General features: G+C 48.4%; 1 protein-coding gene and 3 long non-coding RNA genes across 4 annotated transcripts; 2 read left to right on the forward strand and 2 right to left on the reverse strand.

Moving 5' to 3' along the window:
- Positions 1–4,679: 4,679 nt before the first annotated feature.
- LOC137444446 (uncharacterized) lies at positions 4,680–6,790 on the reverse strand. Its single transcript, XR_010988170.1, has 3 exons — positions 6,486–6,790; positions 5,666–5,830; positions 4,680–4,750 (listed from the first exon to the last, which is right to left on the reverse strand). It is a non-coding gene; the product is annotated as an uncharacterized lncRNA (long non-coding RNA).
- Positions 6,791–9,318: 2,528 nt separating this feature from the next.
- Positions 9,319–30,820, forward strand: SENP5 (SUMO specific peptidase 5). Its single transcript, XM_068145119.1, has 10 exons — positions 9,319–9,448; positions 15,456–17,043; positions 20,921–21,026; positions 21,170–21,317; positions 21,957–22,004; positions 23,917–23,994; positions 26,625–26,762; positions 28,425–28,508; positions 29,886–29,936; positions 30,027–30,820. Exons 2-10 carry the CDS (start codon positions 16,077–16,079, stop codon positions 30,135–30,137), a joined length of 1,731 nt encoding a protein of 576 aa, XP_068001220.1. The 5' UTR covers positions 9,319–9,448; positions 15,456–16,076; the 3' UTR covers positions 30,138–30,820.
- A 37,698-nt stretch (positions 30,821–68,518) lies between these two features.
- Positions 68,519–75,074, forward strand: LOC137444690 (uncharacterized). Its single transcript, XR_010988209.1, has 3 exons — positions 68,519–68,603; positions 71,951–71,984; positions 73,896–75,074. It is a non-coding gene; the product is annotated as an uncharacterized lncRNA (long non-coding RNA).
- A 16,373-nt stretch (positions 75,075–91,447) lies between these two features.
- LOC137444691 (uncharacterized) lies at positions 91,448–110,238 on the reverse strand. Its single transcript, XR_010988210.1, has 3 exons — positions 109,982–110,238; positions 106,034–106,153; positions 91,448–91,714 (listed from the first exon to the last, which is right to left on the reverse strand). It is a non-coding gene; the product is annotated as an uncharacterized lncRNA (long non-coding RNA).
- Positions 110,239–141,867: the final 31,629 nt, after the last annotated feature.

Genomic DNA, 141,867 nt, shown 5'->3' on the forward strand with positions numbered 1-141,867 from the left:
TTTACCTGACAAGGCTTGTGCTTAACTTTAGTTACAGCTTTTTAAGTACTTTTTAACCATATAGCAGCAATAAGCCCTCCAGCAAAAAGCAGTGGTAAGCGGTGGCTCATGATAAATACTTTGTTCTGTCTGGTTGTGTTTTCCATTCTTCTTCAGTTTATGTGCCTTGTAAAAACTTTCTGGTAAAGCTGCTACCCTCTCTGTGGTGAATTTAAGCCTATTGATTTTTAGCTTTCCTAATTGCATTTTACAGGCTTCCTACTGCATCTGGGACCAGAGCCTGAAAAGTCCTGCTTAGTGAAATGGATTGTCTTCCCCAGGTCATTGACACCCTATATTCTGCTTATCTAAATTAGGCAGTCTCCAGTATTCTCTGACCTACTCCCAAAAGGAAAGGGGGTGTGTTATGTGCAGATATAATGCTTACACAAGCATTTCCTATTGAGCAGTTATTGGTAAAGGAGATGAAAGCAGGTAGAGCTTGACCTCCCAGTTCAGTGCACATGCTGCCAGGGACACAGTGCCTGCTAACAGCTGGCTTTTCTGCACCTCAGCAGGTGATGGAGTTCCCACTACTTCAGGAGCCCACTGCCAATGGTTAGCACATGCTGTTGTGAGAAATCTCATCACTCAAAAGTGTCTCATAAATAATTTAGAGGAAAGCAATTAGCACACACAGCTGTAGCTGTTTGCAAAGTCACAGTTATACCTGCCAGGGCAATCTGGAAATGGAAATTTCAAAACCATTTTGAAGTGGCCAGAAAGGTCTAGCTCGGAGCTAGGGTTGGTGGGTAGTTGGTGATGAGTAAGGAATAATTGCACTTTCATGTCCTTTTATGTGTAATGAAATTCAGGAGAGAATTTTAGTGTTTTTTCCATCTTGGGAAAGGGATCTAAGGGACACATAGTTCAAAAAACTCCAGCAGTCAAGGCCTTCCAGAGGCTCTGCAATTCATTCAGCTTCAGAGTGATGTGGACAAGTTTTATTAGAGACTTAAACCTGCATTTTGAAGGCATCAACTAGTTAATGTTTGTCTATATGTACAGGCTGCCCAGGGAGGATAGGCAGGAGGAAAAGGAAGAAGATACTGCTGGAAATATCTCTGCTGAGTGTGCTTGTCTCAACATATTGATGGGAGTAAATTGTTTGAGAACTTCTGAGTTCTCAAAAAGGAGAGTTCTCATAAAGGAGAGAGGAACCTGGTCTTAAAGTATCTCAAGCAACTACAGAGAGAGTGAGACAACAAAGGTTTGTTTGTGCAGGTGAGTCCTGGGAAGGGGTTATCCATATTAAATCTAGAGATGGTACCAGGCTGGGAAGGACATATGTAAATGTATTTTAGGGTAGGGTTAGAAATTGCCTACCTTGATCCTACCTTGTGACAAAGGGATGGACCAGATAACATTGCAAGATCCTCCCCAGCTCTTCTGAAGGCTGTGCATTCAGTCATGATATCTTTGCTACCCAAGTTCCCAGAACATGTTCACCTTAACAGGATCCTCCTTTGGCTAGGGAATGAGTATTCCAATTTTAACAAATGCGAAATAAAGTGAAGTACTTTGCCAAATGTATTGTGAAAAATGCATCAAAATGTGTTTGGTTCATATTATGAATGCTACAAAACATGCTTAAAGACCAGCTGAATTACAAAAGATTGGAGTTACCATTTGTAGCAGTGGCATTATTTTACTCTGTGGTTCTCCTGTGCAAAAGTGAATCACAGCTCACAGCTCCCATTGTTGGCTGCACCATTTGACCTGTTCTAAATCAGACTGCCATCAGCTGGCCAAGAAAACAGCATAGAAGCCTGAGGAACTGCCTGCCACTTTCCAGTGGCCAGGAAAATGTCATTGGCGAGGCTTAGACAGTAACTGAAAGCAGCAGCTCTCATTGACTATGAACTGGATGAAAATCCCTGCAATCAATCAACAGGCTGCCCAGCTGGTCTGGCCTCACAGAGACAAGTAAGACCTCCTGTAAGTGATATTAATTTCAGTCTATCTAGAAATCTTTTACAGTAGATGTTGTTTGGCTGCAGTGGGTACTTTCTCTAACAAATGATTGAATACGTTACGGCAGTGTACCTTTTTGGGCTGCACAATGATTAGCCATTAATGTATTTTGCCAAGATGCTCAACTCAAGTATTTAATTTTCTTATTTCTGTCATTTATTTATACATGTTAAGTTTAGTAGAATCTGGGGGAAGTGAAGAATATCCTCTCAAACTGCAGATGAATAAATCCTCAGCAGCCAGAACTTTAAAAATCTTTATTGAGCAGTTATTCACCCTTCAGGTCTCTGGGGTGAATCTGGAGTTTTCTCTTCTAGTGAGTTAATCTGACTTTATTCCAATTTACCACGTTAGCTAACTGTGCTCAGTGCTTGGCTCTTCTTAAGCAAATTTAACACATTTGATATGATTCTAGATGGTATTATCTTGTGAATCACAAATAAGTGTTCAAGAAATGTAAGTGAAAATAATTTCCTCACATGCATTAAATAAATATCTTTTCCTCCTATGCAGATGAAAGCAGTGAGTGCAGAATTTGGATCAGTGTCCATAAAAGTCTCCAGGATTATTTAGAAGTATCATTCCTGAAGCAAGCTGAGCCCAGCCCTGATCTTTATTGACAGTAATGCAATGCAGAAATGTGAGAAACTACTAAAAATCTCAACTAGGTCAAATAAGAATGAGTCAGGATTTTGTTTCAAACAATAGGCATAATGTTTTCATAATGCAAGAAAATATTCATTGTACAAGAGAGAGATGAACTTCTGTTTTTTAAAAAGAGGGATTGTCTGCCTACAGGGTTTGGCTGAGCTCTGCCAGTGGCTGTGCTGTACAGAAGTCTGCAGTCTCCTGTCACATCCCTCGCTCTGGAAGCTGTCAAGTCTGGATTGGGATCTGTTTCCATTGTCTTTGATGATAAGTTAGGGAAGAAACTGTTCTTCTGTCCATCAACTTTAACTAGTAGGAGCTGTCTGGGTCTCCCCAGGATGAATAGAGAATAAATGATTTCTTCACCTGGAGATTCCTCTTCTAATCTAGATGGGATGACTTGCCACTGGAGGAGCATGTAGTTTGCTGTTCATTTAAAAAGTCCTGGCAGCAAGATCAGACTGAATGTCTCCTTTTTACATAGCTAATTTTGATTAATACCACAAGAATTTCCTCACAGTAGGATCCCTGATGTTTCTTGGTGCTAGCATAACTCCAGTAAACATTGTATAGGTTTTACTTTGGTTAAGTTTGGATGATTATTCTGTTTTATATACTGAAAGATAATACAGAATCCTTTAATGAGCCCCATTTTCCCTTTTTAGTCTCAGCCATTAGCAATAATCTCTGTGTTTAAAATCTTCAACATTTATCAATTTGAAGTTCAAGTGTTTACAGTCACCAGTCATAGGCCAGCTACACTGGATATCTTTCAAATGCAAGCAACTGATGCTTCAAGCTAATATAGTTTGTTATTCACCTGAGGCCCAGCCTTGCACAGGAATCTTTCATTTGACTGCTTATGTAGAGTTTACATTTGTTTTCAGGATACTCAAACAGAAGAGGTTGAAGAGGTTTAGCTCTCTTGGTAGTGGGGTGTAGCTTCTTCTGTAGCTCCTCCAGGGACTGCAAAAAATGTGAGGTTGCTTCTGAACACTTTTGGCCCCCTCCATGTGGGCAGGATGCTGTCTGCTTAGCTTTTAAAAACTTACAAAGATACAGAATGAACTGATGTCTCTGGGGCAGAGGCTGGCACTGACTACCAGTCTTCTGTTGCATCTCTTGAAATACCTAAACCAAACCATGCCCATCTCTGTGTGATGATAGCTCCCAAGCTGGAGCAGCCCTTAGTTTGGGTTGGGGCTTTTCCCCCTTTGCTTGTAACTTCAGCTCAGAAAATTGCCTTATGTCTGAATAACAAATTTGTCATCACAAACATTTATTATAAGTGCCAGGTCTCCAACTAAATTGCCTGGATTTTCTTTCCTTGGAGTAATATTTTAATATAAATTAATAATTAATATTTTTTCCAATTTGAGAAGAAAAGTTCATCATATTTCAAAAGCCTTAGATACAGCAGACCAGCTCCAGATGACATTGCATGAATATCTTGACTGGGAAAGGCTGATATCCTTACCTACCTCATTTTAAACTCCCAATTTGATCTTACTTTCTCCTAGTTGATTCTCCCAGGCTAAGAAAAATGCATAAACACAATTTCCTTTCACTGATCTGAAAATATGCAGGAAGACCCCTCTAGCACTCTCTTTTCTCTCTGAAGATGGTCTCAGCTTCTCCAACTTCTCTGATAATGAAGATTTTCACTAACTGCAACATCCTTATTTTTGTCCTACACTGCACATTCTACATCCTTCTTCATGTACAATTCTGTTGCTGCAATGACTGTAGCTATCTACTGCTTTAGAAAGAGTTTGACAAATACAATAATGCTGTCATTCGGGGAAGCAGATAATCAAATCTTTGCTGCAGGAGGTTTTCACCTCTTTTCTTCTCAAGTCCTAAGAATTGCAATGACAGCTTGGTCCTGCTTCTAATTTATTCTGTTTCACTCTTTTGTTTCTGCTGAAACAACCCCTCACAATCTGATATGAGTGAAAGGCAGCACAGTGTCAAAAGAAAGCCCTACATTTGGCTGCCAAGCAAAAGACAAAATGTACCAGGAGGATGCTGTGCATCAGCAGTGTTTCCAGGAGGCAGCCTTCTTCCAGATCTTGCCTCCAGTGCGTCACTGTTAGAGAGAACATAACCAACAGGTTTTAATGAAGAACACTGGCAGTCAGCTAGAATAAAAGAGGTAATATTTATCGTTTCTGCAACACCATTTGAAGTAGCTTAACTTGTTTAAGGGTTGTTGTTCACTATGAGAGCAGAGATGGGGCATACCCATTCTGAGACCATGGTTCCATGCACATTTTTGCTGGTGGCTAACTGGATTCCTGCCTTGACCGTCCCTTCCATACTTGACCACTTCAGCATGCTTCTGCTTCCAGTGGTCCCTGTGCAACTTCCAAGAAAAAAGTGCTGGGTATTTCTTCTAATTTTTTTTCCCTCCCATGTAGATAAAATCAAGCATTCCATTTCTAGAGAGCTTCTGGAGAGATCATAGAATTGGCACATGTGGAGGGATTGTGGAAGGGAACAGAGATACAGGAGCAAAATGGAGTGACTGGAGGCAAGAAGGTTCCTCAGTTGGTTTCACTGCTAAATAAAAATATGGAAGTGTACCTAGAACTAGCTTAAATTACTGAGATGAGTAGCAGCCCTGGCAAGCTACAGAGTGAAGCAGAGTGCAGTCACCTGCATATTTTCTCAGCTTCACAAGTGGGCTCCACAGCCTGCACTGTATTGGTACCATGACAACACTGCCTGTGGTACCTAGAATAGTTTAAATATAGCCTATACATGGTCTCTGTGAGCTCTGGTTTGTGTGGACATACAGCAAGGTATAATTATGGACTAGCCAAAGCCAATGCCAAACACTGGGGGAATGGGGGAGAGGAGGCTTGCCTTGATTTTCACAGTCCCTTATATCCAGGGTCTGTTGACTTCAGTCTGCTTGTTTCCAGAACATGCCAGCAGGGCAGGGAAGCAACCCTGTCAATGTTCTGTAGAGAGAAATCTTAGAAGCACTCCAGAAACTTACCTATTTCACAAGCAGCAAGAATCGCTTGGGCTTTACTGCTTCCACCTGTTTGAGGGCAGCCATCGGTGTCACAGTGTGGAGCTGATGGGCTGTGTGGATCTTCATCCTTCAGCACAGTTCTGGGTATCATCACTTTAACCACTGGTGAGGGTGGGCCAAGCTGTTCTGTATTGCATACAAAGTGGACAGAAGTATTTTTCATCCTGCATCCTGGGCTAGAAAGGTAACAGCCTCCAGCTGCAAGTGCTGGTGGCCACTGGGGTGAAGCACTGTCCTGCAATGCCAGATACAGGGAGTTTCACTCCAGGAGGCTGTGGTGGAACAGTATGCTGATGTTTATACACATCATCCTCTATCACTAAGCATCCTGCCTCCCTTGAGAAAATTAGCCTTGCCTCTGAAATCCTTGTCAGTGTTGTAATTATGAAAGTACAGATATTTTAAATGCAGTTGAGTAAGTGTGCAAATAGCAGTGGTTTTATAGTTTAAAGGCTCTGCCTGTATTTATGTGATTGGGTTATAATCATAGAGGAGGAACCACAAATCTCACCCTGCAGTGATGGAAATGCCAGAGGTCCTCTCACCCAGACCCCTGCAAGAAGCTGCCTTGGATGAATTGCACAGGCCATGGCCATGGAGTACACTCTAAACAAGCTATGCAAGTCTCCTTTTAGAACACTGTGGGAGATTTTAAAATTAGGTCACTTTGCAGATCCAATTCAGAGTTTACTGCATACATTGTATTGCAATCCCCTGCTTTGGCTATGAAGTGCTAAGAACACTTGGAACATTGGAAACTTTAAATGAGGTTTGTGCATACCTGCATGGCTGTAGCAATGGAAGGCTTAATCTTTAGCGAGTCCATTGAATTTCAAGGAAAAAGAAATGCCACTTTTTGTTTACTGTGAGATAGAAGTGATCCTTTTTTCAGGAGCTGCTATGCGCTTCACCTTGCCTGTGAGGACAAAATGAGAAAGTAGGAGCAGAGGCATTGAAATCACAGGCAGAGTGTAAGCCTGTGGGGTGGCCATGGGGAGGTCAGAAGCAGGGACAGAGCTGCTCCATCTGATTTTCTCTTCATTCAGTGGGCAGGGGCTGAAGGTACAGAGGCAAGATTACATAATGAAGATGTTTCCTCACAGGGAAGTTGGGGGGTGTCTCTGTTGCACTATTGCTTCCTGCCCAGCCATTGTATTGCTGTACTATAGCAGCATTAATTTAATGACATTTCTTATGGCCTGCAAAATCTTGAAACTTCCTGAAACATGGGCCAAAGTGCAGCCACACTTCATTGTCTGTAGCTGCATCCAGGTTAGAGTTCACCTGCTGTGAATGTACCTTTTTAAAAGCCTTTTTACTTTGTTGTAATTTAACAACAATCCTTCCAATGTATCTATTAACAAGTATGTGCTGAGAAGTACAGAAATTTCTACCAGTATAGTCTTTACATCACAACTTGAAGCTATGTGAAGGAATGTGCAAGCTTTGTGGAGCAGTTTTTAATTTTACTCCTATTCAGAAGTGGAAAAATAGGCAGGGACAACAATGAACAAATTTAATTTTCCTTCTTAAACCCTGCCAGTCTGAACAATCTTTTGCTGAGTTTCTTGATGTGGCTATTCACATTCTTTTGTGAATTCAGACTAGCTGTTAGCAGCCTCCAAATAAAACATGGTTATATGGAAATTTACCTTGGCCCTATTCTTGCTTGGCAACACGAGACACAGAGCAGCCAACTGATTCAGCTTATGCTACATGTCCTATTCCAGCAACTGCCTCCCAAACAAGCTCACTGCTGTCCAAAGTAATGGGATTGTTGCTTTAGCTCAAGATGTAGGAGATTTGGTTCTGGTGTTTGTGTCAGTGATCAATGAAGTCAGGAAACTGCCATTACAGAGCATTCAAAAGCCCTTTTATTCTGAAAGAATCAAACCCAAGGTTCTGTTAAATGCAGTAAAGGTTACCATCATTAAAACATCGAGGTTGCAAGTTTGGCCACAAAAATGTTACAGTAATGCAGCTGGTATTCAGTCCTTTCTGTCAGCATTGCCAAGTCTGCCCTTTATTTATTTATTTATTTATGAACTAACTTTCACAAGTGTCATGTCTTTCACGTTCCATAAAGCCTCAGTGTTTACAGGCATCTTACTCATCTGAGAGTCTCAGCTTCCATTTTTTAAAGATCTGCTGCTAGGCCTCGTGGACAGAGAGTAAGCAGCAACGTGCGATAAGGCTGATCCTTGCAGGCAAAACCAGAAGGCTCATAAAAATGCACATTTAAAAAGCCAAATCGTGATGTTTTAAGAGGATCTCATGAACTTGAGCTCCCATTTATGTCTCTCAAGTGCCTAGCAATAGACTGTACTAATGACCACCTGGGTCACTGATGCAGCGGTGCTGTTACATACAGAGCCAGAGAGCACTGCTGCACTCTCCACTGATGGCTTGGGGGAGGGATCCTCTTTCCATTTATTATATTCCTGTTTAACTTTATGGCCTGAGCACTGCCTTGTGCACCCTGTTTACTGTGTGTTTCATAAAGGCCAGAGGACTCATCCTGTTGCTCTGAAACTGCTTAGCCCATCTTTGGCTGGATTGACTCTGCAGGAAGAACAAACCGTTGCCTAGGAAAGCTCTGCATTTAACAAGAGAGCAGGGCTGGACTTTTTCAAACAAACAAATAAAAGCCAGCAGCTCTCAGTTTGACATAGACTTCACTGTTTTGTTTGTTGCACCACTCCATTGTCTTCTCTACCCCTTTTCTCAAAAAATTCTTTTGTTATAGCATGTCTCAGCCCATGGCTTGGACACTGCAATTCCTGGAGGAATGCACAAATAATGGATTCTGCTCGATCACAAAACAGTTCACCTCGTGCAAAGCGCTAGCAAAAATGATGCATTGTGGCTCTTTCCCAATCTTCCCTGCTTCACTGCCTCTTTTTCATTTGGAGAAATTCCTTTAGCTTCACCTCACAGGGGCTACCCAGTGAGAGGAAGTGTAACCTTTCTCCACCCAGCAACAAAAATGCAACGGTTTTGGAACATTTCCTATTTTCATGATGTCTATGTCCAACACAGCATAGCAGTTAGAACTGGCCAGTACCTTCTTGCCCACGCTTCAGGCAGAAGAGTTGTGGGAGGGAGATGTGGAACCCCCCACAGCCTGGGAAAGCCCTGCCTGCAGCTCCAGCGAAAGCAGGCTTGCCAGACTGCATAATTGGAGTAACAACCGTACTCTTGAATGCTTTCTCCCCACTTTCCCTTTAACTCCCCAGAAACACATCCAAGATATAAATTCATGGTTTATTGTAAAGAGTCAGGTTGTGAATTCCTCGTTTCTGCGGCCAGTGGCAGTGTGCAGCCAGGAACGGAGCAGCCGCAGCCTGCCGGGTCCCCGGGCCCCATGTCGAGAAGCGCTGCCCTCGGCCGTGGCTAAAGGGGAAGGAAGAGAGCTGCTGCCGAGTGACAGCGGCCCGCGTCACCTCTGCTCTCACACATCCCTAGGACGCCTTGCTCCGGCTTCCCGGAAGAGCAGCGCAGGAAGGGGAACCGGGCGGGCCGGGCAGTGCAAGCCCTGCCCCGCGACCGCCGACCCGGCCCCGCTCCCCGGGCGGAAGGGCGCAGGCGCGCTGCCCCCGCCGGTCGCTGCCCCCCGCCCGTCGCAAGGCTGACGCGGCGGCGCCGACGCAGCGCGCTCCGGTTCGGCGTGTGGCGGCGGCGGGAGGGGGGCGGAGCGCGGCCCTGGCGGCTGCCGGGACGAGCCAGGCGCCCCGACGGGCAGAGGTGAGGCGTGGGGCGGTGGGCCCCCGCGGGCCCTGACGGCGGTTGGCGGTGGCCCCGGCCAAAGCTCGATACGTGCTCGGCCCTGTCAGTGCAGGGCAGCGCGGCCTGGTCAGCGGTCGCCAAGCCCCGGCCGCAGGGAGAGCGGTTGGCAGCTCCCACCCGGAGCTCCCTGTGGCAGCGCTCAGGCTTCGCTCACCTGGGTTTGCCCCGACTCCGTTGGCCGGAGAGCGGCGGGTCCGGGAGCGTGGTCGCCTGATGCTCGCACCGCGGGCGGGCGGAGGCCGCTGTCCCTGTGCTGCCTCCCGGCCCTCTGCAGTCCGGCCTCTCCTGCCCGCCCTGTGGGGGCCGGGGGCCGGCGGTGGCTCTTGGCGTTGTCATAGAGGTTTGACTGGGCTAGCGGGAACAGGGACCTTGGGGAGCATCCTGGGGCGGTGCAGAGCCTCTCCTGTGCCGGTGCGTCCTGGGCAGCACGCATAGCCTCTCCATAGCTACAAGACTCGCAGAGTCAGGGTATTCCTGGCAGCTGGGCAGCTGTACAAAGGGATCCTCAGTTGTTGCAAGAGGACTTCTTTTTCACCGGGCTGTCGCCCCAACTTCTCTGCCCCCAAGTTGTCTTTGGCTCACAGAGCTTCTTTGCTGTGTAAGCAGGGAGCTTATCTGTGGCAGCGCTATTTGCTCTTCCATCCCTGAGCCCTTCCAAACTAGGCTGCAGTGGTGAGGAAGGGATAGGGAGCATAGCAGGGGTGGCTGTCACAGGTGTGGTGCTGAACCACAGACAGGAACAGCAAAGCTGGGTTCCTTAGATGAGGACTGAGTTTAACTGGTGTGCTCTCCCTACAGCCATCTCCAAATTAAACTTCTTCATGCTCGGAAGAGAAGCAGATTGCCTTTGGTAATAGCCTCACCTTACTGTGTGTGTGTCACAAACACAAGTAGAGAAGTAATCTATTTTTCAGAATTGCGGGAAAATAATGTTTAATATTTGTGAAATACACTGTGTCTTAAGGTAAGCCTTTAGAAAACATCAGAGAGACCTCTGATCCCAGACATGTGCAGGGACTATGACTGAAAGTTTGGGCTCTCTTCTCTTAACATGGCTTAGAGAAGTTTGATGGACTTTTTTCAGCTAGTTCCATGCTTCTGCCTTGTAGAGGTATTCAGGAAGGAAGGGACAAAGCTTCAGTGATAATTAAAATCATACTAATGCTTGAAGATTCAACATTATTTATGTCTTTATGCCTTACTTTGACAGAAGTGGCTTTGGTTTTTATCCTAGAATCTTTTTCATCGCTGATTTCTGACAGTGTTTCTCTTAAATGCTGTTTTATCTGATATCTGAGATACACATACCTCCATAATCTAGTTTAGCCTAAAGGAGGCTATTTTTGTAAATAAATTATAATTCTCTTGCCAAAAATAAATTTGGCACATGTACAACTAACTGGGGGTTTGCTCCCAAAAGCACTAGTTGAGAGAAAGGAAGAGACCAAAGTAACTGTCAGAGTTTAACCCTTGCAGTGTGATAGCTGAGATCATCAGCTGTGAGACTTGCAGTGCTCCTATGAGCTGGTGACTGGACTTCAGCCATTTTTGCATGATCTTGTGTTAATAAGTTATGTTTGCCAAAGCGTGTTTCCCTAGGTCTTGTTTCACCCCTGGGACAAAATGTTCAGTTTCGAGTTCACAGAACTGTGGTGGGCAGGTCAGAAAAGGCAGCAAAGGGGAGATAGTTCCCAGTGCTGTGAACCTTCGTTACTTCTGCATGTGCTAATTGAATCATTTCAGACTTCCTGACCTTGTCAGCTTTGCTCTGGCCACGGGGTGGTTTGCAGAGAGACACCCTTCCCCAGTTTCCTCTCTCTATTTCCAATTTTGGATTCTGGTTGGGGGTGGGCAGGCATCTTCTTTTACAGCATGTCTCAGCTCTCTAACCTCAGGCCTGCTTTCTCTTTCCTGCTTATCTTCTGTCCTTGGGAGCTTGCCCCAGATCTCCACTGCGAAAGATTGGACTCATTGGGTGTCGCAAGAGCTGCTGCCTCCCATGGGAGATGGTGATGCACAGATAAAACTCGTGCCCACATAAGGTCACGCTTTCAAGGCTGTTTGCTTTGTTTACATTACTTATGCTCTTCAAAATAGCCTTTCATATTTTGAATAGCAGCATTAGAATCTAGGCTCTCTGGGGAAAGCAAACAAACAACAAAACAATCTAAGAGTTAGCAAGTGAGCTGCATTTGAATGACTTGTCAGCTGCATGTGTCCCTTGATCTGCTGGCCACCTGAATGCAGCCTAGATTGCTTGTGGTGAGCTGTGCTGCTGAGGTGTGATGGGTTTCTTCAGAATATGTGGACAAGAGGTTTATGTGGTCTGATACTTCGGTGCCAGCTAGAAACCTTTGATTAGAGTCCTGTGAGCAGCATTGCCTGGGACTGCCTTTCCCATTTTGGTGCTTTTCACTTGAAACCTGGTCTCTCTAAACCTGGCAAAAATAAATAGGACTGCCAGGGAATAGTTAGCTGTTAAACTGCAACAGGCTTAAAATTGGTGGAAGATGGGAACATGTAGTATCTTTTCCAGTATTTCATTTCACTGCAGCTGTAGCAGTGTGTCGTAGGGTTGGAAGCCTCAAACGGTCACAGTGTAAGTTGTAGAGTGAGCTGCTAATTGATCCAGTGAAAGTAGAGTGTGTATGTTGTTAGTTGGTAAGGAATCAAGGGTCTCCCATTCTTCCATTCCTCTTGTGTAGCTGTTTAGTAAATTTTAGGTAGGCTTTATGTCAAGTTGATACAAGGTCGTGCTCTCTTGTAGCTTACCAGAGCTCTCAGGGTAAGTCTCTAGCTGAAAACAGAGTGGCTCCCAAATGCGGTTTTAAAAGCTCAGAGTAAAAAGCAAATTTATAACCAGAATCTGCCATTAGTACAGAGCTGTAACAGTCTAGGGGTGTCTTTGTCCAGTGCAAAAGAGTTTGTGCCTTTTAATATTTAATCATTTGTAGATGATAAGTCAATCACAGCTGAATTACAGTAAGTTGTGGTCTTTGGGATGTGTACATTTGGGGCTTTTTTGAATTTAAGATTCTTCTGGTGTAGTCTTGGCAGTATCCCTGTGCAGTGGAGGTATGGCTTATACCAACCAAACAGCTCTTTTACTGCTGCAAGTTGCTCTGCTTCAGAGGTTCTTAACTTGTGTCAGCGTATGGGGCAAAGATGTGACTTTCACTTCTGGTTCTTAAGCTTTGGGTGGTGCTTGCTTTACTTCCAGTCTTAGGTTGCTCACTTCGGTTCCTTTTCTATCAGATGACTTTCTAAGCTGTCCTTTTGCCCTGCTGATTTATGTTGCCACATAAAACCAGCAATGCTTTGGTAGCACTGATGGAAAATAAGTTCTTCAAGCAGTACTTTTAATTAAACATTTGCCTATGGATTATCTTTTGTCACTCAAAGTAATGCTGCTATTAGAAAAGTGAACTATTTCAGCTCCTAGAACTGGGATTAACTGCTCCTTGGAGGCCTTTGCTTTAAAGGGATCCAGACTCGAAACTGATTATGTTTGAAAAGGAAGAGGGGAGGGTGTGAAAAGTTTGCTTGGGTTAAATGGCTTAGTCAATTTTTTAAGGAGTCAGTTTTTTAAGGAGAAACTTATTTGTACAGAGAAAACTTTCAATCTGGAGAAGCTGGTGTGTGCATCAGAAACACAAAACAGTTTGTAATCCTGTAAATTACAACACCAAGCATTTTTTAGTCATCTGTGTTAAAAATCAAGCTGAACAACAGGTGGGTAGAATCGCTTTCCTAAGATCTTCCTTTGTTGCAGTTTAAGAAGCTGGATTTCATGGCGCTGATGCGCGAATGAGCTGTTTCGATTGCTGTTGCAACTGATTGCATTGGAACTGTGGCACCACTCTTGTCTCTCAACTCAAGTTCACCTCAGGTTATTTTTGTTGTCAGGACTTATCTTTGCTGGAATCTAGTTCAGTATTTTTCCCTCTGTGACCATTAATTCAGTCTGCTGCGGGTGAAACAATGGCAGCTGTAGATATTTCAGCTCCTGTGTATTTTGTCTTCAGAAAACCAGTGGTCACTCAACCTTCTTCCTCCTCTAAGGAAGGAGGTTGGATTGTTGGATTTTGCTGTGACAGAGCCAGGAGAAAAGCAATAACTCCAAAGTGTTTAGGGATGTTCTTAAATCTAGGCAGATGCACAGTTCCTGTGAAGCAGTGAAACGTTCTTGGAGTACTTAACACTAGCCATGTTGGCTGAAACTCCTTGTCTATGTAGTTCTGTTGAGAACACTGTGGTGTTGCTGGATTGACTTGGCTGATCTGGATGGAAGTGTGGCTGGAATAAGCTGTCCTAAAGAAGGCTGTGGTTTGACAGATGTTTCCTGGGGCTGCTCAAGGCATGTTTTGGAGGTGCCATATGCAATAGACAGATATGTAAAGTTTGTAGCATAAAAGCAGGCAGAAAGTGGACCTAGCATGGAGAAATATGTCAGTGCTAGAAGAGCAAGTATGAGAAAAAAGCTAGACCCTGTTGCAGTGTTTACACTGTTAAGCTGTACTGTCTTGCACATCTCTGTCAGGGGACGTAGCCTGGTTCATTTCTGTGTTGTAGATGGTGCACTGTGGACTGTCCTGTGTGGTGGTAATACCTTCTGTGAATGTTAAATGATACTCGTCATCCTTTCTGTATTTCTGCTCCCCTCCCACGCCTCCATGGGAAAATAAAATTTAAAAAGCCCCCTCGTGTTTGTGTCTAAGATGAGTAGAGTGAAAAATGCTGAAGAACTTTTAAAGTCAGACTTTAAATACCTGTTTGTGTAGGAGTCAAGCACTCATATTTGCCTTTAAAGTCCAACTGTTAGTGTGCTCTTTCCATGTATAGGTTCTTTTATTTTCAGCTAGATGATGGCTTCATGCAGGGCTTGGGACAGATGTAGCTAAGGGAAAACTAGTTATAAATTTGTCTGTAAGTCAGAATCAGTTGGATAGAGTTGGGGAGCAAAGCTCATTTCTGAGTTTGAGAAAAAGCCCAAGCTGTTGTACAATACAGGATGTGGTGTACTTGATGAGGCTGGGACAATTTGCATGAAACGTCCTATGTCGTGTCCTCAGCTGATACCTTCCCCTTGTGTTTCTGGAGCCTTCTGCCTTTGAATTCAGTTTTAGTTATGTTGTGAAGAAGAATAGATGTTATAGTGCAGGCTTTATGCTCATGTAATTGCAGATATATCCCTATTGCACACTTTGAGATGCAGGGTTTTACTGGGCAAAGGGAATTTTAAGATGATTAACCAGTGTCCTGCACTGACAGTTTGTTGGGTGTTTTCTTAATGCAAAGATAAACACTGACTACAGTAACTGATGGTGATGTTGTCCTATGGAGTCAGCTGTTGCTGTAAATGTAGAAGAGCCACTTCAGAGTAAGCTGTGTCATTCTTTATCTAGTCACAGAATCAACGTTTCTGTGGCAGCATGTGCATCGCTGTTCCTTTAAGGGAAGAATTTGTGTGAGCATGTGAAGTGTCTTCACACAAAGTGCCTGCTAACATCTATTGCACAAGAATAAACGTTTGCTTTGTACCACGCTGATGGAACTGGGTACCTGCACACACTTGTTGACTAACTTGGACTTCAAAGTTTTGTTTTTCAAAAGCCTTTTGAGGCAAACAAGTTAATCATGCTTGCTCTACAAAGTGGGTATTGAGAGAGGTTTAACCTCAGGCTAGAGTCAGAAATTACATATAGGGAGTGTGGGGTGGGTGGGGATTACCTGTTTATCATTTTACCTCAAGGGGAGGTAAATGAGAAGAGGCTGTTTATTTGCTGGGCCATTGCAACTATTGCTTCTTTTTTACTTTTGGTGCAAATGAGAATGTCCTCAGGAACGTGGGATTGCGTTTGGAGAATGGAATTTTAGACAGGCGTGTTGCCCGAGGAATGTGTCGTAGTGTTTTGCTATTATGTTACAGTCCAGATAACTGAATTAATTTCCTTTATTCTTTCAGCTGTTTTTCAAGATCATAATGCAGCAGAAGAATGAAAAACCATAGAAGACAATTGCTTTGGAAAAGAAGTCAGTTGCTCACCTGGTCTAGAAGATGGACCACCAGATTTGGGGAGCTTGGCAAATGCTGCTTCCAAAAGCAATTTTTCCTAGCTAAGAAAACAAGACCGAGTGCTCAGCTAATTGTGAGGTTAAATCACAGCAAACTGTACAGCAGACTGCAGTGCAGAAGAAGAGTGCTTGAGCACCAAAGCAAGTGGACTCCTGATGTGCCTGTAGATGCAGAGACCTATCAAAAACCTACTGTTGATCTTTACACTTTGCTTACAAAACTACCGAGAGCAAAACCATCCTGTCGCTATCACAGAGCTGAAAGCTCATCTGGAGAAGTAGTAAGGAACCCCAACAATGAATCTGTCTAGAGTGAAGATCCCTTGAAAGAAGAGTTTGAAAGTGTCACTGTTCTTAATATCATCTCTGGCAATATCCATTATGTCTCCTGTGGTACTCTGGGTGCTGCTGCCTTACCTGTAAAAAACCGTGGGTTTGTATATAGCAGGGAGGAGAGCAGTAATGGTGAGGGCAACGCAGTCCTAACAGTTTTAGACAACTATAAGAGGAAATGCTGTTGCAAAGGGAGTGGAATGGAACTTGTGGCCCCTTGATAGCTATAAAGAGGTCAAAATTTAACCATCACACTGTAAAAAAGAGATTTTCATTTATGATGCACAAGAAGCTCTCTATGGTTAGGTTTTGGTACAGAGTTATAAAATCCCCGAAACTTCGAGCAAAAGGCAAAACCTGCAAACTGGGAAAAATCAGAAAAATCAGGCCAAGGTGGGTGCAGAAAGGTACGAGGGACCACCCGGAGACGCTCCGGCGGGATTTGGAAAGCAGGTTGTGTAATTGGCTTACCTACTCAAGATCTAAAAGCAGTCGTCTTTGGCACCGGTACAGCTCGCCAGGTATGAACAATAACACCCCCAAATCTTCAGGTGAGGAGAAGGAAATTCCTACACCTGAGGTCTGCCCTGCACAGGATGCGTTACTGAGTGCTGAGCTGTGTTCTGAGGAGCCGGAGTCTGGTGGGCAGGATGGCAGTGTGGGTGCTGTCCTGCCAGAACTGCATGCTAGAGCTTCTCCAGAGGCAGAGGCCTTGCACCAGGTGGAGATCAACGGGGCTCTGGTAGAGGATCATTGCTCTGACATTTTAGTCTCCGCTGCAGGAAAAGAAATTTCTGTTTCAGATCAAGAAAACACAGAATGTGATGAGGTGATGGGTGTAGATGGAATGACACAATTGCAGTCCTCCTTGCAGAGTTCTCATGTCAATGACAATGTTGCAAATGGACCTTTATCCATGGAGATGGCACAAAATGAAGACAGCTCTGGCCAAATGGAAGTAGAGGACTCCTTAAACCTGGACAATTTTAGTGCAAAGTTACTAGATCACCCTTACTGTAAAAGTCCTCTTGAGGAGCCTTCACCAGAAAGCACAGGACTAAAATCAGGAACTCGGAAGGGAGGCAAAAGGAACATTCAGAAATCTGCCCGGGTGGATGATGAGCAGTTGGCAACGTGGCTTTGTGGTATACCTTTTACATATTTTAGGGTTTCCAGGAGTTCCTGAAACTGCTGGGTGTATCGTGGAGTTTGCATGTTGCATTAATTCCCTTCTTAAAAGTGTTTTGTTTGATTTTTTCCAATTGTGAACTGTAAAGGGTGCTTAGCATAGCACTAGTGACGTGAAGCTGATAAGAGGCAAGCTGCATGGAGGAAAGGCAAATCAGTGCATACCTGACAAGCTGTTTTGAGGGATAGTTGAATGGTGTCTCTGCTTCTTTTGGTTTAGAGAATGAAACGTAATTTAGTTGGAATCTTTGTGGCAAGCTATTGATAGACATTTTAAATGTCTTCTCTCACAGTTTCAGAAGATGGTGTGGGGTTGAAACGTACACATTTTTCAATGGTCGACAATCACAACTCTCACCTTGGTTTTTGAAAATGTCAATGTTCTAAGACTTCCTTCCAGCTGTACCTTCTCTTCTCTTACTCTGTCTTAGACTGAAACTAAATCACTTAATGAATGTAAGGTTTAAATAGCCAAGTATTGTTTAATGTCATTTGGTTTCTTCTACAATTGTTCATTGGATCTTCCTAGAATAACATTTTACAGGCAAGAGAAGTCATAGCAAAGGTTCAACAAAAAAGGCTTTGGGATTTTTTTTTTTACTCAGTGCTGAGCATGCAGCATTTGATAGTCTCTCTAAAAGAGGGACATGCTAAAAATAGTAATTGATGTCTTATCTATAGCAGCATATGGTACACATAAGGTTCAAAGTTCAGTGTTGTTCTGGTAGCTGAAGTCTTCCTCTGGAGGAATGGACTTCATAGATTCCCATAAACTGGAAGCTGGTGTCAACTGCTGTTAAAGGGATTGTTAGAAGTTTGACTTGCTCCAAATTTTCTGCCTGTCTCTTTAGCCTTCGATTTTGCAGTTGGTTCTCTAAAGCAAAAGATGAAGAAGGAGACTCTGAATCTCAGAAGTCGATGCAAGTTAGTGTGGGATGTGTTTCTCTGTGACCCAGTGGGGACCAGGTGCCATGTGAGAAACCGAGAGAAACTGTGGTACCAGAGTGAACAGACCTCTTCTGCAATGGAGGTTTGAAGTTTGTCCAGAAGAGCAATGATAGTCTTTGTTAACCATCAAGAACCAAGACTTATCAGAGTGGCAGAGTTAAAGTTTTGTAGTCTGATAGGTAGTCATGTTCTTAATAGGCCTGAATAACTTAAATAAGACAGAGAGCAAATTCACTAAATTTTCCCACACTGAACAATTTTAAGGGAGTTCTTCCCTAACTTCAGCAGGAAAGTAGGTGAGACCAGTTTCCATTTTTTTCAGAGCTGAGGATTCCTCTCTGAGGATTGAAGGCAAATCTACACTATGTACACATTCAGACCAATATTGCAGCATTTCTGAGTTTTCTCAGCTGAAGAACTAAAAAAGAATTCTAATTTTGGTATAAATATGTACAGGAGTTCTTGTCTGTTTAGGAGTGTTGTTAATAAATAATGGCACCCTAAAAGATACTGCTAACCTGCCAGGGATTCCTAGGGTAGATGCATGAAGGAGATGAAGTGTAGGGATGCTCTCAAGTTTTGAATTTCTCTGCAGCAGCTGAACAGGGCTGCAATATTGAGTGCATTCTGATGTGCTATTAGATATCAAACAGAGCTCCATGGTTAAATCCTGTTCGTGATGGGTTCCTGATCTTGCACCATGTCTGAACTTCATATTTTCCTCCTTGAGTTATTCAGTTACAATCAGCCAAAGTGAGGTCAGAGTCTAGCTAAGGGTCTCCTGGAACTCTGCTGCTCTTAGTTGTAACTACAAGAACAATCCTTCCTCTGTGAGTATGAATAAAAAGCTTTTAAAAATTGTATATATTAAAAGAGAATAAGGTACTCTTATAAGCCCCATACACCTTCTATCTAGACTATCTAGCCAGAGTGAGAAATACCTCTTTGTCAGGATCTAAGATGTAAAGGATAAAAATCGTTAGCCAAATGTGTGGCAGAGTTGTGAGGAAGGTTATCTTCCCATGAAGAATGCTTCCTTGTGTGATCTCACTCTTCAGTCCTCCCTTCCTTCTGTCACACATCTGGGTCTATTTCTGGCTGTATCTGCACTGCTTTTCTCAGCTTTTTGTGTTTTGTTGTCTCTCTCCTTCTCTTTTTGTAATTCTTTCCTTACTGCTCTGCTTCTGGCACCTATTTTTATCAGGTGTTTCTCTCATCTTGCTCCTTCCCATTCTGATCTTTGAAAGTTTCCAGGAAGTGCTGTTAAAGCTTTAGTAATCAGAGAGCTCATCATACACTGCACTGTCTGCTTATGCTCTCTGCACAAAACTCCAGCCTGAGAAGAGTCCTGGAATTTAAGTTACTGCAATTCCCTGGACTCTGATCTCAGATCCAGCTTTCTGTACACAGGGCATGTGTTTAGTGCTGCATTTGAAAATCAGTTTTCAGAAAGCTGGATGGCTTGGTCTTTTTTCCTTTTATTCACCAGCAAGGGTTGAAATCCTTTTTCCATTCTCTTTCATTCTCAAAGTGACTTTGGATTCCTGGATGGGATTTACATCCCCAGTGTTCCAGTCTTGTGTTTGAGAAAAAAAAAAATATTTCCTATGATTTTTTTTTTTATTCTTTCAGCATTCATATCTTCATTATTTCCTAGTGAATACCTTGTTTCTGGTGTTATGGTTGCCCAGTGTTTTCCCAGGCAATGTCAGACTGATACGTCTGTCCTTGTCACCTTAAATGCTATCCCTAGGATACAAGGGTAAATGAGTTAAACTTGCTGAGAATCTGTCTGGTGTCTTTTCTGTTCACTGTGGTGGGAGCAGAGGAACTGAACAGTCTGCAAATACCCTGCCAGCCAAGGTTCCTTATGTTCAAGCATACCATAAGAAGGAGAGACTGGGTTTTCAATGAAAACTGTGGCAGAAATGGATGACTTTTCATGTTGCATTAAAATTATTTAAAATGCTAATTGAAATAGGCAGGAGAGTGGATTCTTCCAGTAGCACTGGTATTTGTTTGATGTTTGTATGTGTGTATACTCGCACTGGTTAGGCCACACCTTGAGTACTGTGTCCAGTTCTGGGTGCTTCAATTTAAGAAGGACATTGAGACTCCTGAACGTGTCCAGAGAAGGGCAGCGAGGCTGGGGAGAGGCCTCGAGCACAAGCTCTACGAGGAGAGGCTGAGGGAGCTGGGATTGTTTAGCCTGGAGAAGAGAAGGCTCAGGGGAGACCTTATTGCTGTCTACTACTACCTGAAAGGTGGTTGTAGCCAGAAGGAGGTTGGTCTTTTCTCCCAGGCAACCAGCACCAGAACAAGAGGACGCAATCTCAAGCTGTGCCAGGGAAGTTTAGGCTCAAATTAAGGAGAAAGTTCTTCACTGAGAGAGTTGTTAGCTATTGGAATGGGCTGTCCAGGGAGGTGGTGGAGTCACCATCCCTGGAGGTGATCAAGAAGGGACTGGACATGGCATTTGATGCCATGGTTTAGTAGTCTTGAGGTCTTGGGTGACAGGTTAGACTTGATGATCTTTGAGGTCTCTTCCAACATTATTGATTCTATGATTCTGTATGTGCTAATAATGGAGTCTGATCTTTTCCTGTGAAGCTGAGTGATCAGATTCCTGCTTTCTATTTTATCCTCCTTCCCCTACCCCACTTTTATTTATTGTTGCTAATTTGAGCTTAGTTTTCTTTCTTATATGTGTATATATATACACATACACACTCACAAACACATGCCATGTATGGTGCTGTGTGTTGTTCCAATGCAGAATGATTGCTGTGTGCACTTGGAAGAGCTGAGTACTTTTTTGGATTCGTGAATTTGGAAGGGGTTTTTGGTGTAGTTGCACTTTCATTTTTTTTTCTGGTGTCTTTAAAGGATTCCTAGATGAAGTTATGAAGAAATATGGCAGTTTAGTACCACTCTGTGAAAAAGATGTCATGGAAAGATTAAAAGAAGACTTTAATGAAGATTTTTCCCATAGGTGTGTAGCCATTTTTACATTCTAAAGAACAAATTGCTCACATTGCTGCTGCATGTTCCACGTCTAACACCTAGCAGCACAGAAGTCTCTTTGACGTGACCTTAACGTTTTTTCTTTTCTCTTTCTACCTTTCCAATCCTTAGAAAACCTTTTATCACCAGGGAAATCATGAAGTACCGGGAAAAACATCCCAAAACCTCCACTTGCAATTTCCGTGTCTTCTATAATAAGCACATGCTAGATATGGATGATTTAGCTACACTGGATGGCCAGAACTGGCTGAACGACCAGGTCAGAGATGCTGGTGTTTATGTGCTTCCTTACCTGTTGTTTTTGGTTTGTTTTGGTTTTTTCTAAGCCCATTTATATTGGGGTATCATTTTCTCACCTGCTGCACTGTAGCTGGACTATCCTTCACACTTGAGAAGTGAAAGAAACAGTGAGCAGCTTTTACAAGGGCAGGTGCAGTAATAGTGGTTCCAAGTCTGCAAAATGGGAGGTGTCACAACTTCCCTTTTGAAGAAATGGTGTTGCACTGAGAAAATGGTGGCTACCTTTACAGGTGTTAGCATATTCCCCTACCCCCAAGCTTGAACAGATTACAAGAGCAGTAGAGTGGAGCAACAGACTGTGTCCCTCAGCCAAAAACCCAAGAAGGTTGCAGTGCTGAGGGCATGCACCACTAAACTTAAGTGGAATTAAACTGCATTTCAGATTGAGGCAGGCTTCAAGCAGCCAGTTACAGTCTCTCTCTGGGCCAACCACTATTAGTTCCAGAGCGCTTGTCCTTCAGAGCAAAATGTTACTGTCATTGCTCAGCTCCTTGTTGCAGCTGTTAAGTGTGAATTGTCCTGTATTTGGCAGGAACTTGTGAATTTGGGTTCTACAGTACTGTTCTGTTTGTGTTCAAGTATTTACTAACTCTTACAGGTAATTAACATGTATGGTGAACTCGTCATGGATGCAGTCCCTGAAAAGGTGAGGGCCTTTGTTATGATGCAGATGTACCTAATGAGATATTGAGAGGGAAGGGTGAAACATTGCTGTTTCATACAGAGAATAGAGATCTTAGCTCAGTGATGTTCTGAGTGGTTCCATTATAATTTGTTGCTATTTGCTGCTCAAATTTTCTTCCTTTCCTGTGCTAAAATACATTTTTCAGTGCTGTTGCTCTTGTTTCAGGAACTTACTTGATTAGCTCTGCAGGTGGTCTCTGTGGTGGCCTGATGTTGCTGAGGTACCTGTGGAAGACAGGTGCCCTGTTTTCACCCATCCCACTCTCCTTTCTCCCTTGGAGGGTTTTTGCCCTCAGCTCATCTAGTTCTGAAGTGCTTTATCCATGCCCTCGCTCACCAGTCTGGGGTTTCAGCTGAAATTTCTGATGAAGATGGATTTCTGCTGAGATGACAAACCATGAATGGTAGCAGCTGAACCATGCACATGTGCTGCTTGCACTCACCCACCCGCCCACCTCGCAGCTGTGGGGGCCATAACAGCTCAAACTGCGTCAGCTGCCTGCCTGGTGAATGTGAATTGATGCGGAGCTGCTTGGTTCCTCGGCAGGACTCTTTGGTTTGTGCACCTTCAACAGAATGCTTACTGCTTTCCAACTGGAGTGTCTAACTTGGTGGCAGTTTGAAAAAAAGGAAAAAAAAAAAAAAAATCAGGAAAACACACACCCCTACACCCCCTCTGTGGCTAAATTTACAGCAGTGGCAATTATAGAAAGCCATCTGTTTATTAGTAGAGCTGAACAATTTTCAGGTGAGACCACAAAGAGAGAACCAAACAAAGCCCTTTATTTTTTTTTTTTTAGATGGGCTCTGCAGAATGTAGCTCTTAAAATCTTAAGGCTCAGAAGAAAGAGCGTTCTTGCTTTGATTGGTGGTGATGGTGATTCTTCATTAGTATTCTCTGTACTTCCTGAGTGTGTGCTAAGGTTGTGGTATTGGAGATTGTATCTGTTTGCTTGTGTCTGCTTTTTCTTCATAGTGCATAATTGAAATCCTCATGGGAGATTTTGTGCTGGTACCTCAGAAAGTAGTTTTGAAGTCTGTTGGCATAACTAATGGGTGTTAGGCTGTGTTTTCAGATGCTGGATTTTTGAACTTCTTTTTCAAGTAATAATTCCAGCCCACTACCACCTCTACACTGGCAGAATTATTAAAAACAGATGTTGCAGGTACCCATTGGTATTAATCTGTTCCTGTAATTGCAAGAAGCTAAGCATGGGGAATAATAGGTGTTAACCTGGAGCTAAATAGGGGGCTTTAATATTTTTTTGCCATAAATATAGGTGTTTAGTTACAAGATGGATGTGCTATAACTTAAAAATGCTTTTAAATAGCAGGATTTTTATATTATTATTTTTTGGTGTGGAGCTGCTCATGCTAGGTGAATACAAATGACTATGTTGTTGGATTAAATCTCCTAACTGGTTTGATCTATTTTTCATATGAGAGCTTCCAGCAGCTAAAACCAGAAGTTACTCCCTTCTTTACCACCTTGACTTCGCCAGTCCAGTGTTGTCTTTTCATCCCTGTAAAGAACAACAAAACCTGTCATTCCTTATCCTGGTATTTCTCCCCCAAATCTGCCCCCAACAAAAAAATTAAACATATCTATACCTGGAGATACAAAAGTATAAATAGAAATACTGCAGTAGCTCACATCATGATTGTAGGGAAACAAGGCTTGCTTTATTTGCTTGCTAATGAATAGCAGTAGTTTAGGCTTAGCAAAGCCTCTTTTGGTCCCTACTGGGGTTTTATTTCTAAACCTGCATTAAATATTGCCTCATTACAAGTTGTTTTGAATTAATTATGTTGGGGAAGGGGAATGACACTGCATGAAGATTTCTGTGCTCATTCTTCCTCTCTTTCTTTTCTAGGTTCATTTCTTTAACAGCTTTTTTCATAGACAGCTCGTAACCAAAGGATATAATGGGGTAAAACGATGGACTAAAAAGGTATCCTTTAACTCCCTGTGGTCAGTGCTCTGCTCTTTCTGGGCTGGGTTGAAGCATTAACTGAAAACTGGGTTAAAGTGTGTTATCTGCAAAGGAGCTATGCAGAATGAAAGGAGGTTCATAAAAATAGTAGAGTGGTAGTATTCAAGTTAGTATGATTATGTTGTGAAAATATTCTTTAAATGGGTTCATCTTCAGTGCTAGGTTATCTCTGTGTATGTTCATGCAAGCTGTTAATTCAGCTGCAAGAAATGTCTCCTAGTGCTGCTGACAGTGCCAGGTACACTAATCCACAGGAGAGCAGACTTAATTCTGCTTCTTCCTTTTATCTCAAACTGGGACTGTTTGGTAAAATAAAATTGTTATTCTGAACACTTACAGATACTAGAAAGCAGAAATTAGAGACCTGTAGTTAATAAGCTGAACTCTTGTTCATGTGACAAAATGCACCTTGCTTTCAAGGAGCCATGCTGGATCAGGAGTTGTGATATTTTCTGAGGTAGCTAATACAAAGACCAGTGGTCTCTTTTGGGTGGGTTTTTTTTTTCCCTGTGAACATTTGTCCTTTCTAATACAGGAGATGAGGCAAGACTAATCAAGGGCCATGTTTGAATGTATGATCTTTCTGCAGAAGCACTTAAATAGCACACGTCTGTGAAATGCTAGAGATGAACTCATTATCCAAATATAAAATCTGTTCCTATAATTTATTAAAATCTCTTCAAAGAGAGACTGAGTATTGGTGCTTAATATTCCCAGATACTTTTTTTTTTGTCAATGTTCTTTTTCTCCGAAGTTTTGCAAAAAAAAAATAAAAACCACCAGAAGTGAGGGTGGATTCTGGATTCCTGGTGCTGGTGAGGAGGGACTCCATGAGAGCAGGACAGTCGTTCAGACATGCACTGAAATTCCTGAAGAGTCTCTAAAAAAAGGAATGAGAGCTAAGCACTGCTGCTTCGTGCTGCAGTGTGCAGTTAAGGGCAACCTGTGTCTGCTTTTGAAATACACCCGAGTGTTGCACCAGGCTTTATAAGTGTGCTCTCCTGAGAGGCTGGAGCCTAGAAGGACATGCTCTTCTGCATCTAACTGCCGTGGTTTCAAAGCTCAAGTTTGTGTCTGTCCCTTCTGGCCACCAATCAGCCTGGCACTCTTGCTCTGACCTGCTGGCACGTCAGCTAGCTGGCTCTGCACTGTCTCGCAAATCTAGGTTGCCAGCGTTCTTTCTCTAACTCAGGTCATGACTAAAGACCCTTCCAGCTTTTGGCTGCCTCTTTCCACTCTTCTGCTACAGGTTTGCATGCCTGCAGCAATCCCACAAGAGTCACGTGAGGCCCCTTGAGTTTGGCATGGCTCTGCTATTGCTGGACATCACGGAAGATGCAGTTCATTTATCTTATTCCAGTTTTCCTCTGTGGTCTCAGCTTGCTGCTGGCTGACATCTCTCTGCTTCTCTCCAAGAATGATGGATTGTTGTGTAGCGAGCATGCTGTAATCTGGTCAGGAAGCAGTTTCTGCAGGTGGGAGCAGGGATTGTCCATGCTTGTGACAATCAAAGCACTGTTGTGAGCCAGGCTCAGCTGATAACCACTGTGAATGCTCAGACTTTTTTATGTCTTTGGCTTCCTACTGTTACTCAAAAAATGGACTTTTCTTTCCTACCAGCGACCTGCCTTTACTGGTGGTGCAGCAATTATGTAGTGTTGGAATGGCACAGTGCTTAGGGAAAAAAAAAAACAAACAGCCAGTGTAGAAATCTTCCCACAGGATGAATTAATTTAGATCAGCATTCTATTTTTGCATATTTTCTGGACTGTATCTCCAAAACCCCACTAATTAGACACCCATTTTGAGAGGAGCTGGGAGAAAGAAAGATCATGAAAGGCCCTGGCTTGGCTGGCTTCCAGAAGCATAAGGGCTCATCTGCCACCCAGACACTGGGGGTGTTGTATCTGATCTAGCTGTTCTGTACGTTAGGACTTTCTCCTTTGTTTACTTGCCTGTGACCACAGTACATCTGCTACAGAGTTAAGTTCAAGAAAGGATGAATCCGTTATGCCTTCACACTGTCCTTTATTCTGCTCACCAAAGCATCATGCACTCCTCTGCCTTCCTCTGATGAGTTGCAGAGTCTGTGTTATGGCAGAGGGAGTCAATGTGCACCAGCTTGATGGTTTTGTAATGGGTGGTTTGTAATCACCACTGCTTCATCTGTCACCTATCCACGATGCAGCTCTGATGGAAATTGGTAGTGCTCAAGCTGCAGGAGTATTGTTACAGAAGATCTGTAGCTAACCCAAATTGAAGCTCAGTGGTGTTACCATCATTGCTTGGGAAATCAACACAGCTTTTAAGGTGCAGCATGAGCAGGACTTCGCCACAAATATAGCGGTGACAAACTCTGCTATTGTATGGCGCTCCTTAGTCACTTTCTGGGCTGTAACTAGATTTTTGTACCTGCTAGTAAATTGTGAATGAGATAAACATGAAGAATGTGGTGAAAGAGTGGAGGGGGCAAAAGAACACTTTGGTCAGGGGGCGATGTAGAGGAGACTTACATACCAAATGGGAATCTTGCCTTACTACATTCTGCCTGTGGAATTCTCTCTAATGCATATTGTTCTTCTTGCCAGGTGGACTTGTTCAAAAAGACTCTTTTGTTAATTCCTATTCACCTGGAAGTCCACTGGTCCCTCATTACTGTGAACATCCCCAATCGAATTATTTCATTTTATGATTCCCAAGGCATTCATTTTAAGTTCTGTGTAGAGGTAAGTGATGGCTGTGTCTGCAACACTTGAGCTGTTGGAGGTTTTTAAACAAAACACACACCCTCCTTTTTCTTTTCAGCTTTAAACTTTAAATGCAGTGTGTCTGTTGTCCTGCCGTGTATGAAATGAGAATCAATTTGTCCTGCTGAGGAGTCTAAAGCACAGACCTCGAGGGTCACACCAGAGCTGGGAGCTGAGGTCAGATTGCCTATTGCCTAATTAGCCTGACCGTGTAATCGGCACACCTTTTGTGCCTCTGTCTTGTCACTCCCACAAAGAGCAGGGGGCTCAAAGCCAAGTGCCAAAGGGAAGCAAACTAGCCAGGAAGAGAGTATGGCAGTTCTTTAACCTGCTGAGGGGCTTGTGTTTAGGAAATATCAAATTGTGGTCCTTCTGGGGGGAGTTTGGCTGCGTGAGAGAACAGGACTGAAGATGCTGTAGTGCTGCCCAGCGGGGTTTATGTGTTACTCTGCTGTTAACAGTGTGTTGCCTTTTTCCTCCATCTGCTTTGGTACAGGGTGTGTACCTCTGATTATAACCCAGCAACCTTTCAAAGCTGCAGCTTGGACAGTGGAGTTAAATTATCAGTCTTCCTGGTAAAAAAGCAGCCAGAAAATTTTTGCTGGAACTAGCAAATTGTAATGACCCTCTTACAAAAGCTAATTTTGTCAACTTAATTGCTTGCTTGATGCAGTAGCCCTTTACTTTTAACTGTGTGTAGTTGTTGGCTTACAGAAGAGTAGTAATTATTGTACCCAGGAGAGTTCCCGGCTAGGACTTCTGAATGAAGATACCATTTTTCTGCTGGTGTTTGCTGAGGATGAAGCTAATGTTTGTTCTGGGAGCAAGAGACCTCATGCTCTCCAGCTCCTGAACTTGCAGCATAAACCTAGGATCCCTCTCAGCAGCTCTAGTCTCTCCTGCAGTCTTGCTAAGGGGCCTCTCCCATCTTGCTCCAGGCAAGGCATTTGCACTTAAATTCTTGCCCTCTGTAGGGGAAGGAGGGCCAATACCCAAAACTGTGCCGTGATCCACCCACTGAGGTGAATGTTAGTGTGCTAGAGTGTGTTTAAATTGTGCTATAAACCAGCAGCCTGTTTACAGAGAAGTAGAAGGATTTGCTTAACCCAAGACCATGGGCTCATTTATCTTCCTTCCTTCTCTTAGCTTGTGTCAGACTATTTTTTCCTGTATGTCACTAAAACTCTCCCTGGAGCTTTGTTGATTAGCTGCAGAACTGAGAGTGTCGTGTATTGAGATTCAGGCAGGAAAATGTCATCATGCCCAGTGTAAGGGTTTTGGTGTCAGCCAAGTAAGCTGGAAGGGACCACATGCCAGACTGTGCTTTGTCTCTCTGCATGTCTGGGGGCACTCTGACTGTGAGTGCCACAGCTGGTCTAGTATTAAGTATAGCAGTGTCTTGTGAGGCTGAGGGGTGTTAAAGCCCCCCCTTAATAGAACAAAGTGAGTCTTGGTGGTAAAAGGTGCAGTACCCACCACAGTTCATTTCTTTACCTTTACATCTGAGCTCAGCTCCTAATACTTAATCACTTGAAATTTGTCCTCACTGTCAAAAGGAGACCAGCAAGCATGTCAATGTCTCTCTCTTGTTGTTTAGCTGGTGAATAATAACAGCTGCTTTTTCTCCTTTCCTTTTTAAAGAACATTCAAAAGTATTTGCTGACTGAAGCAAAAGAGAAGAATCGCCCTGAGTTTCTTCAGGGTTGGCAGACTGCTGTGACAAAGGTAAATGGCAGCACTTTGAGCCCTGGAGTCTGACTTTCTGGGAGATTCTAGGGGACTGCATCTAAACCTATGTATTTGTACAAGTACTGAATTGTTTTATGCTGACCACATGGAGGGTGCTAGAAATGACACAAGTGGTTACACGTGGCAGTCAGAGCTGTCGCTCGTTTAGCTCCCACTAGGTTTCTCATACTTTCTGCAGCTGACTGATCTGAGACTAATCTCTGGACAGTTAAATACATGTGCAGCAAAACCTGTTGATGGCACAAGGTCAAGGGCTAAATGTGCTAGAGACTCAGCTTCCTCACTTCTGTCAAAAAGACTGTGCTGAACTATGCCAAATGGATGGGATTTGGTGAGGAAGTGAACAGGCTGATGCTGCTACTGCCTATATTTCATATTTGCTATGGATAAAGGGCTTTGGTCTCCAGGGCTGTTTGTGGCACATTGCATTTGATCACAAGTAAACAAAGTCTGGCAACAATAAAAAGGAATAACTCGTGTGTAGTGTAAATGAGGGAATGTGTGATTTGCGTAGCCGTCCCATAATGGCTTCAAAGATATAAAACAGGTCATTGCACACCACACATACTCCCAGCAGCTCCCTCCTCACACAGATTTATTTTTAGAAGCTGATACAATGATGAAATGATTCCTCACTGTGCTCATGCTCACCCTGTGCAGTCAGAGTTTGTCCTGTGTTCAGTGAGGTTAGATGATCAGGGAGTTGAGGAGAAAGGACCTTTTCTCTTTGATTGCCAATGGCATAGCAGCACTAGTGAGTGGGACTTGTTAGCTCCGCATACCAAAATTGAGCACGCTTGAAGAAATAACAAAGGTTGAAAGTTATCATTTAAGAGACTGTTTTGCATAGTCCTGTTGCTTGACAATGTACCACTCTTCATATTCTTCAAGACCCTTTGACATGGCTGTGGTAGGAGAGCCACTGCTGGTAGCTTGGGTGCTGAGAATAATCTTACTCTAGGCCTGCATGACTTTGCTGATATAGTTTGGTGCTGTGTAAAGCAGATAATGCTGTACAAACATTTATTTAAACTAATTGAGAAGCTGTTCTGTGCAGGTCAGTAAAAGAAAATAAACTTGAAAGAAAGATTTGTAATTTGTTTTGTGTCCTACACTATATATTTTTCTAAATGTTAGATGTTATTCTAACAAGGTGTTGAGTGTCACCTTGCAAAAGTTGAGATCAGAGTAAGTAATTACAGTTTCAGTTCCTACTGCTGCAGTCAGCTAGGTCTGAGAACAGGATACCCGGTCGTTTCACTTGAGTCTCCTTCTGGTCTTTAAGCAGGACTTGAGAGAATGAAAGGGTAAGTAAAGGTCTAACATGTTTCTTCTTGTTTCTTTTCCTCTTAGTGCATTCCACAACAGAAAAATGACAGTGACTGTGGGGTTTTTGTGCTCCAGGTAAGAGTTCTGCTTTTCAAAAGTCAGTAGCCTGTGTTGTTGGTGTAATAGATGTCCTGTTTTTCAATCAAGACTTTTCCTTTTCCTCAGTACTGCAAGTGCCTCGCCTTAGACCAGCCTTTTCAGTTCTCCCAGGAAGATATGCCCCGAGTGAGAAAAAGGATTTACAAGGAGCTGTGTGAACGCCAGCTAATAGACTAATAAAATGCAGCCAACCTAATTTCTCTGGCATTTCTGACAAGCTGCAGCTGGTGTTTGTGTACTTGAATTTCTGAAAACTTCCGTGAATTTTGAACGATTCTCAGCTGAGTGGTGTGGCCACTGTTGTTACCTCAATTTTTTTGACAAGCTCTTTAGCTGGCAGAATATAATAGAGCTGCCATAAAAGATTCTTTATGTCAGTTTGGTTCTCTTATGTTCTTTCCTGTATTTAATATTTATTATTTCAGCATGCATATAGGCAAAGCATGCAACTAAAACCATAAAACTGTAGATTTGGTGCACCTTTGAGATGTAGCTAGAAATGACAAATACAGGTGATTTTTGTCTGGAAACATAAAGATGCATGATATGTTTTCTGATGCAATAATGCTTTGAATGTATCAACAACAAAAATCAATTACAGAAAAAGAACAGCTCAACCCTATTTGATAGCTCCATTGTCCCTGTTGTGACTGTATAACAATGAATCACCACTTTTTAGGGTGGCTAAAAACCATTTACAGATTTAATTTGTGGACACCCCGTTTTGCTAATAAAGTTTGTTCTGTTAACATTTATCCAACTGTCATGATCAGCCTGTCCCTATAGATAAAAAGCAGCCTTTGCACAAATAAAGCTTCAGCACTTGTCTGTGTAATAAAAAGTACAAAGGTGTTCAGTCAGATTGATGGTCTGTTCCTATATGCTGCAGAAATCTCCATGATGTGTTTATTAAGGACAAATATAAAGCTGACCCTGAAGAGTCACAGCTTAGATACTAAGATAAACTTCTTGGCTGTAACTGTTTAAATCTCAGACGGCTTTGGCTTGTTTTTCAAGTCCACAGTACACAGTGAAATGTACCATTTCAGCATCTCTCCTTTCAGCTCTGTCTTCAAATGAGCTCCCTTCAAGCTTGTCATGGTTAACCTCCCATTGGCTTTTGCCTTTGTTCAAATATAAATTAATTCATTTCTGCTGCATCTGCTGTTTGATTGTCTCAAGCATCCTTAGTAGTGTTTGCGTTCAGTAGCACCGAGGGGTCTGGTTGGGAATAATGGCACTTGTGGTGCGTGTTGTGCAAACACAGCAAGCTCATGTCCTGCTTCTCTGGAGGGCTGGGAGGCTGGGAGTCCACCACTGAACTTTGACATGTTGCTGCACTGGGCAGGGTTAAGTGAGAGTGGTGGATCTTGAGACTTCTGGGATTTTTGCCTTCATGTGTAAACTCTAATGTGCTCCTTGCTGAAGAGAGCTCCTTTTGTTTGGAGAGGTTGTTGCATAGGTCTGCTACACCAGCAAATGTCTTCTCTGTGTTTTTCTGCCAGAGAAAGGAGTGACCCCAGAGGAAAACTATGTTCAGTGGTAAATATCATCTGTTGCACAGCTTCACTCTGTCCATAGCCCTGCCTTCTGATGGAGGAAAACCACTTTGAGTTTCCTGTCTTGCAAATTAATTCAGGCTTGAGCTGAGCCAGGTGCAAATCCCTCCTAGATTACAGGAGGGAGCAAAGAGAAGTGAGGGAGCACCAAGCACAGTCAGGCCAGGAGATGGAAGCGTGTGCAGTCTGTGTTGTGCTAGAGGTCTGCAGTATCCTTGTGCATTCCCACTTCCCCTTGTTGGCAGCTGGCAAGGGCTGGCTTCATTTAGCAAGAAAAGGCCTTAAGCGCTTGGCTGGATGATTTAAATAAGGACCTTAAGACCCAGACTGGCTAAATGTACATTTGCCCATTGTATGGTGCAGAGGGACCCCCACAATGTGTGGTTTTCTGTTTCTCTGAAGTGTTGCTGATGTAAGCAGCAGCACCTTGTTAGGGTAGGGACTGTGAGCAGTAGGGGGTGACTTCCATGAAAAGTTAAACTTGGGATGTAGTTTGTCATGTGCCAGGGTAGAAGATGTAAGTCAGTGCTGCTTTTTGTTTTCTCTCTTCACTGCTCTCACATGAATGGTCCAAATGCTGCCATGCTGAACGAATCCAAGTTAAAGCTGACTCAGCAAAAGATTGGTCTTAAGCCAGAGGACAGAGTTGTTCTCACCTCAGTGTGACTTGTCACTCAATGTGTATACCAGCGTGACCAAAGAGGGAGAGTTGGGTGGCCAGGAGGAGACATGAAAGCAGTACTAGCTTTGGAAACCTGGAAATGAAGCTATATTCTCAAGCATGACTCCCTGCAGGAAAGGAGTGAAATAGAGAAAGGGAAACTGCATAAAGAGGTTGCCTTTATTTGCAGAATTTAAGCTATTTGATGAGGAAGCTTGAAAGGTGTGCTGTGACAGTCTGCTAGTGGCAGAGACTTAGTACTTCCGAGGAAGGCCCTTATTTTTTGTGAGAAGTTGGCTTTGTTGATGGATATTTTTCATTTCACAGGGATGTGCTGGAGCACTGGACCATAGCTAGTCCTTTCCTGAAACTTGGTGCCTACTATTGGTTGGTAGAAAACCATCTTCCTCTGTGTGAGAGGTTGGGAGGAGGCTTTAATGATGATCCCTTTATTGGTGGCATCAGTAGAGGTGCAGCGTTCCTGTGAACTTTGTGTGGAGCGAGAACAGGGATGCTTTGAAGGAAGGGCATGTGTGTACCAGATCATTGGAGGGGAAGGGGCTTGCGTTTGAGTCTGATGTCTTGTGAACTGGGGAACAGGGTGGGGAAAGATGCATGTTGGAAAGTACTTCTTCTGTGCTTTCTTGTCATCTAGCGGTTTGCTGACAAGTGTTCCAGTTGGTTATGGGGCAGTACAGAGGAGTTGCACTTGAGTCTCCAGCTGTGAACACACCAGTGAGAGGCCTCTGAAAAAAAAAAAAAGGAAAAAAAAAGAGAGAGAGAGGGGAAATTGAAAACAGAGCTAATGTAAGCAAAGTATGTTGGTGCAGGGTTGAAATTAATCACAGGCAGTCAGAATCTCAGACTCTGTAATGGTGTATCCTGTGAAACTGGACTAATTAACTCCTCCTTGAGAATGTCTTTGATGCCTCAAAGGAGATGGACTCCATAATCTGTAGTCGTTTTACCAGTTCTTAAAACATTCAGAACTATGCTGAGTGTTTTTATTGTGAGAGGCACATTTATGTGGATGTACTTCTGGCTGTTAGGAATGGCACTAATGTGATCTTCAGAATTTCATAAATCACTCTGAACTGGTTTGGCTGATGCTTAAATTTCACGACTTGTTCCGAGGAGATTTTCTCACTGTGCTGATTTATACAAACGGTCCCAGACCCAGTGAAACCTCCATCTTGTGTGTGTGACAAATTTAAGCTACCTGAGTTGTAATAAACCTTAAACACAATTGGACATAAGTTAGTAGTTCCCATTTTTGTTTGTTTTGTACTTTAAAATGACTCTGCAGCTGATATAAATCTAAACAAGCAAACAAACCAAAGTATGCAGAATGTGGCCTTGGTTCTGCAAGGTAAGTAGAGAGATGCCTATTGCTGAGCTGTTGGATATTTGCAGGAGGGAGACTGGACTCTCGTGCTTTCTAATGCACTGGTACTCTGTTCTTACCTAGCCCTCTTGAGTGTGAAAGTGATGCTTTGAGTACTTCACTTGCACTGGTTACTAAGCCAAATAGGCTTGCTAAGAGTTGCTGGCTTGTGTTGAATCTCTAGCATAATGCTTAACTTGTCTTTACTTCCTCAGAGTTTTGTTTGGCTTCATATAGTGTAGCACTGACCCAAGCTGATGTGAAAATGTAAGCCTTAGGAAGCGGCATACACTTAACTCCACCAAGCAGCAACTGTGTTTTGTGGGTGTGTTCTTGCATCAAATGAAGCCCGTGTGAAGCAATAAACCCAAGTTTTGCCATAAACCCTATTTTCTTTCAGCAGTTTGGTTTCATTTTAATTTTAAAGGCAGCTGATGTGATGTTTGAGGGAGTGTTTGTAGCAGCTTGTTTTGAAATCTCTGATACTAGGAGAAGCCTCTCCAGCTGATTAGTTCAATAACTCTGAACCGTGCGCTAATGATGCTCTCTGTTCTGTAGCAGCACAGTGATAAAACTTGCTGTGGTTTGAGCTGTGACAACCTAACAAGATTTGAGGTGTCACATACTGCATAAATAAGGGTGCATAAACGTTTTCTACTGAGGTGGCATTTAAAAAACACAAATCTGTCAACAGAGCAGGTAGGATTCAAGTTGCTTTTCTAGATCAAACTAGATGAATTTCCCCCTCTTGTACTCCTTGTTCATTTAGCAGTGTAACGATAGAGTTAAATCTCCTCTTTGCCAAATTTTACAGAGCTCTACAGCTTGTGAATTTGTGATAATGGGGGGAATGAAGGCTGAGAAAATGTCTCTTTAAGCTATTAATCATGAGACTGGCAACATCATTGTCTTTATTACATTCATAATTTAAAAATCCTATCATGGAGGAGGGAACATGGATGCTTGTTAAATATATTCTTCAGTGGAAAGTACTAAGAAATCAGATCATTAAAGTACAGAATCATAAAAGACACTAGAGCCTTGCCAGGAACAATAATTACTATTTATATGTAATAGGCACTGGGAGGGAAAGAGATGAGTCTGGTTTGCTTGTGCCTGAACTTAATGGATTTTATGAGTAACCAACTAGAAGGATTTGGGGATTGAATTTCGTTTTCACCGTATGTAATATTACAAACTATAGAGCTAAAAACTGCTGCTGAGTGAAATATCTTGAGAAATCAACTGATTTCTTGTCTCAGCACAAGCAAGCAGAACGTATGCAAAGCAGGTTCAGCTCCTGCCTGAAATTCTGATGAGTTCTTAATTCAAATTCTCAGTATCAATACAGGTTGGGGGATGATGTGATTGAGAGCAGCCCTGTGGAGAAGGACTCGGTGGTACTGGTGGATGAAGAACTGGCCATGAGCCAACAACATGTACTTGCAGCCCAGAGGGCCAATTTTATCCTTGGCTATGTCAAAAAAACCCCATGGCCCACAGGTTGAGGGAGGTGATTCTGTTGCTCTGCGCTGGTGAGACATTACCTAGACTACTTTGTCCAGCTCTGGAGCCTTTGGCACATGACGGACATTAAGCTGTTGAAAAGGGTCCAGAGGAGGTCCACAGAAATGCTCCTAGGGCTGGAGCACCACTCCTATGGGGACATGCTGAGAGAGTTGGGGCTGTTCAGCCTAGAGAAGGCTGTGGGAGGACCTTATTGTGGCCTTTCAGTGCTTAAAGGGGACCTGTAATGGATGAGGACAGTCTTTTTAGCAGGGCCTGTTGCAACAGGACAAGGGGTGATGCGGACAAGGTCGAAGGAAGACATTTTTTGCAATGAGAGTGGTGAAATACTGGCACAGGTTGCGCAGAGAGGTAGTATTAGCCCCACCCCTAGGAATTTCAAGGTCAGGTTGGATGGGTTGAAGATGTCTCTACTCACTGCAGCAGGCAGTTGGACTAGATGACCTTTAAAGGTCCTTTCCTACCTAAAGCATTCTATGATTCTTGTTTGATTTCAGGACTCCTGGCAACCCGTCTCTCCTAATGTGGAACTTCGAGGTTGCAGACCTTGCCTATCACTTAGGTTAGCTGAGATTCTTTATGGGCAGCTTCAGGAAGTGACTAAGAGGAGAAGGGATCAAGAATGCATTGGGGAATGTTTGCATCAACTTGGGATTAAATATGTTGTGGGTGGAAGGGTAAGGGGGAAACTGAGCTGTAAATAAGATGTATTTGACTGGGTAATGTGGGTCAGGTCATGTTTATGGTACATAAACTTGATACAGACAAGGAACCATCTTGTTTGTGGAAACCTTTGGAATGAGTGGGAGCGAAATGTGGGGAAGAGCTGCCTTCTGCGGGGACAATTGTTCTGCTGTGCACACAGGGATGCTATGCCTTGTTTCAGGCTTGTGAATTTTAGATCAACTTAATGCAGGCAGGAACTGCAGCAAAGGAAGAAAATCCTTCCACAGTGCCGAGCTGCACATCACGTTTGTTTAGGACAGTGAAGGCTTGACAATTTATCCTCGGCATCTCTGACAGCTCCAGCCTATTGAAAAGCAGACAAGCGTGCTTCTGCTCCACCACAAACAGCAGGGCTGCCCAAAGGCTCTTGCAGATTGAGTTGATTCCAGCTCACCTTTCTGTTCCTGCCTTCTTTGGGCTTTAAGGGTTGAGGGGTTTCTGTTTTTTAAAGAAGTCTGAAGCAGGGAGAAGTTTTAAGGTGTGTCTTCAATAAATATATTCCCTTCTCATTCATGGAGCTTATCTTTGGAGATCTGCTCTCAGGTTTGCATACTGAAGTGCTTCTGTTTCCCATGCAATTAGTATAAGGTGACAATCTTTAAATGCTGCTATTAATGGGCAGTAGACTTTTCAGGGCTTTGGCAGCTTTGCCCTCAGATGGATCACACTTCAGATGAATCACTCTTCAGATGAGTGGTTTTGGTTTTAGTTTTTTTTTTCCCTTAGAACATAAATGCAGCTAAAACCTTAAGGATAATGACATGCAATGCCTTAAATTTATGTCCACTTAGGATTCTTGCAGGCATTTGATTGTCTCCAGGCAGGATGCACAGTCTATAGAAGGTACCAGGATTTATTTCGAGGGTATCAGCCCTACTTAGAAAACAGAGTTCAGTTCCCAAAATAGCTACTGGATCGTTTTACCACAACTGAGTATGTAGATCCTGGTGAAGTTCTTGGCAGAGCTGCAGGTCATGGTCTTTCCCATGGCTGTGGGGCTACCCCGGGTGCAGCCTGAGTCAGATGGTTCTTCCTGGGGTACTTTTTGACCGCCAGATGTCACACAAGGACTATCAGAGTGGCTTGTGCTGCTGCACACTCCCACTCCCTGCTTACGGATTGACCAAGCCATGGTGTCTTCTGGTTGCGTGTCGCTTGCCACGTTGGTGGTTATCTCCTCACACGTTTCTCAGTGAAGTCTGCACCACACTTGCAAAAAGAATGTGTGTGTTAAACCAACCCACTCCCCCACACACACCCACCCCTCTTCCACCCACATTCAAACCCACTGAAAGTCCTTCTGTATCAAATGTGTAAGTGCTTGGCTCCGGCACAGTTACTCCAGAGTCCCATCAATTTTACAAATTGGCCGAAACATTTCTTGATGGAGAAGTCTTACATACCAGAAATCTTTGGTCTGATCAAACTGCTGTGCTACCATAGATCATGACTGTTATTTTTATAACTGTATTACCATGGCAAATGCTGGGGTAAGGGGGAGAAACCACATCAGTAGTAATTTCTGTCTGATTTGTGGTCATGTGCTTATAACTTGACATGGTTTTGCAAATAACTAAACAAAACCAGGAATTCATTTGAGAGGTGGTGGAACAGAGTTCCAAAAACACTGCTGCATGGAGTGTCTTGTGTGGAGAGTCTGACTTGCTCACAACTTGGATCTTTTAATGGAAAATGCTTTAGAGCAGGAATGAGAACCGATTGCCCTCTGTTAGGCAGTTGAAGCTGTGCCGTGGCTGTCAGCCACCACTGAATGCTGTGACAGCCTCTGGGCCATGAATTGTTTGGATTTTTTTATTTAATTGCTGGTGTTTGCTTGCTCTTCACCCTAAATTTAGTAACATTTAGTGCTGCTTATTCTCTGCAATACCTTTCTAAGTTCCCATATAATCCGATCTCTAATTTTAAAGCCATCCGTCATTTTTGAGCTGTATATTTTCCAGCTTTAAAAGGTCTTGTTGAAGGCAAATTTAAATTCAGGGCCTAGTGAAAAGGCATTTTTCTTTAAATTATTCATTGGTTAAAATGCCTTTGAACTTGTGTTCGTGTAGCTGGTGAGACACAGGGGTGGGAGGAGTGGAGATGATGGGATACCTGGTTAGTCCTTGCACCGATGCCATACAGATGGTTTGCCGACCCCATGGCAGCAGTGGGAGCTTGCTGTATCAACCCCTCACCCTGGGACCGGCCTTTGAGCTGTCTGCTGTCTGCCACATGCTGTCCTGTTCACTAGGTGGCATCACTTCCTAGTCTAAAAGCTTCTAAATACTTTGTTAATTATGCTAATCCACGAGGTGGACTGAAAGTGAGCTGCACTGAGATAGCTTTGCCTTTCTATCAGCTCTGATCTGTCTGCTGAGGAGTTTGCTTGGATTGACCTGCAGCATCTTCATCCCTGTTTTTGAGGTGCTGGGTGTAGGGAGGGCTTTGACTTGCAAAACTGCAAAGAGCCCATTGGAATAATACTGAACACAGCGACCTTGCTGTTGCTAGCCAGGTCTGGGGTCCCAAGTCCACCAGTCATTGTCCACCCCAAGTTACTAACCTGGTTTATCGTCTTTGCTAAAAAACGGTAATGTTTGAGCAGGGTTGGGGAAGTCTTGCTTGTCTAGAGTAGGAGTCAAGTGGGGATCCTTTCCAACATCTGACCAACCATGGAGGTGCTAGGAGAACAAGGTGCTCTGGACAGTAGTGAGCTACTGCAGTTGCTGGGGTGTTTTGATGGAAATTTGTCCCTTTGTTTCCCCTGTAGCCCTGTTGGTTTATATTCTTCTGCTCTTACTTGCCTGCCTGCCTTCCTTCTCCTCTTAGCATTAATGATCAGTCAATTAAGGGATGAAACATAGTGGATTTAAGACTCTCTTCTGTTGCAAATGGGAATTAATTGGAGCCTTTGGTAGTCTTCAAAACAAGAAGAGAAATTCTGGCTCTACAGTCCCATTTTAATACCAGACATACCAAGGAGAAAGACGTCAAGGTCTCTGTATGGTGTAGCTCTCACCTTGGTAGATACCACTTGTTTGAATTTGCAGGGACCTGCTGGGCTGAGAACTCCCAAACTCTCTGGAGGGGTCAGTTCAAAGCATGGCTAAGAGCAGGGTGCTGCTCTCCAAGGATGGTGGTACTGCCACTTCCCAGCTACATAAGTACCTTCCAGCCCAACATTTCAAGAGTGCTTCTAGCTTGCAGTATTGATGTTCTCGGCTCACCGCAAACTGTGAAGGTGTAACATCTGAGTGAAGACCTCCTGCTCAGTTCTGAGTGGAGCTGGCCAGTCACATCTTGCCTGATGCTGGAGCCATACTGGGCTCAAGCATACCCATGCACTGCTCTGCTGAAAAGACAAGACAGAGTAGTTTTTGAGCGTGGCTTTTCATGAACGAGCCAGATAAAAATAAATGTAAATGGAAGATCCTGTTTCTCATGTGTATTTTATTAAAAACTACAGAGTTGTTCATTCTTCCTGCGTAGTATAATTGCTAAAACATGATTTGTAACCAAATATAGCTGTTTGCATTAAATGTGGCACTACTTCTTCCTAGGGAGGATGATATGGGAAAGGAATGCTCATTTAAACAATTACATGGCTCAGTTTTTGTGTTCAAGGGCTTCACTTTTTCACTTTTAAAAGAGTGAATGGAACCTTCAGATGCTTTTTTAGCTCGAATTTGTTGAGCTGCTCTTGGCTGAAGAATGGTATGCAATTAAAATAAGCAATTTGCTTTTAAAACTGGCTAAATACAGAAATGGAGCTTGTCAAACCACGTTTTGCATTTCCAAGTGATTGAGTAAAAGGTGATGTGCATGACAGATTCTGGTCACAACAGGACCATGACTCCTTTCATCAGGTGTCCAGGGCCTCATCAGCCATGGAGAGGATGTCCAAAAGTCACTTCTGAGAGATGTTAACTGGTTTAGTACCTGCAGCTTTTTGAAATTGTTTGTGGCTTTTTTTCTATGAAATTCTAGAATTTGTAGCTCTTACCCTCAAGAGTTAAGTTTGCTGGGTGAGCAAGGATGGGAAGACTCCCTGGTTTCCTGGTTCCTTCAGTGTGCCCAGGTGGCCAAGAAGGCCAATGGCATCCTAGCCTGCATCAAAAATAGTGTGGCCAGCAGGAGCAGGGAAGTCATTGTGCCCCTGTACTCTGCACTGGTTAGGCCACACCTTGAGTGCTGTGTCCAGTTCTGGGCCCCTCAGTTTAAGAAGGACATTGAGACACTTGAACGTGTCCAGAGAAGGGCAACAAGGCTGGGGAGAGACCTTGAGCACAAGCCCTATGAGGAGAGGCTGAGGGAGCTGGGATTGTTTAGCCTGGAGAAGAGGAGGCTCAGGGGAGACCTTATTGCTGTCTACTACTACCTGAAGGGTGGTTGTAGCCAGGAAGGAGTTGGTCTCTTCACTCAAGCAACCAGCACCAGAACAAGGGGACACAGTCTCAAGCTGTGCCAGAGGAAGTTTAGGCTTGAGGTGAGGAGAAAGTTCTTCATTGAGAGAGTCATTCGCCATTGGAATGTGCTGCCCAGGGAGGTGTTGGAGTCACCATCCCTGGAGGTGTTCAAGACCCTGGACATGGCACTTGGTGCCATGGTTTAGTCATGGGGTCTTGGGTGACAGGTTGGACTTAATGATCTTTGAGGTCTCTTCCAACCTTAGTGATTCTGTGATTCTGACCTGAGCTGGGTGAAGGTTGCCTTGTCCTACACTTTGTAGCTGCCCTGGAGATTGGTAGCATTAGGAGGTGTGCATGACAAAATGTGCAGATTTTTGCACTGAAGTGCATCCGTTCATCCTTTGTAACAGACTAAAGACTGATGTGATGTTTAAAATGTTAGCTCTATCTTAAAGTTCAGAGTGCTGCTTTCTGCTTTTGTAACCCATTAAAAATGCCACATCCCTGAAACTGACGACTGAAGAGTAGAGGCAGCACATCTCTCTCTGTTTAGGTAATAGGTTACACTTAAGTTCTTCTTGCCTTGATGCAATGTTGGTGCAATGCTGTTGCATTCAGCTTCAGCAACAGGTTATTTTTTAAAAATCACATGTGAATGTTTGACTCAAATCACCCTGAAGTTCGCCTGGGTTTTTAAATCTGGTTGTTGATGACCCAGGAGAAGACAGTGAGGGCTGCGAGTTGTGTGCTGTTGTGCTATACCTGGCACTCCACTGAAGGTTTAAACATTTGCTGGCTGAAGCTTGGTGTCAACTGCAGAGCCTGTGTGTTGTGGTAATCCTAGTATGCAGGAAAATGCCTCTCCAAGCCTCCTCTCTGGGACTTCAAGAGCCAGTCATATGTTCATGTCTTTCATTCCTACAGACTCCTTTTGTGACAGCTAGATATGAGCTGTTTCAGATATGTGTCTAAAAATCAATAGTCCTAGAAAAGAGTAAACAAGTTCCCTCTGATTTGAGATTAATGCCTCCAAGAGCCTGCGAGTGGCTCTTGGGAGGACCATCAAAACCATCCTCAGCTCCACCCCAGTGGCAGAGTTTTCATCTGGGGGAAAAGAACAGTTGCATTTAATTAAAAATGCTCTGAGGAAAGGACAGCTCTTATTGGAGTAGAATTAAAATCAGAATTTCTGACTTATTTTTTTCTTTAAGAGCTGGTGGAAAGTCTTGTGTGGTTTCCACCTTATCTAACATTTGGTTTGGTGAGGTGTCTCTGGAGTCATGCTTCTGAAAGCTCAATCCACAGAATGCTTAAAGATTTTATTTCTGTCCCGAAGGTGAAAGAAAACATCTCCAAAATGTCAGAAGTGCTGTTTAGCTGATGAGCTCTGGTTTTTGTAAGGTCAAGAAAAAATGATGGATGCTGTTACAAGTGTTTTGTGCTGTTACCTTTTAAAATATATATGTGATGCTCAGGTTCATAAACGTAGCGTGTGCCTTTCAGAAGCTAAAAAATAGCAGCGGAAGGCAGGGAGTCCTTGGTCTGATCCTCTTTGTTTCTTCTGAAATCGATTTTTTTTTCTTGTTTCTTTTGGGTTTTTTTTTTCTTTTAAAGTTCTTCTGGTGTAAGTAATTTTAATGAAAAGGATAAAACTGCTAGGTGGAGTTTTATCATCTGGAATATATAGCCTTAGATGGTTTCTTGAAGTACAGAAGACAGGTGAGCAGAACTCTGAGTGCCCCGGAGAAATAGAACCCGACCCCTTACAAAATGAAGTAAATAAATGTTAAAAATCAGTTGTCATCCTGCAAGTGGGCTGAGCTGGTGCAGCTCCAGGCGAGAGGGTTGTGGCCATAGGTTCAGACCCTGCAAAGCCTGGTTCTGCCTAGGGGTTTGGTGGCCATGGCAGCTGCACCGCGGGAAGGGGGCAGGCATGTGCCTGCCATAGGGGATGCTGCAGGGGCCAGGACCCTTCCTTGCTGCAAGGCCATGAGTAGGTGTGAAGGCTTCATCCTCCTGACTTTATTCTATCAAAAGTGTGATCCCAAGAGATGGGGGGAGCACATTTCTAGAGGGGAGGGGGAATAAGGGAATTTGAGCAAGGTCGTGATCCATCCTGTGGGAATGTCCAAATACTGCAGGTCCAGCTCAGCAGAGTATTTGCATTTGGCCATAAATTAAGCTGATGCCTTGCTAGGGTCAGGTTGTCTGTTCAAAGGGATTTCTTCTATAAAGCATCTTTCCAGCAGGGCTGTGTGAAGTGGTTCTTTTGGTGATTTCAGAGTGATACAGCAAAACTCCTGCCCTAATCAGCAAGGACCAAGTTGGTTGCTGGTCTTGGGAAAGTGAGGATGCTGAGCCTGTGTCATTACTGTTGTCTGCCCTCTTGGGCAGCAGATAGCGATCCTGTCCCAGCACCAGGACTGGGTGAAATTCGTGACAGCTTTTCTTCTCTGAACTAGACTTAACAGTACCTGATGGTATCAGCTGCTGTAAATCTGCATAGAGGTATGAACAGCCAGCTTTGGTCCTTATCCTTCCTTACTCGGTGCAACAGGAACTTGAATGCATGTCCTGTGAGGACCAGGCTGCTCCTGCCGTATCTTCAGCTTCTTTCTTGTACCCATAGTTGCTCTGATAAACATATAAATGTTTACACCTCTGATAAACATACATAGTCTTGAAGGAAAACCAAAGAGAAGAGGAAACATTTGAGTTAAGTAAGGACCACTTGGGTCCCATCCCATCTCCTTCCAGGAGAGGGTTGCATGCAGGAATGTGTGTGTATGCAGAGCTTTGTGCTGTCATAAAGCTCTTTGTGCTTTGCTTTTGGCCTCTGCTGCTGGGGCATCCTCTGAGGTGATTGTTCAAAATCTAGCTTTTGCCCTGCTCCATCACACCGTTTTCACAGCACCAGAGAACATCCTCAGCCTCCCATGCCTCCATGTTCAGCCTTTCAGGAGCTGGTACAGATATAGCTCCCAGCCCTGGTTATTCCCCACAGTCGCTGCAATTACCTTACTCTGATCTTCTCCTTGGTCACCTCAGTGTGCTTTTGTCACCTCAGCATGGTTTTGGCACAGCACTGCACAGGCCTGTGGCGATGAGCCTGTTCTGGGTCATTTTTCTACTTGTGCCTCTGCCATCAGCGGGGTGGTGACCATCCCCAGGGCCTCGCGGCAACCGACAGGAACCTCTTTGCTGGCTCCGGCGGGCGGCGGAGGGGGTCCGTAATGCTTTGCAGACCAATTTTCTCTCGGTTATTGTTCTAAACTCCCTGTTAGCCATTCCTGCTTCCCAGGTTTCTGAATGTTTCAAATTATTTTCCCCAGAGGCATCAACGGCATTTTTCCAAATTGAATCTCATTTATTTTCTGCCCAGGTCTCCAATCTCTCTGGGGCCCTTTGTATTATTCCTCGGTCCGCACTGCCGTGTACAATATATCCAAATTTAGTATCGCCTGTGAATTATATTACCCTGGCCTTTTGGTTCCTCTTCTGCTTAATGAAGATATTTCCAAGGCAAAAAAAAAAAAAAAATGAAATAAAATAAAATACAAAAAAAAATCTAAACTACATTTGATTAAAATAAGAAGGGGTAGAGTCTTAAAAACCCCTTTGTGGGTTTCCAGTATGAATTCTAAGTCTTTCTTTTTTTATTATTATTCTTTTCCTTTCCCCAAAGAAATCTTCAGCTTTTTAAAGAGAAATTAAAACCTTCCAAATATCAGAGTTGGTGGGTGTAAAAAAAAAAAAAAAGAGAAAGAAATGTCATCAGTTTTTCAATTATCTGAGACCTCTGTCCCTGCGCTGCGAGCTCGGCGCGGTGCAGTCTCCGAGAGGGACAGAGATGCCACTGATCTATTTGCAGCAGGTTTGGTTTTGTGTTTTGTTTGGGTTTTGGTTTTGGCTTTTTTTTCAAACCAGCACCAAACATATGCTTGAATTTCTCAGTAAATTTGTTCACTTTCCCTTCCTGACCTTTTTTTGGGTTCGCTGTCTGCGGCTGTTCTAGCAAACGTGTGCGCTGTCAGGGACGGTGCTGAAGCAGCACATTTTAATGCACACCGTGCAGGCGTATTCATAGGAAGTGATTTTCAAATTCATAATCATGAATATTTGCACTGTAAGGTTGATTCTGTTATGAGCTTTTTATTTATAAGCTAAGCAAGCGCTGCCTGTTGGTGCTGGGCTGGAAGATCATCGTTGCCTCCGTGACGGAGAACAAACCATGCTATGGAAGCTGTGTCCTATCAAAACAGCTCAGGTTTCTGGCTGTGAGCAGGGAAGTAGCACTGGCAGCAGGCAATTTGCTTGGAGATACGTATCCTGAAATATTTGCTGCATAATTTCTGGCAATGAGCAATTTCATGGAGACTATGATCTGCTTTGTGAAGAGAAATAAGGTGTAAATTGGATGAATAAATTGTTCTCTGCAAAAGATTGCTAGCTCTTAGAGGACTTTTCTCTTTGAGGAGTGCTGCAGCTTGCTGGTATCTTGGGTCCTCTGTCTGGTGGCAGTTTGACCCCAGGTTCATACTAGTGCTGGGGAGAGGTGTCTCAAACACCCTGTTCTTTGGCACATAGTGACTGTACTGACAGACCTCAATGGTCTGTCTCTGGCAGTGTGCTCCCTGGGGACTTGGGCCCCTCCAGTGGAGATAGCCATGCTGAGCAGGGCTGCAGGGGTTGCCAGCAGTCAGTTTGAAGGGTCACTGGCTGCTGGGAAAATTCCTGCTCTGTTTTATCCTCAAGAACAGGTGTGCCATAAGGATACATTAGGGTGATAGTGTTGTGTGTCCTTCCTTAGGGAGCAAGATGGGCTGGTGTTGGGGCTTGCAAGCTGTCCCTCAGTCTTGGCTAATAGGTTTTGCTGCTGGCATTTCTTTGTCCCCTTTAGGTTGGTATTGCTTTGTTTCAGTGTGAGCCTTGTTCTCTGCAGATGTAGGGGCTTCCCCAGGGATGAGGAATCCCCCAGCTCCTGGGCCTGTTCCACCAACATTCCTGCCACCTCCAAGGGGGATGCTCTGGGTGGAGCCACCAGCTTGCTGCCATGCTGATGTGCAGCAGCTGTAGGAAATTAGAGGAGCCTTGGCGCTATTCTGGGAAACACCAAGGGAGATTCCCGAGGTTTCTGGAGCAGAAAGCTGGCTCAGAGCTGCCTGCTTTTCATGCCAGGCAGGGCTGATGTGAAGTTGGGCACGGAGCCTCATGAAGAGAAGGATCCTGCAGATACAACAACGGGATCCCATAGAAGCAATGCAGAGCTGGGGACCACAGGGATGACTGATGGTGGGCCTGGCCCTGGTACTTTTGGACTGCAAAGTAGGCTCCATCTGGGATGTCCACTTGGCACACACCTGGGTGTGTGAGGCTGATTTGGGCCAAAGGAGGTAGGGTATTACATGCCTGTGCTCTGGGTCAGAGAAGGTGTAACTGTTGCATTGCCTTGGAGAGTTTCAAAGGCTGCAAAGATAAAACTTTGCCTTGTTCACCATTGCTTTGTGGGAACTTTAGCCCTCAGGACTTTTCCATCTCTTTTCTGATGCTTGCTTGCAAAGAGGTGGTGTCTTGCTTAGAATAATTCCTGTTCATTTTGTGAACAGGGGCATAGTGCCTTTTCATCTCGCCTAAGCAGAAGAGAGACCAACTGCTCATGCCCCATGCTTAATCCCATGGAGCAAAATCCTCCAAAGGAGGATCTAAAAGCCACATCATGCAAAGTGGTAATGTTTGCACTGGGACTCCCACATGAGCACATATGGGTGTGGAAAATGCTAGGTCCCACAATCTCCTTTCAGCTTCAGGTCTGCACTTCATTTGTTCTGCCTGATGGCTAGATTCACCTTTTGTCACCACAACTGCCTTCCCTTTAAGTCCTGGTCATGATGGGAGGCTCCAGCTCAGTGGGAGGTGTTACATTACTTACACAAGTGTTTAGAGAGTGGCACATCCTCAGGGACAGCAGTGACTTTATCCAAGGGGACAGACCCAGACCTGTCCTCCCCCTCCTTCCAAATGGGCCAAGCACCAAGTTCTCTGACCAAGCGTCCTTCCTCCCCTTTATCAATAATTTTAATCGTTTTAATAACGTCCCCTTGCACGGATAGGATTACGATTAGAAAATGTCAGAGCCTTGTTATCATCTAATTAGAGTCACATTTCAGCAGAATAGAAAGAAAAATCTTCAAGCACTGCCTTGTGCAGTGAAATGGGAAGAAAGTGATGATTTAAACCAGCTGCGGGCCAAGCCCCGGCTGCAGTCCCGCCTGAGACACAGGGCATGGCGCAGGACAAGGCGATGGTCCCTGGTCGGAGCCCTCTGAAGCAATCAGTGCAAACTGCTCCCAGATCACTTTTGCAAAGCAAAAAACTCCAGCTCAGTCCAGTAAAAACAATCAGGCTGTCAAGTTTGCCATCTAACAGCTGAGGGGGTCAGAGCAGCAACACAACACAAACCAAAATAAACACCACCTCGTTCTGCCAAAAAGCCTTTATCACTCTTCTGGGAGAGAGAGAGGCCCTTTCAGATGGATTTAACTTTTCCCATTTTTTTGTTGTTTGTTTTTATATGCTTAAATGTGAGTGCAGAGCTAGGATCCCTTCCCGCCCTTTTCCTAATGCCATTATGGCAGGCAGAGGTACGTGGGGCTTTGCTCACTTAGGAGACCTTCTTTGTTTTGCCTTTTGCAAGAAGGGGGATGGAAAGGCAGTGAAGAGAGCAAGTATGTGCAGCCCCTTCACCCCTTGGAAGATTCCTAGAGGTTTGCTTTGGCTTAGCTCATCCTCTGGCCTTTGCAGCATATCCCAGAGAGCATCCCAGCCGGGGAGGAGGAGGATGCATGGCTATGGCTGGGAACAGGGCTCTGCTGCCATGCTGGAGCTTGTGTCTCCATGAGGTCAGTGGTGCCTGGTGGAGGGAAACCTTGGCTCCTCCAGGTTTAATGACCCTGAGTGCTGCACCAGCACAGCAACAATACTGCAGAAGGCTTTCCTGTGCACAAATAAGGTTTCACAAGCACTGTGGCTTCACCACAGGGAGGACGACACACATCCCTCCATTCAGAGAGTCTCATTAGCGGGCACCCACTCAGGGCACTGGGTAAGGACAAGGTAACGTTTGGCAGAGAAGCAGAGCAGCCAGCAGGGACTCATAAAACCCAAACCCACTGCAGCTGTGAGCCTGAGCCCAGCACAAGCACTGGGAGCTGGGGGTTACAGTCCTGCTGTCATCCCTGTGTGACAGGCAGAGTTCTGTATGCTTGGCTAGATTGCAGGGTGGGTGGAGAAAAATGGAGTATTTCCCTCAAATGAAGTGCCTGAACATGTCTCACCCCACTCCCTAGAGATGCACCCCTTGAGTTACAAGCTTAAAAGAAACCGCGTTTCAGTGCTTTGCTGTGGGGAAGCAGCCCTGCGGTTGCTTATGAGTTTAGCAACCTGAATGCATCTAAGGGCCTGGGTTAACCACCCTAGGGCTAACACATCCTGCTTTGTGGTTGTTGCCTTCAAGAGCCCATGGAAGGGGCAGGAGGACCATGGCCACCTGCTTTAGTGAGGCTTGCCTGAGGCTCACCAGCATTTTGTGCTGTGAACACCTGCTGTGTGGAGAGGGCCAGACCCTGGCCCCAACCAGCTCCACATAATAAATAACAATGGTAAAATAGTTCTCGCTTAAATAGTGCTTCACATCCTCGGGATGCTGTAAAGCCCCCAGTGCTTAATCACAAGCTGCTCTCTTGATGTTTACAGTGAACTGAAACTTTCGGTCTCAGAGGAAAATGTATTTTCTGGTGCCAAGAGCTACACAGGGCTGTGTCGGCAGCTCTGCCGGGGAGCAGGACGAGGCCACATTGGGGGCAATTAAAGCTCAGGTGTCGCACTGGTACGTCCCGGGGACTCGGTCCATGGCCAGGGGCTGTTTCTGAGCCAACACCCAGCCCTGCTTTCCCTGTGCTGCCACTTTGCAGCTGCCTTCCAAACTCCTGACATTTTGGGACTTGCTATATTTAAACAGGCGGAGAGTTCAGCCCTGGCCGGGAACCTGCCGCTGACAGTGATGGCTATCCAGAGTGGCACCGGGCTGCCCCCGCCATGCTGGGGGCCAGTGGTGGCATTTCTGCCTGGCAGAGCCTCCCCCATTCCCAATTAGGGGTGCTGCTAATTTTAAATGAGCTGCTGCCACCAAGTAGGAGCTCTTTAAAATGTCATCCAGCTGAAGTGTCTTTGGTGAGAGCCGAGGCTTGAGCATGAAGTGGAGTCTCCGGTCCCTGACATTTCGGAGTAGGGAGAGCTGTACCCTACTGGGATGGGCAGATTTGGGAGAGGAGAATTTTTTTGTTGTTGGTTTGGATCAGTGTTCTCCAGAGCTTGGGGAGGGAGAGGGAGATTTCTTTAATCAAAATGAAAACCATCTCTGATTTCATTTGAAAGCACGCTAAAATGTTTCATCCGACCCGATGCTAAGCGCTGCATTTCGTTTTGCATTTTAATTAATTTTGTGATCCTTTAATTAGGCTAATTTCAAAGAAAAGATATTTCTCACAAAACTGGAAGTCAAAACATTTTGAAGATCATTTCTGCCTCTGAAACACCGCTTAAAAGCATTAAACACTCTGCTCTTTCTAGAAACCCAGGTTAATTCTTGCCTTACAGAGTTTCCAAATGCCTTGGGAATTAAACCCAAAGAGTGCTTTAAAAAAGGGCCCTTGTTCCTCAGAAAGTGAGCACTGCAGCCTGTGATCCTGGGATGAAAGGAGAAAGGGTCTCATCTCAGACCTTTCCTACACTGAAAAAATTCAGAGCACTGGTATAGAGGGAGCCGGAGCCCATTGCTGGATGAGGCCCCCGTGACTTTAATCAGCTGCAGAAACTCCAGCAATGGCAAAATCTGACACTGCCTGAGTTGTTCCTCAGTAAGAGGACACGGCACAGGACCCAGGATGGAGCCTCTTGAGATATTGCCTGCTGAAGAGGCCTTTGTCCCCCTCTACTGCTTAGCCGCTTCAGTGGACTAGGATTGAGGATGTGTTCACACGGAGAGCCTTCAGCTCAGTAGTCAAAGGGCTGAGCCTTTGCCAGCTCCAGCTTCAAGCCCCTTGGCACTGCCAGATCATCTGACTGTTTCTCAGATCGTAGTTTTGCTTTAATGCGTCGCCTTTTTCAGTCAATTAACGAAATAGAACCACAGGCTTTAGAATACATACACGTTTACATAGTTTTATGGCCAGTAAATCTCAGTCTGAGCTCCCCTGGGTTTCCCAGAGCCATCTGGGCACACCTGAGCTCACTGCATTCCTACCCATATAGGCAAAAAAAAATTTCTTTAGAGAAAGGTGTGGAAAATGTCAGTGGACTGCTGTAGCTGCAGCGGAGGCTTTGGGACAGATGCTCAGCTGCTGCTCTTGTGCTGCTCCATAGTACATAAGAATCGCCAATACCAGCATGAAGAAGACCTTTGGACCACACTGACATTTAAATGAGGAAACTGCTCCTCTGCTGACCACTGGCAGAGCTTGGGCACACCAGAAGAGTCCCATGTGTCATACAGGTGAGTCTGTGTTTGTCATCCTAGGATACTGCTCCCTGCTTGGTGCTCTGCTGAGGCAGCTCCAGCCACTCCCAGGTGCTCCTGAAGCTTGTGGAGGGTCTCATCATCTCAAGCTCCAGGCACTTATGCCATCCACCTACCTGATACCCACACAGGCAGAATGGGCTCATGCAGGCACAGCCAGATACAACCCCCAACTCCACCATATCTGTAGGTCCCATTTAAAAACCTGCAGGTGATGGGACAAAAGTGGGACAGGACACCCAGAAATTTAGCAGCACTTTCACCTCTGCTGAAGGTGATCACAGGGCTGGCAAGGTAGGCCGTTGCTTTTTCTAGATCCCTTGTTGGTGTTTCTTGCATATTGAGTCCAGTTTGTAGGGGGACTGATGGATATTGATCCAACTTTGCACTGTGGAAAAAGTCTGGTTGGGACATCGGGAAAGTGGAGGAGCTGACAGCTGTTGTGTATTGCTGTTTGTATGAGATGTTGAAAGGAGAAGAGGTACCAGACACACCAACTGCTGCAGGGGAGTTTTAAGGCTTGCTAGCAAGGAGGGCTGTGTTGACAGAAGGTAACTTCAGGCCATGTTCTGCATGGCAGGCAGCAAACCCACACTCAACCCTCTGCATATGCACACATTGAATGTGTGCCATGGATTGACTGAGCTGGTGGGAGCATCGTTCCCTGTACCACTGACCTGCTCTGAGCCAGCTCACGGAGGCTTTTCTCCCTGTTCCTATTCCTGGATTTATTTTCTTTGCTCAGTTGATTAGATGTCAGCATGCAGAGGCTCAGGACAAAATGCTTTCCTTGAGATGCCATTTGTACTGAAAGGCAGGATGGCTGTTCCAGAGACTTCACTGTTCCACAAACTTCTGGCTCTGTTCTCGCAGTGCTTAATGTGGGGCTCCATGCTCTGATCCCAGCAACCTGCATCTGGCTTGAAGCCAGCCCTAATTGTCCTGTCTTGAGGTGGTTCAGAGAACCGTCTAGCTCCAGCACAAATTACAGTGCTCAGAGGACGGCTGTAATTTCTGTCCTGCTGTCCCCAGTTCCTGGGAACTCTCCTGGCAAGCAACAAATGATATGACTCACATTCAAAGAAGCCAGATACACTCCAGCCTTGCATGATATTTTGATTAGTAAGAGGCTGGCATAAGAGCCAAGAGGTTCCTGCATGTGTGCCAGGCTGCACAAGTTATTCGCTCGCTGCACCAGGCTCTTGCTGGCTGCTGTAGCTTTGGGGAGTGGGTAAGTGCTCCATTCTGGGGTGCATGCTTGCTTCTTGCCTTCCATACAGTGTGGTGGGGAACTCTTGTTGGCAGGCCTCCCTGGCCACCCCAGCAGAATGCTCACAGCCCTGCCTGCAGGTCTGCGCTTGGTCCCCGTGGCACAGGTTTGGTGGTGCAAACAGGGCTTCAGTGGCACAGTTCTGTAGAACCCAGCCCTGCCTGCCCCCCTCATTTCACTGCACGTGAATTTAAAGCTGGAAGTTGGGCTTTGTTTGCCTAGAAACCTAGTCAGTTTTGCAGGAGTGTGACTTGGGTCCCCAGATGTGTGGGTGAGCTGGGAAGTTGCATGCACTCACACTTATGTCCATGTGTGCTCAGAAATGCCTGCTTTTATCAGCTCTGCCTACTGCTGGGGATGCCTGGTTAATTTATCAACTGAGAAGCTCCATCTCACTAAAAGTCTCATTTCCATATTCTTTCCAGATGGTCAAGATGCCACAGAGACAGCTTTTAAGTAAATAACTTGCTTCTTCATGCAACCCACTGTCAGCCTCCCAAGTAGATGCCCCAGATGGCTGGAGAGTCCGAGATGGTACCTGGGTCATGAAAGAAAGTGTCAGGTTGCATGAATAATAGAAGTGGTGCAGCTGTGGTGTGGTGGAGCAAATGCTTGTCGTTTGCAGCTCCAGATCTGAGCTGAAGAACTGCTGGCAAGTGGTAATGCCCCTTCCCCATGTACAGGGCTGGCACAGTGGGCTGGTCCTTGTGTGGCACTAAGAATGGGGATGCCCCTTGAGCCAGCCCCTCCAAGGCAGAGGTGGTCCTGCAGGGTGCTGCCGTGCCAGGCTCGGTGTCAGTGCAGAGCTCCTGCTCCTGTGCAGCGCAGTTTGCTTTTTTGCTGCCACCTGATCTCAAGTTAAAACCAAAAGATTAAAAGCATTTAATTATGCTGATGCTTTCCCAGCAGATTAAACAAGAGGATAAATAGACTACAGCGTGTTATTTTGGATTTGATTTTGTTTTTGAAAGAAGGGGAGGGAGGGAGGCAGGAGGCTGCAGCTCCTTGGCAGCTGTCACACGTTCCGCGTTTGATGGTGTCAGTTGTGTCTGTTAGGAGGTGTTTCTCTTGCCGCTGTCAGCATTTTCCGGGGGAAGCTGAATTCATTGATACAGTCTGTTTGCTGTCCACATATTCACAGTTCATGTGTTACATTTTACATAAAGTAAACTTAGCAAGGGGAAAAACTAATTCTGCAATTCTTCAAAGCTAATGCACAGTAAATATATTCTGACACTGACAGGTATTTCTTATTAAATAGCTCTGAACTGCAGTACTAGGTTTTGCTTAAGTGGCATTATTCTCCCTGAGCAAAGACAGTTCATTTATTAGTCATTCTGAAAACCAAATAACAAATATTATTCTCTAAGCAAACTAAACAAACCATTTAAAAGGGGCCTGTCTGAAATGATTAAAGTACAGTGTCTGAAAAGCAGCTGACATTTTAGTGCCAAAATACCATATGGAGACTCAAGTGCTTTATTAGCATCCTTTGACCTAAGCTGCAAAATCTCCCGACACCTTTGAGCACGGCGGAGCAGCCTTCCCGCATGCAAGGGAGAGCGCGAAGGCAAATCTTTCTGCCAGTTCTTAAGATGTCATTTTGGCACACCGAAGAGCGAGGTGCAATAATTGAGGGGCTGGATGCAAGCAGATTTTTTCAATTTCTGCCAGAGATATGCCATAAAATAATTCAGTGAAGCTGAAGGCGCAGGGGCTTTCCATTTGCACCATAAAAAATAAATACCTCGGGTTTGCCTTGCCTTCTTACAGCTCTCTCTTTTTCTCTTAACTAAATATTTCCTTTCTTCTGAGCATCAGACACTATTTCTAGCTTTCAGGCATGCAGAATAAAAGAGCCTGTGCACTTATATATATTTATTTATGGTCTACATGGGGCTGCGTTTGTGTATCCCCAGCTCTGCTCTGAAGATGAGCAGGAAAACAATTTTGTACTGCAGGTCAGACAGAATAACTGATACCGCTGTGTGCAGATCTCTGCTCACTGGAGAAGCTTATTAAGCTGCAGTTGGGTAAGAAAAAGGCAGTTCATCCACAGCAGGACAATAAAGATATGGGGAAGCACTTGCACGGGTGATGGGAAAGGCCCAGGGAGCACCAGGGAGCCACTGGATCAGGAGGAGGTGCTCGCCAGATGAGCTCCTCCAAAGACCTGTTATAAATAGTTTGGTCAATTGTTCTCAGACTGTTGTGCACAGAAAATGCTTGAGATCTCTGCTAGAGTTTATTTTTAAAAATACATATATTAAAAAAATATTTTAAACAAATGTTTTCATTTTCCTTAAGAATTCATCAAATAGTGAGAGGAAATAACTTTTAGCTTGAGGTTTGTTCATGCAGCGTCTCCTGTGAGCGCGTCCTTGCTGGCTCCAAAGCAGGGCAGCTTGAGTTGGCAAGGATGAAAATAATATAGAAGGTATGTGAGTAGTTTAATAAAAACCTAGCAGATACTGAGCTGATGTATGTTATTAACTTGCTTCTCTGGGATTAGGTAGGTCTGGGTAAATGAGGAGGTACTGGTGCAGGTTTGCTTTCTTTCGGTGTTGTCCCAGTGACAGGAGATTATGCGACACCGGGGATTAGCCTGATGACATTACATCACCAGGGTAACAGTGTACATGCTGATGTCATTCAAGACATTTGGTTGGGTCCTGGGTTTCTGGCATGAGCTGATGTTTCTTCCCCCTGTCAGCATCTTGAGGCTGTGGAGCCGAGCAGTGCGTTCCCAGACACCCATCCATCAGCTCTCTCCATTCCCTGGCAGGGAGTGGGTGATCTCTGCAGTCATTCCCTCCTGGCAGATGAGAGCACATGGATAGAGTGTTCACAGCTGGCACCAGCAACTGTTGTAAGATATCAGGAGTGCTTGGGGTTCCTCTATGGACAGATGAAATGGTTCAATATGATGCTTTAAATAGGTCCTCCTTGGAGAGAAAGAGAGAGGGGTCAGGAAGGCACATGGGGAGTAGTATTGATGTTGCACAGCCATGGCCAAGTGATGATACAAACAGGGGATGTATTTTACACTTTCAAAGACACTGCTGCTGGTAATGTGCAGCAGGGAAAATGAGAGCTGGTGTGTTCTTGCAGCTCAGTAAGGGGGTAATTATATCCCGTAGGTGAGTATAATTGGGCTTGAGAGGAATTGCAGCAGAATGGGCTCTGGAAAACAGCCTGTGGCCCTGGTCCCATGCTGTCTTCCCATGGTGCTGCCAAATTCCCATGGCTGTTTTCCCTTCCCACAGCAAGTTGCAGGTGAAGTGATGGCCCGAGCTGGCGGCAGGCGTTGGAGCAGCCGCAGCACCCACCAGCAAAAGAACCGTTTCGGTAACGTGACATCGAGAGCAAATGTTGCTAATGAGGAGCCCAGGCTCTGGTAACCATGGCAATTTATGTTCCTGAAAATATGAAACTAAGTCAGAGAAGGGGCCAATCCTGCTACCCTCTCTGCTCTTACATGGTTTGCAGTGCTAGGGATTGCTGGAGGAGTACTGGCTCCAGCAAAGGCGAGTAGTGGAGAAAGCTGGTGAGCAGCAGCAGGTCGGGGGGGCTCATTGCTCATTTCCCTTCCCACAGCTCCCAGGAGCCCATACAACTCCTGAAATGCTGCTCTCCTGCTGCCTGCTCCATGGCAGGCTGAGTACCTCCAGCTTAGCACCGAGCAGAGGCTCCAGACGGTGCCAGCATCATCCTGGCTGTGATCCCCCGGGCAGGGAGAGGCAGCGTTGCTGTCATGCAGGCTGAGCACCTCCAGCTTAGCACCGAGCAGAGGCTCCAGCCAGTGCCGGCATCACCCAGGCGGGGAAAGGCAGCGTTGCTGTCACACAGGCTGCGGCACCGCCGGCTCATGCTGCATGACCGCTTCTGCCAAGTGGCAGTTTGCTGGTTGCTCCTCAAACTGTGTCTCCAGGGCCAGCTGGGTTCCCTATAAATTTTTATGGAAAATATAAAATGACATCTGGAAGCCGATGGCAGACGATAGGCTCTCACTCCTCCTGCAAGCAGGGAAGAGCATCGCCCTCTTAATTTTCCACAAATGTTGTTGTCAGGCTCAGTGGAGAGAAAAAACCTAGTAATTGGGTATCCTGTCTGCTCTTCCAGCTGCAGAGCCATCAGTGGCTCTATGTATTTTTGGAGGACAAACACAAACTCCAGCCTATGCAATAGCCATGGCAGCCATTTTTGGTCCTCGGTGCAGATAGGAGAGCTAAATTTCAGTGCACTGAGTCTTAATGCAAAGCCAGGGATAGGACAAAAAGCATCACTTCCCAGGAGAAGACTGGTCTTGTTTTGATGAGTAGATGCACCTAGGTGCTTCCCTGAGTGTGGGGCATCCAACCCTGGTACTGGCAGAGAAACCTTAAATCCAGGGTTCACCCATTTCCCCTGGGTAGCCAGGAAAAGCTGTGCTGCTGATAGAGGAGGAGCAGGCATGAAGCATTTCAGTGATGAGACCTTGGGGAGATCCACTGGTAAGCACGGAGGGGCTTTGCCTTAATTAAACTGCAGCAGGGCCACTGGTGCAGAAACCTGACAAGGTGTGAGGGGATTATTTCAGCTAGGGAATGCAGTGAGATGCTACTGAGTGGTTGGGTCAGTCAGAGGTGTCTGTCCAAGGTGGCAGCGAGTGCTAATGGTGGCAGCGAGGAGCACAGGCAGGGCCACCTGCTGCCGAGGAGCAGAACAAAGACCAGGGGTACGTCTCAGCCAGGGAACAAGGCTGTTGGGCAAGGCAGGGGAATGAGAAGCAGCAAACAGTAAAAAGTAGTAAAGCAACAAAGGCAACAACCTGTGCAGGTTTGTAAACTTAGGAAATAGACACAGTAGGATCATAGAATGGTTTGGGTTTGGAAGGGACTTCTAAAGGTCATCTAGTCCAACCTCCATGTAGTGAACAGGGACATTTCAACTCTATCAGGTTGCTCAGAGTCCCATCCAACCTGACTTTGAGTGTTCCCAGGAACAGAGCTTCTACCGCCTCTCTGGGCAATCTGTGACAGTGTTTCACCACCCTCATTGTAAAAAAATCTCCTCCTATCTTGTATTTTTTATTTTAAAACCATCAACCCTTGTCCTGTCTTAACAGACCCTGATAAAAAGACTGTCCTCATCTTTTCTTTGTGTTCCCTTTAAGTACTGAAAGGCCACAATGAGGTCTCCCCAGAGCCTTCCCTTCTCCAGGCTGAGCAGCCCTGCCTCTCTCACCCTGTTCTCACAGCTGAACACTTTGAGCCTTTGGATCATTTCTGTGGGCTTCTCTGGGCTCCAGCAGGTATATGTCATTCCTGTGCTGAGAATCAAAAAAACACAACCCAAAGCCAAGGCTTTGAATCAGCTGAGATTTCCAACACACCACAGGATGAGGAGCAGCCACCTTGCTCTCCTGCTGCACACATGCCTTATGCAGAAGATTTTTCAAAGGAACCAGGAGCAGGAAGAGCTTTGCCTGATGCCCCCAGAGATGTGCCCCTTGTGTCTGCCTCTCCTCAAAGGACTGGGCTGACCCCTCTCCCCAAGGCAGCCATGGCTGGCTGGGAATCTGCTTTTCCCTACTTGCCCCAGCCCCTCTGGCAGCACCAGTTGGGTTCCCTGCCCATCACTCTTTGCAGGATTAGGCCTGTGTTCCCCCATCTCTCCTGCCCCTCTCTAACCTCACTTGTGTTTATAAGCTTCAGGAGACCAGCTCTGGTGAAACAGCTTAGTTTTTTAAATTTTCTCCTTTTTGATGAAGTCAGGGTCTGGAAAGTCCTCGAGGACTGCCTCAAAGGAAGTGTTAGGTTTATGTGCAGAATGAGGCAAAAAAATAATAATCTCATTTTACTCTCTTTGGAGCCAGAATTGTTCTCTCTCCACTTGCCTCCTCTCCTTCCTCAGGGCTGGGAAGAGAGGAATAACATCCTCTCTCTGCCACCATGTATTTTCAGAGCCTGTGGATATTAATGTCTCCAAGTGTGGCATGTCCTTGGACCTACAGGTGCCTCAGGATCTTTCAGGAGCTGGTTCTAGTAAGTCACTGCAAGAGCTCCCAGAGTCTGGGAATGGGTCTTGCCCTGCAACTCAGATCAGCTTCTCCCATCAGCAGTTTGTGTCTAAGGACCACTCACACCTGCCCTGTTAACCCAGGCACAACTGATTTGGCTGCCTGGAGGACTTTGCTGGGAGTGCTGGTGGATAACAAGTTAACCTTGAGCCAACAATGTGGCCAAGAAGGCCCAGGGTGTATCCTGGGGTGCATTAAGAGGAGTGTAGCCAGCAGGTCAAGAATGGTTCTCCTGCCCCTCTGCCCTAGTGAGGCCACATCTAGAGTATTGTGTCCAGTTCTGGGCTCCCCAGTTCAAAAAAGACAAGTAATTTCTGGGGAGAGTCCAGTGGAGGGTTATGAGGCTGTTCAGGGGAGTGGAGCATCTCTCTGATGAGAAAAGGCTGAGACACCGGGGACTGGTCAGCCTGGAGAAGAATATTTTAAATGTTGATCAATATCTAAAGGGTCAAGAGTGTAGAGCTGGACTTTTTGCAGTGATGCCTAGCAATAAGACAGGGGCAACAGACACAAACTAGAACACAGGAAGTTCCATCTGAACTTGAGCCAAAGCTTCTTTACTTTGAGGGTGATAGAGCCCTGGAACAGGCTGCCCAGAGAGGTTTTGGAGTCTCCTCTGGTGATATTCAAACCCTGGCTGGACCTGTTCCTCTACAACCTAATCTAGGTGAACCTGCTTTAGGAGGGGGGGCTGGACTAGGTGATCTCCAGAGGTCACTTCCAACCTCTACCATTCTATAAGGTGCCTCATGCAATCTACCATCTTTGCTGCCATGTAATACTGTTATTATTCCTTTATGGTTGTGGTTTTAGTTTTGTTTGGAGGGAGGGTGATTACTTTCTTTATGGCTGTTATGAATTCCCACCCATCAGGATGTCCTGCAGCAGCCCACCAGCACCACCTGCAAAGGCAAGGATTTAACATTTTATTCCAGGAGTTGAAGAAGGAGGAAGAAGAGAAGGAGAGGGGTCCAAGGTGAAGCATTAAGGCAGAAGAGGGATCAGGAAAAGACCTCAGTAGGGAAGAGGAAGGCAGGAGTGGACAGAAAGGAGACCTGGGCTTCAGCTTGGTGGGGCTTTTAGAGGTGAAAGCTCCTGGGCTGGGTACATGCTGTGCCACTGTTTGGCTGGGTGACAGGAAGGCTTCCAAAAAAGCATAAGCAGAACTGGGGTGTGCTGATGCTCATCCTGAGGCCAGGTGCTATGAGCAGCCACCTGCCCTGCTTACATCCTGATGCTTCACCATCTCCATGCTGATGCAGTAAGGGGGCATTTACCAAGGAGTACCCCATTGTGTCTGCAAGGGGCTGGTGTCCATAGCAATTCCCAGTGCTGCCTGAGTTCCAGAGCTCCAGGCTTTGCTAAAAGCATTCATCCCACTCTCGTTACCTGAGCACATATTTTGGCAAGCTGTTGAGCTTCGCCGTGACTCATGGAGCTGACAGCTCCCAAGTACATCCCAAGGATGAATAAGAAGCGACAGAGCAGGCAGTGATTTCTGCAGTCAGCCACAGTCTCTGCAAAGACGCTCTCAAACCTATCTTGCTGTCTTAGTGGCCAGAGGATGCCTGTCATAGCCATTTGACCTGCAGGCAGATGGTTACTGTCTGTCTAACACTGTCTTCTGGGGCTTGATAGGCACTTTTGAAATTCAGATAGACGGCGAGCCCTGGCTGTGGGAAGGAGGCAGTGCTCGGCAGCTTGATGCCAGCATTAGGGAGAGTGGGACAAGGTGCTGGGGAGCATGGCAAATGTCCTTTATTGGGGGGCAACTCCGTAGCCCCTATTTATGTTGTGCAAGCCTGAGGCTGGCATGGCATGGGCAGAAGGGTTCGCAGAGCTGGATGGAAGAGCAGGAGCGTGTCATGGTGCTGATGTCATCTGCCCGTGATGTCACCGCTGTCATCCTCAGCAGAGCACTTCCAGTGATAACAGAGCTTCTGTGGTCTGTCTGCCAGCCTGGCATTTACTCTGAACAGCATAATTAAACAAATATATTAATAGAATGGGAGCCAGGGCCTGGGTAATGTTCTTCTGTGACAGACAAATGCGGAGACAAAGCAGACACTTACTTCAGAAGTACCGCAGGATGCTATTACCGGGCACAAACTCGCATCCTATTAGTGCCATCGCTGTTAGGCAGTGCTGAGTCATTTGCATTTTAAACGAAGATCCCAGCCCAGATCCAGTCCAGGATCAGCTCCAGGAAAGATGCAAGGCTGTGTCTGTACTAGGGGAGCCTTGCAGGGGTCCAGGAATGCTCTGCTAGTGAAAATGCACATTGTAGGGGCTCCACTTTCCAGCCAACTGCAACACCAACACCCACGGAGGTGACACAGGACAGGAACAAAAGCATGGGAGATGCTGGCAAGGTCATCTCTGCCAAGGTCTCTATGAATACCATGGCCCTGGGAGAATCACAGAACAGTTTGTGTTGAAAAGGACCTTAAAGGTTCATCTAGTTCTGCCTCCCCTGCCATGGGCAGGAACAACTTCCACTAGACCAGGCTGTTCAAAGCACCATCCAGCTTGGCCTAAGCTGATGCTCCCTCCCAGCCCACAGCCATGTCTGTGCTCATGTAGCACATCAGTGACTTAAATGCAGCCTATAGGGTGGCCCAAAAGGGAAGTATCCTGCCAGCTCTGGTAGCAGGGACAGCTCTTGCACATCTGCATCACTTAGAAGAACAACTTGCTGCCCATCTCCACTGAAACAGCTCTTCATGCCCTGAAACTGCCAGTTTCCCATCCCTGTCCTTACATTGCAATCTTAACAAATTATGGCATAAATATGCCAGGCAAAAGAAGGCAGCTTTCACCCAGGACTGGGAATGTGATAAAGCAGGGAATGTTGGTTTTTTTCATCAAAAGTGAGACCTTTTTGTTTGAGCAGACAGTGCTGCAGAAACAATCCCTTCTGAGGTGTTGGAAGGGAGGAGAGGGGCATCACAGACAACAACTGAAGGGCTAATTGTGCAAAGCTGATGAGGAGATGCCTTGGTCTGAACCACAAGTGTGCTAATGGGGAGGTTGCTTAGCTACAGTGGCAATGGTACCTCAGTTATCCCAGGTAGGAGAGGGAAAGCTGAGCATAAGCAGTGAGGAAGAAGAAGGGTCATTAAAGTATTCCCTAACTAGCAGTGGTGGGTGGTAATAAATAAGGAGGAAAAGTTGGTCTGAGTGCCAGGGAGGAAGCCAAGCTGTTAGGAAGATGACTTGTTTACTGCTTGAAGCCTCTCTTATCACTAATTTTGACTGGAGACTTTTGCCTAGTGCAGTTTCTCCAGCTCTCAGACATCCCTAGCTTTATCCTCTCTCTGCTGCTTTCTCATTAAAATACTTTCTCTTGAAGGTAAAGGTTGGGCAGCTCTGGTGCATGGGACTACAGGCGAGGCCAAGCAGAGCCCCAGCACGGCTGGGAGAGCCGTTTGGTTGCCCGTGGATGGGAGCATACATGTGCCACCCACTCACATGCTCCTCCAAGCTGCACAGAAAGAGCAACCAGGTGGCTTTGTGACCTTTCCTCTGTCAACAAACATTGCCCAAACTGACCTGAGCCTGAAGCCTGCAGTTCACATTATCACAAAATCGTTAGCAAAGTATTGCCTGCGTCCTGGTCCTGTCCGGTGCTCAGCAGTGGGCTGGGAGGAAATGATGGCGAGTGGCACTGACAGCACCAGCCCTAAACAACAGTTAGGAGGAGAATTATTTTAATGAATACATTTCCTTTCAATTGTATGCGAATAGTGAGATCCCATTAGAACGGGGAAGCAATTAGAGCTAATAAAGATGAACGTGCGGCGCTGGGTGCACGAGGAATAACAAACAGCTAACAAAGGATTCAGGAGAGAGCTGACTCTAATCCAAATAAATGAGCAGTGATGAAAGGGAAAGCGGCTTGGGGCTCCTGCTGTGAGACACACTTCCTCCCTGCTGGGTCCCTGTTCGCCATGGCAGGGAAAGTAACACTCAGGACTGGACACAGAGACAGCTGGTCAGTGGTACTGTCCCAGCTGAGCCATGACATGCTGCTGGCCCAGCCTGAGAAGTGCTGGAGAGATGGCTGTGGTCCCTGAGAAGCATCTTGTGAGATTTTGCCCACAGGTGGCATATGGCCCCAGCTGGGGCAAGAGGCACAGAGCAGACCTGGAGAGGAGAAAACTAGCTGGACTACAAGCGTGGAGAGAGCGCATCAAAGCACACCCTTTCCCATCATGTGCTTGATTATTGGTGGTGACTGCCCACCAAAATTAACAACCATGATCACAACAGGCACAGGACTAGCCTGAAATGAGCAGTTTTATGGTGAGGTGGAGCATGGAGGAAATAATAGCCTCTTCACAATGGTGTATTTACACAGTAGGCTCACAGGAAAATTGGGTAAACCAATAATTACCTGAGGATATTATTGGCTTTGGCAGAGTTAATAATAATTAGTACTCTTCCTTTTCTAGGCTCCTTACAGGAAAGACCTTTTATAATCTGCAGAATACAAAGGACACAAACCACCAAGAATTGCCTCCACGTGTGTCATAGGGGGGGGGGGAAGCAACAAAACAAAACAACAAAGCCACACCAAGTCGTTCTGCTGGCAGACTCCAAGGGTGAAAATCACCCAAAGACTCTGGGGAGCCAGACTGAAAAACACTAGTGGTGATAGCAATAATAATAACAGCAGCAGTAAAAATAATGATAAACAATTTTCTGTTTCTGAAAATAAAATTCTGGTGCTGGGATTGCATTTTCCCTGACTATCTAGGCGAGTTAAGCCAGAGATAAATCTAGCTCTGACACTTGACAGACTTCCAGGCTGGTGTGGGATGCTGGAAGGTGCCCCGCTGTTCCTCTTCCAGTGCTGGCAGCTCCTGGTTTGCTTTCTAGCTGCTGCTCTCTGTGGCAGCACAGCATTTTCTTTTCCCAGAAAGCAGATATTATCTGTCGGCTCTCGCTGCGTTCCCCATCCTTGCAGTGTCTCCACGCCTCTGCGAATTCCCCAGAGCCTGCCAGCCAGCAGCCCCGCACCACAGAGCACCCCAGGGTGGCAGGGCCGTGGCCAAGGCTGAGGCTGCTGCTCTCCACCTGCACCAGAGCTTGGGGCTGTGCACCCAGCCCCCTCGCCAGCACTGTGCAGGACACAGGCAGCCTGTGCCTGCCTTCTCTACTGGCTGCCCCTCCAGGAGCAGCCTTTTCTGGGTCAATGCTACTTGACAGTTTGGGTTAAATGGAATTAATTTCTTTTGAGACATGCTGGAAGAGGAGTGTTCCTCCATCCCACCTCCTTCTGGCCTGCTGCTGCCTGGAGGGAAAGGGTAGTGTGGGATCAGAGGGATCAGCCAGGTGATATTTATTCAAAATTGACGTGTGATCAACTGTGTGAGCCCACCACCAGTACTAGATGCTGGAAGGAATGGCGAAGGAAGGCACCCAGTTTCTGCACAGGTATCCAGCCTCCATCCAGCTCAGCTTAGCAAAGCAATCACCTACCCCCCCGTGTCGCTCACCTGCAAGGTAAATCCAAATCTCAGCAGCTCAACATCCCCAAAATGCAGCTTTGCCTATCACTACTGCAGCTCCACCTCTCCTCTCTGTTACTTAAATATCCTCCCCATTCCTGCCTCAGAGTCACAGAGTTACAGAAACATTCAGGTTGGAAAAGACCCTTGGGATCACCAAGTCCACCCCAGCCTCACCACATTCAGTCCTGCCCTGCTCCTGTGCAACCATTGCAGAGACCCTCCGTGCTGCTCCTGGTGATCCTGGCACTGCCTGTGCTGCCCTCTCCCCCTGCCCACGGCAGCCTCCTCCCCAGCACGTAGGATGTTGGCTGCCTCTCCTACTATGGGCAACCTTCAAACACTCAGAAATCACCAGTGAAATCCCACCCTGCCCCAAGCTGGCCCATAAATCACAGCATTATAAAAATAAAATGGTTTTGTGCGTGCATGCACATTTCAGGTTGCCTTTTAAACCTGAACTTGTTTCTCACACGTTGGCAGAAGAACAGAGGGGAGCTGGAGTCAGAAGGCAAGCTTGAAAAATAAACGCATACTTCTCTCTTGCTGCTCATGAAGGGCTCCCAGGGGAAAACAGAGAAAAACAGGGCAGGAAGAGGCCCCGGAGGGGTCAATGTGCCCATTCCCCAAAGCAAGAGCAAACTCTTCCCTGCAGTTGTCAGGCAAGCTTGTGCCCAAAGACCAGGGTAATGTGGGTATCTGTATGGTACCTACAGTCTCCTGCTTCCATTGTTCTCCTGATTTCCCCCTTTCTCCCTTTTCCCTCCCTTTTTTCTTTGCTTCCTTGTGGCCCTGTGCTCGCCCCCCTGCACTCATCCCTGTGTCTATGAGCGCTGCCTCACCTCCAAGGTGCCACAGGGATATCCCCCCTCGTGCTGAGCCCTGTCCAAGCCATGCCACATGTGCTCCGCTCCTGCATGAGCCACCCACAGAAGAGGCTGAAAGTTGTGCTGTCTTAAGCCATAGTTTAACATAATTAGACATCCTGGCTTGAGGGCAGTAATTACTTTTATAATCCTTAAACATATTTTTGAAAAAAAAAAAAAAAAAAAAATTGCCTCCCAATTCAATACCTTTCAAAAACCTTTTTTAAATGGCACAGCCTTCTTCAAACACAACTCAGCCAACAGTAATTACAATAAATTATTATAAGTTCTGAAAAAAAACCACATAGAAATGAATCTATGTGTGCAAACTGCTAAAGATTCCTTGTTTATCCTTCCCTCCTGCTGCTTCCTTCCTACTGCAGCCCTCTCCCTCGCTCAGCTCCCAGCCTGCTGCCTGCACTGCCCAACAAGGGGTCCCAGGCTTGGCACCCAGCAAAGTAGCTGCCAGCCCTTGCCCATTCCCCCAGGAGATGTTCATAAAGCTCAGCGCATCGGGGTTAGGCTGGAGGCAACAGCAACCAGCTGCAGCTGGGGCTTCGCAGTCTTGGCTGCATTTCAGAGCACGGCCATGGGCAGGCATCACCGAATTCACCAACCTTTTAGGCAGAGTTTTGCTGTGACCTGCGAGGCAAAGAGGGGCACAAGCACTGACCGATGCATTTGATCCTCAGCTGGGATAAATAAGGCATAATTCTGCTCAAGTCAAAGGCGAGAGCATGATTCGCAGCAGCTGAGAATCTGGCCAACCGTGTCAGCAGCACGACAATAGCGTAATGTTTTCATTATGCATTGTTTTTTTTCCCCAAAATACTTAAAAAATTATCTAGGAATTACTCACACATCCAGTAATAGTTACCAGTCTCGGGTGTTTAGGCAAAAGTTTCTTGAGACAGGATTGCCAAAGCTTTAGCCATCGCCTCTCCCTCTCCGTGCGCTTCTCCTATCACTTCTGCTCTCCTCCTCCTCCATGTACACAGTCCAGTAACCTCTTCCTGACAATCTCCAGATCCACAAAATTGCTCACTTGGAATTTTGCAGTAAATAGAAAATTACTTTGCTCCTTTCTCCCAGGACAGCATAGAAAATGAATCCAAATGAAAAAGCAAGTAGTGTGTATCTGGTAGACATAAACAGCGCAAGAAAGGCAATTCTGCTTTTCAGCCCTGCTGCAGAGCAAATGACCTTGGAAATACTAAAAAGCCTGGGGCCTGAGCACAATGCAGAGCGGCACGAGCCTTTATTTGGGGAGAGGCTGGGAAGTAAAATCTGGAGGGATGGATCTGTTGATATGCAATTCCCCACCAGCTGAAATATCTGCACTTGGGTTAGCAGCTCACAGCGCAAGAGGGAAAGAGCTAATGAGTCCTTTCAATCTGCACCAAATGCTCCTGGGGCTCTTTCCCCAAGCCACCCTCCTCTCCACCACTGGCTGCTCATGGCATGACATGTCCAGGTTTGAAATGCCTTCCCCTGGCTGAGGCAGTGGGACAATGCCACATGATCAGGGTAAGCGGCCCTCTCCATCCCAAATTCGATCACCTTGTGAACATTTGGAAGTGACAGAAACACGGCAAGGAGATCAGGACTAATTGGCAGCTGAGAGAGGGAGGATGGGCTAAATTTGTATCTAATAATTCTAATTACATGTCAAACCACTGCTTCAAAAAAAGCCCAAATAGAAAGCATCTGTTAGGCCCATGGCTGAGCTCTGCACCAGCATGTCACAGCCAGCAGCATCACCCACATCCACCTGCGGCACCTGGCAGCATCCATCACTTCTCCATGGAGGGGCAAGGGGAGGACCGAGGAGAGAGAATGAGAGAGTGGATCTGAGTGTGTTTTATGTCAGCGGGAAGAGCTGCTTTTGCTGCTGGATCTGCCAAGAAGCTGGTACCACCCAGAGCACATCTCCCAGCACCTGGTGTTGCTCCTGAGACACTGCCACCATACAGCTCTGTCTGTACCAGGTCCAGCAGGCACTGCCAACACGAGCACTTGCCAGGTCTGCCAGCAGTGAAAATGAATAGGTTTGGGGTCTGCTTTTTTTGTCTTACAGCATTTCTTCTTAGAAATGCCAGAAAATGAGAAGAGAAGAGAAGAGAAGAGAGAAGAGAAGAGAAGAGAAGAGAAGAGAAGAGAAGAGAAGAGAAGAGAAGAGAAGAGAAGAGAAGAGAAGAGAAGAGAAGAGAAGAGAAGAGAAGAGAAGAGAAGAGAAGAGAAGAGAAGAGAAGAGAAGAGAAGAGAAGAGAAGAGAAGAGAAGAGAAGAGAAGAGAAGAAGAGGAGAAGAGAAATATTGAGCAGAAAAGAAATGTTTAAAAAACAGAAGATCCTAAAAAAGAGCAAAAGGGCATCCTGTGCACACTCTGCTGGGCACGATTTGCTTGGTGCTTGAGGATGCCTTATCTGCCTATGCCAGGAGCAGGTCACAGCTTCAGGGGGAGAACAGGGGGCCCAGGGACAGCTTCATCCCACGGCAGCTGCCCTGGTGCTTCTTTGCCAACCCGTTCATCCAATAGAGGGGACTGAAACCAGTCTGTAATTTCAAGAGAGGCCACTAACATGAAATAATCCAAATAGTCACTCTGTTTCCACTGCTTCTTAAGCCCTGGTTGCTCTCAGGCAGAGCAGGGGGCTGGATCTGCAGCCAGCAAAGCCAAATCGGGGCCTGACTGCTGAGAGGCTGAGCGAAAGCAGCTTGCCTGGCTGTGAAGAAATGGCAGGCTTAGGTTTCACCGGTGTTGGAAGGGGCAAAGCAGTTAGCCACGGGGTCTAGACAGCTGAGAAATGCCCTGGTGACCTACTCGCGTATCTCCCGGCGTGGCATCTCCCTAAATCTCAGAGCTTGTTAACTCAGTTGCTTTTTCTTTTTTTTCTTTCATAGCAAACTGTTTAATCTGAGCCTTGGAGGTACAGCCTGTGCCTGCACAGAAAAAAAATAAAAAGGCAGTGAAACAATGAGGCGGGGGAAGGGAAAAGTAAACCCCACCTGCTTCCTGTTTTTATTTCCCCCACCCCCACCTTTCTTTATATTTTGTGTTCCCTGGTTATTTGGGGGCTCCTGCAACTTGTCCAGAAATACCTCTGCTATTTCAGTGGCATTTTGGAGCTCAGGAATTTAAGGAGGGCTTAGAAATTCCTAACACATCTTTCAACCGCTGAAATGTGGGTGAAGGCAGCTCAGTGCTTTCTTAGTTAGCATTTCTATTATCCTTTGTGTCTCCTTTCCTCTATCCTGTCCTCCCCCTTGTATCCCTATGCCTAGGGGTTTGGGGCCCAGCTTATTCTCCCCATATCCATGGGGTTAGCACGGGCATTTGCTGCACACGTGTGGTGGCAGCAGCGGCAATGTCCAAACGCTCCCACAGACAAATCCTCTGAGCAGTTCCTTCAGACTTCTGTGTCTCTGTTGGGAGTTTGAGGGGCCAATTTCCACAATGCTTCACTGGAGGGGAGAAAACCCTGGCTGCAGGACTAGTTTGAAGACCTCAGATGGGAGACAGGTTTCATCTGATTTCTGTCAGGGTCTGCTGGCATCGCTGGGATAGTGCTTTACTGCCTGTCGTTGTGGTGGGAGCAGCACTCATTTCGGGAGAGACATTTCCTAAGCTCTGCACGTCTCGATGAGAAGCAGCCAAATTTCCCCGTCAGAAAGATTCCCTGAGAAAACAGTCTCAGGATGGAAAACCACCCCAGGAAAGCACGTATCACCTTCCCTCTACCTCAGCTGGCCGCGTTAGCAACGCGGGGAGAAAAAATGTTTGCGAGATGCTGCTCCAGTGCCTCGACGCCCATCCACCTCTCCGATATGATCTGTGCCGCTCGCCTCACAACCAACCAATATATTTTAACTGCGACCCGAAATGTTGCAAAAGAACCTTTTTACTAAGTCTCTTTGGTGCAATACAGATACGTCAAGGCTGATTGTTATTGTACATGTCAGGGTTGTTGAAGTGCGGGATAAAGAAGGCTATTGTGCTCTCATGGAGGGGACAGCTCGGATGATTAATGACTGCTCCCTCAATTCTCCGAAGAAGAGATGGAAGTCGGATAAGGCCTCTGCTGGCGGTAGGGGCAGAGCACCAGAAGACATACCCGGAGCTCAGAAAAAAGGAGGGGGCTCTGCGCTGCAGGGCAGGATCAATGGGCAGCAGCGTGCCGGAGCGCCGGCAGCTTGCCGGCTTGGCGCGGGAGCCGGGAGGTGCCGCTAACACTGGGGCTTGTGTTTGCTCCTCTCATCGCCTTCGCTAATCCAGGCTCTTTTTTCTTTCCGCTTTTCTGCCTCTGAAAGTGGCTCTCAGGAAGGCGGATGGTTGTCCATTGAGTGAGACGAATGGCGAAAAATCAGGGAAATTGCTAATTGATCTCTGCCGAACTCACGTGGTGGCTGTAGCTCATTTTCTGAGCCTCCGCGCAAATACCTCCCAGTCTAATTCTAAGGCGTGCCAAAGTAAATTACATTTCGTTTGCCTTAAATAAACAATGACTCTTCCAGGAAAGGTTTGTCTCTTTTGGGCACTTGCATCATTTATCATTGCTCCACTGTTTTGAGTTGGCTGCCCTTTTAGGGTGAGATGTCTCTTGGTTTCAGTGTGTGCACTACCATAGAGAGGACAAGGTCTTACCCCAAGAAAAATGTACTGAGAAGATGTCATTAAAGCTAATGAGAGTCCAGGCAGCTGCAGCTCATTAGCGATTGCCTGGGGCCAGTTGTAACTGAGACCTTTAAGTATACATCATAGTCAAATAAACAACATCATATTCGATCTGCAAAGTCTCTATCAGTTCCTGCCCAGTCCTTATCACTCAGCCTTACATTTTGCTGAGAAAATGTTCCCTGTTCAATAACAAACCCATAAGCAAACTGGGCTTGCACTGGTGACCATCGCACTTAGGATCACCGTGCTGAGAAATGAGGGTGGGCGGTGGGGTCCCTTCAAGGCTTTGATATTCGAAATTCATTAATTGCAAGAGTAGAAGACACTCAGGGCTTGAGCTCTCCACCCTGCCCACAGGACATGGAAAACAGGTCGAAGAAGCTGTGAAGATGCTGAAGACAAGCACGGTGTAAGCAGTGAGTGAGCAAATATTTTCCCTCTGATTCCTTTCTTTGACTTCAGACATGACTTACTGTAAAGGAAAATGGGAGGCTTCTGACACTGCATTTCTTGTCATTACAAAGCATTTAGCAAGGAATTACAGGTTTACAAGTGTGGGGGTTTCCTTCCTGATCAGCAAAACCCCTGGTGGGGCTTCCCACCGCCCCCTTTTCCCCTCACGGGCAGGACCCCCCTGGGCTGCGGCCGGGGGCAGGCTGCAGATTCCCTCCTGTCCTCACCCCACGTGTGATTATTAAGTTCTTATCGCAATAAGGAGTCACTGACACTGGGCTGCTTTCCAGGGAATGCTGCTCCCTTAATAGGCCATTATATCTCAGTAATAAGGGCTAAACTCTTCTGGGGGCATTTAGTCATAAATTAAGTAAAATAACACCAGCGATCCCGCCTTTCTCCCAGCCCTCACTAAGGGGAGGGGATGCTGTTCATGGATTCCTTTCTCTGCTGGCTTCCTGGGGCTGATGCAGGGTGCATGCAGCACTGCCAGGGTAGGCCAATGTCCCGTCCTGCTGCTGGGGCCATGTCTGCCTACCCATAAATAATGTAGATAATAATAAAATAAATTAGGAACAGATCATGGCTGGGTTCACTGACTCCTAGCCCAAGAGCTGGCACCCAGCTGAGGTCTCTTCACCCTCACTCAACAAAGGGCATCTTCAGTTCTGGTCATGCTGGGGCCTGGGAACAAAGTGGCTCTTACCATGGGTATCTGTCTGCCTCAGGGCACAGCATCACAGGCAAGTTAATCCCACTGAAGGAGCCATGATGGCAGCACAGACACCACCTTGACTGGAAATGATGCTTTTGGGTGGCTGAATGCCATGTTTTGTGGCTACACCATGGGGTAGGTACCAGCCTGGGTTCATGAGACCCAGAGATGCAGGTGTTTTCTGCAAGTTGGTCACATCCATGCTATGATTCTATGATCTTGGACAGAGAGGCTGCTGAAGCCCCAAACCATGTTTAGCAGAGGTATCCAGCCCTACCCAAAGGTAGGATAACAAGTTCCTACTCCCTGGCACCTTTTTATTCACTACCATGAATCCATCCACACCATCCCATAGTGCCTGGGAGAACTGAGTTCAAGGTTGTCACTGCCCACCTGAGGCTGCCACACCAAACTCACAGGCCCATCTCTGCTCTGGAGCTCTAGAGCTTGGGATGGGGCAGCCTCCCCCTAGGGGCTTTTAATGTAACCTCCTACCATGGTGGTTTGCAAGGCATCTCATAGCATGGAGGCTAGTCAGGTGGCCTTCCACCATGGGAGCTTGCAAGGTGGACAGTGAGCTCTTTCCGTCTTCCTTTTGATGATTCTGAAATGCTGGCACCAAGGAATGGATGGCAGACCAAGAGAGGAGTATCTTCTGCATTAGCAGCTACCAGGGAAGGAGCAACATGTGGGTCAGAGCAGCTGCATCCTGCCTTGGAAAAAAAAAGAAGCAAAGCAACTCACTGTTCACTGTTCCCACCCAGTCTGGTTTGCACTGGGGTAGGATGTCAGGTGCTGTAACCTCATAAGGACCTCAAGGTGGACGCCCTGCTGCATTCAGCCTCAGTCTCTGAGGAAGGCTTCAGCAGAGCTGAGGCAAAGGGAGGAGGTCACAGTATCACAGTATAACTGAGGTTGGAAGAGACCTCGAGGATCATCGAGTCCAACCTGTCACCACAGACCTCATGACTAGACCATGGCACCAAGTGCCACGTCCAGTCTCCTCTTGAACACCTCGAGGGATGGTGACTCCACCACCTCCCTGGGCAGCACATTCCAATGACGAATGACTCACTCGGTGAAGAACTTTCTCCTCACCTCGAATCTAAACCTCCCCTGGAACAGCTTGAGACTGTCCCACAAGGAACCTGGAGAAGGACCCCTGCCTGATGTCCTACTTGGGCCAATGGGGCTGCCAGCACACTCCAAGCTGTACAAAACAAGATGGGAACCTCTCTGTCCCCCAGGAGCAGGGACACTGAGGGCTCTTCTGCTCGTGCTGTGTCTCCAGCACTCATTAGAGGGAGGTACAGCTATGCTGGCCTGGGAAAGCCCTTCAGACACCCAGCTTGTTTGAGACGGAAGTTGCACAGCTTCAGCTTCCCTTGGCTTTAAAGCCAATCTGGTGCAAACCCCTCCACAGAGACCCCCCTGCCACCCTCACTCCAGGTATATTGATTTAATTTGCACCTGTGCATTTCTTGGCTCAGCCTGACCCACAGCAAGCCAGGAGTGAATTCATTTAGGAGAGTTCTGGCACGAAGCTGCCCCGGCTGAGCTAAGCCAGCATGAAACAACAGGAGTTCAATAGGTTCAGCTTTGCGTGCAGCCCAGAGTTGGGATGTAGCTTCAACCCTGCCCCAAGACGGCAGAAGAGAACAACAGGAGGTGTTTGAGGTGAAGGCTTTTGCTGTGGGTAATTCATGTCTCTTTAGAGCAGCTCTTTGCTGCTACCTACAGCGCAGGCACTGGACCTGCCTGGCTCATTCCCACCCTTCCCATTTGACCAGCACCCTGTATGCAGGGGAATGCTGTGACTCAGTGGGTTCCCCCTTCTCCTCTCCTCAGGTCCTAAAACAATTGAGAGCAAGAGCTTCTTGGGAGCCAACCAGTTGCTGACCTCTGCTTGGGCAATGGGAATCCACGAGCAGGATGCTGATGCTCGTACTTGAGGTTTTGTGCTCAGTTCATTTCTGATCCAAATTTTCTATTGCTCATAACTTATGTCATTTAGGCTGGAATTTTCCAGACATGAGCCACAAAGGTGGCTCTTTCCTCTTTCTTCTTTTTTTCTTCTAACCAAATGAAAACATACATCCAAATGCTCTTGCTGTGTCCATTTTCCTTCCTTCCTTCTTTCCTTCTTCCTTCCTTCCTTCCTTCCTTCCTTCCTTCCTTCCTTCCTTCCTTCCTTCCTTCCTTCCTTCCTTTCTTTATTTATTTCTTTCACATATAGCAAACACAGATTTTTCCCATTATATATTAAAATTATAGAGTCACCTTTCCTGCTGCAGTATCAACCAGGAGAGGGCCTCTGGCAACCTCCGGAGAGCTGGCATGTGGTGCAGGATGCTGCCCTCCAACCAACCTCAGTTTTCTCCAGCTCACCCAAACTCTGACCCTCCCCAAGGGCCCTTCAGGTGCCCTGGGAACCCTGAGTTACAACCCAAGCCCAAGCACAGAGCCAGGCATGTTCCTACTTAAGTATTTGTTTTCCTAAGCACACGGGATAGCAGCACAGAGTGGGGGGCATGTTGCTGTTCTCTAGCCTGAGTCTTGTGTAGGTGCAAGTTCAAAACTCCTTCTTTCTCACAGATTTCCCGAAGGCACTGATTTCCAAGGAGGGCTGGTAAGTACACATCCTCAGGTATTTCTGATGTATTTACACTGTTGTTCCTTGTCATCTCCCCAGTGTGGGGGCCTGGGGCACTGGTTCGCACAGTAAAGGCATCTAGTGAGCATCCCTACCTGGCTCAGGATGGCTAGGAGGGGGAACAGAGAGCACACACCACAGCAAACAATTTTCCAAGCTTCCCCCTTCCTTCTGGTAGCAAAGGGGTTAAAGCCAATGAGGCAGAATCCCGGCGGGCTGCTGGGGGGCCATGGCTGTGCAAAGCAGGGCGGAAGAGGCTCCCCCCTCTTTGCTGCCGCTGCTCGCCATGATGTCACGCCCCTGCTCTCCCTGCAGACACATTAAACAAGCCTGTGTGCTAGCAGGGGCAAGGGGGCCAGACGTGCAGGTGGGCAGCACCTGGTGCAGGATGCCCATGGCTGGGGCTGGTGCAGGACCACAACCCCTGCCAGGGCCATGTGCCAACTTCTGGACACCAAAAGCCTTCAGAACAGCCGGTGGGTGGCTGAGGCAAGTCACTGCAACCCCGTGTTCAGTTGGCTCCCAGTCTCTCTTCCAACACCTGATGGGGAATCTGGAGCAGGCAATGGCTGGAGAAACCCCTCATTACATTTTCCAGGCATGAACAGGTTGTTGAACAGCTCAAGGGTTGCCCAGGCCAAGACCCAGGTGGAGGAAACATTATTATTTTGGTGTTTTTTTGGGGAGGATCAAGAAAGACCACAAGGGATCCCTCCTGTGCCTCCTCCACTCTCTACTCATCCTGCAAGGGGATGCAGCCTGCATTCTTGTCCAAAAAGAAACCCCTTCCCATAGCTCTTCTCTGAAGAGAAGAAATGCATGCAGAGGAGGCTCCTATGTTTCTCCAATTAATGCAATTAAGAGAATTAAACTTCTGGAGAGCGTGAGTTTTTCATTTTCTTTTTATTTGATTAGGCAAATTCCCACCACACGCTTTGAGCAAATGAAAGCCAGGCTCCTTCCCGTTGTTTGGTGGCCCCGGGAGGATGCCCTACCTTTCAATCTCACACAGTAATGCGTTTAGAGTTAAAAATCCCTCCTGCCCCGGGGCGGCCAAAGGAAGGATCCCGCAGCCTCGATTGGCGCACCTCTTCCCGGGTAAGGATGCGCACACGGAGCTGCCGGGCTCACGGTGCACCCTGCACAGCTCCCCCAGCCTCCATGCTAGTACCAGGAGGTGCCGGTGCATCCTGGGACTCCTAGTTTTCCAACATTAAGTCAAGGACAGAACAATAAAAGCCAGGGGGGTGGAAAAGTGAGGAAGCCCTGAGGTCAAACAGGCAGAGATCTGTCCTGGCCAGCCTGCCCACAGTGACTCCACCAACAGGGAGGTTTTCGTGGCCCCGTTGCATGGTTCACCGCACAATACTGAAAAGTAATTATTTTTGTCAGCCTGAATATTAAACCCTCTTCACCACAAGGCTGGGTTTAGCTATTAAGGTTACTGAAAAATAAAACACAAAGAAAAGTCTTTGTACAATCCTACCATGAGGCTTTGGGAACTTTGGCTATCCCACAAGCTCTCCAAAATTATGAGCCAGGTCCCCAAAATGAGATGGGCTTAAAAATCAATAAGAATAAAAAAAAAATACATTATGGCTTTTAATTTTTCTTCAGCTTTCTGAGCTTTTTGGGCACACAGGGGATGTGTTAGACGTTAATGAAAGCTGCTATTCTCATCTAAACACAATTTCAGGTGGTCGTAACTTTGAAAACCATGGGAGACATCATCACATCCGTGGCGGGTACAGAACTGGACAGAGAAAAGCAATCCAAAAACTGGGGCAAAATGTCTCTTTTAGCCCCAGTGGGGTTTCTTGCAGTTTCTTGCAGTGGGAAGCATGTCCAGAGAAAGCCAAACCAGCTCTTTTCTATTTTTCCCCCCAGCGAAAAAAAATCTGCTGACCCGGAGCCTGGCTTTCCGGTTCCTCCCAATTAGCGTAATGAATTGGAGATAGAGCTCCAGGAGCGCTGTCTGGGATGGAAGGAAACCACAGGACGGCTGGAGCGGCAGCGCGGGGCCGGCGGGGCTGTGCCGGCGTGAGTACAGGTGGCCCGGGAGCAGGCTGGAGGTGAGGCTTGGATTTCCCGGCATTTGTCGCCTCTCCAGTAAAAACGTTCCAGACCTGCCGCAGAAGATGAACGGGGTTATCTGGATTTAGGAGAAGGCTCAAACTCTCTTTTCCCCTCCAACAGAAGAACTGGAATGGCTCCCTGCAGTCAGGAGGCTGAATTTGAAGCTTTAAAGCCCATCAGGTTTCTGGGCTTGCAATGAATACTTCTGATTAGATCATTCTTTTGATTAGGTGAAATATTTTTCTCTGTTAATCCTTAATTCCTCCAGTTTTCCCCAAGGGTTAACCAGAGGAGAGAAGCTGGGCTAGGGGTGGGGGAGAGAAGCAAAGGGTCAGGTGATGCCACCATGGGGTAATGACACAGGATAGGATTTATGGATGCTCTCCCAGGTTCCCTCTTGGTCCTCACTCCGTAAATAACCGTAAGGGCAGAGACTTGCTGGTAACAGTCCCATAGCTGCCCTGAGCACACCATTTTGGAACAGCAAGGCATCTGCAGTCAGCACGGAGGGACCAGCTGCCCATCGTGATGGTGCTGGCAAACCACCACTTCTGAAGGATAAAGAATCTTTTTGGCTGCACCAGCGACACAATGAAACACCAAGAACTGCTGGTTGCAGACTTCTCCGTCGCTGCTCAGAGCATCTGTGGAAGGGAAAACTTCCCAGCGTAACATCCACAGCCTCTTAAGTAAATAGTCTTTAATGTTGCACTAAAGGGTTGTAGCCTTAATATGTAAAATCTGTTTAGCTTTTTGAATTCTTGGATCGTGCTCTGGAAAGTCCTCCAGAACTCGCCTGTTGGCTTTTTTCCCCCAGCCTTTGGTCTCGCAGGAGCCACAGTGAGAAACGCCCTCCCGCAGAGCCGGCCGTAACCCTGGGCGAGCAGCAGCCGGTGGGAGATGCCCTGAAGATGGCAGCAAGGCCATGGGCACGACACAGCTGGGGCTGGCGACAGCGCTGGGACAGCGGATACCACAGCTAAATGCTGACTGAAGAAAATATTTTGCTATTAAGGGGGGGAAAAGCGGGGGGGGGAGGGGGGAGAAGGGGAGTGTAGTGGAGAGCTGTTTTGTAACAAACGCTGGAGCTCTACCCATGGCTGGGACTTTCTGCCAAATCACACCCTCGCTGCAAACCTGCCAGGATATTAAAAGGCTGGTCAGCCCCTCACAGCTGAGTCCCTCCCTGAAAGACAGAGGAAGGGTGCAATGGGCTTCCCCGACAGCACTGCCTGCAGGCAGCTTCTTGTGAAGGGAGTTGTTTTAGGGTCTCCTCCTTTTCTTGTGCTTGTAGCCCTCAGCAAGGCAGACTTGATGCTGAGCTGTGGCTCTTCAACTGATGCAACAAGGCAAGGGTGAGCTGGACCCAGAACCCGCTGGGCTCCTGATGGGTCTGTGTATGCTCAGGCACCCTGACCAGGGCTGCTGGGTGCCACATAAATACAGCATTAAAAGAAAGAGAGATCATTCTCTGAGGATCTCCTGGCTCGAATTAGGGAGGTGGGATCGCTGTCAGTAAATGACAGACTATCGCGGGGAGAGGCACAAACAAGCATGTGTGGAGAGCACCAGGAGAAGGAGATCAGGGCATTGTGGTTTTGTCTAGACAAGGAATGCTGCAACTGAGCTTAAGCACTGCCCTAGTGGGCTCAGGGGAAGCCAGACCTGCCAGGGGATGGAGACATGTGAGGGGAAAGCAGCATCCTGAAAGAGGGTGCTAAGGGATGGGACTGTGGCTGGGTGTATGGAGCTGGATAAGGGGACAGAAGCAGTGCCCATGGACACATAACCAGCCTCAGCCATGGGGCTGTGAAGGGACAGGAGTGTTTAGCCCACCACAGTGGAAAAGTGGGTGTGGAGAGGTGGCTGTGCCTGTGATGAGGAACATGAAACGTGGTGGGTCTGAGCAAAGCAAGGTTTTGGGAGAAATGTGGAGGCAGGCAGGCAGGAGCATGCCCAGACAGGAACAGGAGGGTGTGATGAGGCCATCCAAGGCTCTGGCAGCTTCACTATGAGGAAGAGAGAACCAGAGTTCAGGACAAAGTCATGGTGCAATCAGGGTGGGATGTGTAAGGGTCTGTGTGGGGCCAAAGTTTAGACCCTCCACAGGTGTTTTTGAGGAGGTGTGGGAGCGATGAGTGGAGCTGGGTGGAGATCTGCCAGCTGGGAGGCTCAGCGATGAGCACTTTGGGGTGGAAATAGAAAGGCCCTGTAGGTCCTTTATAACTCAGATTGGACAAATACAACAAATTTGATGCTTTTAGAGAGTAATAAGTCAGGAGTTGGGGGCATTTACAAACCAAAATGCAAGAATTCAACCTTAAATGCTCTGATCTCCACATTTACCTTGCAGCTGAGGAATCTTCTCCCTAGCCAGCAGTACTGGGGTTCTGCAAGGCAGAGCAGCCCTGCCTCCTGCAGAGCTGGACCAGACAGTAAGCAATAGGCTGGCCATAGAGATGGGGTCTACTTCTGTGTGCAAGTGTTGGTCTGGAGATAAAAGCATTTAGAGCTGCAAACCTCAAGGTAAGGATTCTGTGTGGTGTTAACGGCCCCAGAGCTGTGTGTTGGGGTAGTGGTTACATATAGAGATGGAGAGGAAGGAGATGGGTCCTGGCATCTGAACATCTACATATTGGAGGCAACTAGCTATACAATGAGAGCTCTGTGTCCTGGGAGGCAGGACAGAGCCTGCAGACAAACTGGGGGAGGATTAGGCTGAGATTGTGTAAACTCTGCAGCGATACAAGATGTTGGACAAAGGCATGAAGACAGGCAGATGTATACAGATGCAAGGGGCATCAAGGGAGAAGGCTGTGAAGCATCATGCCCAGCAGAGGTGGGAGGTGGATGTGTGGCAGTGCTGCTGTGCAGCGAGAGGGCACAGTGATAGGATGCAGGAGCATGCAGCTGTGGGTGCACATAAAACCCCAGCGCCATCATATTCAGCATGAGCGTATTTGTGTGGTCCCACCCATGGGCTGGCTCCAGCCCAGGATAGGTGATATCTCTCCTAACTCTGTCTGGTGTGGAGGAGAGGCTCATGAGTCACTGCTCTTGAACCATGGCATGATGGCCTTGTGATTTGCAGCTAACACCAAAACAAGCATACCTGAAAGCACATGGGTCTGTGATCCCCTCTGTGGAGACAGGATGCAGCCAAGCTGATGATGTCCTGCCAGCATCACCCATGTCCTTCCAGCAGCTGGCAGAATCCAGGCAGCACCACGCTTTGGCTCAGAAAAAAATCTTTCTATGTGATGTGTTACTGGGCAGAGGGTGACCACAAAGGACACAGCTAAGCTGGCATCACCGGTGCCTGCCCGCATTGTCAGAACCCCTTGGGCCCCTGTGAGTCAGCACTTTGTCACCTCTGCCTGGAGGCCTGCCAACCCCTGAGCAATGATTTCCAGTGCATGTGGCCAGGTTGTGTGTCAGGAGGATTAATGATAGAAGATTCTCAGGGTTTAAGAGATCTGGGTCTAATTTAAAACCAAAACAAAACATAGAAATTTAGGAGCAGGGGAGTTGCTGTCCTGGGGCAAGCCTGGGATGCAGCTCATCGCGTATCCGATCTTGCAGTAACATGTGCCAGGACCTTCAGAGAAGGTACAAGCAAACACCTGGTACGCAGGAAAAACCCAGCCTCCCAGGGGTGCTTTCTTCTTTGTCTTTTGCTATTAGTCATTAGCTTATGCTCCAAAGCACATGGCCTTATCTCCCCTCCAGGCATCTTCCTTTTATCTACCTTGACTCATGGAGCTGCAGAAACTTCTATTAGCCGCATAAATGTCAGATCTTCTTTAAAATCTTAGAAAACTCTCTACCTCGTTGTATCTTATGGCAATGAATTCCACACATTCATCATGGGTTGGTGTAAAAATGAGTTTCTTATCAGTTTTTAGCTTTCTGTCTTTGGATTTAGCCATCTATCCTGGAAGAGCTTTCTCCGTTGAGTCCATGAACGTCCATCCCTGATGCAAAGGGAGCTGGATGCCAAGATGAGCTCCGGTTTTGCCCGATGTTTTCTGGTAAGAGGCTTAAAGCCAGCGACTGGAAGAGCTTGACAGCAAGCCTCCTTTTGCAAAAAGTCTTCAGCAACTTTCTTGCTGAAAAATTGGGCTGGCGGTGGAGCAGCTCTGCATGCTAGAGGGATGGGAAGTTCAGGCTGAAGATGTCTCAAGGCAAAGTCTTGGGGTTGTGCCAGGTTGTGGGAGGTGGAGGTTTGGGAAAGGGCTGCAGGGCTTAGCCAAAGACCAAAGGAAATGTGGAAGAGGGGAACGTTTGTCTTGATTTAATTTGACACTTAAACTGGAAGGGGGTGATTTGTAGCTGCTCGCATTTAAAAAAGTCCTCCAGATAGGGAAGTGGAGGCAACAGGGGGTTGGATGCCAGATCAGATAAGACCCTGTGGGTAATGCCTCTACCTTACTCATTTTCATCCAGCTTTATCTGCAGGCTCCTAAAAAGCCCAATGGCTTGAAATCCTCCACTCCTGGCTACTTCCAGTCTCTCTTTTTCAGGGAGGTACCCAAACCCAATGGCATGTGCACTGCTGTACTGATTTACCCTAGCACAGTGCTCCCTGGCCCTCTCATCACATGCCCAAGGCCATCTTGGTGCCCTGGCCCACAGCTGAATACCGAGTTGTTCACTTAGATGTGTTGAATGGCTTGGGCTGCCACTGGCATCTTGATATGGGGACTGATCCTTGCAGAAGGCAGTGAGAGGAGGGGTAACAGTGCCAGGGGGGTAACGGTGCTGGAGGGAGTGTTGGAAGTTTTACTCACCACAAGAACAGCTTCCTCAGGGCTCACTGACCTCATGGGCAACCAAACATGGGAACATTGCAGGGAAGGAGGGAGGCAGGCATAGCCCGGGCAAGTGGAGGCATCACCAAGGAATGTGCCCGCACCCTCCACAGAGCACATCATGGGCTGCTGGCACAAGCTGAGCCCTATACAGAGCCTTTCCAGCAGCTGACTCCTGAGATGGGCCCTCAGCAGGTACCAGAGCAGCTGGAAGAGCATGAGGAGGCTCAGGAAAGCGCTGGCTGGATTGAACGCCTGTTGGCACTGACCCTAATCCTTTCCTTCCAATGTGCTGATTGGAATTGAATTTCCAGTAGGAGCAGTTGTGATGCTCTGTCTGCAAGCTGGCAGGGAGAGCTGCAGATTTTTATCCTGTGCTTCCCAGCTATTGCTTTCATTAAAACAAAAACAAAAACCTACAAAAAAACAAACAAACAACCAAAACCCCACAGCGTGACCACTGAAAACACTGCAGTGGCTGAGGTCTCCTGGTGACGCCGGGCAGGATGAGATGGGTGTGGATGTGACTGTGGGCTGGCGAGGGGGGGTGCATCCCCTCTCAAGCTGCCTAGGGTGGAGCAGAAAATGCCAGGACTCCAGCCTAGCACTGAGGCAGAACCAGCTCAGCCCTGGTTGCATTCACTGGAGGTTTCTCATCCTCCCTGGGATGCAGATGGGACTCCCAACAGACATTGCAGCTGAGAGTGTTGCATCCAAACTGAGTTTCTCCTTCCTGCACCTTCAGCCCATTGTTTCTGGCTTGACATATTCTGCTCCCTCTGCAGCATCCCTCTTGCCCAAGGGATGTGGTATCTACCTCTCACCTCTATCTCTGAGGCATGGCTGATCACAGCCAGGCAGCTGCTCCGGATGGCTTTGCAGACCTCTGGCAGGTCTCACTGTCCTTGACTTTACTCTCACTCTTTATCACCTATTACATGGTGGCACCCCAAATGGTACAAGTTCACAGGCAGGACTGTGGCAGGGCAGGGCAGGGCTGTGGAGGCATGATGCTGGTTTTATATCTCCCAACAATGTTCCTTTTAATTTTTTTTTTCCACAATACAAAACTCCTGCCTCATATTCAGCCTGTGATCCCTGACAGCCTCAACACTTTTCTGCAGAGCACCTATCTTGCTAGCTTCTCCCTGTATTTATTTAGGCTTCCTCCCCCTGCCCTGTATTTGCTTGGTTGAACCTTGTGCTTGTCTTGGTGAACACCCTCCTGTTTTTCCTGGCTCTGGCTCTGATTTATCAAGATTGTTTTGAGTTTTCATCCTGCCTTGCTGTGTTGCCTGAGCAGCCCTGGCTCTGACACAAGGTATGAGCCATTTACAGCCATGCACAAGCTCAGAACAGATCCAGTTCCTCTTTTTCTGACCATTCCAGCCTCATCTCTTTAACAAGGCTGGTCCACAAAGGGCAAATACCCAGGGAATGCTCTTGCTTGAGGATAAAAAAAAAAAAACAACCAACCAAACAAACAAACAAACAAAAAAAGGACATGCATTGTGCCCAGGGAAAAGAAAACATCCTAGAAACGCTGAGAAAGGGGCACAGCACAATTCTGCCTTGGAAGATCCTCCTCTTCGTCCCTGTTGTTATTGCTGCTCCCTCTTTTGACCTGAGCAGTTTGCAAATATTTTCAGTCCTGCAGGTTGTTTCCATTAGGAGGGGGGAAAAAAAAAAAAATCAATGAGGCAGCCAAGAGTCTGTGGCTGAGGCTGCTCTCTGCTAAAAATGGACAGAGAGCCTCTTTCCTGAGTGCAGCGGGGTGGGTTTGTCTTTTCCCGGCTCTGACCCCATCGCTTCCCAAAAGCCACCTCTCCAGGCTGGTGCTCTTGGTCTCCCTGCCTGTCTTGTTGCTGCTCAGGCTTCTCCTCCCTCGCCTTGTGCCTGGCCCCAGGGCTTGGCAATTCTCACCAACATGAAAACATTCCTATCATTTCATCAAGTTGCTTAATAATTTGCCAGAAATGCCTATTGATTTCTTCCATGCTTCTGCGCAGAGGTAAATAAGAGTCATTTGTCACTGCGCTGTGTGCTGGTAATTAAAAATTACTGGGAGACTTCCACCAAAAATGGAATAATTTCGAGTAAAATTAAATAATTCCAAGTGAAATTAAATAATCCTAGGTAATCAGTGCTAAATGAGACCATTATTTTGCTTATCAGTGACTAAAAATTAGCAGGCATTTTTCCTCGTTTGGATGCTCTTCCTCCCCCTCCGTGTCAGTAGAGGCTTTCTAATTTGTTTTAATTGTTGATTTTAATGAGCAGTGTTTTTCTGATAACATTTGTGTGTGTGTGTGTGTGTGTGTGTGTGTGTGTGTGCTTTTTGTTGTTGTGTTGTTCTGGAGATGGTTTTTATTACGTTGCGCAAAGCCTGGAGCACCTCAAATGTGGGAGCAATTTGGAAACTAAATTATTATTATTTATTTAAATCAAACCCTCCAGCCTCTTTAACCATTTGGCTGATTCTCTAATTGCCAAAGCAGCGCGATGGAAATGCTCAGCGCTCGTCTCTCTCTGTGCTGCAAGGGCTGGCGAGGAAGCGCCTTGGTGGTGCTCTTCTCTGCTCCGTGACCTTCTGCGTGGCATGTCCCCTGCCCACTCATCTCACTTCCTGAGAAGTTTCTTTAATCCAGAGCTGTGTTTTTAACCCCAGCACTTCCCATCAGTGCCTCCCAGCCATGGGGAGATCCTGGCACAGAAGCATCTGGAGGTGACTGCAGGGGTCTTGTCTCATCCAAGTAAGAAGCAAGATCTGGGGGTAGGCAGAAGACTCATAATCTCAGCTCAGTTTGTATCTGGTTGTGGCAGCTGGGTGTGATAAGGCTGCTGGTGGATAGATTTTGGAAAGGGAGGTGCTTCTTGGACATGAAACCACTAAAGTTCTGAGGTCAAGGGCAAGCTCTTTGAAGCTTGCCGGCTGCCCAATTCATCACCTTGGCCAGTGGGGTTGTGTGGGTGCACTGTCTAGCTCCAAGATAATCTGAATCCCCAAGAGGTATCCAGGATGTGTGTCTGATGAAATGTCTCCAGGTGAGCTGTTACTCCAAGATCCTCTGATCCTCACCCACATCCATTCTCCATATGCTTCCCAAGGGACTCCCAGCCCCCTGCTCACAAACTGCCATGGGAGGGCAGAGTGGGACTGGGCCAGTACTGCCTTGTTCCTTTTGCCCTCAGATCTTGAGAAGTCAGGGCTGATTTGCTTGGTCCTTTCTCAAGGCTTTGTCCCTGGCAAGGGGGTACCTAGACTTCTGCCTCATCCCTGGTCTATCCACTGAGGGTTTGTCACCTCCCAGCTCCATGGCACAATGAGTTTGCACAGTCAGCTGTGAACGATGCTGCCTCTCCCTGCTGCTGCTGGGCTGCATTACAGCCTCCTGTCTATGGCAATTTGCTCTGCACCATCGCCCCAGGGGTACAACAGGATCTTCTGTTCATCAGGTTGCTCCCCACAGGCTGCACAGATGCCTTTCACCCAAGGGCAGAAGCTTGGGGCATTCCCTCTAGGTGTGTCACTTAACATGGTCCTATCCTGGAGGTGCAGATGGGCCTGGGGTCTAACTGCAAATGGTGCAGGGGTGTACTGGAGAACCCGTGGGTGACTGCTGTGCCAGGGTATAGGAGTTCCTGCTCAGAGTGCCTGAGGATGTGCAGCCATCCTGCTCCAGGCTGCTCTGTGCCTCGATGGCTGTTAAAGGGAAAAAAAATGCTGCCTTCCCTACAGAGAATTGTTTGCAAAATGCCTCTAAAACATCCACTTACTGAGCACCAGCCCTCAGCCTGAGATAGCCTCTGATTTGAACTGACCAAACAAGGCAAAAGACAGAATAAGCAAATCATTAGGATGCTTTTTTACCCTTCTCTCTTCTTTAATAAAACCTTTTTCTCTCCCTTTCCCTGAAGTCCTAGAAAATGACCAGTTGGAAAGCTTCATCTCTTAGGATGCGAAGAAATGGTCTCAAGTTGCACCAAGTGAGGTTTAGATTGGATATTGGAAGAAACTTCTTCACTGAAAGGGTTATCACACACTGGAATAAACTCCCCAGGGAGGTGGCTGAATCACCATCCCTGGAGTTGTTTAAAAGATGCAGAGATGTGATGCTAAGGGACCATGGTTTAGTACCAGACTTGCCAGTTAGATAATGGTTGGACTTGATGATCTTAAACGTCTTTTCCAACCAAAATTATTATTTTATGATCTGTTGCTGGTGTCAGGCCTGCCTCTGCACTTGGTGCTGTGCTGCTTCCCTACATGATGCCTGGGCTCAAGGCAGGGAAGGGGCTGAGGATGGACTGAGGCTGAAGGCTGGGGATGGCTGCATCAGCTGAGGAACAGGGAAAGCATTGGGGGATTTTAGGCAGCCAAAAGAAGAATAAGGGTGGACTTACTTTTGCAAGCTCTGCTCCCCTCCCATGTGCATGATATCCCCTGTTTTCCAAAATCCAAACAATCTTCTGCTATCTCCACATTTGGCTGGGACTGGTGGGGAAATACCTGGCAAAACCTGCTGCCAGGCTCAAGGTAATTGCCCACTTGCCCAGCTCGGTGACCCCAGTCCTTGGCTCCGTGGCCAGCCCCTGCCCTCTGCTGATGAGACCTGGAAGTGCCAAACTCAGACCAAGCAGCCCCAAGCCCGCAGGGTACTCGGCAGAGCTGGAGACTTGGGGCTCTGGATATGGCTTTTCATTGAGATCTGCCTGGATAGGCTGCTCCCTGCCTTGTACCTCTCACACCCAGGAATAGCTTGTGGTACTTGGCATTCATTCCCCTACGCTTAATTTCATCCCATTTAGAGCTAGTAAAAACTATTCCCTGCAAGCAATTTATTCAACAAATGTAGCTGGCACTTTCTGTTACTGAGTTGTCCAGAAAGAGACCACAATTTTTAATGATTTTTTTCCATTCAGTGAAATGCTCTTTATGACCGTATTCGAGCTTGGGGTTGGTCATGAATGGCAGCAGAGTGAAAAAAAAATATCCGGTGGTGGCCCTATCTGAGCTGCAGTTTGCTATTCAGGCTGCAAGGCTGGGCACCTTATCGCTCCGCATATTGTTTCTCTCCCCTGAATAGGAGCCCTTGTCTTCCTCAACTACCTCCACTTCTCCCCAGCACAAAATTAATTTCATCCTGCAACAAATCCGTCCGCTTCCTTAAATGAATCTGTTGCTGGCCCTGAAAGATCTCTCGGCGTGCAAAATCTCATTTCTGGTTGAACACCCGCCGAGCCAGCCAGGGGTACGAGCAGGTGGTACCCAAAGGAGCTCAGAGCTGTATTTGCACTGCTAACCTGACTCTGATCTTTTCTGTTGCTTATAATGCCCTGCAAGGTAGCTCTTGGAGGTGTGCAGTTCCCTGGGCATCTGGGGCTCCCCATCGAGCTCTCCCACCCTGCTGTCTGCTCCTAGCTGATGTCTAGTCAAGCCTGACAGATTGAGCTCTTTTAATTTTCCCTTAGAAATCACACAATTGTCAGGGTCAGAAGGGACCTCAAGGATCATCTGGTTCTAACTCCCCACCCCCACCATGGGCAGGGACACTTTCCACTTGATCAGATTGCCCAGAGCCTTAAAAGCCTCCAGGGATGGGGCTCCCACCACCATCTCTGGGCAACCTGTTCCAATGTCTCACCACCCTCATGGTGAAGAACTTCTTCCTGATGTCTAGTCTATAATCTCCCCTCCTCTAGCTTGGATCCATTCCCCCTACTCCTATCACTACCTGACACCCTAAAAAGTCCCTCCCCAGCTTTCTTATCGGCCCCTTTCAGATACTGGAAGGCCACAATAAGGTCTTCTCAGAGCCTTCTCTTCTCCAAACTGAACAACCCCAACTCTCTCAGCCTGTCCTCACAGGAGAGAAGCCCCAGCCCTCTGCTCATCCTCATGGCCCAAATCAATCCCTTGAGCCCTTTAATCTGTTGTAGGGGATTTTTTCCCCCGCCTCCACACTAATTTCTCAGCAATTTGGTGTGCTCTGAAGACCCAGGTGTGTTACTGGACCCAGGACTGGATGTATGATCCTGCCAGCATTGCATCCCCCATCCCTTCCCGGCTCTCACTCTCCTCTACTGGCAGCCTGGGATGATGCCGTCTGCTCATGTTGCCATCCCACACATGTGCTCTGTCTTGTTTCCAGGGCTTGTGAACAGCACCAAAGTCCTTTTCATTCTGTCTAATCATGAGAAACGTAGAGGAATACTCACAGTCACTCGCCTAAGGAGAGGTTTGCCAAAAACATCCTATCTGGAGCATTTTTATAGTAACAGTGTGATGAGGAAAAGATGGTGAGGGCTCACCGTTCTAATTAGGAATGTTTCTGTCTTGCAAGGAGGATTGGTGGGTAGTATTTATGGATATGAGTAGGTTCAGAAAAATTCCTAGCACCATCTGTTTGAGAGAGAACAGGAAGAATTTCAATATGCTTTAGACCTTGAAGAGTAATGTTTGTGTAACAGGCCCATAAAATCAATTTCTAATAGTTACAGGTACCCTCTCAGGAATTTAAATAGTCTGTTAACAAAGTTATTCCATCTGCCAAGCAAATGCACTAAATATGCACACAACACACTGCATGTATGGCTGCGTATGACTTCACGGCATGCCCTCAGGTCCCGAATACTGCTTTTGCTCCTGGGGTTACACTCAGTCTTTCCGGGTGGCACTGTGCTATATATTTCCAGTTCAGGGGGAGCTCAATCACCTGCCTTTGTCCTGGTGAATAGATCACCTTTATGGTCACCTTGTCCCATGGGAGCCAAGTGCAGAGGTCACTCTGTCCTGGTCCTGTTCACCTCTCCATCTCAGCTGCCCACCACATGCCAGGGGAGAGAGGACTGGCTATGGGGGTTGGAAGGGCTGTAGGTGACAGGAGGGTCTGAAGGAGTAAATGGGGAGCATGGCAAGGGGCATGATCAGCCCCTTCACACCCTATTTGCAGACATTTTAAGCTGATGCTGCAGTCTGGCTGGTGATTCAGTTGGGCTTTGATCTGCTTCCAGTCTCCTCACTCCTCTGTGGTGCTTTGCTTTTCCATCACCACTTTGCCCTGCTCAGTGCTAGGCCTGCACTGCATCCTGCCTCGGATGTTGGAGAACAAGCTGACAATGTGGGGCATATGCAGATGAACTGCAAATATGTAATCCCATTAATTAAACAGTTTGCGTTTAACACTGCCCATGGAGCTGCTCGACACCTCGCCAGCTCTGCAAAGGTTGTGTTCTCTGTGTTATCAGGAGTGATTTATGGTGAGAGTTAGGCTGTGTGTCCAGAATATCGATGGAGGAATTTGCTGCCTATTGTGTTTAATAGCTGCCAGGGTCCCCCATCGTACCATCCTGTCATTTGCTGCCTGCCAGCCTATGCAGGTCTGGGAACACATCTCCATCCAGGCAGAGTTATTGATTACAGCGTGTTTGGGCCAGGTGCTGGCTGTGAGTACGTCCTCAGGATGACCAGCCCATGCTGAGCCACTGCAGGCACAGTGCTTGCTGGCCACTGTCCCCAGGTTCCCCTGTCTGCCTGATGCTGCATCCCCCCAAGGAAGGTGCCCCATTTCCCCCAGATCCCCAAGTGGTCTCTCCTCCCCACCTCATTTCAATGGGAACTGAAGTGAAACATCAGCAGCTCTCCACACCAGCAGATTTATTTCTTTTTCGTCCCCATTTCTCTTCATGCAGTCAGTTAAACCTCTTTGCTGGGGAGCGGAACTGGAAGGCTAAAACCTCAGGTGAATTGCACAGCCTGTGCTGCTCCATGTTGTGATGAGGCAGCCCCCTGCATAGCCCGAATTGCACAAATGTAATGGATTTATTTTGTTCACCCTGCAGGCAGATGAGGCACAGAAATCCCACGAGATTCACCAGCGGTCCGGCACTAGATGCCCCGGGTGGATGAGGTAAACCCCTGCATGCCTGGGGCATGCCAGGAGGCTGGGATTTCCTCTGTGCTTTCCTGGTGATGATCCCTTTGTGCTAGGCAGTTTCTTCTTCTTTTTTAATTTAAAAATCCTCATTCCCACTTCCACATAGCTCGTTATCTAAGGGCGTGTGATGAGGTGTCCAGGGGTCTGTCCCGGCAGAGATGATGCAGAACACATTTGTGCAGGCTGTTGGATTTGACCCCCCTCTCCCTCAGGGAGCGGGTGGTTTTCATTTCAGCCTCTTCCATTAGAAGCTCTAAGGGGAGCTCCATCTATTAACTGAGAACTGCAGGCCTGTAAATTTTGGCAAGAAAAAGCCTTGGAAGCAAATCATCTGTATTTTCTCAGGGCTGTTTGTCCTCCCTCTTTACATGTGCAGCCTTTGCTGGTCAGGAGGCAGGTACCGCCGCTGACTCCTTCTCCACATGTGCAGATTGATGGTGTCTGCTCCAGAGCCCACTCCCTCTTCCCTTCCCTTCCTCTCCCTCTCAGTTTTGTTCTTTCCCTTTTGAGCTGTTTCTGCTTTGTTTGGGAGATTCCTTTAGCTGCCAAGTCCTGATTTGTATCTGTTCATTTCCTAGGGCAAACGCATTGATCTGTGATTTCTGTTATGATACTGCAGATTTCTGTTCCTTTTTTTCCTTGCCTTTTTTCCTTGCCTTTTTCATTTTTCTTTTTTCTTTTTTTTTTTTTTTTTTTAACTTTATCCTGCTGTCCAGGAGGCGGTTTCTGTGCTATGGAGAAGCACAATGTTTCTAGAAAAAAAATGTGTGTTTCCCTGACTCATGGCTGTGCCTAATTGCATACAGAGAGAGCGTCCACCCCTCTTAGTTCCAGTGTAATTCTTTGCGGCGTGTTCCTTTGTGATTGTGTTATTCCAGCAAGAACAGCCACTCTCCTTCCAGATATTTATTCTTTTCATGAACATCAGCATACTGGCAAAGGGTTGGGCTTTTTTTTATCCTTTTTTTTTTTTTTTTTCCCCATCTTAATACTCTGCTTCATAGCTCAAATCGGGGATTTATGCTTCAGGGATCTCAGAGAAGACTTTCCTCTTTTCTGCTACCTCTTTCCAGAAGCGCCGTCTTTCTGCACCAGGATTTGGAGTTCTTGGACATGTGTTACTGCTGCTGCTGGGGAGGCTGCTCGCTGCTTTTGTGTTTGTATTTACTGCAGTATTTGGCTCTTTAATTTTGCTTTTTCATTTTTTCTAGTGAAGAAAGTGACATGATGCAAATGAATGCTGGAGCATTCAGGGCAGAGGCAAACAATCCCCAGGCACCCCAAGAGCAGAAGCTTGCAGGGAGCGAGAGGGCAATGGGCAGTATCTCCTCTGGCAGCCATGGATGGATATTCTGGGTGTCCCACCAGGGCTAAGACAGAGGGACAACAGCGTAGGCAGAGGCGGGTGAGCACCCAAGGTGTGCCAAACACCTTTGCACAGTGCGGGCAGTAGGAGAAAGTGTGGGTAAGGCAGGGATGCCTCCCAAATAGACTGCTTACCTGTATTGCACCTCTCCCTGTGCTAAGGATAACAGGTTAGCCTTTCATCCTGGAAGGCCTTATTTTATATTATGAGTTAGTTTTACAGCACCCTGATGTGTGCTCAGCACTTTATGGTGCAGGAAGAAAGATGAGGTCCATGCGACAGATTTACCCAGCCTTAAATCCTGACTGACTTCCAAACGCAAGCAGCAGTGTGGCTGTGTCCTGGCCTTCCCTCTGCCTTGCTGCCACAGGGGCTTTGAGCCGCTTCTATAGGGGAAAAATGTTGGCATCCAATGAGGACATGTTTGCCCAGCCCAGTGTCTCAGCTGCAGGCTGTGCTGGAGCTGGTGGGACTCAGCAGCCAGCAGCCAGCAGCAGCCATGTCGGGTCGGGGGGGGGGGCGGGGGTTGGAGAAGGGAGCTCCACTGGAAGACAGCAGGCTGGCCAGAGCCATGACCTATCTCAGGCAAGCTCCTGGTACCCTGACAGAGGGCTCTTGGGTACTAGCAGCAAGCCATCGTTGCTGTCTGGGCAGGATAGGCAAAACATGCCTCCCAGGGCTCTGGGTGCTGCAGGGATGCTCATCCTCCACAGGACTGAACAAGAAGGCGCTGGGCCCTCTGCCACATCCCCATCCCCGGGCGCTGCCGTCGCCCTCCCCAGCTGCGTGGGAACGTCTCCCGGGGGCTGGAGCATGCCGAATTTCACTTTTCAAATGGGGCTCCTGGCACCCAGCCAGGCAGAGCTTCGTGTTGTCAAATATTTTGGCAAAGCATGTCTCAGCTTTAGTCTGAAGAGTCTTTCGCTAGGGAAACGGCGTCGAGCCGAGCAGCCAGCCTGATCCCAGCACAGAGGGAAGCGCCACGCTGCTGGCCACATCCTGTGCTGGCGGTGCTGGTGATAGGGTGCCGTCACATCTTGGCTGGGGTGCACTGGGGACTGCAGCTGGGCAGGATGACTCTGGCAAGCAGGGAAAGGGCTCATAAAAAGGTGCTTCAGGGTGACTGAAATGATTTGTGAAATCAGGCTGAGCGGGGCAAATTGTATTGACAAGAATAAGAAAACCTGAAGAAGTGATTTTTCAACTCGCTATTTTGGCTTTTTGTTCTGAAATTGCCCTGCATTAAAAAGGAATAAAAGAGAGGAGAGGGGAAAAAAAAACAAAACAACCACAACACAAAACCAACCAAGCTCTAAGTAAACTAGAAATAAGGGGACTGTATTTTTTTTACCAGCTCATTGGAAAAATGAAACATATTTGTTCTGGGTCAGACCAAAATGAGCAAAGCAATCAGTTATCCACAGGGCCGTGGTGCAGCCTGGCTCTCCTTCTGCTTGCTCTCCAGGGCATCTTTGCAAAAATATCCAATACCTTTTTTATGATGTTTGAAAGAAAATATCTCCAGGGAGAGGGGGAAAAAAAAAGCAAGGTGTGATCCCCCAAAAGTCTGCTTTCACAGCTTGGATGGACCTATCCTTCCCTCCCGCGGCCGCCGCTCCTTCTCCTGCCTGTCACGTTGTGCGGTCATAGCACACATACTCACGGCCCCAGCACCATGATGGGTTTTGAAAGCCTGAGAAATCCTCCCCAAAGCCTGGTTTCCGGCCAAAAAAACCCGAGGTTACGCAAACATATGCATAGCTTGCAAACAGGCTGTGTGTGTTGGATGGAGAGCAGCTCTGTGAAGCAGGTGTGAGCTGATGCGGGAAGAGCTGTGCCGCCTCATGTCTGCGCTGAAACCCTCATGTCAGCCCACAGACTAAAACCAGGTCTCTGGAACTGAACACAAGAAAAAAAAAACAACAAAACCACAGAAGAACAAAAGCTCTACAGCAGCATCCCAAGCACAGTCCCACAAGATCCCCTGCCAACAGGTGGTGCCACCTTTGTGGGTTAGTGCTGCGGGATATCTTTCTGCAAGATGCATGCAGGAGGCTGTGGGGTGACTACCCCAACCTGGCTCACCCACCTGTGTGACCCCCACCATTCTGCTGCCATCCTGGACATAACCCACCAAGCAGGAATTGCTCATGCAGAGGTTTGAAGGTGTATGGCTCTATAGCAAAGGCACCCCTGAAGTCTTGCAAGCCAGTGAAAGCTCCTTTAGTTCCAGTTTCTGCCAACTGCCAAGAAAAAGCTTATTTGAGTTTAAAATCTGTTCAAAAAGAGTCATTCTCTTCTGAAAAACTGCATCTGTCAAAGCACCATGGTGGGGTTGCATTTATTACATATTAATGACTCCACATCAGATGTATTTGCTTTGCAGTACCAAAATATTGGAAATACCAAAGTATTAGCATTCCTGATGGGAACTGTCAGCCACAGAAATCTTGGTGTCTGGGAGTCCAGCAGAGCCATAGCATTACCCACAAAAAACGCTCCCTGGGCCAGTGAAAGCCATTGTGGCAGGGTGTAACTGCACTGTCCTGGGGGTGCATGGTTATAACCTTATAAAAGATGGTGTGAAAGATGTGAGCCTGTCTCACTCCACTCCAGAGCTGTTGGCTGCACCAGCTGCTCATCTGGATGCTCTCAGCAAACAGGGTGAAGTGGCTCATGCCAGTGCAATAATGTGGAAGGAGATGCATGGTGTGAGAGGACTCAAGGGCAGAAAGTGGACAGCAGTATTTGCAGCATGGGAATTTTGATACACAGTGTCAGAGGCTGAGCTGAATGGAGATGCTCTGTGGCATTGAGAGGGTCATACAGAGTGTGTATGCATTTCTTTGCTCCCCAGAGGGGCATAGTTGGGTATTGGACCCTATCCCCTGGGTTGCTGAGCAGAGCAAATATCTGCCACAGGGACCAAGGCCCACAGGGTGATCTCAGCTGAGTGTCTTCCTGCTCCTTCACATCATTCCTTCAGTCCTTCGAGGCAGGGAAGGGTGCTGCATGGATCAGGAGAGTATCAGGCAGAGACAATTCTCATGGGGCTGCTGCTGGATGAACAGCAGTGCCAACGCTGGGGAAGCCATGAATGGGACTCTGCTGCTTGCACGATTTTTCCAGGCCAATAAAGGAGACTAAAATAGCTGCTCTCTCTCATTCCCTAGCTAGGCACAGGCACCAAGAATTATCCCTTGAGATGGTTTTCTGTAGCCTTTGTGGTACCCCTGTGAGGCACCAGACCCCCACCAAACACAGACCCCATGTACAGCAGGGCTGGCTCACTCCTGGATACCTTGCTGACAGTGAGCCTTTTGCCTGTGCTTGCAGAGACTCCTGAGCAGTTCATCAATAACATCCTCTTTCCTCACACATCTCTCCACCAGATTTCAGTAGGTACAGACACACTTCCTGGGCTCTCTTCTCCTGCTGTTTTGGTTGGGGAAACTGAGGCACTGTAGGGATGTGAGCACAGATGTCTTCTTTTGTGCAGGCAATCCTGTGACAAAGCTGGGATCAAAACCCAGGGGATTAGTGCTTCATTTTGTGCATCTGCTGGAAACCCACCTTCTTCTGTCTCTCCCTACTTCTCAGCATTAGTCTGAAGGAAATGTTGACATTCTGTTGGGGGTTGATTTTTTTCAAGCATGTCATGTGGGAGTTGTTAAAAGGGTTGCCTACATTTTACAAATATTTCCAGGAACAAGCTTGCTGGTGTCTGGGGCTGTGGAAGAGGGAGTGTGATGCTGACCAGCATGGGCTTGCTGCCAGACCATGCTCTCCATCCATCCACCCATCTACCCATTCATCCAGCCATCTATCTATTCATCAACCCATCCTCAAAGCCTCCCTTCCTCCAGCGAATCAGTAACAGTGATGGGTGAGGGGGACAAAGCTTCTATTTAACCCTTCTTTGCCTCAGCTGAGGTGACCAGAGGCTGCTGTCCCCTTCCAGCCTGGCATGGGAGGCCAGTGGCCACATTTCTTGTCACACATTTGTTTTGGAGCATTTTCTGCATCCCCCATCCCTGGGGATGGTGGTGTCTGAATGAGGACTGTGAAGCTGCCAGGCTGCTGCCTATTTGTTGAGGGGCACAGGATGCTGATCCTTCCTGGAGAGGTGGCCGTGATTTACTCTGCACTCATGGCTGCTGAAGCTGGGGAATGACTGAGACTGGAGGGCTCCTTCCAGGGGCCACCAATGAGAAGCAGGAGAGGAGAAGCTGTGCTTAGCAGAAGGGCTTGTGAAAAGGTTGGAGGGGAGCATAGAGAAATTGGGGGGGTTCTCGGCAGCAGATCTCCAGGTAACACCAAAGTGAAGAGTAACAGCAGGTCTGGGTGCCACCAAGTGCCTTGATCCCCCTCAGCCATAACTCACACAGTCATGACTCAGTGTAGAGTGTCTCCTGCACCTGCCTGCCTCTATAAAGAATAAATAATAATAGTTTGTGGTTAAAACATTACCCTCAGATGATAATCTGTGGGACATGGCTTATTCAAAGCAGCTGTGCTGGGAGGGGGTAACCTCTCCTTCCTTGGCAAGAAGTTGATTTGTATTCATGGCGTGGGCTCCAAGGCTGTCAGGAGAGGGATGTTGTATAACAGAAGTTTGCAGGCACCATGCATGGCTCCATGCTCCCTGAAGCAGGCAAGGTACAGGGCACTGTCCACTTGCAATAAGGGCAGTTATCATGCTTCAGACAGAAGTAATATCAGCAAAAACTTGGCAGAGGTCTCACCTGGATGAGCAGGTTATGCTCTAAAACAAAGCCAAGCAACACCATTTTCCCAGGCTTGTTACCTCCCTCAGAGGACAGTGATTCTGAGGGGCTGGGTGACCAGGATAACACCAGGGCAGGATCTCAGCCTGGCTCCTGAGGCTCATGATAGGTTTGGGGACAGACAAGAAAGGTCTCCTGCAAGTGGCTGTGAGTGACGCAGGGCAGAGTGATGGTATTGCTGGTATGTTGAGCACCTTGTTTGTTATACCTCAGACATGTCGCAACACTGCTGGATTGTGTAATGGTTTCCAGGAGATTTTCCTGCTTTTGGCTGTTGGGGCTCTCATTCCCAGGGTTTGGTTTCTGCCAGAGGTGGGATGTGGTAGAGAGAATGAATTAAAATCTCTGCACAGAGATACCAAGTGTGTGATGAAGAGAGGGAGGAGAAGATTTCTGCCTTTTAAAACTGTTTTTTGTGTGTGTGAGCACCTTCCTTCCTGAGAGCTTACAGGCATGGGGTGAAAGCTGGGTGCAGTTTTTGATCTTGGTAGCCTAATATTACTCCATTCCATGTTAAGTTGTACACCCTGACACCAGGCATTTCGCCCACAGGGAGTTAAATACTTCTTTCTAGCACCAATAAGAGGTGATATTTGACAAATGTCCTTCCTTGCCTTGCCACCACAGGAAGCTGAGAATCCTGTGATCCAACCTGAGCACTTCTGCAGCACCCCTCCTGCCCCAATCTGCGTTCCCCCACAGAGGCCAAGGTTTCCTCGTTCCCAGTTTTAGCCGTGCAGTTTTCCTCTCCCTTTCCTCCCTGCTGGGGATGGGAGAGCTTGCAGCAGACAGTGCAAGCTCCCTTGGCAGCTGCCAGGTGCAAGCACGGAGAGAGCTCGGCTTGCCCTTGCATCCCCACTTCGGGGCAGAGATAAATCCACAGAGCTACCAGTCAGCAAACTCGAGCTCCTCGCTCGGCACGAGCGACCCAGGAGTTTCAGAAGCTTAAAATATTGCACAACTTGGAAGAATTATCACTGGGAAAATTGCTGCAGCACCCCAGGGAAATTCAGCTCTCCACCACAAAGGCGGAGGCATTCAAGCTTCGCCTTGAAGCGGCTGCAAGAATTTCTCAATTTGGCCATCTTCGTTTTCCAGGATCTCATTCAGCACGTTGGCTGAAATCTGCCTAGCCTGGGTTATGCCTCCAGCTTTTCTTATTTTTGAGAATTCCAGCTAAATGCTGGCATGGTTTATAAAGAATTAAGGGAAGATGTTAAAATGGAAAAAGTTGGGTAAGCTCAGATAGCATTGGAGTGTGTGGCACAGTGAGGAGATCCTCCTCAGTAGGGACTTGGCTCCCTTGTACTGCCACACTCAGCTAGACATGGCACAGATGGGATATGGGCATGGGAGGATGCTCCTGTCCCAGCTCTGATCAAGCACAGAAAATAAAGGGTTACAGTAATCCCAAATCTGCTTCCCAGGGCATTGTTCTGCAGGGGTGTGCTGGGCGCAGCTAAAGGGGACCTTTCTATCTCACCACTGTAGGGTGCAGATCCCTTTCACACCTGGGCTTAACCCCTCAGAGGATGAGTTGCACAACATAGCTGAGCCCATGGCAAGGTCCCCCTCTGCTCTTCCCTTGCAAAGAATGAAATAACCTGGAAGTTGTTGGTTTCTGGAAGCAATTTAGCATGGGACATGGCCATTAATTTAAATAGATTACAGAAATTTGAACTAAGCTGCATATAAATCTTCTGACCAGCTCTTTGGGCTTTGGTCTCTGTTGTTTACACTCTTGTTTTATTTAAAAACAAAAACAAAGACCTGTGTTTTGCTGATTCCCGAAGCAGTGATGTTTAGGTAGAGCTCGCTGCTGCCTTTGTGGGTGCGCATGGCAGGCGGCTTTGCTCTACCACATGTATCACCTTTCAGAGCTACTGTGAGCAGGGCGCAGATGTTGTTGGGTCTCAGGTAAAGCCATCAAAGGTGGACGTTCAATCAAGTTTGACATCATCTTCAACCTGAAGGCAAACGGGTTGGTTTTGATTAGCAGCTCGCAGGGCTGAGCCTAACCTATATCAGAGCTGCTGCTGCTACTTTACCTGAATGGCAAAACCACAGATGGTAATTATAATGATAAGTGCTTACAGATTTCCCAACAACAAAGATAATTTGTTTGCTCCATGCCTTGTTAGAAGGGGAATTCTGTTCTGGTGACTGGGTGGTTTGTGAATCAGTTGTTGCCCTTTCACCCTTCTGTCCCCAGCTTGGCTGTTCCCCCCAGCACGGCCATTAAATGTTGATCCAACAAGAAGGGTCCTACCGACTCTGGTTTCCTCCACAGTGGCCATGGAGACACCAGCCCACAGTAAGGAGCCATCCTGGCCTGGCAGGGAGGAGAATGCTGTTCTAACACCCCTGGAATGGCCTGGGATGCTGGGCAGGGGTGTCCTTCCTCTAAATCCCTCAGCTCCTCACCCCATGCTCATGCACACAACTTTTGGGGTGAAAACTTGCTGCAATGCTGCCTTTGAGCTGCTGGACCACTGCTGCTGATGCACAGTAGGGTAAAACTCAGTTGCAACCATCATGCTTACACCATCATCTCACTGGGATGATGAGGTACCTTTCAAGTGGCCAGATTTGCACCTCTTACTCCAGAAGCCACTTCCAAAAACAGCAGCTTTCCTCCTGCTGAAGGTGACTCAGTGACCAAAGTCTTGGGAAGAAAAAGGGGAGAGCTTGTCACTGCTGCTCTCTGACAGCTCGAGGTCTCTCTCCACCCTGCAGTTGCTCTCGAGTGCTGGAGTTGGGTTACCTGTAAATTAAACCAGCTGGTGCCAGGGACTGAGGGCTCACCGGCAGCCCTGGCCCTTGTCCACAGCCATTCCCCAGGCAGAAATCCCACAGGTCTGCTCGCTGGCGGTAACTGAGGGCAGCATCTTGCTTGTCATGTGGGCAGGCAGATAACAGCTTTGATTTCTGGGTCTCATTTTAATTATAATGGAAGGACAAGGTTCGTTTAAGTGCCCGCTTTGCTTTCCAGTGATCCTTCCCGGCTGCCAAGTGTGCTGGGCTAACAAAAGCATTCCTCTCCCCTCCGGGGCCGGCCGCGGCAGCCCGTATGGCGAGCAGACGGAGGCCATTAATGCACACAAGCCCAGCCTGCCCAGCTCCCAGTCCCTGCGCACAACCTGACACCCCAATCAGCCTCTCTGCAAGGAGAAACTACCCTTGAAATACAGACGTCCTCCAAAAAGCACCCTTACACCAGATCATCTTTGCCTCTCTACCCAGTACCGGCAGAATACCTGCAGGGTCTTGTCCCAGAGCGTGTTTGTCTTCTCCCACAGCTCAGATCAGATGATTTTTTTTCCCGGCCAATAGTACCCAGAGTTGTTCGAGAAGGTGATATCGATCTTGCTCATATTTGTTGCCTTAATGAGTCACAAATTCTGTCTGCAAGCAGAGGTGGTTTGGAGGTGCCGGCTGGCTGCTGCTAACCTGCCTTTCTGGAAGGGTAGGAATTTCAGCAGATTTGGAGAACTGGTGTTTTCTTAGATTCCTAAAGGAAATTACACTAATTGCAGCAATCCCCATGTCCCTGCAGAAAGCAGATGCGATAGCATCTCCCCAAATATCTGCTCCTGATGACAGTAACCTCCCTACAGCTCTTCTGCCCCACAGCACTGAAGGACCTGCAGCGAGTGATCTGCCAGACCCAAGCACTTATGGCTGCTTCGAGACCAAATTGTTTCTGTGCTGGTTCATCTTTTGGTTGTGGATGGTTAACTGGGTTGGCAAAGACACCAGTTTGCCATGTGGGCAGGGGACTTAGTGCATCAGCTGCTCTGATCTTTGCTGTGGCCAAGACTTCATTATTTTGAAATGGTTTTAATATTCACTGCACCAATATCCGCACACGGGCATGGCATGTGGGGTCACAGCGCGGTGCTGGTGTGGAATTAATATAAATACTCCGTGGGGTATCTCTAAACAATCATCCCATATTAATCAGCTTAATATTAATCAGCTTTCTCCTCCACTCAGATCAAGGAAAGTCCCCGCTCCAAAGAGGGACGTGGTGTTGGTTTAGGGATGCAGCCTGTTTCCGGAGTGGTGGCAGGAGCAGGACAGTCTGCCTCTCACATCTCTCAGATGCTCCTCAAGGGGCTTAATTTAAACATTAACTCCCAATTTGCCTCTGGGCTCAGGGCATGGAAAAAATTAGAGCAAAAGGAGAATTTTTCAAGAAGCTCTGAGTGAGCAAAGCAGGGTTTTAATAGAAATAGTTTTTGACCTTAATTATGGCTTCTAATGGAAATAGTTGTGCAACCTCAGCAGTGGGATTTGGTATGTGCAGGCAGATCTGAGCTGAGGATGATGATGGGAGGACAGCAAGAGCTTGGTGGCCTCAGTTGCTCTTTCACAGAAGGCTCTCAGAAAGCAGGTTTGAGGCTGGTGGGGTGAATGTTCATTTCCACCAAATGCAGCTCTGAGTTGCTCCATCCAGAGCTAAAGTTTCACCTTATTTCTGCTTCAGACAAGCATGTAAGTGGTCTCAAGTACCTCATCACTGCCAGTGGGATGTGCAGCTGAGTATCCAGCACCTTTGAACAGAGGAGCAGGGAAAGCTTGTCATTTCCCACTGGGATCAGCATGGCAAGTCCCAGCACGAAGTCAGCACAGCTTGTCCTGCCTCTATCCTCTCCTCCATGGAAGCAGCTCTCAGCCGTGTACAGCAATACAACAAACTCCAGCGCTGCTCTCCAGGGATAAGTGATGCTGATGAGAACTGCTGAAATGCTCTTTTGAAGAATCCAGATTGCAAAATAATGATGTGGTGTTAGCCAGAGGTGGGAGTGGGATGGAATTATTACAGAAGAGGAAGCACATCACCTTTGGTATGGGGTCAAACTTCCTTGCTCTGGAAACCTGCTCTAATGGGTCACCTGCCACCACCTTGTAGCAATGATGTGTGGAGTTAATGTGACTTAGGAACCTCAGTTTAGGGTGATAAATTAATGTTGGCCCTTTGAGGGGCTGGGTACTGCTTGGCTCATGCCCTCTCCTGCCACAAAACCATGTGAGTTTCTAGGGCTGTAGGTCCACCAAAAGGCTTGCTTGTGGCTGTGGAAATCGAGGTGGGACAAGCGGTTGAGTAGCGTCACTGCAGGGCTGGAGAACATCAGCCAGTTCCACTGCCTCCAGCAGGGCAGACTGGGATGATGGGAGACATGGAGGGACTTGAAGAAGGTGTGACCTCCTCCTGTGCCTGCATGTTGCCAGGAACAGTCATAGAAAATGACAGTGACATCTTGCAAAGTTTTGCTCTTCTTTACATCTGCAGCAGTGCCAGAACAGATGGGGAACGGCCACCCCTCTCCCCCTGCATGCTGTGGAGAGCTCTGTGTCACATCATCCTCTTGCCAGAGCTCAGACAGTTTTAGGCTGACCCCAAAGGGAGAAGTCACCTCCCAGAGGTACCATCCATCTCTTCTGGAATTAAATGCAAGAAATATGTGTCACCTCCCAACTGGGAAGGGAAATGGGGTACAGCAATCTCCCTCCAGGCCTCTGCAGGGTCTTTGGGAATGTATTCATGGCATGCATCCTGAATGCCTGCTATCAGAAATGATGTCTTGAGTGTGACCGTGAGGAAGGATGGAGGCTGCAGCAGCTCTGTCACCTCCCAGGTCAGGAGTCAGTGACCTGCAGTATCTCAAATGTAGCTTTTACCTTAGCAAAAGCAGAGACATGATGCTCTGCTCTCAGATGGGGTCCAAGGGCAAGGTCTCCCTAGGTTCACCGGCCCCAGCAGCCACCACCAAGGCACATGTCCTCACGTTTTCAGCTTTTAGTTCTTGGAAACACTGGGAGCTCTGACTATTAATTTTAATCCTGAAAAGGGTGCTGGGAAACCCCAGCCCCAGCGTGGGGGTTGAGCTATTCGGAAGATTCAGGCTTTGTTGCTGAAGATGCAAACGTGTTAGTTCCCCTCCGCTGCCCCTGTCTCTGTGTAGGCTGCAGAAATAAAGCATGCCTTTAACATGCAGACATTTAACCCTTTCCAGACTGCAGTTTATACACGGCCTTAACTAGTACAAAGAAGCGTTCCATGCATTTTGACAGCCACTGTTTTAAAGCTCTTATCACATTTATTTCTTCTTTTATCGAGGGTTTTGTATTGTGCAGTGAAGATTCGTCTCTACCCTTGCCTAGTTTATCTATAATTCAGGACATTTTTACACTTAGGTTATAATTGACTTTTCCACGCTGCAGCAACTCAAACAATAACTATTAATATTCAGCAGTCTATAGTGATAAAGATTTCCATTTACCTTCTTTTACTTAACCGTGTGAATATACAGCATCCTATCTCACACAGTTAATGTTGAATTCATTCATATTTACTCTCCATTTTCGCCTATAACAATACTGAAAGCATGAGCACTGCAGCTCTGGGGACATCTGACTCCCATATCTGTTCTCAGCTGGCCAACTCTGCACACTCAGAGGGGAGCTGGCACCGACAGGTCCCAACTATGCCATGCTGCTGGGTGACCATCACCCTTCAGGTTTTCGTGGGGCTGGGTCAGAAGGTAGAGCACAGCATGAAGCACAACATCTCTGCCTTCCTCACAGAATCACAGAATTGTCAGGGTTGGAAGTGACCTCAAGGATCATCTAGTTCAAACCCCTCTGCCATGGGGCATGGACACTTTCCAGGAGATCAGGTTGCCCAGAGCCATATCCAGCCTGGCCTTAGAAACTTCCACCTCCAGGAGGAGGATTTGAGTTCTGCCACTGGTGAGGACACTGCACTCACCTCCTGGGGTGTTTCCAGCCAAAAAGCAGTGGCATGTGGTAATGCTGTGGATGGATGTGTGGGTGTGCAGGGCAGGTTGGTGGTGACAGAAGCTGGGAGGCATGCTTCCTGCTGGGAGGGCAGGGCAGCTCATTGTTTAGGAGGACAACACAGAGCCGGGAGCCTGGTCACCGGCCTCAGAAGCTTCTAGTGTGATCTTACACAGTGCTGGAGCCTGGGAACACACCAGCCCGACCCCCTGTCCTCTTGCTGCTGTAAAATGCATGACGGCAGCAACTGGGAGAGACTGAATGCCAGTACTACAGTCAAGGCTCTGCCCCACTGCTGTTAGCACCAGCAATTGCAAAGGCTCTGCCTCGGGGGGTTTATTCTCCTGCAAAGCCTTCTACTGAGATGCAAAGGCATCCCACAGCTGGGTGCTGCTAGGCCCAGCTCCAGGTTGGCAGAGGAGCCAGGAGGAAAACCGATGAGAAACTTCAAATACACTCACTCTGATGCTGGGCAGCAGAAGATGAGGGTACATCAGTGAAGAGGAAGAGATGATGGAAGGGTGAGCTGCCCCTTGCTGCTGGGATGTGAGGATGAAGCCATTCATATTTCCTTCCCATTGCCCCTGTGAAAGCTGGATGCCTTCACCCTAGCCATGTGTGGATCTGCATGAGAATCCCCAGAGAGGCTGGCACCACTGGTCACCCCAGGCTCCTGGCACATAGCTGGTGCTGCCAGTCTGGGAAACACTGTCCTGGGGAGATGCCCTCCCATCCATTCATCTCCCTAATGGAAGGTGGAGCAGGGACCAGCTGCAAAAGCCAGCAGCCAGCTAGGTATTAATTGCAGCTGTGTGGAGCCATTGTGACTGAGCTCTTCCTTCTAATTATGAAAAATGTCCCACACAGGGCAGAAGTGGCAGGGCTGTTCCCCGCGTGCTCAGAGAGAATGACTTTCCCAGACAGCTTTCTGCCAAAAAGAGAGAGGCTCTTCATGCTCTCCACCCCAGCCACCCACAAAGCGGGGCTGCTCCCACCGGTGCCATTGCTGAGCTGCTCCTGCACTTCACGGCTAGTTAAGGGCTAGTGGGGTTAAATGGATAGTCCATTAATCTCCCCCGCTAAGGTCAGAGCTGAGGGACACACATGCACACGGCGGGTGATTTATGGCCAGCCTGGGCTCATGCCCCCTTCCCGTGGCTGCTGCCAGAGCTATCCAGTGCAGCGTGTGCTTGCCAAGCACTGCCAGGAGGACAGTGTGCCAGCAAACTGTTCCCTGGAGGAGATGCCTTCAGCGTTTCTGCTGCCTACCCCCTGAAGATCCCTCAAGAGCAGAACCGGCAGAGATGCCTCAGGAGCAGGATTCTCTACATAGAAGCTTTCACCCCAATCACGCCCACCATCTTCCCTGCCTCAGTTTCCCCATTGCTAGGCATGTTGCAGCCTGCCTCACAGAACCCATCAGAGCTGGTGCAATGCCCAGCCCAGCACAAGTGAAGGCTTCCATGTCACCAGGGCAGCCATTCCCAGTGGGATCACAGGATCACAAGATGTTAGGGATTGGAAGGGACCTACAAAGGTCATCGAGTACAATCTCCCTGCCAGAGCAGGACCATAGAATCTAGCACAGGTCACACAGGAATGCCTCCAGATGGATCTTGAAAGTCTCCAGAGAAGGAGACTCCACAACCTCCCTGGGCAGTCTGCTCCAGTGCTTTCTGACCCTCACAGTGAGGAAGTTCCTCCCCATGTTGAGACAGAACCTCCTGTGCTGTAGTTTATATCCATCACCCCTAGTCCTCGAGCTGGCCAATGTTTCGGGGTCATCACGGCCACCAGGAGCTGGGGGCTGTCCCTGCGGCAAGTGCAGAGATGGGTTTCCCTCTTTTTTTCTTTCCTTCTTGTGTTCCCCTTGGCCTCGGCTCAGAAGTGCATGCTATCTGCCTGCTATTAGCCTGCCTGCTGCTATCTGCCCCGGGAGCAATCGCAGGGTGAATGAATAAACACAACAGCATTTAGCAAGATCTGAGAGGAGATGTGATGATAATTTCTTCCCTGCAAATTGTCCGCGTCCGTGTGCTCAGCGCGCCGAAGGCAATTAGAGCAGAGCGGAGCTGGCAAGGCGAGGGTCGACGCCGGAGGAGCCGCGGCTGTGGAGGAGCCATAATAACAATTTAGATTCTATTTAGATACAAGTGGCTACAAGTTGCGTCTCAATATTGAATCAATCGACACAGACAAATGATTTAACATGGAGGCGTTTGCAGGAGTGGAAAGAGAGGGACCAGCCTTGTAGAGACGGCTGGGAGCAGGGGGGACAAGTGGATGGGTGGCCAGGATGGATCCAGAACTCCTGGTAGTGTGGAGGGAAGATGGGAAGGGGCAATCCTGAGGGGAACAAATGGCTTTTCTAGCAGCTTTTGGCACTCTGGGCTGCCTTGCGTTCAGCATCGATTGGGGAGGTATTTTTAGAGGCAGTCTGGTATTTGTTAACCTTCTCATGCAGCGTGGGGCTCACTTCTAGGAAGCATGTGTGCGCGCACGCGTGCGAGAGGCAGGAGAGATCCTGCCAGAGATAAAAAGTAAGTAGCCAGCCCCAGCCAAAGGCCGGGCACAGCTGTATAAATACAGGGCGGTCCCCCTTGCCCCCCACCTCCTTGCGGCGAGTGGGGCTGGTGACACTGGAGAATGCTTTGCTGTCATTAGTTAATTGAGCTGCTGATGTTAAGAAAAGGTTATGTATTTCTCCTGGTAGTTTTTCTTTATAAGACTCTGACAGGGATCGCTTGCAAGAGCGGTGGCAGTGTCACAGCTGGGGACTTGGAGCAAATCTTCCCTGCGCTGGGGATTGTTTTTTTCTTTTCATTCCCCCCTTTTCCCTTTTTTCCCTCCCATGTGGCAATGGCTCTGTGGAGGAGCGGCAAAGCCCAAGCTGCCCTGCGAGCCTGCCTCCTGTAAGTGATAACCCTCACTGCCGCCCCAGCAGGGTCTGCTCGCCGGCCTGGGGACCACCAGCAGTGCAGCCCCTCTGCCCCTCTGCCTGCTTCAGGAAACAGCCTGAGAACTGAGGCATGGTGACTGCTGTCCTCTTGCAGCCAGGCACACAGCACCCAGGAGGAGAAGGGAGATGAGATCTGGTCTATAGCACTGGAAGTGTTGCAATTTTCTGGGGATGCTCCCATGAAAACTGAGAAGCTCCAAATTGTACCCATGTGCACGGTGCTGCTGGCGTGGTCCCCAACCATTCATGGCTTGGCTTGTGCCATGAAACTCATTTCTCTGCAAGCACTGTTAATGTACATCCTTCAAGATTGAGTGACAGGGGGCTAGTCTCTTTCCTCTGCTCAAAGCAGTACTACTGGGAGGTTTTCCCAGAGGCAGAAGGTTCACCTGGGATACCTGTGAGCAGCAAGGCAGACTGCTCCACAGGGTGGTACCAGGACGGAAATGTGTAAGTGGGGGCTGCTGGGGGGGCTGGAGTGGGTTAGGCTCTAGCAGCCTGACTTAGCTGCTACAACCTCCATTCCCTTGCTTGGGGAAAGCAGCGGGGAGACGGTGGGGGTTAGCTGTCTGTAGGTGCAGGAGGATTGCTGGGAGTGCAGCAAAGATGCATGTTGCATTCATGCTTAATGGTCACTTGAACCCCCAGTGCTTGTGAAACACCTCCCAGGTGATCAGCGCCTCCTGGGGACAGCAGGACCAGCTTTTGCTGTGATTCATCTTCCTGCTGCTGTTCCTGAGCAGCTTTCAGGTGTTCCACAGGAAGCAGAGGACTGTCATTATCCACCCCCTCGCAGCCAGGCCACCAAGGCAGAGGAGCAGGCTGGGCAAGCTCCTGGCTGGGATGGCTGCACTCCCAGTGAGTGCAGCTCAAGCCATGCCACACAGTGTGGCCCCAGGGCTGGCTGCCATGTCCCACTGGGGCCCACTGTTCCTCATGCAGGAGGTGCATCCTCCTGCAAGGGGAGAGGAACAGCTGAGCTTGATGAGCCATCGCTGAAGCACCAAAAGTGGGGGCTTTCACCTGCACTTCTCCCGTGGGGATGCTTATGCCAGTGTACAATCTTGCAACAGATTTTGTTCAACCAGTTGCCTTCCACCTCCTCTGTCTTCAGGTTTCCACCAAATCTGCCTAAATCTCAGTGGTTTTATTCCCCTAAATGTCTCAATTCTGTGCCTGCAGCTCCTGAACCAGGTGATCACTTGGCAGCCAACCTAACAGCAAGGCAGTGTACCAGCCATGCTAACTGGTGGCAAACTTGGCTCAACCAGCACAACCCACCTGCATCCCTGCAGCCTTCCCAGCCAAGCAGCAGAGCCCTGACACAGAGCCTTGCAAAATATCTGCCATAAAACCAGTACTGAGGTTGAGGGAAGCCCATAAGGAGTGGCCAGGTGCAGCATGGGGGTGTGATGCATGGCTGCACTCCCACACACTGGTCCTAGCACCATGTCATTCTCAGCAGGATGAAATGTGACCCCAGGCAGCCACCAGGCCACTGCCGCATCACCCTGATGGGGTCAGAGCCCAGCCTGGCAGTGGCTCTGTCCACAGAAAAGGTCACTGACCCTGGCTTCCCACTGCTGCCTGCCACAGGGAGGTCACCATGGCCCCCTCCACCAGCACAGCAGTCGCTGGCTGCTCCTTAATTAATCCCAGGCAAAATTAATCAGTTGACATCCGACAGCTGAAGAGCGGATGGCAATTGCTCTGGGGCTGTGCCTCCTCCAAACAGCAGCACTGGACCTGGCTGAGTGCTTCTGGCCCCAGTGTTGGAGCCAGGGGCCACAATGGGTCTGCCCGGTGGTGCATCACATAGCCTGGCTGGGACATGGATCTGCCGGGTTTTCCTCCATGTACTGCCAACCCGTCTTTGGTGGAAATGGCCCTACTAGAGGTGTCCTGGGGGCTACCCCATTGCACAGATGGGTGCTTGAGAGGGAGGTGCTGTGCAGCAATGAGTGCTATGGCCATAGGTTAAGCTCCTGAGACCAGTTAAGCTCCAGTGGACCAGGAGAGTGTTAATTTACACCCCACTGCCTGGTTTGCTCAGACAGGACAGCACAGGCTTGAACCTGCTCTTGCCAGAACTTCTCATACCCTCTTTGCCTGGCAGATGGAAGAAGTATGATCCTGGCAAGCATTTTGGTTAGGTGGCACCTGACACTTGCCAGGTGTCTCTTCAGGGTCTTCAGGAGGTCTGCTGGTGCAAATGGGTGATGTTTCTTGCCAGTTCTATCACTGGGGTCTTCCTTTCAGTGTGGCAAACCTGAGCACACCTGGGATACATTCAAAACTCTCTGGGGTTGTGTTTGCCAGCCTTTATTCCTGATGGGAAGATGCTTTCCCACTGCTGCAGAGCAAATCAGTCCTGGTACCACGGCAGCAGCTGTTTGGTGACCACTGCTGCATTCCCCTCATTGCAGAGAGGATGGCTTCCCTGATCATGCATTCCCATTTCCCCACTCCCTCCTCCTGGCCTGAGCCTTTAATCATTACCCCACAGGCTCTGCCACTTTGGATTGCTAATCAGGGCTGGTGGATGCTGGAATTAACACTGTGATCCAGTCAACACCCGTGAATCCCTAACGAGTCTCCGCTTGAGAGTAATCGGTCATTAGGCCAAAACGCCAACATAGTGCCTGCAAATTGTTTGTCTTTACCACGCTGCTTTCTTTTTCTTTGTTTCATTTCAAACACCAAAAGACTCCTCTGTTCCTCTTTTCCTTCTCAGGAGAGGGAGTGGTTTTACTGCCATGAGTATTAGCCCTTCAGTATTCAGTATCACTAAGGTTGGAAGACCTCAAAGATCATCCTCCAGTCCCTCAGGAGCAGCCTTGGATGCTGTGACCCTACTTAGCTGCAGATCTATTAATGTGGCTGGTAAAAAGAGGAAGGTCAAACCTGACCCTAAATGCAACAACACCAGGTTGTTACAGGAGCAGACACATGCCCTCACCTTTACAGGCACTGCTGAAGAGTGCCAAGGCTTCTGCTCCAGACCTGGCTTGTGTTTTATTGATCTCCAAGTGTTGGAGATGCTGCGTAGCTGTGGGGTCCTTGGTGCTCTGCCCACAAAGATGATGGCAGTGCCAGCCACCATGCCACACAGGCTGCCTGAACTGGGGTACTGTGCTGACACGGTAGAAGTTGACTTGGAGGTAAGAGTGAGAGCAACCAGCGCCTAGTTTGAGTGACCTCATTCCTGCAAAGGACACTGGAAAACAGTAACAAGATCAGAAACAGGCTGATACGTGGCAGGGCTGTGCTGCAAGACCTGCTTACCGTGAGAAATTTAAGGATCCAAATCAGTTGATCAAAGGAGAGGAGACCTGAGCTGCACCAGGGGAAGATATCTGATAGCAGAGGCTTCTCCAGCTTAGCAGGTAAAGCAGGATGCCACAGCTGAAGGTTTCAAAGGAGAAAAGAAAAAAACAATGAATTCAAGAGGGGAAAAAATTAATTCAGCCACAAATACTTATTTGGGAGAGGAATTAACCATTGCAGAAAGAGAATGCTGCAGATCCTTCAGGTATGGGGTCCTTAAACCTGTGGGTGTTGCTCAGATACTAGGGCCTAATTTTCTACACATGCAAGAGGAACTGATGGGGAGTTTTCTCAGCCACGTGCAATGCAGTGCTAATGCCTGTGGCCTCCTCTGGCTCTGACACATGAATAAAACAAAAGCAGTTCCCAGCTCTTTCACACACACCTCTTTGGAGATGGAGGGGGAAGGACCAGGGTTTGCAGTGTGTCTCCATGGCTCAGCCTGATCATACCTCTGTCCCTGTACCCTCCCGCCAGAGAGCTGGGTAAATCTGATAAGGCAGTCAGGCTTTGACTTTATCCCACACGAGCAGTTTTTGAAGCATGCCTTGGTTTTAGCCAGACCTGCTCCTTTTCCTAGCGAGCTGAAAATTAACCTTGCTCAGCTTGTGGCAAATAGCAGCCAATCTGAAAATGTTATCAGCAGTGCTGCAGTGGCCTGGCAGGGCACAGGGGTCACACCGAGGAGAAAGCCTGGTTGTGCCCACCACAAGTCAGGCAAGCAGAGGAGAAAATGCAGCCTGCACCAAACTCCTGTCATCAGCTCAGCTGCCGGATGCTGAGTATGTCGTACCACTACTTCTCTTCAGCTGCTTTTAGAAAGGGAGTTTCCAGCTCCACAGGAACTCAACATCACTGAGGAATGGGGTTGAAGGCAGGGGTGTGTGCTACTTCAGTGCTTCCTGGGCTGCTTCACGCTCAGCACCACAGCAAGACATTGCCAGGGCAGAATCTTTATCCGGGAGCACTGGTGGATGGAAGTGCTGGAGCTGCCTTCAAAGACTGCAGTGCTGCAGCAGGGTTGGACCCATGGTGGTCATCCACAACAATGGGAGTGGGAGATGGGGGTTGTAACAAACAGGCCTTTCCCTCTGCAAACCCCATCTTGCCCCCCACTTTTGTTCCATGCAACACACCCTCCCCACCTGCTCTTGTGAGTGTCACCCCATTGGGGCTCCAGAGAGGTAACCCTGGGAGCTGCCCCACACCCCTCATCTAGGAAAGCCTCTTGCTTCATCAACAGCCCTGGCTTGCAGCCTGTGCTTCCAGACCCAGGAGCAGAAGCTGGAAGCAGGAGATGCTCTGTTGTGGGGGCCGCCCAGTCGATTGCCCCCCAGGGCCAGCCCCTACCCTCTGGCTGCACCAAGGGGGATGAGGGACCAAAAGGTACTGGGAGCTTACTCAGGCTTCTCGCTGGAGGAGGGGAGTTTATTGGAAAACACCTGGAATCTATTAGGCCTGGAATATGGAGTCAAGGTTTTGCCGCCTGCAGGCAGCTCAAGTATAAATAGCGGCAAAGGGTTTGTTTTGACTACTTTAAATTGTGCAGGTTTCGTGCCCTGAGAATTGGGAGTTTGAAGCTGCTCCTAACGTAATAATCCTCCTGCTTCCCCCCTCCCGCCCAGCGGCCAGGAATCTGCACCTTGTTCTCTTCTCCTTCTCATTCCTCTCTTTGTTTGACTATTTTCCCTATTTCCCATCTGTTTATCACAAACCTCCCGCTTCCTGGAGCCTTCAGGAGTCTCCAAGGAGGGGAGGGTTGGAAATGTTGTTGCACGCAGGGAAGTGGAGGGGAAAGTCTGGAGCTTTACAATAAAAACCAGAGAGCTGAGGTTAAAAAAAAAAAAAAAGGGGGGGGGGGGGGGGAGAAGAAAAGAAAGAAAGAGAAACAAAACCAAATGTCAAAACACCAGGACAGACCCCTCTGTGGGATGGGGTGACCCCTTGATGTTGGGGGGCAGGCTCTCCAACCCTGGGCGATGTCACGAGCATCACCACTGCATCCTGGCTAGGAAGAGAGCAGGGAGGTTTGTTGGGGAGCTGCTGCCCTGTCACAGCCATAACCTCTCCCATCCCCACAGCTACACGGCAGCAGCAGTGCTTGTGCTAATGCTGTAGTAATAGAGCAGTGTAAGGCTCCTAATGGAAATGCTACATCACTGCCAGCATGGAGTTCCCTTGGTCCTGATCCTAATGATTATTGTTACTCTCTCACGCTGAAGCCTCCGTGCCGAGGTGTCTGGCAGTTCCAGGCAAAGACTGATGCAGCCTCCACTCAAAGGAGTTGCTGCTCCAAATTAGACCATACATCTGTGAGGAGAAGGAGGAAGGGAACGCAGGGGATGTGGGCTCCTGGAGGAGAGGCAGACTGTCAGCACCACAACTGCATGGGAGTGAGGAGTGAGCATGGCTGCCAAACTGCCCCAACCTGCCCTAGCCTCCCCTCAGTACTGTGTACCATTAGCAATATGCTCTCTGACCGAGGGCAGTCCTTGTCTCCTGCCTTTGGCATGGTGCCTGGCTGAGTTTCTTCTCCAAGAGTTTTAGCATCACCCAGTGCAAACAGAACTGCACGAGAGGCAGCACACGCGAGCGCTAGTACAGTGACACCCATCTGATACAACAGCCACACGAGCAGAGCTTCTGCTGAGCACACTGTGGTGGGACACACGAGACCCTGGGGCTGTCATGGGGCTGAACTATGCCCCCAGCCTCTGAGGAGAAGCTCCATGAAGGCTGGAGGCTGCCACGCGTGGCAGGTAACAGCTCTTCCCCCAGCTTCAGAGGTAGCCATCTGTGCTGTAGACCTGAAAGTCAAACCCTGCTGACAAGCCATCTGGGGTGTCCAAACGACTGCACATGGTGCAATTTATTTTCCTACTTTTCCTTTTAATCATTGGTTTATTTCATTCATCTGGTGAGAAAACAGCCTTGAAAACCAAGGCTTTATGTCCTGGAAAGAGCCTGCAGTGGCCAGGGTGGCCGGGTGCACCACGAGCACAGGTGCTGGCTTCTTGGCCGTTTGTCACACATGGCCAATGGCTGAAGTCATGCCTGAGGGCTTGGAGGGGGTAGGAGCCCTGGTGTGGGGACTGGGGTCAGGCTGCCTGGAGACAATAACAAAACCCTAATCCACAGGAATAACAGCAGCCACAAACCACCCAGGAGCATTGCAGGGCTGTACATTCCTGTGCAGGGGGACAGGACACACCACGAGACCAAACGGTGTCATTGTGGAGATGGGAATTGGGGACCATCACTCCAGAACATTTTACCACAAGATTTGGGTTCATGGGAGGATTTTCTCAGTATAAGTTTACCCCTCATACATTTCTGCTCTTTGTGATCTTTGGTCCTTTTAATCCAACGTAAGAAACAGAAGTCCATGAAAAGAGGTTGAACTTGAGCTGCTCAGTAAAGCTGAGCTCAGCCCTGCAAGGTGGGAGCCAGGAGATGCTCATGGCCTCATTCAGCCTGTAAGATGCCATGTCCACCACCAGGGACTGCACCACGGGTACAGTGTATCCCACTGTCAGCATTTTCCAGCTCCCTGTCTGGTGTTTGCTTGCACCCATCCTGCAGGTTGGCCTTGAGGCACTGGCCAGGGCTTCAGCAACAGGCAAGACTGAACCACTGCAATCTAAGAAAACCATATCTCCTTGCTGTGTCTTTGCAATAGGAACACCCATGGATCCCAGAAAATGTCAGGCCATGGGCTCTCCCCTCCACATTGCTAGAGCTCTGGCTTCACCCCATGGCTTCCCAAGCTGGCAGCACTCTCAGCATCCCAGCCCCATGTACTGCCCAGCACCCAGCATCTCTCTGCCACCCACCCATGTGAAGCTCGGGCTGCCCTGAAGCAGGTGTGTGGTCAGCACAAAACCATTCCACCATTCACCCCCTTACCTCCAGAGTGGTTTCTGCCCCTCACGCCCAGGCTGAACACCACGTGGCGTTGGTGGGAGACACTCCGCAGGCTGGGGTCTTGCACCCGCCATGACTGCACACGTGCTCAATCTTGTCTCCTTTCACGTGGAATTAGCGTGACACAATTAAACCATCTCGTTAGACAGCATTATTTACTCCAAAGGAAACGTGGGGCCGGCCGCGGGGAGCTGGCAGCTTGGCGTTTCGCACATCATTATGTTCCCCCCACAGCTTTGAAGTTGGAAAGCCAAGGCAGCTCTTATTCTATCTGCAGGCTCCCACGCGCCTGGGCGGAGGTGGTGGCAGGAGGGCCCCAAGGAGGGCGTGCGGCACCCACGAGCCTCTTCCCATCCCAGGTCATTGCTCTGCAGAGCACCTCCCAGAGCCATCACTGCATGGCTTGGAACACCAGCGGGGCAGCCTGTGACCACTGCTTGGGGCTGCATGGATGGGACATCTCCTCCTGCTCCTCCAAAGTGTCCCCTTTACAAATGTCTGGATAACCCCTCCTGGCTGTGCCACCAGCTCCTGCAGTGAGTAAACAAGCCTCCAAAAGCCTGAGTGCCTCCCCAGGAACCAACCCCACCACTGCTGGTGTGCTCCCCGCAGGCCACAGGCTAGGACAGGCGAGAAGGGCTGTGGGAGGCCAGAGACGAGGCCTCCTTTGATGCTGTGGGTTTATTTACAAATGACGTGCGATATCCTGTTCCTCTTGGCGCAGAGGGAATCGAGCAGTGGAGGGTGTGGGTTGGCTCAGCCTGCCAGGCCTCCCCAGGCAGCTCCGAACCCATGTGCTCCTTCACCTTTCCCTCTTCCCAGGGCTTATTCCACCTCTTCTCCGATCTTCCTCTGCCCTCGTTGCTCCTCCTTTTATTTTTTCAGCATGACTTGCTGTTCTGTGCCAGCAGCATGAATCCTTTTATCCCTCTGTGCCCACGCAGCAGGGCTGGAGGAAGCTGCCCGGGCAGATGGGTCATCTCCAAGGTTAAGCAGCATCTCGGCTTCACTCCCAGCCGCCGCTTGTCTCCATCCTTGCATTAAGGTTGGAGGCATCTGCCAGCCTGGCTGGCTCTGCCCCGGCTGCAGGGATTTCACCAATCATTTCTTTCAACAGGGCTGGAGAAAAAACCAAAGCAAACCAAAACAAAATGTTATTTTCACACCTCTTTAACCAACCTGCTCATCCTTTCTGCTAGACCCTAGCTGTGTGTTGCTTTCCCCATGGCATTTCTGCCCGAGCTCTGGTACATGTCTGTGCTGGGGCCAGGCTCCCATGTGCCCACAGTGTCTGCTGGAGGCAGAGCAAAGGGGCACCGTGCTACGGGAGCAGAGCACAGTAAGAGGGGGTGCCTCTTTTCCTGGGGTGTACCAAGAGTCCTATCCCACCACAGGGACCCTCAGCAGGTTCCTTGAAGTGAATCCAGCCCCACCGGACCCTTGTGGATTTCCACCAGCCGCCACGTCTCAGCCACTGCTGCCAAGTGTTTGGGGGAGAGGAGCCAAGTCAGGCAGTCGGGAGATAAATCTGAGCTCACTCTGGCTGTGCTGGGGCTATGCTCAGGATTAATTGGAGGCAGCGGTTCTCCTCCTGCTCCTCTCCCCCCAGGCCAGGCCCAGGGCGGCCGGGTTGGCAGCCCAGGCTGGCCTGGCTCCTCATGGGAAGCTGCCGACATGTTTTCAGCATGAGGAAGGTGTGTGTGTGTTTGAGCTCAGGCACAATCACTTGTGAAGGTGGGAGGAGGTGGAGGATGTGTTAAACTATGAATGAGCACAGATCACAGCCTCTTCCCTGCAAGCCTGACAGCCTCTCTCCATGAAGTGTTTAGAGGTGCTTGCAAGATGTTGTTAGATCTGGCTGCTTGTGGGATTCTGTTCTTTTTTTTTTTCCTGGACAAAAGCCTGGCGTTCACCTGAAGTTAAAGCTAATCTAAACAGTAGGGGAAAATAAGGAAGGACAATAGCCCCAGCACCAAAAAAACCAGGGGAGCAGGAATGGGGAGCGGCTGGTTTATTAGCCACGCAGCACCAAAAACATCTGACGCATGTTACAAGATGCAAAATGCTGTCTCTGTGCAGCAGGATAAGACACGGGGAGATGTCAGTGCTTGTCATCCTGAAGCACCACAACCCTGCTCCTCGCAGCCTGAATTAATCAGTCTGCCAGGAGCAGCCTTGCTTTGACCTCCGCCCTCCCCTCCCGCCCTCCTCAGCAGCAGAGAAGCTGGGAGTTCAGTGTGATTTAAAGACTACCTCTTTCTGAACATGAAGCATGAATACACCCAGGGTGACCGCAAGTGCTCTGCAGCAGCCGGTACCCCCCGCCCCACGGGTGCCGATGGCTTCGGTGCCGAGGGTGCCAGCCCACGTCAAGCAGCAGTCCCAGCCCACAGCCACCCAGCGTCCTCCTCCAGCGTGTCGTGGCGAGGATGTAATTCCTACAAGAACACGTTCCTCTGGCTTAATTATCCCACTTTATAGAAGTCACTTCCGGCACCGAGCTCGGGTTATGAGATGCATTTGTGAGTCGTTGTCTGGGTGCCAGAAAAGAGGAAAAAAGAGAGAGTCAGAGTTATGATTGTTATTGAAGTGTTTTACCCTGGGTTTTAGATGTCTGGATTTCTGTTATAAAATGTATGAACTGCAAAGGAACTTAAATCTTTATATTCACAATATTAACTTCTCATTTCTAGGCTGAAACAGTTATGACTCTTCTTAATTCTCTTGGAAATATTCTGTGTGTTTATTTTTTTTTCCCCCCAAATGTTTATATAACTTCCTCTGGAAGCTTGATTTTTAGTTAATTAACTTCTTGTCCAGAAAATTCTTTGCTCGGTTTCTTTGTTAATATACTTGGCATTTCCAATTAAGACCATAGCTGTGTTTCTGCTAAGTTCACTTGGTTTCCACCACATAAAAAATGTTGCTTGAAGGGTTTCAGCTTTTCTCAGAGTAGACCCAGCCCAGCTGCAGCTATGAAGATGCTCAAGGAGCTTCAGGAGGTGTGAGTCCAGCATGGTAAGAGCCAGCACAGCCATGAGGGCAGCAGGTAGGAGGGGTGGGTACCGTTCTGACAGGGATGGTTTTGGCAGCTGGAGCCTGCTCATATGGCATTCTGGGGGTAATAGGATTCTAGACCCAGAGCCGATGGGCTGAGGTAGTTCCCCACTCACTCCCATGGATACAGCATGAGGCAGCAGGGAGAAAGGGGTGCCTGGAGACCCCAGCTTGCCCCTGATTCTCCTCTCAAACAGGGCAGCTGAGTCAGCTTGGTTCTCTTTACTGTGCTGCTGCTTTCCTTAGCCCCTCTGCACGTCTCTGCCTGTGTCTAACACCTTTTCACTGTAATGTCATCTGAAGATTTAATTAAGGTGCTGTTTGTTCCCTCTCCTAGATAATTAATTGAAGGTGTTAGATAAAACCAGGCCTTACACCAATCCTTGCTGAGTCTGAACAACGCCTTGCAGCTCAAGATATTATTGTTCCCTTTTGTTTCAGATCCTTCGCTTGTTCTCAGCCCCTGTGAAAAGCTTATATCCAAACCAATTTGAATTAATTTCTCAAGCAGGATACCACAAGACAGAGATACTATTAAAAGCTTTGCTAGAAATCAGGGTTCATTAGAATACACCCAGCTGCTGTTCCCTCCCCTTCATTCTGCCCTTCAATAAAAAGACAAAAAATAAAAACACTTTTAACTGCCAGGTCTTTGGTGCTTAAGCCAAAGGACATGCATGGCTGTAGGGAAACCAATCCCTCACGTAGCACAGGCACTGAGCAGGCTTTCAACAGTGACCTTGTATGTCCTCAGCAGCAGCTCTTCTGGCACAGCCTGGTGCTGGTCCCAGTCACAGCATCTTCTCCGGGGAGGTGTGCACTGATGTTGGCACTGCCTTGAGCAGTGGCAATGCAGCATCACACAAACACCACACCATAGCTGGGGTCATGGCTGGGACTCAAGTTTTGCCACTTGTTGACTTTGGAGAGTAAACTGCTAAGGCTCCTCCAAGCTTATGTGGACACCACATGTAACTGCCAGCAAACACCAGGGTCACAAACCCCCCAGCACTTCTCCTTTCCCTTCACAAGTGGGTCCCAGAAGCCAGAACCATCCAAAACCAGGTGGTCACTGTAGAAATGCTGGACTCTGGAAATGTGGTTTCAACAACAGCCTGGCCAGCAGCATCCTCACCAAGCAGCTTCCTCAGCTCAGCGCCATTGCCGTTCTCCTCAAGTCAGGATTCTATTCCCAGACTAGAAAGGACCTTTACAAATGATCAAAGGAGCCAGAAAGCTTTTGTAATTTTTCCTTTAAATGGAATTTTATAAAGCAACAGGAATCCAAGGCTTGTTATTTAAAGAGAGGCAATATCAGCAACGGGGGTTTGGTAATGAGTCAATCTGAGAGTGTTCCAGCCTGGGTGCCTTCACACTCGTCTTAATGCAAGACTTTTAATGTCAGCAGCAGCAGTAAGTATTCCACAACAAATGTACTCCCAGCCCCTGGCACCCTGTTTTGCCTGCTCCTCCAGGGCCTTGCAGCCCACAGGGGAAGATGGATGATGCTTGAAGGGGTTCAGACCTGATTTCTTGCCTTTCTCCATCAAGACACAATTCCTAGTGTCAGCACAGTACTGGACTCTGCTGCTCAGGCAGCTGCTCAGAGCAATGGCAGACAGGGCAGAGCAGGATGCTGTGGGGAGAGAATTCTGTGTCTGTTCTGATAGCCAGGGAGGGAGTGGGCTGAGGGACTTCTATCTGAGGTTGCATTTGATTCAAACCCTGGAAGTGCTGACGGGAAGATGACAAAAGGCACTATTTTCAGCGCTGGTGTTCTCCAGACATGTACCCAGTCCACCTTAGCTGCTGGAAAAAATGAAAGCCTCTGCCCCCAGCTCCCTGAACTGCTGCAAAGAGGCATGGGGTGTTCTCCCAGCCTGGCTTATGTCACCCCAAGCATTACATTTAAATGGAGCCCTTTCTGTCTTCTTAAGAACGACACTGCTTTGCTTATTGCCTATTGACTCGAGAGGTGAAGACACCAGCCAGCAGAATCAGAAACATCTACCATGAAAAGGAAAAGCTGAAATCCCATTTTCTACCTGCAACTCAATAAGAAATAGTCTGACAGAGCTGTGTTCATTAGGTGTCTGCTCCAAAGCCAGCACTTCCCAGCCGCACTAGAGGTCCTCTGAGAAGGAAGAGCACCTTAACAGTGCTATAGTAGAGAGACAAAGTGATAAACTCCTTCATATCTTCCCAGTTTCTGTCCCCAGTGCTGCCATCCACCTTCGGGTACCCACACCCATGTATACCTTCTCCTCCAGGGATGATGGCACCAAGCTGTCAAAACCAGAAAAGGTCACACCACCCACCAAGGACAGTGGCACAGGAGACCCCTGCTCCCTTCCCTCTCCTCTAAGCACAGCCCGTTAGTTCTGGGGATTTGGGTTTCCATTAGTGCCTGTTTGGTGGCCTTTCTCCTTTACACTGGCATTTCCACGGCTGCTTAACTTCAGTGCATTTCATTAGCACAGAGGTTTCTGTCGATATTAGAAAGTCACTGTAATCATCAGGGGGATTTGCACGGCTGTTAGCCCAGGAGCTTCCCTGCCTGGCAGCATTTTCAGCAGCATTTTTACAGCAGAAGGTGTCTTTGACATGCACTCTTTTGGCAAGGACTTTATACCCCTGTGTCCCACTCTGTACCAAGGGTGCTGTCGCCGCAGCTTAGGCAGAGAAAAGTCATCTGTGGAGATGCCAGTCCCAGCCAGGGGCAGCACATGCTCACCAGGATGCCCATGACTGTTGGGATGTCTCTAGGATGTCCATGGAGTCATAGACTCATTTAGACTGCACAATACCTTCAAGATCTCTGAGTCCAACCATTAGCCTCACACTGACAAACCCACCACTAGATCGTGTCTCTAAACACCACAGCTTTTAAATATCCTCATGGATGGTGACTCCACCATTGCCCTCGCAGCCTGTTCCAGGGCTTGACAACCCTTCTGGTGAAAATTTTTTTCCTAATGTCCAATTAAAACCTCCCCTGGGGCAACATGAGGCCATTTTCTCTTGTCCTAACTGGGGAGAACAAGGTAACACCCATGTTGTTCCAACCTCCTTTTGGGCAGTTACAGGGAGCAATAAGGTCTCCCTTCAGCCTCCTTTTCTCCAGGCTAAATAACCCCAGTTCCCTCAGCCACTCCTCACAAGACTCATTCTTTAGACCCTTCATGACCTTTGTTGCTCTTCTTTTAGATGTTCTTCAACAGCTCAATGTCTTTCTTGCATCAGGGGGCCCCAAACCAAACAGTGTTCAAGGTGCATCCTCACCAATGCTGAATACAGGGGGACAAATCACTTCCCTAGTCCTGCTGACTACACCATTTCTGACACAACACCACACTCACAGGGATAGCTTCTGGGGTGTCCACTATCAGGATGCCCATGTTCACTGGAATGCACATGCCCTCCAGGACACCTGTACAAACCATGGCAATGGTACTCCCATCAGCTAGTGCTGTTGCCCCTTTCCTGCCATAGAGCACATAGCATGCTGCCAGGTCATCCTCCCTCTTGCCCACTGCTGTCACCCAGCTCCATCCCACAGCACCCAATTTCTTCTTCATCCCTGTTTGCCCCTTGCTGGTATTTTGTGAGCAGCAGAGGCAGGCGGAGAGATGCAGGGCAGCAGGGAGCATGACAGCAGCAGGGAGTGTGGGGCTGTGGAGATGGCCTCCCATCCCTCCCCATTCCCTGGTGCTCTTTGGGGCTGGCTAGCCTTGCACGGACAGTGCAGTTCTGTTTTGCATCACCGCTTTGAAAAGCCCTTGGAGAGAGCAGTGATTTATGAGAGGTTTCTTGTATGAGGGGAAATAAACCTTTGACCAGACCCAACTGAAATCCACACTGCTTAATTTTCTGTGGAATCAGGATTTTACCCTATCTGAGGATTTTGCTCCTTTCCAAGAAAAACAACCCGTGCCTTTCTCATAAACAGCCACTTTCTCTCCCTTTTCAGAAGCAGGGCTGGCTGGGAAGGGCTCCTCTCCCCTACGGCCTGCATGCCCTGGTCCTCACTCCTCCGTGCTGGAGCCCTGCGGTTCACAAATCACCGCATTTCCGACCAGCACCGAAGCGAGAACATCTGCTGGGGAAGTTACAGTAATTAATTAGCTTTTAACTGGGAGATAGAGAAGCAGGAGAGAGGCACGGACCCCTTTAATGAGAATAAAAGGTGTTTAAGTTTAGAGGACTGTAGAGGTGCCCCAGTTACTTTGTAATGCGATAAGGGGCTGGGAATTTAAACCAGAAATGCTGGGACTTAGGGGGGGTTGTTTCGGGTGCTTCAGTAGAATCTGGGAGGGAGACAGTACCAGAGAGCTACTGTTCCTAGAGCAAAAGGGTTCCAAGTGGGAACAAAAAACAACTCAGTCCATGCCATGCCCCAGCTGTGTCAGGGTGGTGCTGGAGGTGGAAGGCTCAGGTGTTACCACAGCCAGGTGGTGCCAAACAGGACCAGAGGTGCTAAAAGGCAGCAGGACAGGGCTAAGGAATGAATGTTAGAGGTGGTGATGGTGGCAGCAGCACAGTTAGCATCCCCTATGTGTGACAGATCCAGGATGACTTGCCCACCTGAGACCAGGTTTGTTGGGACTGTGCAGACTGAAGGGGCTGGGGTGGCTCAGCAGAAGTTCCTCACTGGTTTAGGGAACTGGGAGTGAGTGCATAGAGGGAGGTATGCCTGGTTTTGGCCACAGCTGAATTCAAGAAGAGGCTCTGAGAGCTGCTGGAAGCAGGGAACTTAGGATCCTATTAAAAATACCACAGAGGCAGGCAGTGAGGGGAAGAGAGGAGAAAGAGGTGATGCTGGGGGCAATGGGGTCTGGGATGGAGGTGAAAAAAGCCAGTGGGGCTGGGGGTCAAAGGCAGGAGCTGCATCCAGGGTTTGATCTGTTTGCCCTCTGTGGGTTGTGGGTAAAATAATGGTGGGAAAATGGTGCTGAGACAGCCCTAGAGAAAATGGGGAGGGCTGCTTGTGAGAGGAAAAAAATTACCGAAGGCAGCTGGAGGTGTATAATTACAATTACGATATGTTAAGTGTTAGTGCAATATACCCTCTGCAAATGGATGGCACCGAAGCTGCGAGGGAAAGGCTGGTATAGGAAGAAACTCAGTTAATTAGTTAATCAGAGCTCTTTAGGAAATGTTTCCTCAACTTGCTTTTTTTTTTCTCCCCTCTATTTCTGTAACTATCAAATCATTTATTGCTCATCCTTAAAGTGAAATCCCCTCTGAGCCTGTCATGGGAGGCTGCTCCGTGTGGAGCAAAAGGAGGAAAAATGTAAAAGCTCTGCTGTGGACAGAACTCATCCAAAAGAGTTTAATTTCTTTGAAAAACCTGTTGTGGTTTTTGGTGTTGGTTGTTTTGTTTGTTGTTTGTTTGTTTGTTTCTGATACCTGTGCAAAACTGAACCTTGGAAATTCTCCCTATGTATTTAAGCCATCACCCTATCTCACCGTCACCCCATCTCACCTTGCCTGCTGGGGTCTGTCCCAGTGTGCCCCTCGAGATATCCCTGAACAAGAGGGCTGTCTGGGGAAGGGTGGGAGTCCCTGTCCCCCCACATCAGACCTGAGCCCCCTCCTACCAGTGCTGCTAGCTCTGGAGGCTGCCGTAGCCCTGCTGGGGAAGCAGAGGGAGAGCATTACTCAGCTTCGCACAGGGGAAATGATATAATTGGAGCTGTTTGGATTTAGAAATTAAAATAATTTGGGTTTGCTCGGAAAGGTTCACACAACGTCAGCTTCCATCAGACGGATGAGAAGCAGAGGTGCCCCAGGAGTGAGCGCTCTGACAGCTCTCCCAAATAACACCAGCTTTGCTGGGGCTCCACGCTTTCGTTTGACCAGCCCTGCTTGGGGTTTGGCAGGAGGGAGTTCCTTCCCACACTGGATACATCTGTGTGCCCTTTCCCAGAGCAGAAATGTCATCTCCCTTGGGTGCTTGGCCAGTCAGTACCCCAGTTCCCTGAAGCCAAGAAAGAAGTTTTCTTTTGGTCCCCAGACCCACCTTTTTTGCTCCAAAACCTTCAGGCAAGAGAGCAAGCAGGCTCCTCCTTGTGCTGCGAAATCATAGAATCATGTATGTTGGGTCCAACCATTAACCTAAGATTGCCAACTCCACCACTAAACCATGTCCCAAAGCATCGCCCTCAATGGGAAGGTTGTGAGTTCAAGCCTGCAGTGGGCAGTAGTGTCCTCTCTACTCTAGTCATGAGGTCTGGGGTGACAGGTTGGACTCGATGATCTTTGAGGTCCCTTCCAACCTTGGAATACTGATTGATTACTGATTGATTGATCGCATCTATGCATCTTTCAAATGCCTCCAGGGATGGTGACTTCACCACTGCCCTGGGCAGCCTGTTCCAGTGCTTGACAAACCCTTTTGGTTAAGAAATTTTTCTTAATGTCCAATCTTATCCTCCCCTGGTGTAACTTGGGGCTGTTTCCTCTCATCCTATCACTTCTGCTTAGGAGAAGAGACCAACACCCACCTCTATCCAACCTCTTTTCAGGCAGTAAGAGGAAGTGATAAGGTTTCCCCTGAGCCTCCTTTTGTGGAGGTTAAACAATCCAAATTCTGTTAGTTGCTGCTCATAAGATTTGTTTTCTAGACCCTTCACCAGCTTCATTGCCCTGGCAAACATGCCAGTGGTGATTTTGAGGGACCTTGGTGCCTTTCAGATTGCTGAGAGTTGCAAGGTAGATGCATTGAGAAATCCCACCTAACTTACTGCATCCTTCCAGGCTCATCACTTGCCCAGTTCCACCCATCTTTCAAACCGTCCTGGCTCCTGTGGCGTTATTTCTGTTCTCAGCATGACCTAATTAAGCATCATCTGTGAAGGCAATTACTTTGCCATTTATCTTCTGGGTCGTTAATGTTCCTCCCGAACAAGACCCGGCCTAACGCTGGTTCCTGAGCTGGCTGCTGCGCCACACGGGCTCCTGAACCAGCCTCGCTCCTCAGCCAATTAATTCCTCCAAGAAAGCTCTCCGAGACACGAGGCAAAATGCTATGTGTCCTGCCAGGTTTTATTCACTAGTCTCTGGCCTCCAGAGAGAGTCCTGTGCCCTGTAAAACACCAGTCAGCTTTGACCGCCACGGTTCATCCTTAATAAATTCTTCCTTTGCACTGCTCTTGGCTTTGCCTTCCTCTGGGAGCAAGCAAATGCCTTTTCCTAATCCCCGATTTTTGTGGCGTTCCTTGCCTGGTGGATGAAATGGATTTCCTGGCTACTAATTGTCAGTCTCATTTTCCAGTCTCTCCATTATTTTATATATATATATATATTATTTTTTTTTTCCTTTTTAATTTTGCTTTGTGTTTATTTCCTTCTCCACTGCCCCCCTGCACGCCCAAGCCCTCTGCTGACTTGTTACGCCAGCTGGGAATGCGGCCCACTGCAGCTTTATTTTTGCGGGTGCTGGTGGGTTTTGAAGTGGTAGAGGCTGGCTAAGTTCGTTAGTGAATTCCCTTAATAATTCAAAATGCATGCTGCTCGCCTCGGCTGATTTGTATACGTGGGGCTTGCCAAGCGTTCCCTTACGTGCTTTTTATCAGTAAGTATTTACAAGGTCTTCATTACTTCCTAATTGACCATGCCTCTTCTCTTTAGTTATCACCTTAAAGAGCAATTTAAAAAAGCAATTCAGCAACAGCCGTTTTAAAGCTCTTCACTCCTTTCAGCCTCTTTCTCATTTGTTATTATCCCTGTCTTTAAAAGCCCTTCATATTCCCTGGAACGTTTTATCAACTCTAACTTATTCCACCCGCCAGCTGCCATCCCTCTGGCTTCACCCACCTCACATCCCTGGTTTTGGTGCTTCCCCACTCCCTGGTGACCATGTTAATTCTGGGGTTTTTCAGCTCCAGTCCACCCAAGGATGCAGTATCTGGTAGTGGGATTTCTTCCTCCATGAATGAGCGTTAGGGGCTGGGGAGCGATGCTGCGTTTTCTGATGTCCCGTGCTCCCATCTTGCATCTCCTCCCACATCCTGATGCCTGCAGGGCTGATCCTGGTCCAAGGGAGATGTTTTCCTCCAGCCTTAGTAACCCTCATCCCCTTCATCTTCGTGTGCCACTTCCACTGCCCATCTCTAATTTCCCCTTCCTCCTGCTGCTTCACATTTTTACAGGCTAGGGGACTGGAACTAAACAAGTCTTCTCTTGATTTATTCATATATTCATAGGCTTTAAGGCCAGGAGAAACTATTAGATCACTTAGCCCGACCTCCTATGTATAACAGGCCATTAAACTCCATCCGGTTATCCCTGTACCAAGCTCTGTAATTTGTTTGGCTGAAGAGTATCTTTTTGGAAAGGCCCCCAGTCCTGATGTGAAGACAGCTTTATATAATAGCATTTTCTGTCTCACCCTTTATGTACACCATAATGTTTTATTTGGGTTTTGAATGCTGCTGCATGATGCATAGGCACATTTGGGGGAATATCTGCAGAGATGTTCAGGCATTTTCCTTTGCAGCTCAGCGGCATTCAACCACAAACAGCCCAAGACATCTTCAGGCCGGGTGCTGGTTAGGCAGCACACTCCTCCCCGCCAGGACACCTTGTGCCCCACACTGTGTTCTCTGCCCTCCATTAACCCACCCAAAGACTTTTGCAAGTTTTCATCCCTTTACCCCTGACTTTCGCAGCTCTGGTATAGAGGGAGACAAGCCTTGTTCTGGCAAGGATCTCCAGGCACCCCACGGTTTAATGTTTTCTTTCTCTTTCCTCTTTGAAAAACTGTCTTCTGTCTTTTTTTTTTTTTTCCCTGTGTTTTGTCTTCTGTGGCTTCTGTTCCTTGACATGTCGGCTGGTTTTGATCTTTTTTCTCTTTCTGCATTACCAAATTGTCAGCTGTGTAACCTAGAAACGGAGATGGCTGAATGATATGTTTGCAAATAATATTTGTTAGAAGTTTCCCTCTCTGGTTTGTGAATCATATCTGCCCCAAACCTGGTTTCAGGGACGCGTTTGTGAAGAGGAGCTGATAGATGCCCTGTGGTGTGCTGCTGGCCAGCTGGGAAAAGCAGGTTTTGCTCCCAACTCCCATACCTATTTCCTCCAGGACAGGGTACAAGTCACATCATCCTCCTCCCCCACAGCATCCCTGCCTTTCTGAGCCAAATGCAGGTATATTCCTCTCTTCTTATTTCTCGTGGCTTAAGCAGGGAAGTCCCAGATTCACAGGGCTCTGTGCATCCTGCCTCTGGGGCTCAAACCTGCAACTTGGTGCAGGCACTGTCCTGTGGGTCATTAATGACTGCCTCTCCTCATCCCTCTGTAGTGTCAACCACTTAGGGCACATGCCAGCAGAGGCCCTGTTTCAAAATAACACTTGGTCACTCAGCGTGGGGCCAGGCATCTTCCTCACTCTCACCACTGCTGTTTGGGGGAGCAGACACTCCCTATAGCTTCTCCCCTGGGTTTTCCAAGGGCATCTCAGCTTTTCCCTTGCATCCCTTTGCTGCCAGCTTTGCCATTGCAAGGCCATTGTGTGCTCCACAACCTGTCCCATGCTCCTGGGCAACTCTTATCTATCTTCTCCCTCCTCACAGCAGCACTTTATTGCAAAGCTGTTTCCGGACTAGGGCAGCAGCCCTTGCCTCACCATCCCTCTTCACTCCCCTCATCCACAGAGGCAGCAGTGACATTTCTTGCCCTCTCCTGTAGGAAGTTCATCTCTTGCAGCATACCACTATCCCCATCCTCTGCCTTGTGCTAGGGGCATGGTCCCAGGTGTTTCTGCCAAAGCAAGAACACCTCCATGCCTACCCTCATTTGATTTAAACACCAACAAATACTCCTGGTTGTGGCATTCATCCATCCCATAAGCTGTCCAATTCATGCAGCCACCTCACATCTCTCTCTGGCTGTGTAGTTAATGTGTCCCTGGGGTGGCTGAGCATCAGAGCTGGCTGGTTTTATTTATTTTTCTTGAAGCTGGCCCTGGTTTTCCAAGCAGACATCCACCTGCACCCTACTGTCTCCTCTCTCCCAGTGGCTCAAGCCTCTCCAGTCAGGTCAACAACTCCTGATTGCAAGTAACATTTCTACCCCTTTCTTGGAGTTGCTGGCCATCCTTGGCCCCATCTTCTGGAAACCCCTGGAGTTTGGGGCACATAGAATGTTTCAGATTGGAAGGGACTTTAAAGACCATGTAGTCCAACCCCCTTCTTGCAGTGAGCAAGGACATCTTTAAGTAGATCAGGCTGATCAGAGCTCCATCCAACCTGGCATGAAATATTTCCAGGGATGGGGTTTCTACCACCTCTTTGGGCATCTCATGCCAGTGTTTCACCACTCTCATTGTGTAAAAAGTGCTTTTCATAATTCCAGTCTAAATCTACCCCCTGCCCTGTCACAACAGGCCCTGCTAAAGATTGTCCCCATCTTTCTTACAGGCACCTTTTAAGTACTGAAAGGCTGCAATAAGGTCCCACTGCATCCCTCTCTTCTCCAAGCCGAACAACCTCTCCTGTGTTCATAAGGGAGGTGTTCCAGTCCCCCGATGGCTCTTGTGGCCCTCGTCTGGACCTGCTCCAACAGGTCCATGTCTTCCCTGTGCCGAGAGCTCCAGAACTGAACACATAGGTGGAGTCTCACCTAAGTGGAATAGAGGAGCAAAATCACATCTCTTGTCCTGCCGGCCATGCTTCCTTTGGTGCAGCCCAAAATTCCTCTGGCATTCTGTGCTGCAAGTGCACATTGTGGGCTGATGTCCAGCTTTTCATCCACCAGGACCTTCAAGACCTTCACCCCCATGCTGTATTGATACTGGGGGTTGTTCTGACCCAAATTCCACCCCTTGCACTTGGCATCGGTGAGCCTCATGAGATTCATCTGAGCCCTTAAACTCGTGCTGGTCTCTTTGGATGGCATCCCATCTTTCAGGAGTGTTAAGTGTGCCACTCAGCTTGGTGTTGGCACATGGTTCTCTACTCTGTGCTCCTTTACATCTGCCCAGCTGGAGCCTTGCCACCTAAAGCCATCTTTCTGTGTGTGCCTTGGGGGCAGTTGGCCATTCAGTCCCTCTACCCCTGTCCCCTGGGAATGGGGAACAACTAGGGCTGTGCAACCCACTCACCACTCCCAACTAGCTCTGTTCCTCTCCACATCAGCCCCTCTTGGCTTCATGGGCAACGCTCACATCTCAGTCAACACTTCATACTTCAAGTGTTCTCTCTTTGCTTGTTGGAGCCTGTTAATCTTGGCAATTAGCTCTTGCTCTGATGCAATTCTCATGCACACTCTCCCTCTCCCAAATCCCTCTAAGACCCCCTCAGAGTGTGTTCCTGCACTGCTGCAGCTGCCTGCCTGGCTCCGCACCATCCCTCCCCAGCAGAGCCCGAGCAGAGCACGGCAGGGAAGCCAGGCATTTATTTAGGTGTTATGTGCACTCAGACGCCTGCTCCCTGACATCACTTTCTGCAACTCTGACAAGAGCAGTATGTCGTCCTTCTACCTCTGCCCTCCCATCCTGCTGGGAAGACCAGAGAGCCGAATGTCTCCTTTATGTCTGCAAAGCCCGAAGGCTTGATAAAGATTCAGGGTGAGCTATCTCTGGAATGAGGAGCAGGGAGAAATCCAAGCTGCATAATTAGTGACTTTGGGGACTGTATAAAAATGCAGCTGACTGTAGATTTCTGTACGGTACATGCTCCTCTGCACTGACTTTCCTGCTTTTTCTTCCACTAATGCACCAGGAGGTAGTATGAAGCTTCTTGCAGAGGCCACTGGAGATGGAGCTCAGCGTGATCCCATGAAAGAGCTGAGCAAGAAGTTAGAGGTGAAAGGCTGGTTGGATGCATCTTGGAGCCTGGAGTGAGGAAACCTCAACCACTTACTTCCTGCATGCTCTGAGCTGTGTGACTTTAAAGTCCTTCTGTAAATAACCAAGGTTCATGGAAGGGCTGCTCGGTGCCACTACCAGTGTCTGTTCCTGGCAGGAATAGCCCACAGGACCTAGCTAATGGCTTAGGTTAAAAATATGTAATTGCTTAAACCAGGCAAAGATTTACAGTATGTTTTCCCTCTCAAATCAAGACAAAGTCGAAATATCAAAAGTGTTCACAGAATGGGAACAAAAAAAAGATTAAGAAATGTCAGACTTCACTGCCGACATTTTTGATGGAAATACTTTGACATTTGCAAACTCAAATGTTTAGTTTGTCAAACCAGATGGAAATGTCATGCTGAGCCAAGTTGAAACGTTAATCTGTCTGCACCCAGGAGGCTGCAATCTCCCACAGGACCTCCCTTCACCAGCCACCCCCAGGGTCCTGCGAGCTGCCTCACATCCTCTGGCAGGAGAAGAGAATAGAATAGAATTAACCAGGTTGGAAACAACCTTTGAGATCATCGAGTCCAACCTGTCATCCAACGCTATCTAATCAACTAAACCATGGCACCAAGTGCCCCATCCAGTCTCTTCTTAAGCACCTCCTGTGACAGTGACTCCACCACCTCCCTGGTCAGCCCATTCCAATGGCCAATCACTCTTTCTGTGAAGCACTTCTTTCTAACAGAAGAAGAAGGAGTGGGCCTGGGGTACATCCCACTCTGTTTAATCATAGAATACTAGGTAGAAAGGGACCTCAAGGATCTTTGATCCAACAATTCTTGGGAAAATCAGGGTCTAGATGAGATGTCTCAGCACCCTGTCCAGCTGTAAAGGTCCAGCGTGGCTGAGTGAGCACTCACAGCTGAAATGTCCATGGAGGAAGGCCAGTCAGGAGAATGGGAAGGGAAAGGTGGGTTCAGTAGTAGGATGCTAATCCATGAGACAGGAAACTATGTGCCCATGCCTGCTTTGCTACAGAATTCTCCATAGATTTGGGCTCAGCCAGCCCTGCTGGGCTGTGGTTCCCTCTCCGTAAACAGAAGTAATAACTCTTCCCTGCTTCAGTTAGAGGTTACAGGCTTAGATCCATTAATGTTTGTGAAGTACTCGGATGTCAGAGTAATGGGGATCCTGGAAGAAATGGAGAGAGCCATGTGGGCCGTTTGGAGATGGCTTTATGAGATACACAGTGGAGGGCTGCCTGCAAACTCGGCAGCAGTAAATCCTCACTGTGGGAATAGCATTTGAAGTGCAAAAGTGAAACGTGAAGTGAAAGCACACGGCGTGTCGGGGACTTTGGAGCATGACTGGACTCGGGGCCCAGCACTGGGCAGCTCCAGACTGAGTTTGTCTGGGAGAGGAGAGTTTGGCTGCTCCATGGCCATCAGGGTGCTGGTGTGGCCCAGCAGTGGGGTGGGTGTAAAGCTGGCAAGAGGCAGGGCTTGCCACTGCCTGAGTATTTTTATTACACTTTTTAACCCTATTTTATGCTGGTTGCTGGAAGAGTCTGGGGAGCAAAGCCATGAAAACGTGTTTGAATTAACGCTTCTTGGAGACACAGTTCACAGAAATTACCTTTACTGAATTTTGTTATTGTCTGGAGAAAAAAAAAATAAAAATTAGTGTATTTTTAATCTGCCCATACATTGGCATGCTGTACTGAAGCCTGTAGGTGAGACATGATTCATTGTGTGGACAAACCTCTCATCTTCTATTGCTTTGGGGACCAAAACTACAGAGCCAACCAGCAGTGCTGTCACTTTTCTCCTGCCCACAAATGGATGTACCTCGGGCACCAGTTTCCAATAGTGATGTTTTTCTACTCTTGTGTTTTCTTGCTCATAATTATCCAGACCTGTGAACTATTTAAGCCTCCCACTGCTCTTTTGGGCTGCTGACTCCCCCCCCCGCCTCCCAAGCCACCCTTGCCCCTTGATGGGGCAGCAAGGGCTGTGGCAGAGGTTATGGAGCAAAGGCAGCTGGAGGTGCTGCGTCCCCGCTGCAGCGTGGGCTGTCTCATGGTGGTTATTAATGCCTCCACTTTGCTTACCCAAGTGCTCAGACAGTTCAATACATTTTCAGCCCTGTCCTTACACTATTGTTGGGAAAGATTCATTAGGACTTTGGCTGGAAATTATAGTGACAGATAGAGCTGGGTAATTTATGGCTTTTCTTGAGGGTTGTGCAATTATTCAATAAGTGTCTTTCCTTCCTCTACCTCCTGCCAGCCACTTGTTGGAAATAAATACTGAATTTATTTGTGGAAAAGTTGCCATTGACAAAGCTGTGAATGGCTGGGAGAAACCTGGAGGGGCTCTTCAGGCATCTTTACTCGCTTTCCTCTGCAGGGACAAGCATTCCCTTCCTCACGTCCACTCTGTGCATACAGCTCCCTTGGCACTGTTTCCACCAAGTCTTCCCTGTCTCCCCCTCATGAGATGCTTGCCCAACTCAGGCCCTCCAGCCTACAATGGTGAACTCCCCAAAACCTGTACTGGGGGTGGGCAATGAAGCTTTCAAAGCAAAGCCCCAGCTGGAGCGAGTGAGAGGTATTAAAACTGTGCCAAAGGAACCCTTGCCAAGGCACCCCATGGGACCCTGTTGGCAGTGGCCCCCCAGTCCTGGGGGCCACCTTCTGCCTGGCCATGCACCCCCACCTCCCAGCAAGCACCCCTCAACATCTGTTTCAAAGGCACTGTAGATGTTTATCACTTTCAAGCGCCTGCTGATGGGAGTTGTTAATGCTGACGAAGTCCAGCCCCAGCTCCCCTGCACTGGTTTTCGCAGCACTGGGGAGGAGTGAGGCAAAACGGGGACCTGGGGCCATTCTTAGCTGAGCTAACAAGCAGCTTACCCTGTCCCAGGAGAGAGATGGCATTGGGGTCAGGCACCACATGGACTTCACCAGGCTAGCCAATCCTATAGGATCTGGGCTCTCTACGGGACTTTCCACCCTCCCCAGCCACTTCAGAGTGACCATCATCAAGAGCGACTGATCCCTAGGGAGGTTAGCATGGGGCTTCACCTTACCTTACTGTCAGAAGGGTATTTGATTGTATAAATGCCTGGCAGGTCTCACTGTGCTCTTCCTCTGGGTGATGAGGAGAGTCCATCTGAGGACAATCCCAACCCCCAAAATCAGGCTCTTCTTCAGCAGTTCCTAACAAAAGAGATTTTTAATCTCACCTGATGGACGTTGTCCAGCTGCACTAACCCCAGTGCCTAACAATGAGGAGGGTCTCCCCTACTCTGTACCTGTGCAGCCTTTGGGCTTCTGTCAGGGGGAAGAGGGAATTTAAAGTGCTGTTATCCAATGTGAAGCAACTGAGGCCGAGCACAATACCCTCAGCAATGGGTTGCTATCAATGGAGTTATTGGCACCACAGTGTGTGCCCTGTTATCTCTCCTGTTCCTTTGCATTTTAACATTTTGTTTGAATTAGTGGGGCCTGCTCCTCACAGCGTGCATGACTACGCATTTGTCTACTTTGGATTTCATCCGCCATTGACTGGCCCATCCATCAAGCTCTCTTCGGGCCTTTTGAAGTTCCCCATAGTCTTCTCTTGTTCTGAACACTCCGTGCAGTTTGGGTCCCTCGCCAGATTTTTCTTGTGACATTTTTCATTGTCCTTTTCCAGATTATTAGGGCATCTCTTTAACTGCTGGTATTAACATGAAAACTTGGGGAGCCTCCCCGTGAGTAGCGTAGCTTTCTGGAAGGTAGCCTTCATTAATATATGCTGCTTTGCCTCTTTTTGTTTCCAACCATTAGAGTTACTTTTTCCATTTGTTTTGCAAGCATTTAATTCCCTTAATAGCCTCTTGTAAGGGACCGTGTCAAAGAGCTTTGAAACCCCAAACACATTATGTCAAGTAGTTCTTCTTACTTTGCCCTCCTGATGATGGGAGAAAGCATCCTAGCAGATTAGAGGCATGAACTCCCTTTCAGGAAGCTGGGACAGCTCATCCCCCTCTTACTTAGTTAATTTAAGGGTTTTAAAATTCAGCTTCTTATGAGCACCTTCATCTTTAACCACCAATTCAGTTCTTACAGCCTTAAAAAGAGACATATTTCTACACCTGCTAGAGAGCAGACTATTTCCCTCTCTGGCTCTTTTGTTAGCAGCTAGGTCACTTGGCAAGTGAAAGCTGTCAGAGCCTTTGGATGTTTCCTTTTCAACTCCAGAAGCTTCGAGCTGGATAGACTCATACAATCTCTGCTTCTTTGGCATCTCTCTTTGTAAAAATACTCCTTTGTTATCACCTGGAAATAATGGGCATCTCCTTGCCATCCCTGCCAGGCACCAGCTGCTTTAGAAGAAACCCTCCTCAGTAGCTCTTCTGCAATGCCTTTGCCTGGCTCCTCCCATTGCCCCAGCGATGCCAGCAAGGTGATGCCGGCAAGTCGAGTCATGCACCGGTGGCGAGGGAGGAGGATGGGGCCGATAAGGTCCCGGCCAAAGCTGGGCTGCCTCTGCATCAAAGGTATGAGGTAGAAACCTGTTCACCCGCTGCCATGTGACTCACGCCGCTTGGCTCGCGTGAATCATCCTGGCTGTTGTGCAAGCTTTACGCCGCTCGCGGGGCAGGACTGTATTTTCTGTGGCTTTTGGAAAGTTCCCTACAATTTATACGTCCTGCTCCTACCTTAAAACACTGATGCTCTTTATTCAAGGCTTTAGGATTTACGTTCCCTTTACCTGGGCCTCTGGGAATGGTACTGCTGGCAGGATGATCCCAGGGCTAAGATGCTATTTATCGCTATCGGAAGCGGTCCTGCCCCGCTGTGATTTCTGACCACAAGGAAGGGAAAACCACTGCTGTTGGGTTTTTTTTCCTACAACACCAATATCCATGAATCTTTAAACAGGAGGAATTATTTCCCTGGATAGTGCACATTGGTGAAGGCATTTAACACTAAGAATATGTGACAACTCATTGGATGAGGAAGCACAATGGGTTTGGGGCGGTGGAGAGGAATGCCGAGCACCTTTACTGGGAGCAGCCCCTCCACCAAGAGCTCCCACAGCAGCCCTGGGAGGCTGCCAGGCAGGAGAACCAACTGCAATTAGCAGCGGGGTAAATCCCCAGCTCCTGCCGGGGTACTCCGTGCAGGAGCAGCTGGGGAATTCCCCAGCACAGCTGCCTGCCCTGGCCAGGGCTTGAGGTTTTGTGTTTTTTAAACAGCGTGTGGCGACTTCTGCTTAAGCTTCTCCAGACAAACCTTTTGTGCCAAATTACCTGTCTAGCTGGGCTCTTATCTCGGTGTTTATCACTGCCGCCTTTCGCTGTCAGCACTGTTTATAGGCAGGGGAACCGAAACCCTATGCTAAGAAATTTCCTCCTCCTCCTCTTTTCTTTCAAATCTGCATCTGTTCCAGACTCCCTTTCATTAGAGACCACATGAAAGCCAAAATAATCCCAGGCTATCAGGCACAGAAACCTTCACAAGGTAAACTCCTCCTGCCGGTAAATAAGGCACACACTGGCTGGGGCTCTGCCTGGGCACCCAGGGAGGTCCCGTCCAGCCTGTGTCACCTGTGTCCCTATTCCTGGGTACCCACAAGGCCTCCAGCACCCACTGGGGTGTTTGCAGAGCCACAGGAAAAAAATCAGAGTGCAAAGTAATGTTAGGCTCCAAAGATATCTTCCCACACCTACATCCTAATTGGTGCAGCCATAGTGCACCACAAGCACCCTGGGGGAGGTTTGGGCAGAGGAGATGCACTTGGTGCCTTTTTTTTACCTGTTGTAAAAATGTTTGTAGAGTTACAGCAGGCTGTAAAGAGTGATTTTTGAGGAGGGAGGAGCAGGGCTGATACCGATTAGGCAGGAAATGGCTCTGCATGGATGGCATCCATATGGGAGAGCTGATAGATTTGGCATCTCGAAGGCATTGCTTGATGGATCCACTGATAACCTGGCAGCAAAACAGACCTGGGCTCTCTGATTCCCTGCCAGCAGCTGAGCCTCAGCCTGTTTTGTAGGCCTTCGTTAACACCTTTCTACCATGGGAACTTGTTGCCCTGCCCTGAGGACTAGTGGCCCCACAGTCCCCCTGGGAGCCCTGGGGAGCTCAGCTGGCTGGTCCCCATGGTGCTGCTTGCTGGGGATGCTGCTCCAGCTCCTTCCCTTTGAAGGCTTGGCGTGAAATCTGGTTGGAGTTTAGGGAGGCAGGAGGGCAGCATGCAGAGCAGCCCGCGTCCTTGGGATGAAAAAGCTTCATTTTGCAGCTCTGGAAAGAATCAGCGGGTTTCCAGGCTGGGCTCCTGCCTTGCATTGGAGACAGATGGAGAGTGCAAAACGCAGGACTGGCTGCTCCCGCTGTGCTGGGGCCTGGCTCATGGGCATGGGGCCTGCTCCATGTCTTTCTCTGGGCAGATTAATTTCATGATCCACCTCTTCTGCACCTCAGCAATGTCCAAAGTCTGCATGGAGGTGCTGAAAAGCCGATGGCCCAGACATATCATGAGAGGCCCTTAGGGTGGCTAGGAGTCCAGCAATATCTCCCTGTGTGGAGAAGAGTTGGTTCCTCCTGCTCCACAGTGCCTCTCTCTCTGTTGAAACTGGCAGGAAAAAAAAGGGGACTTGAGGGAAAAATCAAAACATAGCAGGGTGCTTTCTGGAAAGAATCAAGATGGAGAAAACAGTCGTGTAGTGGAGGACACTGCTGTCTTGCAGAGATTAATTTGAGAACTGGGAGACTGCAGCCACCATTTGCTGGATGGTGCCTGGTGCTGCTGAGGAACTACAACCCCCTCACCAACCCTTGTCTACTCTAACACAATGCAAAGCATGAGACTAACCCCTGGTATGGCTTGGTGGGAGAGTTCTGTATGGACAGGATCTCCCCTGCATGACTCACTGGGTAATACTTTTGGGAAAAATCTCAGCCCAAGCTCTGTTTCCCTACATGCTCCCAAACAGGTCCAGGGCAGTAGAGTGTCCTGGCACCCACATCCTTGGGCTTTCCATCCCTCTATCTCTTGCTGCTGCTGACAGCATCCAGCTGACCCTTGGTGCTCCACGGCACAGCATGATGAGGCTCTGCCCGTGCTAGCGACGAATGTGTGATAGGAGAAAACTCAGCTCTTGTGGCAGGAGGCAAGATATGCAGTGATTGCCCTAAAGCTGCTTGGGGTAACAGCAAATCTGATGGCTAAAATACAGCCCCTAAAATACAGCAACCCTCCCACTCACCTCCTGCATTAGTCATAGGAAGAGCTGTTTGCTCATGCACCAGGGTCATGGCCTCCCGGACTGCGAGTCAGGTCTGTAACTTCCCTGCAGTTATTTCTGAGATAACTTATTTCAGGTTTTTATGATGCTTACAAATTGGACAACATCTTAAAACATAATTCAAGCTTTAACTGGCTTTAAATGTGTATGATTTTACAGAGATACTTAAAGTATTTTTAAGTGTTGGTAAATTCCAGGGAGTGGAGCTGTGTGGGTGGGTTGGGAGGGATGGAGGGTCCAGCCGACAAGGCTTTTGGAGACAGAGGATGGAAACCAGCTACAGGAGTTGTTTACAACCATGAGAAGCTGCATGGTTCAAGCAGGTTGTGGAGCTTGTAACCAAGTGTGTATAGGTAGTGACTACACATCTCTCCCTTAGAACTGGTCTGATTTGTACAAATTACCTGGGGAGCTGGGCACTTGACCCTGATGGGTGAGAGATGGCTGATGGGATGGCTCCCGGTTACTGGAAATGAAAGGGAGTAAGTAGAAGGTGTATTCCTGGGGAACGTTGATCAAGGCAGCAGTAACTGACCACATGAACTGCTTTGTGCCTTTGACAATCCTCCACCAAACCCTACCTGCTGGGGAAGGTGGCTGCTCTGGGGACAGTCAACCACAGGCCAGGCACTGCTAACCCTGTTACTGCAGCACTCCTACTGCAGCACTCCCTTGGTCTCCAGCAAAGCAGCAGACTTGTGCAGGAGGCAAACTCCACCCAAACTCTACCAGGCTGGGTGTGCAGGACTGGAAGAGGACTGCAACCATCCTGCCTCTTGCCTGGATCTGGCAGACCTATGGTGGCTCCCATCTTTCACACAAGGCAGTGACCAGCTTGTTGCCATGTGTGTTAGAAAGCAACCAAGTGAGGAGAACATCCCAGAGGTGGCTTTCAGGGCTGGGTGGGGAGAGTTCTGTTGTGTGTTCCCTTTGTTAATTAGCTGACAGGAGGTACTGCTCCAGCTGGGACCGGATTTGTTGATACCAACAGAACCAGGACTGATAACGCAGCTCACGGTCCCGGGACAGAGGCACCTGGGTGGATCACACCAGTGAGACCAAGCAAGGATTTGGTACTTGTCCTTTGCCAGCAAGAAGAGATGACTCAGCTGCGTGCTGGGGAAGACATGCTAAAGAAAAGGGCTGTGCAGAGAAGAGATGGAGGAAGAGGTGGATAGGAAAACAAACACAATCCTGCACAGAGGAGCTGGAGCTGGTGAGCGGGTGCTGCTCTTGGCAGTGTGGTACTGGGACTGATGCTGATTCCAAGCAGGGAGGCAGAAGAACCGTCCCAAGCAAACTCTGTTAGAGGAGGTGGCGTCTCAGTGAGCTGAGCATGTGGAGGTGAGAGCTGCACAGACATGGCACCAGACCACCTGGCTTCATCTTCAGTGCCCAGAGCAGGCAGAGAACTCTGTGAGTGTTTGCATTTGCAGAAATAACACTGTTATCTTGCTCTGCTCTTTCATGGGGGTGTGGGGATTTCACTGAAATGCAATCCCAGGAAAGACTTGGGATTTTGGCTCTTGTTTCAGACACATAAGGAAGATGTTATTGTCAAGTGCTCCCCTCCGTCCTGGGGGTGTGGTGCTGTGGAGGTGGCTGGAACCTGTGGAAAGGCAGCAGGAGCCAGTGCACCCCTGGACAAGGGACACCCCTGAGCAAGGCAGGGTGGCAGCAGAAAAGCCTAGGGAGATCCTTGGCAGCACATGATCTACCATCACAATGCTGCCCATGGCCAGGCTGGACAGCTTCTCCCTGCTGCTGGACTTGGATGCCGGCAACCACCAGTCTTCTCACCACGTGAGCCCTCCTGCTTGCCTCTCTTCCAAAAAAAGCAACTTCCAGCCCACAGGATAAAACTGAGTGTAATGGCAGAGACACTGTGATGATGCATCCACTCACCAACACCTACCAGCATCTGCTGGAGGAGGGATCTGTCTGGACAGGCATCCTGGCTGGGCAGTGCCAGACCCCCACTGCAGGAGCTGCCAGGGGGAGGTGTGCCATGGCCACCATATCCTGCTTTGTCGTCATTGGGAGCTTTCATAACCCCATCAGGAGAGAGTGTGTGATTAATGTCCCTCCGGAGCAGATTGCTCCAGGAGATGCTGTCGATCCCCAGGAGATACTCTGAGAAAGCTTTGCATGAAGCTCCTCAGGGACAGGTAGAGCTGGAGGGTCCCTTTCTCCACACACAGACTGTGCCTGCAAAAGGAGCCGAGCTCCTGCAAAGCTTTCCCGAGGGACAGAGAGGAGCAGAGGACTGGCAAGGCTGTTACTAGGCTATGGCTGTGTGCTGCTAGCAGGCACAGGGTGCCCAGCCACAGCATCCGTGCACAAGGCTCTCGGCAAATAATGCCGGAGGGAGTCTGGAGATAAACTGGGCATTTGGAGGGGGGCTGTCTCCATCCCTGAGCTTTCTGTGGGGAGGGTTTGCAGGCAGAGGGGAGTGCTTTGGAGAGGTAACAAGGTGCTGACAAGAACCCATTTATCCTTTTGGACGGTGTTTCACATCTCCCCATCTCCACGGAGGAGGGGAGCACCAAGGCAGGGGAGCACCCCAGGGGATGAGGGCTGGTCCCACTCGTGGGAAAGGGTGCAGCAATCGCTGGCTGTTGGTACGCATTCAGCCCTGCTCCACCATAAGGAAGTGATTGAAGCTTTCACGATCTGTTTAACCGGTGACATATGTTTCCTGCAGGCGCGGCGGCATGCTGCATGCCGGCGGATGAGATACGGCTGCTCGTCCCTGCCTGGCTCTGCCAGCGTGGGGAAGGGCTGGCCCCGTCCCCACGGCCACGTTTGATAGGGCTGCGAGCCGCCGCTCCCTGTGTGGGAAGGGGAAATTGCTCACGCGGCAAAGGGAAATAAACATGAGGAGACCAGCTCCGGCAAAAAAGCGAAATGTTCTCTGGTTTGAGGCCCCGCTGCAGGCGAGAGCCACATGATGCGCAGCAGGGCAGGGGACGAAGGAGGGGAAGCCGGAGCTGTAGTGATGTCTGTGAACTCTCTCTCGCTTACGGGGGGTCCCTCCCTCCGGGTCTCATCTCGGCTTTCATCGCCGAGACATCAGAAGGACCAGAGAGAAGGGAGTTGTATGTTGTGGAAAAGGTCTCATTGTCCAAACCGCCGAGCCTGGGCAAGGTGCTCTGCCGAATACAGCAGTGGCCAAAAAGGGCTGTGCTTTCCCCAGGGAAGGGACTGTCCCCTGGAAATCACAGCAGCTCAGCCCCCAGGCTCAGAATTACATGGGTTCCTGCTCCATCCTTATTCCCATCCCTCTGCTATTTCTGCCCCACTCCTTGACACAGAGGAAATTATTAATATGGTCAAAGCACAGCTGGGTGCCTTGGACTAGGAGCATCCCAGGTTCCTGGGGTGCTCCTGAGCATAGATCTCATCTCTGCTAATGCTGCCACTGCAGAACTGAGGGGCTGCAGGGCCGGTGGAGTGGTCACAGGGACTACCCTGGGACAGGGAACACTGAAAAAAGTTCTCTGAAGAGGACAATTTTTGTCTCAAAATAGCCTATGTGTCCCCATGGTGATTGGGACAGACAGCAGCACAGCCAGCTGGGTGGGTGTGCTATGATTGCCATGAATTGGACAGGCTCACGTTGGGACAATGGCACAGGCAGCTGTGGAATAATGAACAAGAGCATTTGGGCATTATTCAAGAGATGGAAGCAGGGAAGGTTGTTCATGGCCCCAGGTCTGTGAAGCATCTTGCGACCAGCTGTAAGCGACTAGGGCCTTCATCACACCAGGTATAGGCAGGAGGTGATGGCAGCCTTTGCTGGTTATTGAAGTCATGCAGGGGGCTGAGCTGGGGAAAGGGGAGAGGGCAAAGTGTTAGGAGAAACCTGTGGTCAAGCAGGCTGGGGTCCATTTGGAGAGATGCTGGCCTCACCAAGGTGGGGGACTCCACCAGGGCTGCCACATAGCCTGGAGCCTATCCAGGGTGAGCTTGAAGTCAGGTTTGTAGCAGAGGTTGTAAACTTGGCAGGAAGGAGGAAAGGGATGTGGAAGTTTTACAGGTGAGCTGGAAGCCCTGGAGTCTCTTCTGTCATTCCATGGGGCTAGCATCTCCCCACAGCACCAGCAACCTGTCAGTTTTAGTGATAGGAAAGGGAGAGGCAGGAGCAGGGTTTCCTATCCCTTACTAGGGATTTGGGCTTTAAAATGGAGCCTTCTTCCTTATCTCTGGGGCAGAGAGTGCTGTAGGCCAGCACCAGTTCCCCAGTTCTCCCATTAGCTCCCACATTCTTCAGAAAGCAGGCAAGCTGAAGATCTTGCTCTCCCCTCTGGAGCATCACCCAGCACTGGAGCAGCTTTAGTCCCTCCTCACCATGTGCCTTACCAACAGGGAAGGATGATTTCATGAAAGGACTTGATTTTCTGACATTTTCTTAGCAAATGTTTTTATTTCCCTGTAACTCTGAGTGCTGCACATTTATCTGATGGATTAAAGATACTTCTTGGAGTAGCTGGGAAAACCTGCTTGGCCAGGGCTTGTCCAGGTTCAGAAGCCTTCAGCTTGTGTCCGTTAGCCCTAGCACAGGATGTTGAGCAGTACCTTGCCTGGGAGAGCTGGGCTGAGTCAATGAGACACCTCGAGCCTGTGTGTGTGTTGGAGGGGGCCATTTTGTCAGGGATCAGCATTACCCTCACGAAGTTCTGATGCTGCAGTTGGCAGCAGTCAGACCTCTCCCTGTTGGATTAGCTGAAACCCTGGGATTTCTCCCCAGCTTTTGAATATCCCAGCCCTGTGTTCGTTAGCAGATAGCCAAGGTTAACCTGTGACTTGGTGCAGTGGTTTGTTCCAGCAGTGGATTACCTTCACGCGTTACAAATCAGTCCTGAATTTCTCAATGGTTTTGGCACCAGGCAGGTGCCTGGAGCACGTCGCAGGGAGGTGAAGAAGCGGGGAGGGAAGGGCTGGGGGAGGCAGTGCAGATGAAGCAGGTGAACTTCGCTCTTCCAGTTCTGGAAAAAAGCTTCTGCTCCTGGCTGGATAGCCTTTGCAGGGAGAGGAGAAGCGTTGTTCTGTCCTGCCAGCAGTGCGGCAGCGAGCTCTGCAGTTGCCTGGGCACACGGAGCGTCACAGGGACCGGGATGCAATTCCCAAAAGCTGGTCCCCAGCAGAGACTGAGGCAGCCCACGCCAACAGCTCAGAATGAGCAGCAGTTGATCATCCTCCACATGACTGCTAGAGGTGCCTAAATAATTCATTAATGGTTTGAGGAAACAAAAATATTGTGAATATTGTGCAGTGGGTAATTGCTTGCCAATGACGCTGCGCATTGCTCGAGCAGGTCACAAGCAGCCACAGCAGTGCAGTTAGTGTGGGGCAGAACAGTGCAGGCTGTTTCCTCTGATTTTTTTATTATTCCTTCTTTTTTTTTCCACATGAATTTCCCTGCCTCTGGCTCCATACAGATATGAAGGTTTTTTTGTTTCCCAGGGAATTGAGTCCAAGTGGTGGGACTGGAGCATGGGCTGGCACCACAGGATGCAGGAAGCAGGTTGAGGCTCCTGGGAGCACCATAGTCCCACTTGGCCCAGCTCTTTGTATTGCATGAGGGAGAGAAGGGGCCATGGGGACAGCAGCCTTTCATTCTCCCAAAGCCCCATTTCCAGCAATGGGACTAGTGGCACCATGCCAGCTAGAGCCCTCTACATCCAGTCCCCACACACTGGTGACAAAAGGCTCCAGGCATCCTATTCCAGACTCAGCCGTGGGCAGAGGAAGGGCCCAGGAGCCCCGTGCCGATAGCGGTGACAAGGGACTTCTGTTTCTCTGAAGGGGTCTGGGAAATATCCCCAGCTGCCTGTCTGTCCCCAGCATATCACAGTGCTGCAGCTTAGCAAACTAAAGGCAGGACTCCAGCTCCCTATAGACACCCCAGGGTGAGGGGTAGGAAGCACCCATGCTTCCCTTCACATGTCTGGGTAAGCATCTCAGCAGGGCTGAGCTCTGGGTGCAGCAAGGAGTTCGTGCCCCCGTGTTAAGCTGCGGCTCGTGTGGGCTCCTGGAGGAAGCCCGCGCTGCATCCCCCGCAGCTCCTGCTTGTCACTCTATTAAATTTCCATTTTAACATGAAAACAGCTGGTTTCATGGTACTTCTAACTGTGTTATTTACACAGTCATGCACACAATCCCCGCTGAAAACCGCATTACTCACTGCGGCAGCAGCTCTCTGTCTTGCAGGTATTGAGTGTGTGGGTGGGGAGGTGATGCCAGCCCCCAGGTCAGGCCACCAGCATTCCTTTTGCCTTGCCCATGGCCACCCTGGCAGCTCATGGTGAAACTGGGGTGATTCAGGAGGGGCAAACGCTTCTCGAAGAGCTCCAGGTTCAGCCCAAGGGCAGGAAGAATCGGCTTCTATCCACACCAGCTTGCAGTTCCCTATGAACCCAGCCCTCCACATCCCCACCAACCCCTGAGGATGGGCTGCTTGATGCACATCAAGGGGCAGAGACAACAGCTATTGGCCATGCTCAATAGTGCTTTGTTCTCAGCCCAGGAAGCAATGAAAATCCTCACACTTTGAAGCCTAAGGAGGCCTTTTTATCATCTCCAGGGCTCCTGGAAAAGGAAACTGCAAATGCTTTCCCATAACATGACAAAAAGCTCTCCTGGCTGAGGCCAGGGCAACTTGTTACACATGAGAGCAGTGAGTCAGTCCAGTGTGGGGCTGAGCTCATCACTTGCCAAACCACTGGAAATCACAGGTTCTTAGGGTGTGCATAACTGGGATTTGAAGAGCCTTGGTATGAGTCCTGTTGACCCAGCAGCTGCCTGGTCCACATCATGTTTGGTGTGTGGTGGCCACAGGGAGCAGCTTAAGGGGCAAATGGGTGGTGGGCACATCTCATCCTGTGCCCCCTTAGCAGGGCAGAGCTGAGCCATGCATGTGCCCTCGTTTCAGGTTTTAACAGCAAACAGCTGTCTAGGAACAATAAAAATGATCTGCTAATAGGAAAAGTACCCAGGAGACAAGAGTTGCTTAGCTCGGGTGGGAAGCTGGGCTGTAATTTACAGTGGCCATAAAGCAGCTGGCGTGGGCTGAGCAGAGGCCTAGCCCCACTGTGCTGGCTGGGGAGCACAGGGAGATGCAGGTCACACAGCTGGGGAGAGACCACCAGCATCCCATGTTTGCATCTAACAGTAGGCTGCTGTGGGCAAAGCCTGGGGTGTGTGGTGGAATCCCTTGTGCATGTGACAGGGATGCCCCTGGCTGCATGGGAAGGCCTGGGGCTGCTCCTCATCCCTTCCCACCAGGCTGGGGCACAGCGGGTCCTCCCTGGCACAGCCCCTAGCTTGGCTGGGAAACTCCTAAGTAGTGAGGCTGGCCTAATTAGTCTGCTTAATCTTCCCCCATAAATCACTCCTCCCCAGCCCCTGCAGACTATCGGCAGCATCTGAAGTCATTAGTTAATTTAAACCTGGGAGTTCACACGTTGGCTTATCGGGAGCCATCTCCGTTCCCGCTAAGCGCTTGCTTGGTGCAAGTCTCTGGCTGCCAGATCCTATCTGTGCCTGCTTTGAAGCGGTGATGGGCTGCGAGCAGGCGAAGTGCGCTGCCTCCTTCCCTGCCTGCTGCCAGGTGGGAGGGGAGATGAAGAGCTGCTTCTCCCCCTCCCCATGCTCCTCTTGTTTTGAACTTCTCTGACTCATCCATCTGATTTGATATTTTCACCTTTGTTTTATGAATAGCAGTTTGCCTGAGCACTGGAAGGAGAAGGCGGCTCCAACGCTGCTGCGGCTTCCCCGGCTGCAATGGGAAATGCCCAAGTCCCCCAGGCGGGCTGGCAAACAGGTGAGCAGGGTCCTAGGGAGGGAGGCCCGTGGATGCCCAGCCTGCTCTTACACCCAGCAGGAACACGGGAAGAGCTGGGACTTCTGCACAGTGGCCACAGGGAGGTGGGGGTTTGGCCAGAGGTCCCACTAATGGCTTGTATTGCTCATCTGCCATGCTGTCACCTTTCCACCATCCTCTTCTTCCCTGGGTCTGTAACTCAGTGTGAGTGGGATTCCCCAAGGATCTGCAGTGAGATGTCCCCTCCTGTACAGGCAACAGGCTTCCTAAAGTGAGCTGGGTTGGGAGCAATCCTGATGGCCTGGGTGCACATTCATCCTGGCAGCTATGTGGGAAGGTGGTGGTGAGCCTGAGGGTCACTGCAGGGCTGACACAGCAACATGACAGCTCAGCCCCCAGTGCAAGGGAAGGAAGAGGAAAGGGAGAATTTGGCATTGGGTGGGGTAGCCAGGCTGGGGAGACCCAACAGGAGCCTGCAGCAGTGGGGTCTCGAAGCTACCAGCTGGATTTCCACAGGGTGCTGCAAGGTGGTGGCTCATCCTGGCTATCCCGTGCTGCTCTGCACCCATGGACATGCAGAACTCAACCCAAGGGACACCTGGCTGGGTGCCCAATCCCAAAAGAGCACCCCCAGGGCAGCCCTGTGTAGGGGCAGCAGCCAGACACCCCAGGAGGCTCTAACTGCTGGCATAGGCTGGCACCTCATTCATGAGGTGCAGGCAGTGCCATAAACCTGGAGGGCATGTGTCCACCTTCCAGGCTCTGATCCTGCTGCTCCCAGGAGAGCAAGGGATGCCTGCTCTCCCTGGGACCTGTCAATCCAACCTGATGCTCTGTCCATCCCTCAGGACTGACAGCCCCAAATAACCAGTGCAGCTAGCTTTCTGGAGCTGTATTTTTGTCTGGAGCACCCTAATAAAGCCCCTTTAAACATCCAGCAGTCCTGCTGCCACAGGTGGTTGCAGGAGGGGACATAGTGCTTGTGGTCCCTGGGTTGCTTTGTTACTGTCCTCTTCCTCTCTTCAGTTCCAAGAGGGAGCTGTGGCCATGTTTGGGTTTGTAGTCTGAGCTCTGGATTTATTGCTTCCAGGTCTTTGTGTGTTTATTCATGAAATGAAAGATGGGTGGGTGAGCCTGCTCTCCACTCCTCCAGCCCCTCCCCTGCAGCCCAGAGGGGGTCCTTCACCCCAGCATGGAGCCTCCCTTCACATCTCACTGGCACCAAAACACCTGGTGAGGCTGCATGAGCAGGGGACACATCCATATGGGGTCATGTCCTGGGAGATTTGTCTCGATGATGCCAGTTGGATGCTGAACCTGTGCCTTTGGTGACAGGGATGGCGTGGCTTTGGGCTGAAGGCAAGCAGGAACACCCTCTGGGCACCCCTCTGGGCACTTAGGATGATACTGAAGCATAGCATGGCTGGGGAACATGGGGCACTGGTGGAGGGACCCTGGCTGGGTGTGCTTAGGTTGTCCCCTGTCTCCAGGCTGATGTTCCCCTTTTGCTGTGGCTGGAAGAAAATCTTCTGACTAAAGGATATTTCAACCAGACAGAGGGGCTTCAGCAGCTGGTGAAAAACACAGCAGGAGGGGATGGGGACAGGACACATCAGAGATGAGGGGAGAAGCCACTTTACACTGGAATGTAAGTACAGCAGCGCATACTGCTCCACAGGGTGTGCCACCCCGCTCCTGGCCCTGGGACCAGAGAGAGAGCCACAAGTGACAGCGCAGACTTTGGCTGTGCCATGGCACAGCAGAGCCCACATCTCTCCTGGGTACAACAGAGGTGAGGAGAAAGAGGGTCAGGGAATATTTCAGTAGCCCAGTCCCACCACTGCTGTTCCTGCCCTCCACCCTGAGGTCTCAAGTTTGCTGGCA

The sequence above is a fragment of the Melanerpes formicivorus genome, unplaced genomic scaffold, assembly GCF_026170545.1.
Source record: "Melanerpes formicivorus ecotype bairdi unplaced genomic scaffold, bMelFor1.0.p_v2 SCAF_12, whole genome shotgun sequence".
NCBI lineage: Eukaryota > Metazoa > Chordata > Aves > Piciformes > Picidae > Melanerpes > Melanerpes formicivorus.

Bases quoted from the DNA above. Each gene is read 5' to 3' on its own strand.
- SENP5 (XM_068145119.1), top strand. From the start codon at position 16,077: ATGCTGTTGCAAAGGGAGTGGAATGGAACTTGTGGCCCCTTGATAGCT. The intron at 17,044-20,920 runs GTATACCTTTTA...GTGTCTTTAAAG, and splicing joins GTTGGCAACGTGGCTTTGTG to GATTCCTAGATGAAGTTATG. The intron at 29,937-30,026 runs GTAAGAGTTCTG...CCTTTTCCTCAG, and splicing joins GTGGGGTTTTTGTGCTCCAG to TACTGCAAGTGCCTCGCCTT.